At 41.1% G+C, this 142,817-nt stretch overlaps 14 protein-coding genes across 23 annotated transcripts in view; 10 read left to right on the forward strand and 4 right to left on the reverse strand.

The window, feature by feature from the left end:
- The first annotated feature begins 1,083 nt into the window (after positions 1 to 1,083).
- Positions 1,084 to 83,442, forward strand: LOC126561586 (SCY1-like protein 2). 7 transcript variants are annotated; one of them, XM_050217825.1, is made up of 19 exons: positions 1,084 to 1,328; positions 31,005 to 31,130; positions 31,346 to 31,444; positions 41,959 to 42,099; positions 44,551 to 44,767; positions 44,857 to 45,002; positions 47,226 to 47,356; positions 47,759 to 47,873; positions 53,840 to 53,985; positions 54,334 to 54,487; positions 55,617 to 55,793; positions 55,891 to 55,963; positions 58,443 to 58,579; positions 58,664 to 58,877; positions 58,955 to 59,113; positions 60,991 to 61,085; positions 62,429 to 62,494; positions 68,809 to 68,958; positions 82,903 to 83,442. In XM_050217825.1, exons 1-19 carry the CDS (start codon positions 1,152 to 1,154, stop codon positions 83,440 to 83,442), a joined length of 3,063 nt encoding a protein of 1,020 aa, XP_050073782.1. In that variant the 5' UTR covers positions 1,084 to 1,151. The 7 variants fall into 7 exon arrangements, with proteins under 7 accessions (XP_050073782.1, XP_050073784.1, XP_050073779.1 ...); XM_050217827.1 differs by lacking the exon at positions 62,429 to 62,494 and adding an exon at positions 66,069 to 66,086; XM_050217822.1 differs by lacking the exon at positions 82,903 to 83,442 and adding an exon at positions 77,143 to 77,363 and having other exon boundaries at positions 58,664 to 58,889; positions 58,970 to 59,113.
- On the reverse strand, positions 23,828 to 24,668 carry LOC126563187 (general odorant-binding protein 72-like). The gene is made up of 3 exons (XM_050219813.1): positions 24,552 to 24,668; positions 24,113 to 24,280; positions 23,828 to 24,025 (listed from the first exon to the last, which is right to left on the reverse strand). Exons 1-3 carry the CDS (start codon positions 24,666 to 24,668, stop codon positions 23,828 to 23,830), a joined length of 483 nt encoding a protein of 160 aa, XP_050075770.1.
- Positions 83,443 to 93,152: 9,710 nt separating the features above from the next.
- On the reverse strand, positions 93,153 to 93,939 carry LOC126562942 (uncharacterized). The gene is made up of 2 exons (XM_050219545.1): positions 93,445 to 93,939; positions 93,153 to 93,350 (listed from the first exon to the last, which is right to left on the reverse strand). Exons 1-2 carry the CDS (start codon positions 93,937 to 93,939, stop codon positions 93,153 to 93,155), a joined length of 693 nt encoding a protein of 230 aa, XP_050075502.1.
- A 1,258-nt stretch (positions 93,940 to 95,197) lies between these two features.
- Positions 95,198 to 103,913, forward strand: LOC126562387 (peptidoglycan-recognition protein LA-like). Its single transcript, XM_050218890.1, has 5 exons — positions 95,198 to 95,576; positions 102,813 to 103,016; positions 103,119 to 103,351; positions 103,428 to 103,634; positions 103,704 to 103,913. Exons 1-5 carry the CDS (start codon positions 95,216 to 95,218, stop codon positions 103,911 to 103,913), a joined length of 1,215 nt encoding a protein of 404 aa, XP_050074847.1. The 5' UTR covers positions 95,198 to 95,215.
- A 1,497-nt stretch (positions 103,914 to 105,410) lies between these two features.
- On the forward strand, positions 105,411 to 110,544 carry LOC126560873 (peptidoglycan-recognition protein LA-like). The gene is made up of 5 exons (XM_050216823.1): positions 105,411 to 105,420; positions 105,463 to 105,669; positions 105,752 to 105,984; positions 106,045 to 106,251; positions 110,377 to 110,544. Exons 1-5 carry the CDS (start codon positions 105,411 to 105,413, stop codon positions 110,542 to 110,544), a joined length of 825 nt encoding a protein of 274 aa, XP_050072780.1.
- A 2,332-nt stretch (positions 110,545 to 112,876) lies between these two features.
- On the forward strand, positions 112,877 to 118,931 carry LOC126562167 (peptidoglycan-recognition protein LC-like). 4 transcript variants are annotated; one of them, XM_050218597.1, is made up of 5 exons: positions 112,877 to 113,468; positions 113,554 to 113,787; positions 113,928 to 114,079; positions 117,948 to 118,101; positions 118,578 to 118,931. In XM_050218597.1, exons 1-5 carry the CDS (start codon positions 112,889 to 112,891, stop codon positions 118,892 to 118,894), a joined length of 1,437 nt encoding a protein of 478 aa, XP_050074554.1. In that variant the 5' UTR covers positions 112,877 to 112,888; the 3' UTR covers positions 118,895 to 118,931. The 4 variants fall into 4 exon arrangements, with proteins under 4 accessions (XP_050074554.1, XP_050074555.1, XP_050074556.1 ...); XM_050218598.1 differs by having other exon boundaries at positions 113,554 to 113,712; XM_050218599.1 differs by lacking the exons at positions 117,948 to 118,101; positions 118,578 to 118,931 and adding exons at positions 116,319 to 116,466; positions 116,549 to 116,784.
- A 237-nt stretch (positions 118,932 to 119,168) lies between these two features.
- Positions 119,169 to 119,562, reverse strand: LOC126563362 (RING-box protein 1A). Its single transcript, XM_050219998.1, has one exon. It carries the CDS (start codon positions 119,517 to 119,519, stop codon positions 119,190 to 119,192), a length of 330 nt encoding a protein of 109 aa, XP_050075955.1. The 5' UTR covers positions 119,520 to 119,562; the 3' UTR covers positions 119,169 to 119,189.
- Positions 119,563 to 119,917: 355 nt separating this feature from the next.
- Positions 119,918 to 120,811, forward strand: LOC126562921 (SOSS complex subunit B homolog). The gene is made up of 2 exons (XM_050219522.1): positions 119,918 to 119,944; positions 120,043 to 120,811. The coding sequence occupies exons 1-2, from the start codon at positions 119,925 to 119,927 to the stop codon at positions 120,731 to 120,733; spliced, it is 711 nt and encodes a 236-aa protein (XP_050075479.1). The 5' UTR covers positions 119,918 to 119,924; the 3' UTR covers positions 120,734 to 120,811.
- A 1,521-nt stretch (positions 120,812 to 122,332) lies between these two features.
- LOC126560874 (uncharacterized) lies at positions 122,333 to 127,158 on the forward strand. Its single transcript, XM_050216824.1, has 5 exons — positions 122,333 to 123,383; positions 126,195 to 126,357; positions 126,427 to 126,631; positions 126,711 to 126,934; positions 126,997 to 127,158. Exons 1-5 carry the CDS (start codon positions 122,345 to 122,347, stop codon positions 127,151 to 127,153), a joined length of 1,788 nt encoding a protein of 595 aa, XP_050072781.1. The 5' UTR covers positions 122,333 to 122,344; the 3' UTR covers positions 127,154 to 127,158.
- Positions 127,159 to 127,293: 135 nt separating this feature from the next.
- Positions 127,294 to 128,670, reverse strand: LOC126562370 (uncharacterized). The gene is made up of 3 exons (XM_050218846.1): positions 127,760 to 128,670; positions 127,559 to 127,692; positions 127,294 to 127,487 (listed from the first exon to the last, which is right to left on the reverse strand). The coding sequence occupies exons 1-3, from the start codon at positions 128,668 to 128,670 to the stop codon at positions 127,294 to 127,296; spliced, it is 1,239 nt and encodes a 412-aa protein (XP_050074803.1).
- Positions 128,671 to 129,914: 1,244 nt separating this feature from the next.
- LOC126563211 (ubiquitin-conjugating enzyme E2 N) lies at positions 129,915 to 130,471 on the forward strand. Its single transcript, XM_050219839.1, has one exon. The coding sequence runs from the start codon at positions 129,952 to 129,954 to the stop codon at positions 130,408 to 130,410; it is 459 nt and encodes a 152-aa protein (XP_050075796.1). The 5' UTR covers positions 129,915 to 129,951; the 3' UTR covers positions 130,411 to 130,471.
- A 5,587-nt stretch (positions 130,472 to 136,058) lies between these two features.
- Positions 136,059 to 137,076, forward strand: LOC126562873 (chymotrypsin-1-like). Its single transcript, XM_050219468.1, has 4 exons — positions 136,059 to 136,282; positions 136,341 to 136,433; positions 136,507 to 136,831; positions 136,915 to 137,076. The coding sequence occupies exons 1-4, from the start codon at positions 136,059 to 136,061 to the stop codon at positions 137,074 to 137,076; spliced, it is 804 nt and encodes a 267-aa protein (XP_050075425.1).
- A 1,712-nt stretch (positions 137,077 to 138,788) lies between these two features.
- LOC126562890 (chymotrypsin-1-like) lies at positions 138,789 to 139,778 on the forward strand. The gene is made up of 4 exons (XM_050219489.1): positions 138,789 to 139,009; positions 139,077 to 139,172; positions 139,239 to 139,554; positions 139,620 to 139,778. The coding sequence occupies exons 1-4, from the start codon at positions 138,789 to 138,791 to the stop codon at positions 139,776 to 139,778; spliced, it is 792 nt and encodes a 263-aa protein (XP_050075446.1).
- A 2,983-nt stretch (positions 139,779 to 142,761) lies between these two features.
- The window catches only part of LOC126562902 (chymotrypsin-1-like), a 1,040-nt gene continuing 984 nt past the window's right edge, over positions 142,762 to 142,817 (forward strand). The window contains exon 1 of the mRNA XM_050219500.1: positions 142,762 to 142,817. This exon is cut by the window's right edge and continues 165 nt beyond it. Coding sequence (XP_050075457.1) covers positions 142,762 to 142,817 — 56 coding nt within the window.

Consider the following 142,817-nt stretch of genomic DNA (forward strand, 5'->3'; position numbering starts at 1 on the left):
TTGCTCAATATTATTCATAGAAAAGTTTTTATTTGCTCAATAGTATTAAATCTGAGCTAGATTATTATTCACTGTCTCACTCCACAATCCACAAGGGCACCAAAAAAAAAGGAAATGTTTCGGCATACTATTTGCATATTACGGGACTAATTACAAACGCTTCCAAATCCATTCGGACCGCTTGTTTATTCGTTTGCATTGCAATTCAAATTTCATTTGATAACTTTTCCTTCCGGTTTTTCTTGTGTGTACTTTTTCCTCCCAGATTCTTCACCACCACTCATCAGCGGAAGGTCAACACGTTCGGCATTAGTGCGAAACATTTCGCTCTGTCATCCCATTCCAACGTCGACAAAAAGCGAAACGAAAAAGCATCCCACCGGACGGTACAGCATCACAGTGCTATTTAAAGCTCCAAACATCCGCTTCGAGAAGCGATCGTTCCGTTTCTAATTTAATACGAAGGTCTGGCGGAAACGTACGCACCGAAAGTATCGCCCACCGTTCCCCTTTCGTCCGTTGGGTCGTGTTTCCATTTTTATACATTGTTTCACCTTTCCCAATCAAAAGCCCGACAGCGCATTTACACCGACTCGATTTGATTCGACCCCCCAAAAAAAAGGGATAATGAGCCTTGAGGTGGAATGATGATTCAGGCTCGACATTAATCATACCCTCGGTCGGTTACTCGATGAACGTTCCTGGAACGAGGAAGTGGCGCGCTTTGACGACTCCATACGTCCAGCGGGAAATGCAAAACAGGATCCGTACCGTTGGGTTGGTCGGTTGATTGAGGTGAAGCAACTTTTACAAAATTGAACAACACGGAATCCTTCAGGGGTCGCCCATACACACACACACATACGCGCGCACACCTGACGGCGTGAGACAACCGAAATTAAAACAAAACATCACTTTCTGTACATATCTTGGTGGTGCTCTTCCGTCGGCTCGGACGACATTTTGCTCCAGCAGTCCGGTGTAAACGGTTCCCACCGATAAAGAAACTACCTTGCACGGTTATAGAAGCCACCACCAGGTCCCGGGGAAACCAGGTTCGACACGGTGTGGTTTCGGCATACGACGTTCGACGGTTGTCGCCAGCGGTGTCCAAGCAAGCAGTCAACATTCCGCTATTTCAATTAAATGTTATGCCGGCCGCGACCATGTTTTCCAAGTTCAAAAGTGCCACCACCAGTGCGCCGCCCCAAAATCCCTACGACAACAATCCGATCACGCAGTACTTTGAAATTGGAAAACAGGTTGCCTGCGCCGGCCCGGAACTGATCTGGAAGATACACGAGGGCTACCGGAAAACGGATGGCAAGGTAAGTGGTAACATTCAGTAGATATTGAAACTTGCAGTCGTTTTAGATAAGTATTTCAGTGTTTATCAAGCAATACATATATTTTAACTAGCAATACGGCGCTAGCCGTCATTCTCAAAGAAAATGAAATATTTTAAACTCATCATCCAATATTATTTGCATCAACAACTCAAAAGAATTGTTAAGGTTGTGGTTGTCCAGTGTCAGATACATGACATTACCAACCAACTTGAAGAAGATTATTTTAATTCTAAATATCTGTTTTACTATCGAAACTTTCTTCTGATTCGATTTTGTATTTTAAATTATACATCAACAAAAAATATATTAAATTACTATGCTGGTTATTTATTTAAAAAATAAGTTCTTTATAAAAATGAAAGGATTAAAAGGACTCACACAAATATCCAAGGGACAACACAGTACGCTGTTGCAAACGGTAAAATGTAACTAGAATAACGATTATGCTCGTAAGACCTGTTAAGCCTCACGATACAATTTACACAATATCAAGGAACCGGTTTGTATTTTTAAAGGACAATATTTTTGAAAGTATGTCCACAAAGGCTTATCAACACACAAGGTCACGTTTACTAGACTCCTAGGTCTAATCTACTCGACCTCTTGTCTTGTATAGTCTAGACCTTCTAGGTCAAATGGCTTACTATACATGCTGACACCACTTTGTTGGATAATCAGTCCTTACAACGGTGGAACCCGCCTGATTTGATTTGAACTGCGGTCTTGCCGTATGGAGACAGGCGCCGCAGACACCTCTGCCACCAGATCATATGCCTATATTGCATGATAATCCTTACCACAGCACAATGAAGCACTAACATGATCAAGTGGTTTAACGCTGTTTTTGAACTATTCATTAGCCATTTTCCCAGTGCTACACATTTTCCACACGTGTTTGAGCTCGTGTTACGCCTAATGAAGCAATAAATAATAACTAACGAAACCGACGGTAGCGGTCACACTGTCATCCTCTACTCTAGAAACCTTTATTTTTAACTCACCCACAAAACTCGCAAGAAAATTCAATTTTGGATGTCACAACAAACCAAACCAGTGGATCCACATGCACACAAAAACATACCCAAGGCATACCCCATTCGTTCCAAGGCAAAACTTCGTGACAGATTTATTACTCACACTGGGCGGTGCAGTCAGACAGAGACAAACTTCCACCTTCATCAGTTTTTGCTCTTTATTAGGGCGTGCAAGTACTTCACTGTTGGACGGTGTCAACCCCAAGGGATGGGTAAAGCTAACCAGCATAAATATGTGGGTGTGTGTGTGTGTGCATTTAGAGGCTCGCTTTTTTGCTCGAAGTTTCTCGTACGAATGCACTCATCGTAAAAGGTTAGTAACACTGCGTGTAACAACATGGCGCTGCATACACATGGCATCAACAGTCGTGAAACACGTGCCGAACGAACTTTTTGCCAAAAGTCAGCGGATGCAAACGAAAAATTCCGCTCACCGAGCAAAAGCACCTGATGTTGATTGGGTCGACGAGGTTTTTTTTTTGTGTTGTTGTAAAAACCAAAACGCCGTTTGGTGGTAGCAAGAAGTTACAAAGAACAGCTAACTAAATAACGAAAGCAAGTTGAGCACTTTTGAGAAAAGCGTTGCTCAAGGCACCGTCTCTGTCCGAAGACTTTTTTTTCTGGTGAGCTTTGTTGCTTTCCTTTCGTAGCCAAAAAAAAAATAAAAGCACAAACGAACATACAAACGAACCTACAGACACACACAAGCACACGGTGCAAAAGGAAGACGTAAACGTGCTTCTAAAAACAACTCTATTTTAGTGTTGATTCCATCACGACATGTTCGTCCCAGTCAGCTGGTACCTTACCTGACATCCACTTTCGTCATTCTGAGGCATTACCTGTTTGCAAACTGACACGCCACAGGTTGTGCCGAAAGCAAGCTGGCATATCGTTCAACCTGGTAACCTGGTGTGCTTTTTTTTACTTTCTGTTTTTACGTCCCTCGACCTAACATGTGCACCGTGTGTGTGTGTGTGAGTAAAGCCAAGAAAGAAGGTCTGATTTATGCCACGCTGTCAGTGAATTCGGAGGGAAAAGCCGAAATGGAACAAACATACCACCCCTGCTAACCGTACCAGCAGTGGAAAAAGCCAAATGTGGAAGATTAACAATTTACCATTCATCACCGCACGTCCTCATCCTTCCCTCCCATACCAACCATGTGTTTATGTGTATGGTGTTATGTTGTGCGCAGTTCTTAAAGCCCGGAACCCGGGAGTCCATTCGTCAGGCTCAGAAACTTCTTGGAAGAAATATAAACTCCAAACACACACACTCTCTCTCACACGCTTCAGCTCTGCGACTCAGAAGACAAACATCTACCGAAACGCGCACAACTCGTCTTCCATCTACAGTGTTGCGGGTTTTGTTTCTGTACCGGCATATACCGTTTTTCTTCTTTCAAAGCGTCGCTACTGCATGCGCCTGGAAAGACAGCATCATAATTGCGATGCTTGCGTGCCTGATCGCATTTCTCTGTAGCTAATTAAATTGCCATCTTTGGATCGTTTGCTTCCGAGCTTCGGTTTTCCTTCTTTCATGTGGTGATGCCACTAAAAAACAATAAAAAATACAAACATTGTTCCTGTGGAGCTGTCAAACAATTGCATGAAACAGCTTCCGCACCTAGGTTAGGTCTAAAAATAAAGTATATTCACGCAACAAGCTGCGCGATTGGATCGATAAAGCGGTAAAGAAAGAAAAAAGGCAATTCAATAAAATTTCCCAAACTTTAAAAGGACGACAGGCGGAAATTTTCACCTTCCTCTGCGAAGGTACACATCGCATTGCCATATATGCATGCACGCTCGCAAGTCAAACCTCAGGTTAACCATCATCGTCATCATCGTCATCATCGCCATCGTCTTGGCCGTCGTTTCAAACGTTCTTTTCTACACGAATAACAGAAAGCAGCTTAACGCCAGCCTTCGTCTCTTCCGTATTTCTCATCTTTTCAACAACCAATTGCAAGAACACTCGCCCAGACTGCAAATGAAATAGAAATATCCCAAGGGTATGGCGCTGGCATCCCTTCGCTGGCAGCCCCGTTCTTATCCAGCTGTCGGAACGCACTTACATGCTGCAATCCCTCTCTCCTAAAACGAAAAAAAAACCATCCCTTCATCTTTTTCTACCAAAGTTTAATCGGAATGCTGCTCTTTGGCTGATTTCTGTTCCATTTTTTATTAGCAATCAATAGTGTGGCTTGAAATTGGAAAACTTCACCAGAAGCCAATTTTGGGCACAAAATAAAGTATCGGCACGGTGTGACATGGCTCGCTCGGTTCAGGTGTTGATGGTTTTGGCTTTTACACCGTGCAATTGGAATCGGTGGTGTGCTGGTGTTAAATTTTGCTCGCTGTCAGTTACAGATGAAGAAAACGCATTTCGTATAGGTGGAACCGAGCCATCTTAATCCGTTTTCTTCACATGGGACATAAGATGCTTTCAAGTGTTGTAAAGGAATAGGAAACATTGGGATGCAGTTATGTTCTGGTAAAATGTATGCAAATTTATTTCCTTCAAATTGGTTTTCGGGCTAAATTTCTGTTAGAAACCAGTACAAATTATTAGGTTTACAATGTCTTGCATTTTAATTCAAGAAAAGGTGACTTTTTTTCTAGAGAGGGAAATTTTACAATTTTCAATTCAAAAATCATTTCTAACATATCAATCAAGCTTTTGCCTTTTCATTATTTTATAAAAAATCAATCATTCTCTGTGGAACATATCAGCTACCAGGCGCCTCCATAGACAGAAATTCCAGGCACACGCCAAAATGCAGGCAATCTGCATTACAAAGATTGGATGAATTACAACTAATGAAGTACTTTAGTGTAAGGTATTTAGAAAGCTAGAACAAGAATAAACAGTTACAACTGAACCCTCGACATGACAATTTGGCAAAAGAGATGAGCAAGCATTACCAATATTATTTAAAATAATATTTAATATGTCAACCTTCCAACAAATTTCGCCTAATGTTTTGTTTCCGCCACGATGGTGAAATATCGGAATAAATAGGAAAAAAAAAATCAGAATCAATTAGATTTGATAAGACAACTTTACTTAGAACAAACTTAAAAGTGAAATAAACTATAAGAGATAATAAAAATCAGTTACTTTTTTCATAAAGGACGGGGAGGCCTATCAGGCTATCAGTTAATTTTTAAAAGGCAGAACAGCCTCAAATGCGACCGAAAAAATTAAGAAAAAAAAGATGAAATCCAACTTCAAGAATTCATCAATATCATCGATATTAGATAATCAAGATAGCGCAGCATTTTCAGAACGACGAACGCTGAGTTTCTGATACAAAAACCGTAACTTAGTCGATTCTAGAAACTAGTAGAATCAAGTTCAAGATTGAAATTGTATCGGATTGGCAACATGAAGCTAGGATTAGGATAAAAAATTCAAAAGTCGAAGCGACTGAAAGAGCTACAGTACACCGATCCAGCGACTATCCGAACAAACCTAGTCAAAGGTTTTCTGGAAATCGAGATTAATCACGCATGTTTGGAGATCATATTTCAATCGATTGAAATCAATGCATTGGTGAGCTATAACGTGATACTGTTGTACGATATTATTCCAAGACTTTCGGTACTAGGATTAACTGTTCTCGTCTATAAAAATCGTATAATATTGCATGGTTATTGGCATGAGTTCTTTATGGCTAATATAAAAATCAACTTAATTTATTTATTGCTGTTCATCACCAATTAGCACTTGTACAATGCAAAACAAATGTTCACACACTCCCAAATTAACAAAAGCCATGAAACACAATGAAAAAAGTACAAAAACTGATGTCTGAAACTGCTTTTTTGTATAAAACGTACGAGACTAGTTAATTTTAAAGCTCATTTTTATCATAACATGATTATAATGAAAAATTATCACAGCAACAAGACGATCAAATTAGTCAACTCAGTTCCCAGCAGTGACATTGTAGTATGCATTGAGAAAGTTTGTGTTCAGCCAACTTTCCCCGTGCTCTGTGCTTTCGCTAGGATACACGCGCACACAAACTTTGGCAAAGAAAGTCTGTCTGCCGACATTGCTACTCGACCGTCGATGCAGGCGATACCGTGTTGCAAAAACGCATTAGAGAGAATGTAATAGCCCTCATAGACTCATCCCAGCGACAGTAACTTTCTCCCAATTTTTAATGCAAAATATTGGTTCACTAGTTTCTTGTTGCTGCAGTCGGTGGCGAAATCCTCCACCGTGCTGTCATATTCTTTCCACCGGTGCTTACAGCACACACACACACACACACATAGACAGTGAAATACGGATGACCACCTTTGGTAGACCGGGTAGCACTAGGGCAGCCACGAGTTTCAAACTAACCGAGATGCGCGAAACGGTAACGGCCAACGCTTGGGTAAAGTCAATTAAAACTTATGGCCCGACCGACAAAATGTTCCATTCTCTACAACCTGCACTCGGAGAGGTGGTGTGGTGGTACACCAGACCAGACGACCCAAAGATGGTGGTGGTGGTGGTGGGCACACCACTTCACGGTACTACAATCGGCACAATAGCAACAATCGCCAGAACCGCCCTAGAAATCCCTCAGAAAATGGGAAAACTTTTAACTAAACAATTACTAACGAACCGGTAAAATCAAAGTGTATTAGTTCCGTTCATCAGCCGGGACGCGACATACCGGTTCCCTCGGTCCATTACCATGCTGCTGGTTTTGGCAGGTGCTGTCATGTCGGGCAAAACCGCCAGTAGATGTCGTGCTTTCTCTGTCCCGCTCGCGTTGGCTGGCGCACGGTAAATTTTCGGTGGCTTTCAGGTTTGAAGGCGGCAGCGTAATAGATTTGGAGGTTTGTTTGTGTTTCGCTTTAGGTCAATATTCGATTAAACCGGTTCAACAGTTACGAGAATAGATCAATGCGACCGCAGAAACGATTTGAAATTGGCTGGGGAGCAACCATGATGATGGGTTTATTTGTGTGAATGGCGAAACGAATTGATTTGAATTTGACGGAATTTTTCGAAAATAAAGTAATATTGCCCAACGCCTGCATTGTAGAAAATTTATTACATTGTGAGTCATATTTCATATCCATTAAAAATGATTAAATGGCCCTAATAGAATATTTTTTTTACTATTCAGAGAAATCAAAATAAATTTTCTTGGAGGTAATTTTTCATGTTCATTCGATTTTTCATCATTTACCTGTCATGCTTAGTGCTCAGCAGTTGTGGTATATTGATTACGATCCTGTATATTCAAAGATCCATCATTGGCCATGAGTCTTCTTTTTCTTCTAATTTTTAGCTTAGCGACCTTCTAGGTCACGCTGGCCATCGAATGACTTACTAGACTTGCCGATGATACGTAGCTAGTCAATCCTCACAACATTGGAATGGTCTGAAAGGAATTTTAACCGTTTAGACTCTAGAAAGAACTTTCATGTCAAACCATTTTTTATAAATTAACAATTGCTTAATTTATAAAAAAGTGTTAAACGTTAGTTATATTTTTCTGCATTAATATACTTCCGAATGATAATCATAGACGAATTATGACGTGCGTAAAATGAAATAAAAAATAATTCAAATTCGTCTTGAACCATTTCGTTTTGTTTCGTTTGATTGATCCACTTCAAAAGCATGCCCACTCTAAAATTCTAGCTCCGAAACACTTCCAAAAACTGCATTGTTAAAAATCACCACGCTTCTCGGAAAGTATAAAAACAAGAACCAATCAATTAACTAACAGGTAGGAAAATAAGTCCTTGATGCTGCCTACTACACGTGTATTCCACCTCAGCTACTCTGGTAAATTAATTGTTCTGCTTTCAATTTGCAATCTAGTCATTCACCGTCAATCTGTCTGTTTTCCCGTATCGCTCCACCCCGGTGATCTGTGTAATCTTCGATCAATTGTAGTTCAGTCTCTCTGCCTGTTCCCACGCACCGTAGCGCCCGAAGATAAATATCCAATTTATCAAAGCTTTAGTAATTGAACCACACCTACAGGATATTGATTGCGTTCCCAAGGAAAGAGTGAAAATTGGGAGCTAAATAAGGAGGTTAAAGTGAGAGAGCAAGAGAGCGAAAGTGAGCTATCTGTTGTTGTTCGAGGAGTGCAGAATATTAATGAAACGATAATTAATCTTAAGAGTTTAATCTCATTTCACATAATTTTGCACTCTGGTTTGCACGCTGTCCCAGTCCACAGATTTACAATATTTTCTATTCACTTCATTTTCCGTAGCATAATTTGTTGCTTTTCATCGGAAAAAAATTAACTCCTAACGTGTGCGGCTAAAATGGAAACCGTCCCGAATTGCTCCTAACATCCTAAAACAACTCTATCCGGCTCATCGCATTTTCATCAAAGTCACTCGTTGTTGCTCATTTCATTATCCCATGAACGTACTATAACGGACCGGGCCAAATGGAAACCAAACACCAAATAGCTCGTTTCTCTATTTACTGTCGTGGCCACCGTTACGTCAATGGATGGTTCAACATCATCTAAATTTGTGTAATTGATCCTGGTCTATTTTCTTTACGGTGTGGCCTTCGCACCGTTTGTCTCCTCGGTTCGCTTTCCCTGTGATCTTTACCGAGGAAATATATATTTTTAATTCAGAACCTTCTTTGACGCTAGTTTCAGTAGGTGCCACTGCCTTTGGAAAAGTTGAGGGGCAAGAAAGGAAAGTAAAAAAGCAAAGCCCAAAATAAAACTCATAATCAACCGTGCAGAAGATGAAAAGATGGCCACTGAACAGACTCAGTCATGCAAAGGGCTTCTTACGGTGTATAAGTTTTTTTTTCTCCTTCTTTTATTCCTAGACGCTTTCAATGGTAGACACTCTTGGTAGAAAGTACACCCATACACAACGTTTGCTAACAAACCGGGAACATCTTCACCCGGGAATGGACTGGTGGGAAAAAGCTGAGGCAAAAAGACACTTCTCACAAAACCATGCCATGCATACAGAGATACCGGCATGCGGAACTTGATGTTCCAAAAACGGCTTCAAAAAAAAATCCCTCCCTCGGAACAACCTCCAAAAAGGTTATGTCAATTTACCTTCGAAATGGGAATGATGGGAATGATTTCTGATCCCAAATGCACTAGGGGTATGGATGCTTCTCTGGACGATGATGATAATAATGATGCTGATGCTTGGATAAAACCCGATGATGATGATGATGATGATGATGATGATGGGTATATGTTAATGTTGTTCAGGATAACTGTGGCTCCCCATTCGTTGACTTGAAGGATTTTCAAGGGTTTGCCGGCTGGGCACGGACATTTGACGAATTGCACTCGGTGGGGTTTGTGTATTAGTAAAACGGTGAAAATCCATTTACCTCATTTGAAAAGGCTACCGGAGCGTTTGGATTTAGCTCGCTAGGAGTGCCTTTTTTATTTCATAACCTGGGAATTCTCAGAAGCTCTAATCTTGACTCAATCTAAACGCATTAGAATAGTAGGGAAAAATATTTGCTACATGATTAAGTTAAGGCTAAGCTTATCGCTGGTTCTGGTTTGTAATTTTCGACTGTGGTGCATATATTATCGTGTGGAAGAAATAGTTGAGCGGTGTTTTTTAACGCACCAATGTGTGAAACAAATACTCATAAATATATTTAAGCTACATATCTGAGCAAGGTTCTTTTTAAATTTGTACTAAATGCGAAAAAAAATGGCAATACGGCACTGGACCGTAATAATCAAATGTAAAATAAATATGCAAAAAAATGTTTTAAAAAATAATAAACTGTGATGGGAAAGAAGAAGAAGAAGAAGATATAGGACGGGTCACGGCCTTACCTTTGGTAGGGAGACTCTAGATGCTCATCGGCGGAACAATTCGGCCAGGCAACTTTGGACATCCCTTACAGGCGTGTTGGAGATTTAAGGCCTTAACTTGGGTAGGGGGACACTCAAACCACTAGAAAGTATTAAGCGCAAGGTTTAGCTTGAGTTGCACCTTCTCTCTAGACCACTTTTGGCGACTCAGAAGACAACTTTATTTATACTTATAATATATAATTCTTACATTTCTTAGTGGTTTTTCTTTTTGATATTGTATTTAGTACAAAAATGTTTACGTACGCACAAAATGTTTCGCGGTGCGATCGATTGCTGCACTTGCAAGAAATGTGTCGCTATTATTGAATTGATCGATCGCGGTGCAATCGATTGCTGAGTCTGCCTAAATTGTGCCGGATATCATCCGTCGTTTGATCTATGTGCTTGCTATGGTTTGAAATGCATGAAATTACTTGTTTTATGGTTTGTTTTTTTGTGTTGCTGACCAATGTCTGGACTCGCGCACCGTTTGATGTTTGGCGTGCTGGATGTTTTGAATCGATATCATATTGCATTGCGTCACTCGCTAGCTGAAAACGCATTTCTTGCGTTGTTGGCTAATGTAGGTTATTTGTAGGTTATCCAGTGATAAGTTTAGCGGATACGCTATAAATTATATGAATACCACCGACAGGGCTGCCCTGTCCTAGGTCTTACTCGTTTTTTAACCGGAAAGCATGAGTTGACGCTATGAGAGACGCTTTTTCTTTTTAGTTCCTTACCATATCAGATCAGGTTTAATGCTCAGTTTTGCGTGTTTGCTGAAGTCACTGAAGTGAAGTGAAGACGACAGCGACTCCGGTCTTCATACGTCAGGACCGGGTTTCAAATCCCATTCGTGTTTTAGACCACCATAGTGAGGACTGACTATCTTAATAAGTGGTATCTGCAAGCCTAGCAAACCATTCGATTGCCGACGTTACCCTGCAGGTCGTTAAGCCCTTCTTCAGCTCAATTTTCCCGAGATGTGAAACTAATTTACAAGTCAGAAACGGGAAGCTCAAAGCCAACATTCATGAAAATTTACTTAAAAGTAGAGCAGAGCTTACCATACCTTATAAATAAACTATGCAAAGAGTTTCTTAATACTTTCTGAATTTCTTCTAAATCCCGATAAACTATGTTTTGCTAGTAGTTTTCGGTGCAAGAATCGAATATGAAGAAATAGTTTCCACATAAAAAAGCATAATATATAATCCAATTCGTTTGTTCCTTCATCTTGTTCTTGTGAAGGCAAACAAAACCTCGAAGGGTTGTGCACTTAATACATAAAAAGATTTTAATTAACTCTCCGCCAGGGCAATGTGAGAATGCAAATTACCATCTTTAGAACAGTCAAATCTTCAACAATAATTTATATTCTAAGAATTATTTCAAACCATCTAGTCTTATTCACAAAACACAGACATTATATTAATTCCCAGAAATATCAATTATATTTTAACGCGCGGTACTATGCAAACTTTGTAAGCATGAAATGATATCAAAGAAAGTCTTTTGCATCCTCAGATTCAACATTTCAGTATTAGCCCCAAAGCCTTTATTAGCTTTAAAATTCAAAGGAAAATGGGGTTGATCTGCTCGTACTTCTTCGAAATTTATTTCAGAATAATTGTTCATGCAGTTCATCCAGATTATCTAATTTAACAAAAACAAATTCTTCATCAAAACTATGATAAGCATTATTCTTACCCACGTTGTGTGCATCAAGGTACAAATCGATCCTTGCATTCGTTTCCCGGAGAAATTCCATTTGCTTAAATACCAGCATTTCAACATTGCTTATCAATTTACGACCTTGTTGTTCGACTGTCGGGCTGTTCCATTTCCAATCCCACCAGAAGGGTGTGAATAATCTGTTCCATGGCTAGTGCTTGGGCAAACCACCGTCTGACCTCAATACACTCGAGAGCATCACATTATAACTCCCGGCGGGAGATTTATTCAATTGTTGTACCAAAAGCTAAGAAGCTTTTACCGCACCGGTCTGCAGGCGAACCCAATGCCGGCATCCCGTGCATCCGGTGTGACGACTTTCTTTTACACATGACCACCGGTACGGTCAAACATCTCGAGGACATCCGGAAGACCCGACGTTTCAGTTGCCCGTTAGCAGTGCGAGTGCTTTAGCTAGGTGCAGAATACAGTGTCAACATTGTTCAGCAATTTCGTAGTCATAAAACCATTTCCTGGCACAGACAGACCGTGCCCTAAGTCACTAGGCCTGGTAGTTGTTGGACAAGGAATTTAGTTTTTTTTTCTTTTTCGTTTCATTTCGTTTTACCTTCAAGCCATTTGTTGGAATGGAGAAGTATGGTTTACTTAGGGGAGCGTTATCCATGCTAAGAGGCTCAATGCATGTTTTAGCCGTCTGTCAGAGACGACCAAAACAGGAAAAAGGTCACATTATTATCCAAAGGAACAACAAGATTTACAAGTCACAAAAGCGTACACCAGTATTAATTCCGCGTCCATTATACTGTCTCCTATGAAGTGAAACTGATAGGGGCATTTCTGGGTTTTTTTTACACTTTATTGCGAAGAATTACATCTACGTCAAATAGGTGCTTCCTGGTAAAATGGCTCGTGAGTTATTAGTTTTGAAAACAGTTGCATTAAGACTAAATATCCTTCTACAATTACATTACGAACATATTAACTCTCATTGCGATCTTCAATGTTGTAATAACTACAGCAAGGTAACTCACTTTTATAAATTAAATATAAACAGATAGCCAGTATTTCATTCAATAATCCTTAGTCATCCGAATCCTACCTCGTACTTCGAGGGCAGTCGATCTTGAGCCTCACGTTGCTGTCCATGAAAACTGGCAGTCCATTCCAGCTTCCCATACCCAACCAGCAATGCGGCTCTAGTAGCATTCTAATAAATGCCAACCACTTGTTGGAAATCTTCCCGCCCGTTCAAGCGCCACGAGAAGTAATAAAACTTGACGCGAAGGATAAGTACACGACGGTGGCAATATCATTCGCTCGGTCCAAATATTCCCCTGGCTGCCTGTTGGCGTTCTTTCACTTTTTTTTCTCACACTCTATCTCGCTCTACTCTCTACTCTCTACTTGCTTCCGTCGAACAGCATAGATAAAAGCAATAAAAGTCAACCGACAGCCAAAACTTGCACCAAAAGCACGTCACCCGAAACCCTGGGAAGCCCGCGGTACCGCCAGGTCAAGTGAAGAACAAAACCTACCAACGTGAAACATGCCAGCAGGTGGGATTTAAAAGCGATGAAAAATGGATATTTTCTGTTTATTTTCTTTGCCATGTTTTCTTCCATTCTTGCCACGTTTCGCCCCTCCTTGCTGGCAGCGAGTGAAGCTCGAAAAGATAGAAATAGGAACGAGGGAAAAAAAATAACAACACCAAAGCGTGGCAAACGGGAAATGAAACTTCTCGCGGCCACTACAACATTATTGCGCTTCGGTGGCGGCATATTTATGGCCATCATCATTCGGCTAAACTTTTCGCTCAAGACTTTTAGCAGGCTTGTTTCATAGCCGCGTGATGCGAACAAGGTTGGAAGGATATTTATCGAAATTGTTATGGCCGTATTTTGACGATTTGAAGGTGAGGGAATATATTGTGAAAGCTTGCTTCGAGCTGAGTTAAATTTAAGACGAATATAATCTACTACATTTGAACCGAACGGTGGAGCTATCTTTGTGGTATGGAGGACATTTTTGATTTCATCAACAGTTCTTCAACTAGACATTTGTGTATTATTAGCCTTCTAAATGCATATTATCTGCCAGAACGGTTCTGTAGTTTGTACCAATAGATGGAACTACTCGTTAGGCTCGGTTAGGTTAGGTCGGTTAGATTAGTTGTTCTTGTATTCCTGCGGCCGCAATCTACACTTTATGTGGCTAACGAAGCTTAGACGTAGATTTCTTTCAGACATAATGCGATTCTCCGTATTTAACAGTTGAAACGTTGACAAAAACTCGTCTGTCTTACATTCACTGAATCGTCGAATTGCAAGCGTACGAAGGTATTGCATCCAGAGGTCTTCAATCCCTGGAATTGCGTTCGGTGAACCACATCCAACCATCTATTCGAGGGAAAATTTGTGCGCTTTTACGCACGTGCGTACGACGAAAATCTGTACGCCCGTGCTGTTCGCTTATCTCAGCCATGATATTTAGCTGCTGCGTCTTACCAAAGTTTTGGTACAACTGTTGCTGCTCGGACAATTATTCCTAGGATTATCAGTTGTCTTCTCCCTGATAAAAAACACTTACTTCAAAACTTGTCTTTATGTCTTCTTGTCATATCTTCAAACTCTATGAAGGGTCACGGCTGGTCTTAGTAACTTTGACATTTATAATGATCGTGTATGAGCCAAACAGATCCTCAAAAAAAAGAGGTTGCCCGGTGTTAAGGAGACACCGGTGCCTGCCTACACACGTCAGACGGGCCGTTCCCACGTAGTGAAGACTGACTATCCAAATACATGGTGTCACCAAGTCTCTTAAGCCATTCGATGGGACGCGTGACCTGGAAGGTCGTTAAGCCAAGAAGAAGAATGGTCGTATTTTCTAATAAGATAAGCTAAATTCCTATAATTGACATCTTAAGGTGCATATTTAATAGTAGGTAATCTGGAAATATCAGGTATCCGTCCATCCAAAACATCTTAAAATTGTCAGACAAGTATATTTATGACTTTTTTTGTACAATTATTCTCTACTCAAAAATGTGATTTATTATCATGTCATGTCATCCAACCATCATTGGATCGCTTTAATGATCCTGAAACATGTGTTTCGCACAATTCAATCTCCATATAATGCGAAAGTGAGGCTTCTCAATAGTATGTTAGTAGCAGTGTTAGTTAGTTAGACCAATAAGAAATTCCATCCGGATTGTAGCACTGTGCGCAGGAGTAATTGTCCAAAAAAAGCATCAATTTAAGAATTCAAATATGAAGAAACATATTTAAATTGCTGCACAAATATGTTCATCATGCTCATCATTGTTTGTTTGCTAAATGTTTCTCAATTGTGAACAATAATGCTAGCAATCGATCTTCCCTTGCTGCTTTTATTTTGGAAAACTGTAAACATAAATATGAATAGCACATTCTGACACATGCTGAAAATAACTCATCTGAACCATCATCAAGCATTCCAACGTGTGTTCGTAAATATGACACAACACAGCACTGTTCCAACGTTGCCCCCAAGCGCGAACGTGTGAAGTCAACAAGTAACCGTCTCGTTGACAATAGCCCAACACCGAACACGTGTGTGTGTGTGTGTGTCTCTGCGATGCCCGGATGGAAGAAACGGGGTTGGTTTTGCGGTACGGAGACGGTGAAGGCAACAGCGTGCCTTGTGCATTACACAAAATTCTCTTTTCATCTCCGATGATGTCATTTTCTACTGCTGCTGGTGCTCCTGCTGTAAGCCAGTAGTTATGGGATAGGAAAATTCTTGACATTTTGTGCCAGAACCTTTACCGCCGGTTCGAGCGGATACGAGCGGATCTCAAACAAATTCTAATCGAGTGTTGAAATCTCGCACATGCCAAAAGTCAGAACCCGCTAACCTGGCAAACACGCCCTACCTGTATCCTTCCGTACGGCACAAACACTCGGCGAAAATCGACAAAGAAAGAAAAAAAAACCACCACCGTGCCACACGTTGTCGGTGGGTATTAACATTCAGCAACGTTTCGTTTCACCGGCGATCATCGTACAATATTTGTCATAATTTCCCATGACAGATTACCTTGCACGGACCGGCAAACACTGACGGTTCGGATAGAACCGGCACCTGACACATCCACCACCAAATGGTTTCTGATGAGCAGCCTCACTCACTGTGTGCAACGGCCACCCTTCTTTTTTTTTCATTGCTTGATGGGTAGTTTGGTTGCCGTTTGCCGGAGATTTATGCCAACCAGATACCTGTGCGAGCCCGAAACGAGGCGAGAGAGTTTCATCGACATTGTGTGACATGCGGAATGAGCGTGTGCGAGAGAGAGAAAGATTTGCAATTCGCCCGAATTCGTAGGTGTAGCGCAGTGTGGATCCACTTTCAACCCATATGTCATATTCTCATTTGCTGATGTATCGTTAGCAGGAAGTTTGTGGAGCCGGGTCGGGAAATGTACTTTCTACTAAAGTTTTCCCATAAAGCATAGACAAATTGTACCATTCAATCATCACAACAGTCACACAGTTCTATCGCAAGCTTCGATGAAATCAGTAAACTTTTCAGCGTGCCTGGCTGGTGACGAAAGACAAATTGGATGTAAAAGTTCATTTGAAGCGAATTGTGCACGGTGAGTGTTAAACTAATATCGTCTAGGATTCATTTGGTAGTTGTAAACCGCTGTAAGTTTAATTAATTAGAATAATGTGACGAGATAGCAATAAAACAGATAGAATGCGGCAGCTGGATGCAGCAGGTTGAAAAATTGTTTCTTTGTAATAATTTGTTAAGCATTAATGGATTAGATTTTTTGCTCGATACCATACTGTTTGATATGAACCATTTCAATGGAATATACATAAATTAAACGTAGTTTTAGAGTATTAATTTAGCAACGTTCATCCCATCTATTTGATGAAGCAATTATGATTGTTCGTTCAACAATAAGATATTCTAACTGACTAAAGTATTAAGAGTTTTGCGGTCTAGGTTTGCTGTAACTTTCCTCGATATCGGCTTTCCTGGAGGACAAACCAACGCTATCATCTGGATTGTCCGGTGCCATTCTTATGACATGGCCAGAGCACGATAATCTAGCTAGTCTAATTCACTTTATGATGATGAGATTGGAAAGCTTTTCAGTGTAGTGTAGTCGAAAGGATTTCGTTAGCTTTGAATACTGCTCATGTTTTAGAGGCGTGCGTGAATACTGGGGCTATACTGTTTCGCCTCATTAATTCCCAACCTTTGCCATTCGTTTCACAGCATTACCGGGGATGATATCTCATCTCACTCGTTAGCGTTGTTGTCCTGACCAGATCTTTATATTCTAAAATTAAGATACCTTTATGATAGTTCAACAGCTCCAACATACAGTTGAGTTTGTAAAAAAAACATAAATTATTTATTATTTACTTTAAATACAATCTTATATCCAGCTTCAACAGTCTATCCAACATACATGCTATATGGATGGTAGACATTTCTTTCTCCCTCGACTCATGTTCACCTTATAGCGGATGAGCTTGATTGTGCTCTACATGTTGGAGATTACGTCTTTATGGAGCTTAAATATCCGATCTCGATAATTCCCCTTGCTTCGGATACTGCATTTGGATTTCAGTATTGTGCTGTTGAAGCTATATTTCGGTAAAACGTATGAATCTGAAAACCAATACAACTTTGCGAAGCTACAGAAACATCTAACCCACGAATTTCACCAAATTTAAAGCCCCTAGCTTCAACTTCAAGCCTCATAAAGCTATTTCATTGGTTCAAAGGTCGATAGAACGCATGGAGCCGAAAGTCACAACAACTTTGTAAGGTTATGGCATGATTGAGCTCAAACTTCAGATCTTATTTATTTCACTTCAAGTCTCCTAAACCTATTTTTGGCTCTTCTTTTTTTTATAAAAAATTTATTTAAAAAAAACATAGAAAACCTTAACTTCTAGTTTACAATTTAAAGAAAACAAAAACTGGATATGAAAAACAACTACAAAGGTTACAATGAACATTTAAGGACTTCTACATCAATCACAGCATTGTTGTTTCCAACAATGTGGATGATATAGTTAGCAAACAAACGTAGGATTGGGATCCGCTTACTTTTACCAACGTTTGTTAGAACAGGTAAGCGGAGGGATTGGAATGAGGGAGTAAGGGAGGGCTCGACGTTTTGGATAGCTTGCATCCACTCCAGGCTGGAATACTCCAGGCTGTGGACACTCTGGAACACAAAACAAACTTGTGTTCAATTGTATCCGCCCGGGAGCACTCTGCGCATGCTGAGGATCCACGATTCATCCTGGAAAATAGCTCTCCGTGAGTTATTTTATTGTGTGCCAGCAAGTACAAGACTGATCTTGCGGACCGATGTTGCCCCACACTATTCGCCAGTTTACGGTAGGAGATTCCTGCTCGACCTTTGTATCGGAAAGCCTCTCAACTAGCATCCGACGAATCGCTAGGGCGGTGATCTTATTTGTTGTGCTTGGTATGTATGCTAGCTGCATGACAACCTTTCTGAGGCACGGGTAAGTTGTTGGAACAGGGTTGATGTTCGGCGGGTTTCCCGCGTACAAAATTTGCTGGCCCCCGACTCGCAGATAGTCCTGTCCTGCGACATACCTGCTGATCAGCAGCGCCTGGGTGTTGATGGCCGGAATATGCAGATTTAGCCCTCCACGGTTGCGGGGTAAGGCTAAATGTAAGAGAGGTACTCGAATGCCTCCGGATCCTTGCCAAAGGAATGACCCAATCGTCAGTGAGACCTTCGCTATGTCAATGGCTCTGGTGCCACATACAGATGCCACGTACCATAGCTTAGGCAGAAGAAACCCATTTAATTGAGTTATCTTTTGCATAAGGTTCAAGTCTCTCATACGGTGAAGCCAGACCAAACGCCAGAATTGGTTGATCACGATGTCCCAGTTGTGTCCCACCGTCTTCTGGGCGCAAAGAAAAACAACTGGGGTTTTTGAATGCTATCGCACGTCGTAAATATATAACAAATAAAAAAAGAACTAAAACTGAAAAACATAACCTAGTTGGTTAATAATTAAAAAGGTGATAAGGCATCAAAGGATGATTCTAAAATCTTTTCGCGACAAAGGATGTCGCGTATCGGTAATACTGGGGATCTTCCTGATGCCCTAACAGCTGTTAAGAGCTTGGGTCTTGCCCCATCGAATTCCACAAAGGACTAGAGGTTGTGACCAACAGCATGCTATCCGTTGCTATAACTACAAACTTTGGAGTCGGCCCTTCCAAAGCTGAATAAGTGTATTCATCACATAATGGTTCAATATAAATCTAGATATCTTGCGAATGAACGCACGTTCTACCAATATTCCGTATAAACGTTATTCTGCACTCCATAAAAGCTTGGCAAATTTTGGGCAACAAATATTGGTTTGATGGGTCGACAGGCCAGGCAGTAGATTGCGTTCTATCAATTGGGAGCTGTTAAAATCACTTTGCTTATCGCTCCTAGAGAGAAAGCTCCCTGGCTGAACAACCAGTGGGCAACAGTCCTTCCCTTAGCGTCAAGGTTTGCTATTTACAACGCGCATAAAATATAGATACCGATTTGTCTTTCAGCAAAACTTTTCTCGCTCAATCCTCCAGACACACATGTATCATATGTAGGAAGGGATTTTAGCATTTTGCTCACGATATCATTATGACAAATAACCGCACAGCAGAGTAAACAGCACCAGCGGAACGGGCATCAACCGGAATCCGTGTTGATATTTATTGCATTGAATGGTACGGCTACCGGTGCTAACTCCCAACCATCCGCAGCCAACAACCGGAACAATCATTAGTCAAATCGGGCGGTTAGAAATTGACTCAAAGTACCTCGATAACTCATTCTCTCAACCGCTCGTCCCGGGTGCTGCTGTAATCTGCAAAGCATATGGTTCGAGTTACCGGTGGTCGAATGGAAAACTCCCGCTTTTTCTTCCGTTTTCCCCTCTTCTCGATATCTCCTAATCCTTTTCGGCGAGTGTCATGAGACAGAAATTATTCATTGAATTCTCGCCCCCTCGGATGCTACGAAAAACAGTCCTACCAATCCTGGCGAACAGGAAAAATAAGGCACTGTTGAGGTGAATTTCACGACTGAAGAACCTTTTTGTGCCTCACCTTTTCCACTTCAACCGGTTTCCACTTCAAATGGACCAGAATGAAAGAGGATATTACCTAGGGAATCATTACTTATGTATCAAATAGGTCAATTTATATTCTATCGAGCGAACCCAGCACAACAAGGAGCGAACGATTCGAATGGAAGAGCAGAATAAAAGCATCGAAGCTAAGAGAGATGAAGATATTGTACCGAATGTACCATGCTGGTTCATGCCATTTTTTGTTCTGCTTTATCTGCAGTTTATTTGAGCAGAAGAAGAAAAAAACATCCTGTGCGATTAACGACGTCAGCGAAAGCAATTAAAACACCAAAGTTCTCCACGTGCCACAACAATAACAAGCGCTGTATAGCTTTGCTGTCTTGCTCTAATGCTGTCTATCAGCGTAGAGGATAAAGAGGCAAAGAATTAAGTAAAATGCTGACGAGAAAATCCGTGATAAATTTTTTAACTGTTGTACTTTTTTATTCTTCTTTTAGCTCGTTATTTATTTTCGAAAGCATCAATGAAACGATTGGGAAATGGGAAGATTTTTTTGTAGATGGAAGGTTGTACTTTTATTTCGTAACTGCAATTTAAACACTAATGATGACGTAAAAATTGATTTTCGTTGGTGAATACAAATAAGAAAATGCGTCAAAATTTCGAAATATCTTTCAATCATGAACACTAAATAATTTTATAAATTACTTGAATGAAGCTAATATTTCTGATTTCTAATAAATTCCTGAAGCTAATTCACTAACAGCTTTCATAATTCACTCAACAAACGCTCCTCATTACAATCGATTTTCAAGATCATCCTTTTCAAACGAAAGTGTATAAGCACAGTCCAGGTTGAAGAAAAGAAAATTTGTTCGAAAGCCCACTTGCCAACAAATATGGCCCGGGATTAAAATCTACAAGCTCTCTCTCCCGGGAGGCAAAAACTTCCCAGTGCCAAATTCATTTCCTGCTTCCGGCTAACGAAAGCATTTTGCGAAAGCTCTCCACCTATTCGCTCGCCACACTTTGATCATCTTACGGTGGAAAAGTGACGAAGCAATTTGCATTTCCCGCAGCATTGCTGCTTCTGCTTACATGGTCGTACTGTCGAATAAGTGTCTGGTACCCGGGAACCATCACGATGACGTCTTTAATGATAATGTTTCGCGAACCAATCAGCCAAATTGTAGCTTTCGGTGGCGTGGCAGCGGAAAACGCTTAGCTTCGCTGGGTTGAAGGAATTAATTATCTATCATCCGGCAGCGCTAGAGTGAGAGAGAAAGAGAGAGAGAGAGAGAGAGAGAGAGAGAGAGAGAGAGTCACCCAAGGCGATGCAACACGATGGTTGGCGATCAATCTTTCGTGGAAGGAAATCGAAAACCGAATAAGTGTTGATAACGCAAGATGAACATCACCTTGAAGAGAAAACGGTTAGATTTAAACGATTCTGCTTGGTGTGCTTCAATGGAAAAATAATGCATCACCAAGGGAAGCTCATATTTGCATCAATTAAGTGAGTGTTAATTAACTTACTTCATTATATAAATTCGCAAATATTTCCCGATGGATCGTTTGGAATGTTTTCTACAGCAAACTCAACAACAAAGAACAAAAAAAAAAACGCCCAAGCTACTACCAACACGCTGCCAAAGTGCTCTAATACTTTATCTTAGCTCTGACACAGCAACACAAAACATAAAGATGTACCGGAAGTGGAAGCAGCTTTTGATGACTTTTGAAAGTTATTTCTTGCGAAATAAGCATCATCACACGAAAAGGGGGAAAAAACCTACGAAAACGTTCGCACATACTTGTTTGCTTGCTTTACTTGTTTCGCAGGTTGAAGAATTGGCGTAAACTTTGAAGCGTGTTGTGGAGAAAAATGAACCGAACTTCATGCGCTGGCATTTTAAAAAGAAAATTATAAAAAAAACATATTTACTGGATGATGAAAATGGCATCGGGGGGAAAGAAATTCCTCAACTTTAATCGTATTTCCATTTGAGCGATATTTGGCACACCGAATACGTTTGGTGTGCTTACAAAATTTTGGAAATTTTATTTCATTTCAAACGTAGCAGCATGAAACTCTCACGTAAATACAACAGCACGAATATTGTAATCAAAAATGTGTACGATGAACGTATGACTGGTTGTGATTATAGAGATAAATATGTAACTCGGAGTTAAACACAAAAAAACAACGTCATTAATTGTTTACGAAAGTAAAAACAATCATTTTTTACATGAGCAAACCAATGGAGATATTATAAAAAAATAATTTGCTTATTACGTTACGCTTGTGCGAAAGTTATTTATCATGAAAGTTGAATTAAATAATCGTCCATGTAATTCATCAACACTATTATTCTATATTAACATTTTGGATGTAGTTTCACGGTATTTTAAAAAACTGCTGAAGTGTTGAGTAGTTTTGCAACCTCATTTACTCTTATTTAGCATGATGTCTAAGGATCCAGTTTATACTTGGAAGTTGAGCGTTCTTAGGTCAACAAATAGTTTTATACTATGTCTATAACTACAAATCTCGGTGGTGTAGGCTACAGCGGCGTCGGTCTTCAAACGGCAGAACCGGGCCTTAGTTCCCATCCGGACCGTCCCCCCGTAGTGAGGACTGACTATCCAACTACGCAATGATATGGGCAAGACTAATAAGCCAATCGATGGTCGACATGACCTTAGAGGTCGGTAAGCCAAGAAAAATATGAAGCAAGGCATCAATCTAATTCATTGTCACTATAAAGTCATGAATTTCATAGACCTTGTAATTGAAACGGATATTCAATAGTCCAAATTAAATTTCAGGTCGTCTTGCGTTCTGAGGAATTCTGGTTGCTTTTTACTCAAACTAGTTCAATCGTTTTCACGGAAAATTTTGTAATTTGAAATCAAGTCGTTATCTCGCTAAGTACTCAGAGCTTTTGCTTTTCAATATTCAATGCTGTCTAATATTGAAAAGCAAAAGTTATGTTTACTGTTCAACCAACGCTTCAAACGACACAACTAGAGCTAACTAAGGAATCTACTCGGTATCAATGCCCAGAGTTTAAAATTATGATTATTATTACCAGAACAGAGAGATAATCCTACTCCCGAGTGAAATGTTTTGGGCTGAGAGAGCAACATTTTGAGAGCTTTCAGTAAACTTTCACCTAACATCACCTGAGGTCACCTTGGTCGTGCTAATTCTGAGAACCCTCTTAAGCTCGGGGGTAAATCCACAAGAGCGAATTTAATCTCATTGTCGCACCATTGATGTTATCATATCACACGTATCTGTATCACATGCTTCATGGAAGATTAAAGAGAATTTAGTCCAACATAACACATATAAAGGCAGTCCGGTGAAAGAGGCGACAGTTGCACAAGTATTCACATATCAGGACCGGGGTTCAAAACACAACCGGGCCACTCCCCAGTAGCGTGGACTGACTATCCAACTAAACGTGTCAGCAAGCCCAGTAAGCCTTTTAATGGCCGGGGTAACTTAGTCACATGAAACAAACATAAACAGCCATAAGCATAATTCTACACCATAACGTTAAATCCACAAAATAATTTTAAAAAAAGCTGTTGATAACTGTTAAAGAATAGATTTATTGACTAACAACGAGGACACCAACGTACGTACAGGACTCCATATTATTTACTATTCTCTCTTACATTATACCCTATATCATACATACCAAGGGACAACCATACCAACTCGATCAAGTTGGAATCTCCCATCTCTCTCCCAACTCAGGGGAAGATAAATTTAGGATTGTTCTTCGAAAGGCACTGGAGCATCGCGTATGCTGCATCGCAATTGTTCTTGATACCATCGGCCACATTCCGACAGATGTCAAGCGCCGCCCGCATCGGTCCCGCCAGCTCGTCCGGCATGATTGTGTCGATCTGCTTCACCGAAGCGTCATAGTTAAGCTTCCCTTTCTTCATCTGCAAAAGAGCGGCCACAGTACGTACGGCATCAGTGAAGGGTACGAGAACCTACGAACCTACGCGTGTAAGCGTTCGACCCGGTACCGTTTGCATCATTTCCATCACGCAGTTCACGTAACACTTAAGCTCCTTAACGTCCACGAACTTGGACTCGCGCAATCCGTTCGCTAGCTCCTCGGAAACTTTCGTCTTGCCCAAGCAAACCGACCGTATCATTTCACCCGACTTCATCATCTGCTCCACCGTCGCTTTCTATGGAGTACGCAAGAATTTGTAAAGGGGTAAAAAAGAGGTTAAATATTAATCCCACTTTAAAAGTGTGAGAATTGAAGCGCGCCATTCTGTGCGCCCCGGTAGCAATTTGTTTTGTGCTGTGATTATGGCCCAACGTTGATGCAAAGCAGCGCACCCATGCAGCAGCACCATCGAGACGGGCGAGCCGTTAAATGGTGTCTAGAGATTGAGTGTGTGATTTTTCTCCGATTGAAAAAGGAAAACCGGAACGGGATGGGAAAATTATTACCCCTTCGGTCGGTGTTGGGCCTCGCACCGTTCCCAACAGCAACAGGCTGCCAATCCACCAACACTTCCGGAATGGGAAAATCCTTTCCACACGCTTTTCACGCGCTTTCCACGACATTGCTGGCATGGTGCGGTGATTGTGTGTAAGTGTGTTATGGCAGCGATACTTTCAACGCTTCCGAATCACTTTTTTATCTTTTTTCCACACAAAGGAAACAATAAAAAAGCACACACACACACTCGCGTAAACCACTTATTGTTATAGGCAGTGAGGAAAAGCAACACGAAGCCTGTTTCCTTCGGCAACGTCCGGGTAAAAAACTTTCTCTTCTTTCCTTTACAGAAGAAAAGCGTCGTGGTTATAATATTTATCGCTTCACCCACTCTTTCTGTACGGTAGACGCACTCACACACATTCACTGACTCACTGGCCTACGAACGGCGTTTTTTTTTTTTTTGTTAATGGCGTCCCAGCGCAGCTTTCTACCGTTTATGCGATCGTGTAACTAATACGCCCGTAATCCATTATTCATACGACTTTTATATGCAAGCGTTTACGTTTTTTGGCGTGCGTGTGCATCTATTTGCTGCAACGTCGTCGGTGCGAGCGAGGAAAAAGTATTGTGTTCATACGTTTCGATACGGTAAGGAAACACGGAGGATACGGTTACAGTGGCTAAGGAAACGATAACAATTGACGCTAATCGACTTGTAAAGGTGTTCAACATCACAATACTTATGAAGAGGAAGATGCATTATGTTCGCAGAAGAATGGCATCAACAGTCGTTTTGTCAGTCTCATGAGAAATGTTTTTTACATGCGATAAGTGAGAATGTTTTTGTAAGCTATTTCTGAAAATAAAGTTCAAATCGCTCTAACGGAATTAAAAAAGAAAGCCCAAGCTGTTATTTTATTATTCATTTCCTACATGAATACAACAAAAATCATTTCTATGTTCTGGTAAATCTGGTAATCAAAGTTAAGGTATAATAAAAAAAAACATGGCGTCATAAAAGAAACTGTTTAATCTATTCACTTTTTGGCTGAACGACCTCTAAGGTCACACCAGCTATCAGATGGCTTACTAGACTTGCCGATACCACCAAGTTAGCTAGACAGTCCTCACTGCGAGTCGACGGTCCGGATGGGATTTGAACCCCGGTCCTGCAGTTTGAAGACCGGCACTGCTGTCGCCTACACCACATTTTTTTCTTTTGAAAAAACTCTTTAGCACATGCGCTGGATTTTCAGGGCTTTGTTTTGCAAATTTTTATTCAACATTTATAGGACGATCCGATAGCCGAGGCAGAGCTCAAAATCACATTCGTTTCCACCTGTTATGAGGATTGGCTATCCATCCAACTACGTGAGCCAATGGACGACCCACATGACCCAACGATCGTTTACTCAAGAAAGAAAGAATAAGAAAATCCACATAAAAACAGCTATATTTTTTAGTACGCGGTTTCATGTAGTGAATTTAAGCATTTGAAGTGAAATTTAATTTTTCCTTTTCCTTAGCTTTTTTAAATTATCAATTAGTTTTTTTTTTGGTTTATTAGGCAGTTTTAAAAAGTATTTATGTACTTATTTTTTACTTAAATACGTTTAATGTATCAACAAGTCCCCTAGGAAACAATATGGCACTGGACCGTCATAATTAATTATAAATAAAATAAAAGTCTCCTAGGAAGATTTGTCACGAGTCACAAGCCAGACCTACGGCGTCAAATCGAAATCACGCTGATTCACGCAACCAGCTACCGGCTAAAGTGTAGACGCAAAGCGTTCACGAATGCTTTGGTCACCGTCAATAATTTGCATCTGCAAAATGTAAAACATGTTCATCCGGTTGGTCGTGCACCGCAATGCACCGCCGTCACACACGGAGAGGAAATAATTACACCCTGATCGAGTCGCTTTTCTTGAACAGCGAATTAACTTTATGGAAGGAGGGAACAACAGAGAAAAGAAAAACCTCTGCCATCATGGCTAAAAGTGCCGATAATCAATGGTCGTTTGAGTTTAATGGATGGGGAAACATTCCCGAAACCAGCACTTTATTGGCACTTCCATAGTCAGTGGTAAAGTCCAGAGAAAAAAAAGTTCATTCATAATTGAATGTATGTGAGGGACGGTAAATTTAACTGGAAGGTTTTATTTTTTTTTTTTTTTTGTTGAATAATGAAACTTGATAATGCTTTATGGTTCATTTTCATCTAACAATGATTGAGTTTAAATCAGCGGGAATTAGCAAGAAACCATTTAACAGACCCGCGTTCATTAGTGGATCGGTGTGCTGATATCTTTCATTCATAATTAATTTTCGGAAATAGAGCTTTAATTGATTTACCGGCTGGCATAGATTCTATAGCAGGATGTAAAACAAATAGGAAGGTATCAGGATTAATTTTTAAAAAATTAAATTGATTTCTACCATGCAAATCAGGTTCGAAACAAGTATTCCAGGTCGTTAGCAAATTACATTAATGGATTTTTAAGAAAATCGCTAAATTTCGCTAGCATTATGAACAATATTGTATAAAATAAAGTTCTACTACTCCAATAATTTTACAAAAAGCCAACGTAAAACTGTCTAACGACTATTTCTGAGAACACAAACAATTATTTCCTCATTGCAAATGAACAAACAACACGCCACTACAACGTGCCCAGTGTCGATTGATGAGATTCATCGGAAGTGCAAACTTTATTCAAATTCTGTTCCAAGGATTTCCGTTTAACAATCATTGCTGCCCGTGCTGCTACATCCGGAAGCGTCAAAAGTCTTGGCGCGTGGTGCTTCGACACGAGGCTAAACTTTACAAAACAAATTATCGCCTCTAATCGAACGGCTGTGAGTGATTTCTGGCCCTAAACCTTGAAAGCATCCGTGTGGACAGTAACAAAACACTGGTAAATCCCCGTATGGCGGTCGTATTGTCCCGTAAAACGCTCGTGCCGTTCGTATTTTGAAGACCCATTGTAAATCTCTCTTTAATGTTCAGGCTTTTGATACGATCAAACGTGTAAGCGGGTAAGCGAGATAACGAAAACGAAGAAGTATGTTTGTGTACGTTTGTGTGAAAGAAGCAAAAATGGAAGGCTGTAATACGGGCAAAAAAGGCACCAGGAACGGATCCTTCACCACTATTTGCTCAACAAATTCGGGTGCCGCGTTTGAGGGCCAGGAAGCTAATCCGCCAGCCAGTTTAGTGTGTTTTACTCTCCTTGTTTGGAACAGCAAACAGCAGTGAACTTTACTGCTAGAGTCCTAAGTATACCTACAGAAAAAGTCAATGGAAAACATATAATTGTGTGTTGCAAGTATAATGAAGAAATAAATCCGAGCATTTAAAAAGAAAAGCCGTTTGTACGTAAGTTAGTTAAAATTGATAGCACCGTGTGACCTGTACACATGCGACCGTTGGGTTTTGCCTTGAATGCTCTTCACCTTTCCCAATACTTTCAGTTTATTTTCATGCAAGATTCAAATCGTACAAACACCGAAAATCTCGGCTCAAGATGCTTAAGATTTCTTTAACCTTGCTTCAGCCATGTTGGTATGTACCGCACCGTTGAAAGACCCACGAATGAGTTTGCTGAAAGGCAAAACATCAACATCCACTGTGGTACACAATGCTCGTTCGTGCTTTCCGTTGTTACGGTGTTACAGGCAGTGTGCGTCTTACGATTTACCATCACCATCCCTCCAGGGCCCCTCTGCAAAAAGGTTGCAAATATTTCAACACTATAAAACAGAAATAAAATTCAATTTTCCACGGAATGAATTTGATTATTCGTGCGGAAGTGTTTGTGACTCCTCTGCCATCTCCTCCGAAGGCTGCCATCCTTACGAAAGCTCTGTTCGGTAAGAAATTCCTTTGCAGCATACTGCGGGCAGAGCATTGGCACACCGAGAAGGAACAGAAAAGAAAACACTACACTCCATGGCAAAGCTCCATCGTCTCAACGGGCTGCGTGTGTGAGGAAAATGATATGAAGGGCAACAAAGTGGCACGGCACAGTGATTTGTCACCGAGCTTTACAAGTAGCGACCGAAGGGCGGGGTAGGAAGGGGTGGGAGGGGTGGGAGGGTAGGTTGTTTTTGCGTCCACCCCGTGCGTGGCAATGGAACGTAAAGACGGTGCCTAGCACCAGCGAAGACGGAACCGTTCGTCCGCTCGTCCGGAACATTGAGTTTCAAGTTGCCGGCACTGCTTGCTAACAAGTTTGGCCTGGGAAAACGTTGCGCCAAACGCACACTAAAATAGCGTTCCACACGTTGTTGGAAAGCAGGGGCACCTGAAGGGAAGAGGATGAATAAATTCATCGACGTTATGTCAAGGTGATGCTGTGCATTCTGGGGTCCCAGGTAGTACTGCACTCAGTATGCACATTTGTAATGCACTACGGTGAACGACGGTAAATGTTATCGTTCCGGTAAAGTTGGCAGTAGTGGAGAGGCCTTTACTCCATCAATCTTCAATGGTTTCGATGCGTCTAAAAATTGGCGATGCGCAACTATTTGTGAAGAGGTAAATGACAGCTCGTGAGCTAGAAACGCACTTCGAAATGCTTGAGTCATCACCGTACAGCGAGCAGGTGTTGTGGTAGACACGGGTATAGATTCCATTACTGGTTGATTGAAAATTTAAACAATAAAATTATGCAAACTATATTCAATATTTTATACATTATGTGTAGTAGCTTTAAACGGATTGTTTACTGTGATTAAAATTCCAATTCAATTAAGTTGTGCGACTGCTAATTCGATGCTTTATTTGTTGTTTTTCTAAGCTACACAAAGTATGGCTTAGTTTAATCGAGATTTATCTATGTATTTCCATACCTTAACTGCACAGCTGCAAATAATTTTCACACGCCTCACAAGATCTAGCAAAAGAAGACGCCTAAACGTAGGCAAACAGCTGTATGTTGCTATGTGAATGTTTTGCACGAAGATCAGCTATTTTGAAAACAGCTTACTGATACAAATAGATCTAATTTCCAAGTCCTTATTTTAGCGATCCACCTTATCATTCATTGTCACTGTCTTTTGTATCATGTAATTGTAGGTAGAGCTTTTCAGTCGATACTCAGCTCATAAATTTAATATTATTGCTATGAATTATCTCCCTAGTTAAGAATGTTGGAAATAGTGGGGCACTTCGTGATGAATTTCTAGAATTAGATTTTCATCTGTAGAAAATATCATGTACAAGATGGTCATTGTGATATCAAACTCACAGCCCACTTGCCAAGATGAAGCTTTTTGAAAACTGCTGAAAATGAAAGGTGGTGAAAATACATTTTCGTCGGTTGCGGTGCCGCTGAACGAAAAGACTCTCCGACTTCAGCAGCGTACTACCAACAGGAATTTACAAGCAAACCTCCACCGTATCACACTTTAAATGATTATTCCATTAAATTATCGGTTGTGGTGTTATTGCTATCTACATTCAAATACTATCTGAAAATTATGATAAAAATATTATTAATAATTCAATATTGTTGGTAAATTTTCTTATTCTTTCCCGTCAAATATAGTTTGTCCATTACAAAACTCAAACTCAAACTCAACTCAAAAACTTTTGGAGGGGTGTTACTATTGCAGCGATTAATGTTGTTTGCTTCTGGGTTGCAAGCTCTTGCGGTTTGATGGCTATATTGTATGTCTTCAGGCATTAAACGTACAACAACATTGTTATGACAACACAAACAATTGTTTTTTTTTCTGTGTTTGCATTGTGCAATAATTGTGTGTACAGTGTTCCCAGATCAGTCCAACAGTGACAGTTCCAGTTGTACCTGGCCAGAATCGGATCCAAGAATGGTCAGTTGGTTCCATCCCGCTGCAGTAAAAAATCTAAATATATATTGAAAACAAATCTTTCTGTTAGTGGTTTCATAAAGGCGTTTCTCACTAATTTGTATGAATTTAAATATTGATTTAATGCGTTTGAAACGCCCCAAATCATTGTTTCGTCCTGTGTTCGAATAATTAAAGCCTGTACATCTGTTGTTTGATTTTCCCAACCACGGATCAAACACATGCAATTTGTGGAATGTATGATCTCATTCTTCAAATTCTATTCAAATGTCTTTGAAGTTCTGTCAGAAATTCTGGAATCGTGTGCAGTGAGATTTTGCTGGGTAAGGTTAATTATTTGAATTATTCCCATTCTGCCTACCAACAAAGATTTATAGTGAATTTCATTCCCACTTGAGAATGAAACTTTGATAGACTAAAATGGAGGCAAAATATAGAACGGAAACAAAACGACAAGCAGTTTAAACATGTAATACAGTAAAAATTTTCCATATTCCATATTTCCAATCTATTAAAAAAATATTGACCCTATTTGCTATTCTGTACTATTTATTGGCTTTCGCTTGAAATATGAGCACCATCACTTATTCAAAAACAACTTTTTTCTTCCGCCCCCCCAGGAATGCTCCATCTTTGTGTTTGAGAAGCGGACGGCCGAAAAGCTGCACAAACCAAAACGGAAGGAGACGGTTACGGAAATTTTGCGAGCATCCGTAAAGCAGCTGGAACGATTTCGGCATCCCAAGGTTTGTATACTAGCGAGGGCATAAAGTAAATGAAAAAAACACACACAAATTGGAAAAGAGAAACGATCGTTGCACTCAACTGTACTCTGTCTGGGCGATACGACAAGCTTTCGGAACGAAGTACAGGAACACCCAACAACACCAGGAACCGAGTGCACCCGGAACGAGTTTGTGTTTAATATTTATACCTTCCTTCCATGCCACGCTCCTCACAGATCCTGCAGATCATGCACACGGTAGAGGAGAGTTCGGAAACCCTCTCGTTCGCCACCGAACCCGTCATCGCCAGTTTGGCCAACATCCTGGCCTATCAGGTGAGTTCAGCGATCCACAACCTTCCAAGTTATAATCGTTCCACCACTCTGTAGCAGCTAACCTTGGGCAGCAAGAATAAGCTGCTAGCTTAAAATAACACCGTTTGGGCTCGAATAAGACATAAACGAACAGTGCACACCGTTGAGCTTTCCAAAATAAAAGAAAAAAAAGGTCAAACTATGAAGCGACGATTAAGAGTATTAAACCCCTGGCATAGTCTCGATGGAACGATACAAACCGGCGCTGGGAGTTTATCACACTTTTCACAATTATCCCGCAGCGATGGTTGCGCTAATGTTGATTTTGAGTTGCACTTAATAAGAATTGACAGCACTAGAATCTGGGTGGTGAAAATTTTCATTCCCGCCCAAGGTAGTTTCAGTGTACCGAGTGAAGGAGAGGATTCACTTGACACTCAGAAAACTTAGCACAACAATGCAAGCAGCTCGTGGCTGGGCTCGTTAGGGACAAACTGGGAGAGCTACTTTTAAGGACATTTATCATTCTTATTTATTTAAATGAGTGTACATTACGAACAATAGTTTGTCACGCTGTTGCCTGCAAACTTCAGAATTGGAGTCTTTTTCGCGGCCACCCCTCCTACACCCTACTACATGGTATCCATCTGTGCGAAATTGCGTAAACAATAAAGGAGAAAACTCTTTCGACTACGCTCGCTCCATTAACGTTCCAAGGGTGATGAAAACAAAAAAAAAACGGGCTGGTCGTGGCAGGAACAGGGATTTATTCTAGTGTTTCTTTTGTTACGGATGTAATGGACCGGGACCGTACGGAACGACACGGCCGCACACAATCATGGGATGGTGATTATCTCGTTCTAACTCATTTCCTTTCATGACCATTCACTCGTATAATGAAGCTAATGAGCGAAGCGATGGGATAGATGGGAAGGCGATAGATGAATGGATGGTGGTCGGTCAGTGTGCCACCTTGTCGTTTACCCATTACTATGGGAATGGTAAAGTTTGCTCCTTCCGATGAGCCCTTCCGATGGTGGTGGAACCTTGTTGGAGAGAAGACAAAAAAGCAACAAACAACCATATAACAGGGTTTGTTGTTTGCAAGTCAAAATGGGTAAGCCAGGTACTGTAATGTTTTTCGGGGCACGGTCCATTATTTGGACAATGGTGGTGATGTTGTTTGCTTCAAACTTTTGTCTGTCGTTGAACCTGCCGACAATGCGCTCAGAGGGTACAAAATATGTTGTGGCTTGAAGCGTTTGAAGCGAGAGGTGCATTACGCTTATGTAGAATATGCTTTCGAAAATTAAAAAAACGCACCTTGTCCCTCTTCAGGGGAATCGTTTTTCGAGCGCCTTAAGGTATGCAAGATAAGATATTTTTTGAATCTGTTTCATGAACTGACGACGATTCGGGGAAAGTCATTACGATGCCTTTGCAACGTGGAAAATATCATACCCTCATATCATAAGTCTGCTGAGATAGGTTTCATAATATTTCAGAATTCTCTGTTTCATTTTTTTTTTTTTTTGTTGTTGTAACCTTCATTTTTTTTGCAATAAAATCGGCAGATGTTTTTATTTTTAAGCGTCATTGACCTAATAATTGTATGTAGTTGATGGATGGAATATTTTAATTCAATTTAAAATCCAATGTAACGATAATCGACGCTCGGATCCTAGCATGGCATTGATAGAGAACTCGCCATGCTTATTAGCCGAATTTAAAGTAATATCAACGGGCTGTCTTGCCTGAGCGCATCAGTTTCCTTTATAAAACGGCACCGTCTAGACCGTTGGGAAGATCCCGGAAAAAAATACTTCTAAACTGGAGCGTTCGAGACATCAAGGATCGGTATTAAAAATATTCATGGAAACTTTAAAAATTAAAATGGAACATTTGAGATCTTACAATAGGTAGAAAAACTTTCGAAACTCTTGAAAAAAAGTTAGCACAAGATTTACAACTTGCCATGAGCCTAAACTGATATACAACTCTATGACTGTCCAGTTTAAAGTTTTTTTGAGTACTTTTCAATTTAGTTTAAGCCTTTGAAATGAGGAGTCCAAAGTAAAGCCAATACCGTTTTAGCATAAAAGATATTTGAATTTAAACCTAAACTGGATCTAAGTCCAGTTCGTTTTTAAGCTGTCCGATTCATTGAACGTCTAAACTGTATCTCTTCACTTGATGTCTAAACTGAAACTGGCCTCGTCTCTACTCTGAACGGTCCCAATTTATTTGTATAGACTGTTTTAGGAACGTCACCTTGGAGTATCGCGTGCGTTGCTGTCTGCTCTGCTCTTAGCCAATGCTCATTTGCATGTTGCTGTTGTCGTCTGAATAGTGCTGTGTTCTTTCCTAATGTCGTCTGGATGGTGTAGTATTCTAACTAAGCTTTTGATGAAATAAACTTTGTGTACTTGTGATGAATAAGTGTGCCAAAGCTGTCTAATTTGTGATGTTTTCATTCTTGGGATAATTTAATATCACTTAGTGCTTGTAGACGTTTTAATTTCAATTTAGTTTTTAAGTGTGTTGAGTGCAAATGTGTCTATTGCTAGACCAACATGAATTTCCTATCCATAAAATGTTTAAAAACAATTACACTACGGAACTTCAAACAACAATTTCAATTAATTACTGTACAAAACATCACCATGGTCTTTAGTTACAAACGATATTTAACAGAAAACTTCATTTACAATAAAATTGTGCTTGTTCTCCTACTCTCCTACTAAAACTTATGTCACAGCGCCACGGCACTGAGTGTGTCTGTGTCATTATCCTTTTTACGTTGATATGCAACTTGAACTACCAGTGTACGTCAGGTACAGCGTTTGGCCACATGTTACCATTATTTGAACCTCATCAGCGCACAGCACCGAGCAAACCACTTGCCTTCACCATTGCCGTTTGGGCGTTCGATGATACTTCACATGTGTCTGAAAACCACATCACAACGGTGCTTCAATAAGAGATTAGTGAAATTACGTTCACATCTCCCGCGACACATGTATAGAAGAGCACGAAGCGAATTGAACGTTAACAAAATACCATACATAATACTGTTACCTGGTCCTAATTCTATGATGCAAGTAACACTTCATTAATGATAAGAAACGTTAGTGTAGAAAATGAATGTTTAAAATATTGTTAATTATAATTTTCTCATTTAAGTTAAGTACTTTATTTAACTGTTACTACTTTCTTTAAATTAAATATCACTAGAAGAGTATATATTTGTATAGTTACACTAAGAGCTATTCGTTTTGAAAATCAATCTTCATTTTTATTGATCAACTCAACAAAAATGTAAAACTTTTTTCGAACTTGAGTAAATTCCTTTACAAAAAAAAAATCAAATTTTATTACTGTAGCCATAAACACAACCCAACTAGCCTCCATAAATTGTACGTACAAAATAACTGTTACCGATTGAAACAATTATCTACGAATGCACCATACTCAACAGCTCTCGCATAGCTCCTACGCCTTATGTTAATATTACAGTAATCATATCCTTCTCGTTCATCAACCCAAAATTACCGAGAACCATACACAGAATGCCAAACAACGCGCAGCCACAAACACACACACACACACACACACACACACACACACACACACACAGCAAGAGCACTTTAATCGAATGGCACAATTCACTCTAACCCATCGGCTTCAAGCTGGCTGCCCGTTGCTCGTTGCAAACGACATCGTCGTCCGGTCACGGTCTGAACACTCTAACACTCGGCACCGAAACGACACAGAAATTCCCCAAGTGCATGCATGTAGTAGGCTCATTAATTTCGATGCCTTTCCGGTTCAGGCAGCCAGCCTGTCTAGCTGGCTTGCTCACGTACTTTACGCGGCGGTCATTTATAACTACATGTATGTGGTGGTGAGTGTAACCCGGTCGATTGGTGTCGGTATAGCTTCCAACGTTCCCAAAATCAGTACCACACCTTTAACCCAGCAACATAAGGCCTTGGCTTGCTGTCAGGCCTGGGAATGGAACTTCAAATGGACATCAGGTAGCAGCATCAAAGGTGATGACGGTAGTAATTGTAGTAGCTTTAGTATTGCTAGACGAAAATAGAAATCGATCCATTTCCGATTCGCTGATGCTGATGGACAGGCAGGACGTTCTAATTAATTGCGGTTTTCTTTCGATTGCCAAACCACATTGCTTTCTCTGCTAGAGTAAACACGCATTCTTTCGACAACTGGTGGTTGAAGGACACTTCAATCTACCTTTTCCAATTGTTCTTTTCTTCTAAGAAATTTACCCAAACCCCGCACAAAATTGGGGGAATTTTCTGTAATGAAAAAGGATATTTATTCGTTGGAGACTGAAACTCTCAATCCATCCCCAACAACACTTTAGCCTTTTTTGGGGCGCAAGTTTATCATCTGACACCGGTGTGGGGGATGAATTTGCTCCACTTGAAGCGTATGCAACATTAATAGATACTATCGCACACTTGACGTCTGCTGCTGGAAAAGTGCACATTCCATGCTTCACATGCATGGTTGCCCCGTCGGAATGTGGTGCCAACCCGAGTGGCCAGCTGTCAGGTGAAGTTGCTACAGACAACAACAAACTCCACGTCACGTCAACTCGTGTCTGTTGTTGATTTTTATGAGCACTGTTGCTGTTGAGTCTCTTGTAAAGTTTGTAGTTCGACCGCTTTACAAACACCTGTGTGGAACATTTTTTCAACAACAATATCGCTACAAAACATTTCACTCAGGATGATGCAGCTTGTGGTATGTTAACCGCACACTCCATGTCCTTGTACCGGTTTCTTGGTACAGCATGGTATTGAACCGGTGTAAAAATGCCACAACGTACACATCTTGGTATTCGAGCATCTTCACGCGATTGTATCTTGAGGACGCCCGCACGGCTTACCGTACCCGCTTTCATGACAGTGGGATATCGATACGAGCACAATGGTAAAGCTTGCACACTCGTGCCCAACTCATTACCTTGGGCGGGCGCTGAGGTACTTTGCTGAAAGTGATACTTTTCTTTCAGTTTTGCAGGCGCTAGCCAAGAGCCTTTCGTGTCGGTACGCTGCATATTCTGCCGCAGTGCAAAATGGCACGCGATGCACCAAACCACACCTGTGTTTGTGTGCGTGCATACGCCACGTACACATACCATCGGAGGCACACCTGTAGCGTGCTTACCCAAGCAAAGGCAATCCGAGGCACCTTTCGCAACGAGCTTCCATCCCTGACGTACACGAAGGATTATTTAAGGAATTAAGAACCACCTTCGGGCTCTCGTATCTTCCCTCGGACAACGGTACGATGAGGCACAGGACTATGAGTTGAGTTTCGAGTGCACTTTGCGCTTGATTGTTGCCTGCTATTCGAGAGGCGTCAAGATCGACAGTCGTGTTACTAGCGTACGCTGCACGATGAGTAACAGCACGTGCTATGGGGAAAGGTAATGAATTTTTAAAATCATTCCACGCCTCTACCACCAACTTGCCTCGCCCTCATCAAACCGTAAGCCATTTTCTGCTTCAAAGCCAAGATTACATTTATGCAAGCACATGCATCACCGACCCATTGGCCGTATGCTAATGTGCCATTACTTGCACTGCTGCATCATGGTCTCTCCTTCAGCGATGGGGTTTTTAACAGGCACCTTCTGCTGAAACGATGTGGAGTATGATTTTAATGCAATAATTTCCTTTGTACGTGGCTGCTTCGTTATGTGCAAGGTTGTTTTCAGGCAAAAGAAGCAACAGTAATGCCATTAAACATTTAGACTTTGTTTGATGTGATTGATTGCTCAATTGCTCTCGATCACACGTAAGCGCATTAGTGGGAGAAGAAAAGTGTATTACAAAATGTACTGGTCGGTCGTGGAAAAGAAGCTGAACAAGATAAAATCATCCAAACTAATTACTAATTCCAATCTGGCACGGTGTGCAACAGGCTTTCCGGAACATTTTCTCATTTCCTTTCGGTAGTTAATGGGTATGACTTGCATATATGTTTTTAGTATGTTGAGTTAGTTCACAACCACAGTTATGATCGATGGCTCCATGAATTTAGACCAATGTTATTTAGATTGCTTCTTTGGGGAAATTTATTACTAAAACAATAATTCGTTCTAGCTTTCATTGTCATGCATAATCCTGGGATCCTCAATTCCATTTATTTACTTTTTTTTCTAGACTTAGATTCATGATTAGAGCACAAATACTTGTTGCACGAATGAATTTTTTTTTTTTCGTTTATTTACAGATGCTTTGAGTCTTAGAGACTACCTTCGTCTCTCTTCTGTATTAATAAGTGGTATAATCTAATACAAAAGTACTGCAGGTGTAGCTTAAATATTATGGAACACTATTGAAATAATGGCATATGATAATGGATAAGTTAAAACTATTGCTTAAATTTCTCTATATAAATGACTGATCCGTAAAAATCGAAAAAGGGGGTTCTGATTAAGTTTGTCGGGTGATAGAATTGTCGAGTAATCGGTGTCTAGCTATCAGGTGGCTCGGTGTGTCGTGTTTTCATGGCAATCGGTGAGGATGTGGTGGACGGTGAGATCAACTCCACAGAAACTGCAGAGTGGAGGACTGGATTTTTCTCGGAGGTAGGAGTGTTTAAGGCGGCTATGACCTACATGAAGGCGGGAAAGGACTCGTTGGATGTGGCTGGATTCGATATCTTCCCATGAATAGGTGTTGTGCTTGATAGGACGGAGTTCGTTGCTCTACGTTGCGCCATGTGGAGTTCAAAGTCAACCATTGTTGGCAAGTTAATCGGCTTTTCCGTTACCGTGAATTCCGGAGTGACCCGGAATCCGAATTTCGGAATTTCGAGTGAGGAAGGCATGACGTCAAGGAGTTGAATGCGGGGGTCTTTGGAGGTACCGTGTTCCAAGGCAGCCAGAACACTAGCACTGTCGGTGAAGATGACGCTCAGTCGGTCGGTCTGTAGTCCTTCGTCGGCGGCTAATTGAATCGCTATTGCTTCAGCGGAGAAAATGGAAGTGTGGTTAGGGAGTTTAATGGCGCAGTTATCATTGATGGAGTGAATCCCAGAGCCGGCTGAGTCCAGATGACGGAATCGTCCGTAAAAATATGATGAAAATGTTTGTATTTAGTCTGTTTTAAGTGGGTAAAGATACTGTTCGCGATGTTGCTGCTTTTTCCGGTTCCCCGGAGAGAACGTTGGAGTTCCCAGTCTATGGCAGATGTACATTGGTACCAGGGACGAATTCCTCAGCGGGTGGATTGGATGATCGGTGGTAACTGTTGGTTGGTGAGTGTCTGTTGTAGTTCTGCGTTTGCTCTGCTGATGATTGCAGTTGCGTCGAGTCCTTTCTCAAGGATCCGAGCAGCAGCTGTGACTTTTGCACGAATGTATGCATTTGGAACGTTTTCTGATTATCTACGTTAAGTAGTTTTCATCTACACGAATAATAAGTAATATACCTATAATAACTACTCCAGTGAGTCAAAAAACCAAACACAACTTAACGACAAACTCGAACCAAAGCAATTTGGTTTAGTACGGTCATGCCAATGATATTGGCAAATTTATATGAAGTACTGGGCGTCTCCATTCATGAGAAGGGTTTTACTATTTCTTATTCTTATTTGTTATTGCTTATCTTTATTATTTCGATACAAATAATGTTTGCAAAAGATATAAAAAATCATAAAACGAGAATATAGAATCATGAAGATGTACGGAAAATACAATGCCCACCTATTTTTTCGTCTATTTATTCTTTCCAAAATTTCTAAACTTACTTTTGCCTGTCCAAGGTACACCAAATGAAATTGCATCATAAATTCTTAGTGTGCATCCATGGTGTCAAAAATATGCATTCTCAATCATATCACAAACTTATCTGTCTTTATTGCTCATAACAGATAGGCTTTTATCAATAAACGAAAAACAAACACTTCTAGTTGACAAAAACAATACTCAAATTACTGGGCATCTGTATTCAATCACCAATGAAGTACACTCCTAGTGATAATAATACAAATCTGGGTTCGATTGTACTAACAACATGAACAGCATCTTTATGAATGAAAAAGCATGCGATTTCTAACGAATCGGTGCAGTTGATAGCTTTACTATTTTCACTAACCTTTACATGTATTGCGTTCACTTTAATAATTTTTATTTTCTTTTTGCTTTTATTGTGGTCCACATAGCATAACGTAAAAATTCGAAGAAGAAGCTGTCAGTTAAAGCATGCGGAATCCAATGGTTAATAACATCATAAAATTCGTAGAAAGCGTGAGGCAGCAGGATGGATCTGTTTCCATTTTCTCCTGAAAAATGAACATACGCAGAAATTTTATAGTTAACGTGATAAATACGCAATGATGCAGGATATCAAAGAAACATCAAAACCAGATTCAAGCTTTCCAGTGTTGACAAAATTCCACGTCGATAAGAGGTAACGAATCGATCGCTTGACAAGTGACGTATGGAGGAACTACGCAGTCGTGAAAGGATTATCACGTACTCTACCAAATGAGGGCCAAAAGCGATGACCGGCAGTATCATACGATAAAGGGAATGCGTCACGTTGTGTTTTTTGAGGACCAAAAAACCTGATTTTTTACACTGGTTTTATATTTAACAAAAAATTTACACAAGGGGAAAGCTCAAAAATAAACCTGAGCAGAAAATTCCCAACATCTGAAAGGTATGCTAATCGATACAGCGCTCTAAGTTTGAGGGTTTGTATAACAAATTGTACCGATTCACATCGAAAATCTTTTCACACCACTATTTTACACTGTTATATCGGCCATAATGCAACAAAAACGTTAAATTTATGAGAAAACTTATCACGATCTGGTTCTCGTGATAGGCGACAAATGTGAAAAGAAATGCTCTACGGAGAAAGTAAATCTGATACAACAATTGAATACCACGAATGACGTTTTCACGTGCTTTGTAAGGCTCTTGCAGACATTTCTATTGTATTTTATTGGATTAACGGACATCCAAAAATGTAAGGCTCTTCTTTAAAATAACTATATGAACTAAAAATATATCAACTTTACGTAGTAAATTAATAAACCCACTCAAAGGCCTCTTCTTTGAAGCAATATAATAAATAAATTACATTCTGATCAAAAACGTGTTTGCTCTTTTACATTGAAAACATTCATAGATCCTCCATTCTGTCAAAAAAGACTCTTAAACCGCAAAGTTCAATATGCTGTTATGTATTTTTCATGGTTTCCACCTAACCAAGATGGAGCATCAAAAACAAACTGTTCTCGTACTGCCGTTATACGACGCAATTCGAAACATTTTAACCACAAATTCAACCACCAAAAACTCTCAACTGGGCGGTAAATTGTGCACCGATTTCTCGGAAGAAAGCCACACAACCTTTCGACCCATCGGTCATTGGGTGGTTTTATGGTGTATCAATTATTGGTATCGTCCTTGCTGATAAAGATCTACGCTGAAAGTGGCATGATGAACGGGGAGAACGAGTGGCCAGTAACGAAGGTCCATCAAACCACAAACATAAGCCACTCACAATCAGCCTTGCAAACAAGCTAAACGGATGGTCCCGTAGGCTGGGGCAACCGGGCAGCATGGCAGGTATTTTGACAAATGGTATGCTATTTCCGATTGCCGCACCATGCCTTCACACGTGTGTCACATGTACGGGCTTCCGATCCCATCAATCCCTCTCATGAGTCTCCCACGGGTCAAACTGGTGGGTGTGGGTGACCATTATGGGTGAATTTATGGGTGATGGTCGATAGATCGAGCATGAATCACCTTAGCGCCATTATCGTCAACATCGTGATCATTATCGAAGCTCTAAACGACCGTCATCACCCGAGGCTATCAATAGACTTCGATTGTGTTCCTTTTGGCGGTGGATGGAAAGCCAGCACGAAGCGGCAACCATCAAACCATTCGAACAATGTAAAGAGGCGTACAGTGCCCAAACGCAAAAGCTTCCACCAGCGGGAGATTCCTTGTGGAGCAACGTGCTGGCTCAATCAGCAGTTCCTCAAAAGTTGAATACAATAAACCACTGTACAAAAAGCAAATTCTTGGTGAACAGTCACGTGTAGCAAGCCACTAATCGACCGGAGAAAAGTGGAACCAAACAATAATTCTTCAATCAGCATCTTGTATTTATTTGTGCTTCGGAATCCTTTTAAAAACAACAAACAATTTTCCCAAAACCTTCCACCATCGAGCGTAAGACCACAAGCTTCTGCAAGGTTCTATCTCAAAACAACATATTCTACCCCAATGTCCTTAGGGAAAATTGTTCGAGCGCGTGACACTACAATCCTTCCTGTGAAAAAAGAAAAACAATCCCAAATAGGAGGGTGAAAGACCTTCCATTCTCTTTTGTAATTCTAACCGCCTACGACTAAGCTTTCCGATTCATTTTAACAAACTGTACCGCCACAAACGAGTAACCTCGCTCTGTTCTCTCTTTTTTCTTCCATTCTTTTTTTCATTTCGTATCGATTTGTTGTACGAGCCAGGAAGCTGGCGGAACAATTACGGGACCACCGAGCACGGGAGCATCCGGCCAGCACTGCCCCAACACCATCGCCCCGAACCGGCCAGCCCACGCGAAAGAGTACACGTTCCTGGATATTGAGCTGAAGTACGGAATCCTACAGGTACATATGGTTTGCTAAAACATTGAATCAATCTGCTTCGCTTTATTGTTTCTCTCTTTCCGTTGTAGTAGAATAGGCCATTGCTTCCCTTTTTGCCCTCCTGTGAGCATCCTGTTCACCTTTATCTAATACCCTATTAATAAAAGGACACACAATTTGTCATCGGACCGCGAAACGTTCCCATTCGCTGCGTAAGGTTGCGGGACGTTGCCCAATAGCTGCCCCCGGGGGATCGAAAGCAAACCCCAGGCACGCACATACACAGACAACAAAAAAATGGAAAGGATTCCTAAAGCGTTCCAAGAAGCAATGATTCGTAAAACTGGCCACCTTTTTATTCTTGTCGCTAGAAACAGTCGCCTTCTCGGTCGGGAGAACATTCTGCCCCAAATCGTATCGTTACGGAGCTGGCAAAGCATGAGCGCAGGTGCTCCATGTGCCGGTCAACTGGAAGATCACATGCTGCCAGTGTATTTTTCGCCATGCGCCCATTTTTTTTTACTTATTCAAGTTTTTTCCGAACCTCGGGACGCAACGTGCGCAAAATGGAATCAATAAATAAACGGAAATAAACGGTCTTACACACGTTTTCTTGCCTACAATTCCAGAGCACCTTAGTGGGCTTACACCTTAAAGTGTTTAAATGGCGATCGGCTCCATTTTTGCAACCTTCACAACAATATTTTTGCCCTTATTAAAATTTGTTGCATGGAAAACGTGACCAGTGGGTCCGTTTTTCAATTCCAGTTCCAGTTTTCTCATAAATGTCCACCGCTTCGCCGGGACACCATGATCGATCAGCACTTGAAACTGCTCTGATCGATGACGATGATGATGAAACCTTTCCCCATAAACCAACATCGGTGCCACGTGCGCCCCTTCGTTTGGCACATCGCTCAGCAATCTACAGCATCCTAGCAACTTGTTTAAAAATGCATTCTATGCCACTCGTTTCACCTCCGGCTGTGGCTATTATTATACCTCCCTTTCCTTTGCCAACGGTCCGGTTGCATTGTGCAGGGTTTCCATTTCCGTAAAACCCGCTTGTGCTTCGGTCTGTTTACCTCACGCAGACAGAACTCTGTTACCCCGAAGCAAACTATTCTTTGCAGCAGCATAATGATGATTTCAAATGGCACATTTCTTCACGTTGCCAAAGTCACGTTTCAGGGCAAGTGAAACCTCTGGCCGCGAGCGAGCGAGAAGGAGAGTGAGCCCATGCAATGCGAGTGGTTTTCAGCAATGCGCAATTGATACGATCTATCGAGGCGGAACGATTCTGAAGCGTGTTCTGGCGCCGCTTTCACGGATAAAGCTGGCGGTGGTCTGTCAAGTAATGTTAGCAATTCCAACGAGGCCAATTTTATCGTCGGCATTGAAAGGATTATAGAGGCAGGAAAGCGTTCGTTATTTTTAAGTTTGTTTGCAACATCTAATGGAACGCTACAAGATGAGAACCAGGGGGAAGTTCTTTTAGCAATAAAGTGTGCTAGAAAATGCAAAACGTTGTGTGGTAATGGTTTTTGGACAACTTAATCGCATTACATTTTTTCGTTTTTTGTTATCTAGAAATAATTTAATCTTAACTTAACGTATCAACTACTTCCTTTTAACAATGTTAAAATTGTTTCATAGCAATATGTTAAAATTGTTTCATAGCAGTTTCTTGTGCCTTTTACGACATCATTCGATCTCTTTTTGTATTTTCTTTAACTGATCTGGTGCCAAATATTATCATTTCTTTCTTCCTTTTTCTTTTTTGTTTTATTTGTTTAAATGTTTGATAGATTTAGTTTCAAATTCAATTTCATAACATTTTGTCTCATATTTTAAGCTATGGAAAGCTGTTTGTGAGTTTTTCATTTAAATTTTAAACGCTCATCCTGCTTCATTTTTTGTTTTTCATGATACAATTTTATCATAGAATTTTTTATGGTTTCCTTTATGCATGAAAAGGTTTGACAATCTTGTTTCTATCCTATGACAGATGATCAGTTGGCCAAAACTTTTATTCTGCATGTAATGTAATTTAGTTGTTTTTGCTATTAAAAAATATTTTCAACACCTTGTTTGATTGAAGACGAATATTTTTTATTCCTTAATCTAATTCTACTTGAACGAGGATTGTTAAAAAACATTTGTTTTTAGTCTTTATTGCATTTTCGTTTAACAAAAGGTGTTTTATTAGTTGACTGGATGCTGTCTGAAGGCTGAGGTTATAGATCAAAATATTATTACTTGATTTATTGTTTTGTTCATTTGGTTCACAAATTATTTTGGAAAATAATAAAACGAAAATCTCTACTGAACTATTATCAACTCTAAGCCTTTATTTATTTAAAATGAAATTTAAATTTTAACATACAATATAATTATTTCATTTCATTTCAACACTTTTTGTACTCCTCTCCATAACAATTGTGAAACCAATATGTATTTCATTCATTGCAGATCACCGAAGCACTATCGTTTCTGCACTATTCCGGGCAAGTGATACACAAAAACGTCTGCCCGTCATCGATACTGATCACGAAAAAGGGCACCTGGAAGTTGGCCGGGTTCGAGTTCACCGAGCGCACCAATGAAACCGATGCAACCGATCCCGTACCGTGCCAACCCTGGTCAACGCGAGCCTCCAAACTGGTGCAACCGAATCTGGACTATATGGGTAGGTTACAATATACGATACACGTGTTTCGGCTAGGGCCCAAATAAAAAAAAACACCATCTCTCATCCCTGCTCATCTCGTTCCACAGCGCCCGAAATCCAGATTAACAGTAGCTGCAGCATACTGAGCGATATGTTCTCGCTCGGGATGGTTATTTGCGCCATTTTCAACCACGGCCGCTCGCTGATCCAGTCGGGCAATTCACCTTCGACCTACCTGAAGCAGATGGAACTGGTTGGTATTTTGGGCACGCTCGCACCGACCAGCAAATGGCACCGAGCGCGGGATTTTCATACACGAAAATATGCTGCTTTGTTGCTCGCATCTCCGTCACTACTTTTTTCACACCTCATTTTGCGAATGCACCAAACTACACACCAAAAGCCTCTCTTTTTTATTCTTGGGCCGCAACAAATTTTGTCTACATATCTTGTTCGGCTGTCATACGTTTTCTACCCCGGTATGATGAATATTCATCCCGTTGCGACCGTTAAGCAGCTTGGTGAAAGCTGGTAGAGTATGCTCTACTTTTCAGTCCCCTTTCAAAACGCATTGTAAGGCTTTAAGCTCCAATCTGTGCTTCGTGGTGGATACAGCGAGAGCACATTCCACAGTTCCTGATGATAACTTTTTTTCCTCCTCCAATTTTCTGTCCGCACGTGAATAGTATCCAATTTAAGCTTTGATGTGTAGTGTGTATCTTTCCACCTGGTGGCGTTTGAGGTTGGTTTGTTGCTTGCTTGTTGGGGTGTACTGCTACTGTACGAACCGGTTGGCTTACAACGCCGAACAAAGCAATCTTCGAAAGTAACTTTGCTATGCGTGTTTCGTGAAGACGCGCCGCCCATGACGAGACATACAAACGCGCAGGACGAAAAAAAAAGCATAGCGCACGAAAGCGTGCTCAGCGTAATCATGAATTCCGTACATCGTTTATGTTACTGATTCTGATAACGCACACAGGTACCACGCAGAAGATACCGAAACTGTAGGGATGGATGGATCGGGTTACGGGTGTAATATTATGTTTCGAAATCAGCCCAGCGTCCTTTGCGAGTCAGATAGCCGTGGGCTAAAGCCTCTTTAATCCTGAAAAACAATTCATTATATTACTTTGCATGCTGTACCGCATGCTTGCTCCGTAGGCCTATTTATACGATTATAAAATTATAAACAATATTTTTTTCAAGAAATACTGTCCATTTTTAGTGTTTTAGAAGACCGAAACAATGAATTTTATTTTTGCTATAAATAATTGCTTTACACAGTAAACTTTTATAGCATTTCATTTAATTTCCATATCATTCAATTACTCACGATGCTGATGTATTAAGATGGTTCATTCCTAATTTTGTATCCCACCAATGCGACACCTTCGCACGTGTATAATGCGAGACACACACACACACGGTTAATACAGGAGAATCCTTTCACGCACCCGTTTCGTACGTACTCAGGGAAGAGCTTTCTTCCCTATTTTCCATTATTTAACTTGGTTAGCTTTCATTTTATTCACAACAATAATTAAATCAATTCCAAACTCTCCACCCGCGCGATACTAGACTCGTCGCCGGCGACAGAAGCAACCATTTTTTGTTCCCCTTATTCACTAGAAACACCCCAAGTACATGAGGTTTCGTAAAAGCGTGCGCTACCCGACGCAAGCCAACTTACAAGCTGATGGTAAATTGCTTCGGGAAGCATACATTTTTCTGCCTGGCTTTCTACCGGTTGGCTTGAGGGTTGTTTGCAGTCTTGGAGTTTGCTACCACGTGTAATGTGTGCCCCCCCCCCCCCATGCCACCTTCATATGCCGGCGGTAGGAAGACTAACAAAAATTGTTATTATGTACTGCCAACAGATTGTTGATTAGATTCAAAAATACATCCCACCAACCAATGCCGTCGAACTTTTTGAGGGTATTTTTGTGTGCGTGTGTGCCTTCCTTTAGGCAGCTGTTAGGGAGCGGGAGTAGTCAAATTATTTGCAGCAAACACACAAAAAACACAAGACTCTGTGTGTGTGTGTGTGTGTGTGGTGGCGAAATACATGGGAGACACAGCTCATGTCCCAGACCTTTAATGGAGCAAGCCTATTATTAGAAGCCCATTGATACTGCAAATATATCCCACGCGATAAAGCTCCGTCACGACACCACGACACACCGGCTTGCCGAATACGAACACGAACATGTTCTATTCACACGCAATCAATGCATGTGCACAAACCCGGACATCACCCGGCACGTTGCCATTCAGGCTGCTCTTAGCTGTGTGGCCGGTGGTCGCATACGTTGGCGCCATGCTTCCTCTTTCGATATACAAATACACACACAAACACATGCCGGTGCCGGGAATGCCCCCAGGTCTTCGGGGCCCCAGTTGGTGATTAGTTTAAACGGAGCGAACGAAAGCAAGTGCAAAGAAGAACGTGAACTAATTTTCTATAAATCATCAGCTAGATGAGGCCGTGCACAACATTCTACCAAGGATACCGATCCCGCTGCAGGAGGCAACCACAAGGCTATTGAAGAAATCACCCGGAGCTCGCCCGACGGCACAGCTACTAACGCTCATCAAGTACTTCAGGTAGGATGGACACGTTTGCTTTTCTTCCTTCGCCATCAGCCTGCCGAGTGGGTGACGCAAGATAAAAAGAAACCAACAACAAAAAAATATATATATATCTCCCAGCCTCACTTAACCGTTTTCCTCCCGGAAGTTCCATAGCGAATCGATGCACACAGCACGCGGTACGAAACGGCATAATTGGATTGTCCGTGTTGTTCGCGTTTTTTTGCGCCATTCGTTCGCCTGCCACCTAATTCCATTCGTTCCGTTTCGAATCGTTCGTATTTTGTTATTTTCCCGGCTTCCCTCATCTACACCTCCATCCATGCTTGCCCCCTGCCTATCCCCTAAGCGCTTTCGTGTTGTGCGTATTTTTTTTACACGCTCTTTAATTTTCTTCTCACCTCCGGCACGGTCCAGCGATCCAGCCGTCCAGGCGCTACAATTTCTCGATGTCATCAACATGAAGGATCCGACGCAGAAAACGCACTACTACCGGAGCACCCTCAGAGAAGTTCTACCGTTCATACCGCGGGTAAGACGCTACGTGAAAATATGGTTTTTTTCATTCTCCCTGTTGCTGCCCCCGTGGATGTCACCGTGCGCCAACCGACCACTTTTTGGCGAGCTGACGCGATCTAACAAAAACAATTCATTCGCTGTGTACGCTTTCCTGTGTAGCTCAAAGCGAACGCGTCCCGTAAACTGTTTGCCTACCAACCAACATTTTTTTTTTCGCTGTGAGAAAAGGCTTGCGCAAAATTGCTTCATTTCGCTTCGCTGCGTAAATTCTTAATAATGGTACCGGTATGCTGAAGTTGTTGAACAAATTTGTCGATGGATTAGCGTACCGCAGAGTAAAACGCTGCTTTTAGCACCGCAGGAAGAAACAAGTTAACCGGCGTTGATGATTAAATAACCCGAACTGATGAATATTATAGGCACGCTTACTGGTGCCTTTTCTGATAGCATAATAATGTTTGTCATTTTCGGGGATGCATAATTTATTTGCATTTTGGGTGAGTCCGATGTGCAGATTAGTTACATTAGCCGATGGGCTAGTACTACTTTTTTTATATTCAATCATTTTATAGAGACTTTCAACCTATTAGCCTCTTCTGCTTGCATAAAATGTTACTACAGAATGTTTAATCCGGTTAATGATGGTTAAGCTGTAGTTAGCCACGTGCGTCTCAGCTTATACAGGATGCATCACTGACTGTCATGGCATTGTATTTGGAATCGTAGAGGTATGCTGAATGCAAAAATAGTTAGATATAATTACACTTTTGGCAAACAGCGTTATAGTGTAATTTTAGTAATCAATTTCTTAGTCCTTTGGTTTGATGCCTTCTTCTTGGCTACTCCGGGGTAGTTGGGTACACCGTGGTCTGTGGCAAAGGAACGGACTCTCCTGTGTGTTGTTCAACATCGCTCTGCAGGGACTCATACGAAGCGCGGGCTTCGATATCCCTTGACGTCGCGGATGACATTGACATCATCGGACGGGATTCTTGCTTCGTTTTAAGAGGTGTGGCGAGTGATAGAGCCCGACTCGGAAGCAGAGTATCAGTTGACGGCGACGATCAGGAGGTGGTAGAGTACCTCTTCTACCTTGGTACGATCGTAACTTTGGACAACAAGCAGCGAAATCCGAAGGCGCATTAGTGGGATCCACAAATTCCTGCTATTTTACTCCAATCGACGTTGTTGGAGTCGATTGGAGTAAAATGCAAATGCACAATATATCGCACACTGATACGTCCGGTAGTCCTCTACCGATACGAGTCCTGAACTGTGCTGACGGAGGACGCCAATGCACTCGCCATTTTCGAACGACGGGTCCTAAAGATTATCTTTAACGGTGTGTGCAAGCAGGGCGTGTGGCGAAGGAGAATGAACTACGAGCTAGGTGAGCTGTTTTACGGTGCTAATATCCTGACGGTTGTCAAAGCCGGTAGGATACGTTGACTGGGGCACATTTGCTGACTCAAGTGGAGTCAAACCTGTCCATGATCGGATGCAGCCGTGGGTGAATGAGTGCAGCCCTAGACCGAGTTTCCTGGAAACTGATTGGCGACCTGGCCATGTCTACCCGGCGTGCTTTACCCTGAGCTACAAACCCAGATGTGCAGTGGCACCATTCTACCTTCTATGCTTCTTCAAACCCTATGACCTACTTATGATCCGAGATGAGTGCCGAGACATAGGTGAACAGAATAGAAACATTACAAAGATGTTTTTCCGGTTTCGCAATTTTTAACCCGAGAGAGACCAAACCAACTTGCCTCAGTACATGTGCCTGCTGCTGTTAGGCTTGCAAACATTGGAAAAACGGCGGTAAAACGAACAGTTTACATTTATAGCAGGCTTATTGTTGGGGAAAATTTGGGGACAGGATCAATTTCTCAATCCTTCGCATGACTTCTAGACGGCATACAATGCTTCATGAATACAGACACAACACGCGATACGGTGCAAACGCACCCATAAGTATAATGAAGTGTCGATTTAACGAGTATTCAAGGAACTTTGACTTTACTTTGACTATCAGGACAGCAGGATCAGGATCAATAATGAGGGACAAATTGACGTAGAACATAAGAGATACCAGGACATGCAGCGTGAAAATTTCTTAAGAGCTCCATCCTCTTGAAAGCATTTATAAGAACCTCTTTCGATGCTGACTTTTGACCCAAACAAAGTTTTTCACGACTACAAAAGAACTATAACCCTCCAGTATAGCTACTATGCGTTACTCAATGTTTGTTTGCAGTGCCGCTGGTTATGCCACTATCATTCTGGCTTTCATCGCATTATTCTCAATCCGATGATTTGCGCTGATCACTCGTTCCTTTGGTAATCTTTTGCTACATACGAGACCCTCAAACCAACTATTTCTGTGCGAGAACCGTAAGCCTAATACTGTACTAAATTATAAAGGGGGTGCCTGAAGCTTTCATCTCTGAGTTTCGTATGACAAGCACCAGGTTGAAGAAAAGATAGGCAATGTACTTCGAGCTGATTTTTCTTTGAGGAATTCAACTCACAGGAAACCTGCCGTAAGCGGTAATCAAAATCCTTTGAAATGCAATTAAAACATCTTTTTAACCTAAACAAAATATTTTTTTTATTTACTATTCAATTTTAACATTTGTGCCAAGGCCGTAACAATTGAACCAAATTCCATTAATTCCAATATCTGTTTTTTATTGGTACAAAACTTTACATTCTCTCAGTGTAAAACATGTTTACCTTTCATTTATTATTTGCCTACAGGAAGCAAAAAAACGATCATCACGGTTAATTATAATCAATTGCAAATAGCTTGTTATACAACAGCCAGAAGCTATTTTCAACACAGATATCGCACACAAAACGTCTTTATCGCAACCTGTTTGTAACAGGCAAGGTCTCAATGGTTGATCGATCCTTTATGCGGTTTCCAGGCTGTTTGCCCTAACCTGCACACCAATCACGAATGTAAACAACCTTTTCTCTTTTTCCAGTTCATTTGCGTTCCTGCTTAATAAGGGTTCGTCTTCCCACCATTCCACCTATACCAATCCCCAATCCCGCTGCCGGCTATCTGACCCCGGAAAGTGAGCTTCGTTCGTACCGTACCGTTTACCTCCCGTCCAGCGTCCTATAAAAGAGCGTGGTCGATTCAGCGGAAGCCATTTTGCCAATGCTTCAAAACCCTCTCCCTCATCGGCTGCCGGAGGCAAATTGACCTGATGCAAAACTCGGTTTTCAACCGAACCGATCCCGGTTTCAAAAATCAATCAACCTCAATCGATGCAATCGAAGGATAGCAGCTGGCAAGCAGTCAAGCTTCACCGTTGTTGTCAGAATTGAAGCGAGTTTGTGACTAGTGTGGCATGCTCGTAGCTCATCGTACCCGTGCACAACGACCTGTTGCACACTTTTGTGCTGCTCGAGACCATTAGAGCCCAAATGGCATCGGGCGGAGTTGTTTGCCGGAATGGGGGTTTGATTTTCTTCGAATGCTCCGCGAAAGATGCTCACCAAACCAGTAAGCGATCCCCCAATCCGGACGGTGTTAACAATGTAAAAGTGTAAATTAGATTTGATCGTTCGACTTTTCCACACTTTTGCAGCAGTCCGTTAAAGGCAACAACATATTGAATTCAGCAGCGTCTGATAGCTAAACGGACGCGAAAGAGCTCAGTGGTGGTGTATATCTCTGCTCGGTGTGTGATTTAGCAACGCGAGCGAAACGTAATAGGTGCAGGCAGACAGTAATCAGTTTATCGCTGCTGGTGCCCTATAAATCACACCACTCTCGATAGATTGGGCGACCGTTTCGCGTTTGGCTCTGTTTAATTTGCCATTCAACGTCTGATGGGTCGTAAATTTAATACCTCACACCTTATTCATGCGTGGCGAAGGTGATACGCATGGTAGGCGAGTTGGAAATAAAAATACAAAACCACGATGTTAGGATAAGACGAAATACAAGAAACGAACATTTAAATTAGATTATTGGAGCATTTACAGTTGAAGTATGGAAAATCAAGTTTCTTTTTGTTGGTGAATCGTTTTTGTTGTTCGTTAAAATGAATTTAAACACTTTGACGAAGCAATTTAGCAAAACCCCCACGCTTTGGGGATGAGTTTTACGATATTTTTTATCCAAACACTCAATGATATTATATGAGTTATCATTATCATAAGAAATCATTTTGTGTATATATTTGCGCTGGTTTTACTTCAGAAAACCATGTGAATGAGGGGGAATAATTTACTTTTTGGGTCTTGATAATAATTAAAAGAAAATTATTCATTATTCATACAATACGTCGAGATCTACTCAAACACTACGAAGAGGCGTTTCAGGATATATCTTGGTTCCTCTTTCAACAAGTAAAGTAGAATAATCCGAATAAATTTACGAAATGGCGATTTACTAAAACTTTACCTTCAAAAAAGCGCTGGATTTTGCATCGACCACGACAGAATGCATGTATGACCACTTTTTCTACAAACACTGCTAGTCATGTTGATCTGCTCCTTATCGCTGTATGAAGAAGAAAATAAGAAGAGAGTTCAACATATCATTACTGACGATCACACGTCCAAAAGCAAAATAATTTTGAGAAAAGAGAACTCTAAAGAATTGTCTCAGATGGGGAGCAGATGAGTTGCGACTTACTGTCAACAACAAAGCCTTACTTTATCATGCAGTTTCTGCAATAAAATATTCGTTGTCCAATTCCACAAAAATCAGAGAGCTTCTTTGAAGAAATTAACAGTTAATTTTAATTAACCTTCATAGAGTTTTGAGAACTAAACGAGAATACCTAATGGCCTGTTCTTATTTTTCTTGGCTTTGGCGATTGGCTTACTAGACTGCCGATACCACATAGTTGGATTGTCTGCTCGCTATACGGGGGGACGATCAGGACGGGATTCGAGCTCCGATCCTGTCGTTTGAAGACCGGCGCTACTGTCGCCTAGACCACCGAGCCACTCCCTGGCCTGTGGTACGTAATGGACTGTTATAAGTTAATGTTAGCTTAACCCTTCTAATTTTCCTCCTCTTCCATGACGTAGGAAGCAAGACACTAAGACCAGAACAATCAAACATTTTGCCGATGTCTCAAAAACTAGTAAGATCAACCCAAAAAATCCAGTAGTTGTGACCCAAAAACGCGTATAAAGGTCGATCAACGTGTTTTACTGAATAATCTTATTCTTCTTCTTGGCCTAACGATCTTCTAGGTCACGTTGGCCATTTAATGACTTACTAGACTCGTTGATTCCACGTAGTTGAGTTCTCAGCTCTCACTACGGTGAAATGATGCGAACGGGATTTGAACCCCGGTCCTATGTTATAAGGGGAGTCATTACACGAGAAACATTATTTTTTTGAATAGTAAAATTATAGCATTGACAATACGGCACTGGATCGTCATTATTAATTATAAATAAAATTATAGCATATGCGAACAATTAGTAAGACAATAGCAAGCGTCCTTACTGCAAAGAATAGATCTTCACTCACAGGAAAACACAGAGAGGTGTGAGATCAATTTATGTTTTGTCGCATTTGATCTCTTTTGTAAACTTATCGTCTTATAATGTGTATAACTCAATTGAAAATAACTTACTTTTTTATTTATTTACAATCGATTATGACGGTCCAAAGAATTGAAAATAACTGCCAGTTTAAAAAAACGTGTTTAAATCGCTAGACAAATATGTAGCATTAAAACCGTCTACAAGTGCAGCCAAGCCTTATTTATTCAAGTGCCGATTAGTTATCACCTAATCTACCTACTCTATTACCATGAAGTTCTTCTAGTGAAATTGATAGCTTTCCTTCCACTGCACGGTGTGTGCTGGCGGCGGAACAGGCGAAACTACAAATGGCTATTCAATTTATCTGTCATAACCATCCACGTCGGTGTTACTGCGGTGTGCTCGCATTTACCACTAACCAGTTCCTTCTCTCGTGTCCGATCTCTTTCCGCACAGAAACTCTGGTGGCAACATATCTGGCCTAATCTGCAACAGGAAATGCGTGCTGATGAAGTGCTGGCCGCAGTGTTGCAGCCCGCCCTCACCCTGGTCCAAGAATCTTCAAACTCGGAATATGAAGCAATCATTTTACCTACCTTTAAGTAAGCAGCATCGTCTAGTACCTTCTTGCCATTGTGTACGCAAGCATTCCCTTTCTCCGATCCGATCCTTTCTTCCAACTGTATCCAGAAGTGTTGTGTCTCCCATCCGATCAAGCTGTTTTCCATCTTTCCCAACCCAACTCCAGTGGGTGTAATACTGTGTGTTAGAGTGTGTGTGTGTGTTTGTGTATGTTCTTTACATGCTAGATCTTAACAGATTTTACACATCTCTTCCGATACAATTCCGTCCGTATTCCGTCCCCGTACGGTGCGGTTGGTGGCTTGTATCAATTTTTGCTCTTCTCTCTTCCATCTGGCTCGCCTTTTCTATCTCGTTCTCGCCCACAGGACTGTTTTTGTAGCTCCAAAATCTATACAAGCAACCGTAGCGTTATTAGAGAACTTACACATTATTCTAGAGAAAACACCACGGGACGATATACGGACGGAAGTTTTACCCCTACTGTTTAACGCACTGGAAAGCACAACGATACAGGTGCAGGTGAGTGAGGCGTCGCCACACGCTGTGTTGGTTGGTTGGCTGGATTGGATGTCATGTGCTATTAACAGGTACGGTATTTGGGTAGTGTGTGTAAAATGGCACCCGGCTGCCAGACGCGTACATGCCTGCTATCATGGCAGCAATCCAATTACGCAATTCTCGACCTCTTTATCCCCTGTGTTAATCTGCTATGAAAATGAACTTACAAACGTATCTGGAGTATCTCGTAGACGGAGGAGAAGGCGGTGTTTCAGGGCAATTAAAATCTCAGTTTCTCAAATTCATTCTTCACCTGCACTTAAAAGGAGCTCCAAACGATTGTTTTGCGATTCGTGTGTTGTTTGTACTCGGTAATAATCCTAGAACTATCCACACCCTCGATTTTCTTTTGAAGTGTTTTGTTCATTAAAATAGTTTCATAAAAATAATAATGTGGGGATTAAGGCATTTGCAAATTATGCTTTCATGTTTGTAAAGCACGAGGAGCATGTGTGTTGGTAGTTTAAATTGCTTTCCAAAAAAGCGCATTCATCAGAACAAAATATGAATGAATTTCCAATCACTTCAATTACTCTTCCAGTCTAATCCAGAACCCACAAGCGTTTGCGCTACAACCCATTTGCATTTCATAATGCTCAGCGTCTCTTTACTTGGGCTGCGATATGCTGCTTCTGTAGTAATTCCTACGAATGCAATCAATGACCCGTTAGTGGTACAGGGACAGCAAACGGTACGACTAAGTTCAATCAAATCCATCACAACCCTATCGAGATCAAACCCTTCAAGCAACTTCCGCACTCCTTTGGCCACCGTCTTTCTGGTGAAGGATTAAGCTCCTCTTGATCCTACCCGCTTCAGTGAGAGGAAAACAGACGACCGACCATTTCCCGTCTCACCAATGTCAATTATCTTCGTGCGCGGTCGCTCCGTCGCTCCGAAACGCAGCTAAACTTCTTGAAAGCTTCGGTTCAACGCTTCGTCGCAACACCCGGAACACCGAATGCTCCCCCGTGTGGAGGGTTATCAGCAGAGATTCGAGTTGTGATAAATTAATTTCCCACAGCTTTCGTTCGCATTCGGTCGTGCCATTGCTGCTTACGTTTCGTCTGCTTTCGTCCATCGTTCGCAGAGTGCAGCCCTGGTGGCGGTAACGAACGTGTACGACTATCTGGACGACATCACGATCAAGAAGCTGGTACTGCCGAAGCTAAAGTCGGTGTTCGAGAAGAACCAGAGCGATCTGAAAATCATGGGCAACGTGCTGCAGTGCGTCGAACGTACGCTGGATAAGCTGGATAAGTCTCAGGTGAGTTGCCCCTGCCAGCGTCGGTGCCATTTGTTGCAACAAAAAAAAAAACCCCCTGTCTCATCTCGCTGCCTCACCATTTGCTGCCCCGTGACAGATAATCGATGAGGTGCTGCCACTGCTGCTCGAGGTACGACTCACCGATCCGGACATTGTGGTGCGCGTCGTCAGTAAGTATGCTCAACTCCATTTCCAAAACCCCCTTTAAACTTCAACTCCAGCTCCCAGGACACACGCCTTCGGTTGGCGCTTACTTGTGGGAGATGACAGTTTCGCAAATTATACTGTGCCAGCGGGTTTACCTGTTGCAAATCAACGTTAAAGGTGGTTTTGCTTTGCATTGCAGAACCCCTACATCGTTGGACAGTTCAATGAGCCTTTGCAGCATAAACACTGTACGGTGTATGTAGCTTTTGTGCAATTGCTCAACTGCTCGAAAGCATTTGGAAATCCAGCATCAAGCCAAACAGCAACACAGATGCTAACAGCAGATTCGTCTGGGGACTCTCTGGTCAAAGTCATTAACCTGGAGCGTAATGCTACGAAGAAAAAGTAATCGTGCATATCGTAATGCAAAACGTTCATCGTCTGCGGTAAAAGCCAGTTTGGCAAATAGGAAAATATACCTCTGAGTCCAAGGCACCTTTGCTCCAGCGACAGGGAGACTGTTTAAACTGTTAGCTTTGCCTGGAGTATAATGAATGGCTTCAGGATACTTGTCAGCAATTAACTCACCGTACCTTCATTATTAATGGTGCACAATTTATCATCCTCTTACTGCCATCATGTATGGGACGGCAAATAACATGTTAACGAGTAGAAAAAATATTCCCGAGGCGTGTTAGTTTTTGCTCATGTAACTTGTAACAGAACACATGTAGTTTTAAAGCCAGCAATGTTTGTTGACTTGTGCAGTAGGGAAAAAACACATTATAAGAACTACGTGTGATGTTTTTTAGTGTCAAGGCCATGATTAATACTAGCACTTCAAGTACAACTTCTCTTCTTTCTTGCTTTGACGACCTGCTAGCTCATGACGTCCATTTAATGACTTACGAGGCCTATTGGACAGTCAGTCCTCACAACGGGTGAACGGGTCTAGATGGAATTTGATCCTCGGTACTGTCGTATGACGTCCAATTTAATCTAAGTTTAGTTCAACGAAAAAGATCAAACCGAACTTCCGCATAGCAAAAGCTGACGCTTTTATGATAAACTATGCAATATTTCTTCCATAATCGCCTAATACTAGTAAAGACCATACAGCCTTACAAAACGAGCACCGTAATCATTTCAGACGAAGTGGTCTAAAATTTGAATATAAAAATATCTTCCCCACACCTACGAGCCAAACTTTTCCCGACTACGAAAGTATGCCCGCCACCGGTAGGAAACATAGGTCCTGTGCATAATGTCATGCAGAACGATCGTGGAGGCGTAGTAGAGGCTGTTTGTAGTAACAACGCCGCAGAAGAAGCAAAAAAAAACGAATCATCCATTCAGGTGTTGCATTGCGAGGGATGATGAAAAGTGTGGAGAAAAGTTTATTTTTACTACTTCCCTGGGTGGGTGTCTATTGCCATTCCCGAGAATAATAGCACACGAGCGTAATATTGTTGAAAGTTACGCTGTGTGAGATGCATCTTTAGATCATGTGCTATTATTATCAGTTACAATTTATTTTTGGAGAGGTTTCGTTCCGCCATTTGTGGATATCGTTGACTTAGTTTACCCGCAGCGGGAACGTATGTCCTGCTTGCGAGGACGGTCCGGATTGGATTCGATACATGGATCGGTAGCATCGTCAGTCTTCGAAAGGCAGGAACCATGCGAAGACCGACGATGCTACCGTCTCTGCTACCGTACCGCCCCATCATTATCAGTTTAATGAGTTTAATTGTGATCGACTCGGTGCACCATTGGTCTTTTGTTCTTTCGAATCGTTTGATATATGATTTGATATACTCTTTCGCAAACGATTGATGTCGATAATAATGCAGCTCTGGTGAATGTCGGCCACATGCGCATATTAACGTGGTGTTCAGTAGATTGTCATTTTCATTCTAGCCGAACCTAACCGATTCATCGTAATTCGGTGGATAGTAATTAGTGTTTCCGCACCGGCAGCAAAGTACACATTAGCCTTTGTCGAGCTTCAGCAAAACTATAATATGCCTTCAACCGTGTGACCGAATGCACAACGCAAGGGGACATGGTTCGATACATACCATAAAACCGAAAGTCCTTCCCGAAGCGGCTGACACGGTTTTGGGCCGCATAAAATTACTGCTCCCTGCACTCATCATTCCTGATAAAATTTGGAAACCGTACCTGCTGCCGGTGCTGCTAGTAAATGTAATTTAATGAGCTGGAAATCATGTAATAAACCAGTTGATACACTAATAAAGCAAATTGAACAGTAAGCGCACCACACCCAAGCTGGCGCGATATGTCGCGTGTAACTTATACGTGTGCATGCATAAAGCATAACGTCGGTTGGCGTAAAATTATTCATAGGATTTCCGACCGTTTCCAACAACCCCTTTTTTACCAACGGGGAATATGTGTACTGTTCCGCTTGACATCCTGCTGTCGTTAGTCAACGTGTGCTCTCCCTTTTTTTTTCTCGTTCCCTACCATCCCTCCCAGACATCTACCGGATCATGCTGTGTGACAAAAAGTATGGCCTCACCGTTAACATCATGGCGACGAAGGTAATGCCTACGCTGCTACCGCAAACAGTAAATCCGTCGTTAAATCTCGAACAGTTTATGATTCTGCTGGAGGTGCGTACACGACAGAGCGGTTGGCAAGAGCCGCTGGCAGACCCCCATTCGAACGCCGTAACTCATTTGTCTTTGCTTCGCCAGGTGCTTCAAGAAATGCTGGACCAAATAGATAGACAACAACGTAACAAATTGAAGCTGGACAATCTATCACTCCCGTCACCGGACCGGCACCGGCCACTGCGGCACCAGTTCTCGTCCGACAACATGAACGCGCAACAGTTTAACATACCGAACCTACGCATCGACCAGCGCAAAACGTCGAGCGCCGAGGATATGGCACGCAAGAACTCGACAGGTACCCGAAGAGGTATTGGAATGTCTAAACGTGTGCATGCTATAGTTGTGTGTGTGTCGTAACCCCATTTCTAACAGGATCGGGTGCTCTAGGTAGCTGGTGGTTCGGCGGTTCGCCGTCCTCGCCGGACAGTAACTTCCTGCGCGTGGTGAACGCATTCCCGAACCGCCGCCTGTCCGACAATACGCTCATGACGCCGAAAATACGAATTGCGCCATCTTGTGCTTCGTCTCCGGGTGAGTAGATATATGGAACGGTGTATAGCAAGTAATGGTAATCTTTCGTGTATTAGACCGGATGTCCTAAGAACGATATCTTCAATGAGTTTTTCATTCCAATGACGGACAAATGAGCCTCAAATCTAGTCCTTAGTCCCATGACAAGAGTAAGGCTAAGATAAGCAAATGATAATTATTTTATATACTAATATTGAAACTCGTTTTAAGCATTATCGAGTGATCTACAAACAATATTCCCAGGCACTAACTGAAAGCCTTCTACAGCAATGGAGATGAGTCAAGGCACGTTGAGGTGTCTATTGGATCAATGTTCGCACAAAATTTAAGAGTACGTCTACTTGGCTTCACGATCACGAAGTGCCTACTCTTTCTCGAATAATTAAAGGTTTTTTGAAATATAAAAGCATAAAATTCTAGCTACGAAATTCACGAAAACCCACAAGCATAAAGTCAAATTTGTGTCTCAGAAAAATTGTTCTTACACAAAAACGTTATCTCACATAACACTATGCTAGCTATGTAACTAGAATTGAGATATTTACTAACCATCGTGTACTACCAGCTTTTCAAAATATAAGTTACAAATTAATCTTGCTAATCCATAGCATGTAAATTACTCCCTTATGTATCATTCCCCGAATTCGGTTCCTACAGCGCTATCACGTACAGTACTGGACAAAATAATTCATACACTTTAACTATTATTTCTACAAGCTCAATATTTCCTTCAATGTAAAAGTTACAACAATACTATCTTTAGGAAAGTTGTTGCTCTATCATCAGACAATAATGTTGTAGAAGTGAAGTTATTAGAATTACGCATGACTAAATATATGCTAACTTTCACGAAAGGATGAGGATCGGCATGGACAAAATAAATCATTCACCAGATTTCTTATTAATAAGTTATGCTTATATCAAATGTCTCCTTTTATTTTTGAACCCTAAATATTTGCTATAATCACCCTTTGCCTTCAACATCGCTTCCAATCGACGAGGCATACTTTTTCAAAGAGAGATTATTCTTGCATCATCACGACGGGTGACGACCCGTCGTTTACATTTACATACAGCGACGACATTTTACACTTTTCATATGACGCAATATATTAATCCACTAGCTTTCAAGTAAAAGAACTGTCAAAGAAGCCACAGGGCTGTTAGTTTTACAGTGCTGCAAGAACGTTAGTTAATTATCACGGCGAGAAAAAAATGTTTTTTTAAGTGTATGATTTATTTTGTCCTTGCTTAAAAACCAACTGTTGGCTATGGCAACTTCTTGGAAACATATAAAACTATTTTTAATATTTTTCTCTGCAATACTTAAAACTTGAATGAAAATACTATAATTCTTCCGAATAAATCATGGTTTTTATCTGAAAAATAAAGAAAATACTGCTCAAAGAGCATTTTTACTTTGCGCGTATGATTTATTTTGTCCAGTACTGTACATCCTTCTATGAACCAGCATGAAGCCCACGAAGGGATATCATCATCGTCCCGCAATAATCCTTTGAATAATTGCACAAATTACAACACATTGTAGCCAATAAATTATCAATGCTCCTTGCGCCATGGTTTGCCATGCCTCAGCAGACCACTGCTACACCGTGTCACCCTAGTAAACCCACAGCGCTGCATTAGTTGATGTTTGAGTTAGCTGTCCGAGACACATGAAAACCTTAAGCCTCACACACCCGGCGCCCGGATATTTTTACCATCCGTGTCGGTTTGGTAGTGTCCGACCTGCACTCATTGCGGTGAACTTTAACCGGCACTCACTTAAAGGATAAAATAAGCTTACCAGCTAAGCTCTAGGCGGCAAGTTGTTGCGCCCGGCTCGGTTGATCAAAGTTTACGTTTCCCGTTTACAGGTGGAACCCCGGGCGGAGGGCTACCGATACGACGACATTCGAGCATTGGTCCGCAGGAACGACGTGGCTCCAACATCAATCTGTCACCACCGACTGTAAGTAGCAAGTGGCCGATCTGCACAGCTATCAACGCTCCTGTTGTAGCGTGCGTATGCCTGTATGTGTTCTGTATATCGTAGTAGTACTTGACGCGTAGTGGAGAACGGGAAGGTCAGAAACACCTTCTCCCGCGATTATTCACCAGCAAAGTAGCGTCAAATAGCCCGTGTAGCGAAAGGTGCAAAACTAGTTTTACTGCCAGCTGTAATGCCTAGTGCCTTCTTTCTATCTTCTAGTGCTCTGCCATAGTCTGGCTTTCGCTCTCGCTCTTTATATCTCACATGATCAACACAAACACTTCAACTTTCCGTTGCCGTACTTTAATATCTCGCTATCGCTCTACACTTTTTCCAATGTTTCGTTACTTTTTGTCCATTACATTGGATATCACGTCTCATCATAAAGAGTGAATTATTTTTTTGCAAACTCCCCTGCTATCGCTAAAGTGATAACAAGGAGCGGAGAGCTTTATCGGCGTATCCTGTCGACAACTTCATACGTAAAATATTATGCAACTAAATACAAACAAAGGAGCTTTCTACATGTGACCTCCACTTTCAAGCCCATGATATCACTACAAAACTGAAAGCTTCAGATATCAACGATTGTTCCAACAGATGTCACACAACAATCGCGCACTTCACACGACACACGCTTTCTTGACCGAGGACACACTCTGCAAGCACACATTATTTACTCCACAATAATGAAGCTTCCGATGCGGTCGTGTGCTAGTGTTTGCGACGTACACACGGCATGCAATTTACTAATTTAATTAATATTACATCTCAAGTACATACTCAAACGGTTCCTTCTCGAACTCGTGCACTTCTACGGTGTATCCATTGTAAGGTCTTTCACATGAGCGAACCCCGAAGTGAAAAGCGTCCATCGCAATATAATTGGCTAATGAGTTTCCAAACAATCCTTCCCCTCTATACAGACGTGTAATCAATCACGCTATCACAAGAGGGGGGACCATTCATTACGGTTGCGCACGGTACACACTTCATTAGGCATTATGACGTTGCATCTTGCAGAAACGACGCCCCCGACGGCCATTAAATGGTGGTGGCTGTGGTTCGATCCGAGAACGTTCTGCACCATTCACCGCGCGTAACAGCATTAACTAACATAATGTTTTCAATTTCTGTTCTTTCTTTCTTTCTTCTCCACTCCACAATAACTTGTGCTTCGGGTTTTGCAATTGGCTTCATCTGCCGGTGGGCCTTACTCTTTCTCTCTCTTTCTCTGTTTCTCATTTCTGCTTTAATTTCAACGTATCTTCCGGTCCCGTGGAATGGGGGCCGTTTGATCATCCGATATTCAACCACTGTAGCAGGCTTTCAGCGCTCGAGGAGGCTCCGGTTCGAGCCTTTCTGTGCCTTCCTCATCCGCTTACGTAGTAAGTTCAAGGGCGCATGTATGCCGGTGATGTGAACGGCATCCGTTTTGATGCCCTTCAGCACGCGCCATAACGTGTGTGTGTGTGTGTGTTTTAGGCACATTTGTTCACACCTCTGGTACACTGGTGCTTGTTTTGTCCGTCTCTGCACGGCATGCACGTTTTGTGTCTGTCTCGCAAAATTATGCCTCACAAAAGCAAGATAAGAAGGCAAATTGGTGTTTTGTGTGCGTGTGTGTACTGTATCACACCTTCGCATTCGCATGTTGCGATCATGATCAGTGCGATCAGTCAATGTGTGTTGTTTTCTACTCTGCACTTGAATGTGTGTTACCTGTTTTGTCTCGTTCAGCTGGTCCATAACCATGCTGTTGAATGTGTTTGTTTTAAGCGTTGCAAAAATCCTTGTACGGATGTCTCTCTTTCTCTCTCGCTCTCTCTCTCTTCCTTTACTAACAAACATGTGTCGTTACTAACGTCTCGTCCTCGTTGACCGATGCATTATTGCTGATGTTGTGATGTCTCAAAATGTCCTCCTGTGCTGTGTCCCAGCGTCCATTGTGTCTTGTCCTTGCTTGCTGCTTGTGTCAACCATTTTGTTTTCTCTTCTCTTTATTTGGTACATGTTTTTTTTTTGTTGTGTACGTCCGCATCGATGTGTGTGTGCCAGATTGCCAAGTGCAATCTCCTCTGTTGCAATGTTGATGTTGATCATGTTCAAGACGCTTTTCGCAAGTGCATTACTTACTACCGCAAACGTGTGAAAAACAGCTTTCTCTGGTCACTATTTTTTGTATTTTTCCAAAAAATCCCCTGTCCTGTGCCATCAAAAACAGCTTGATCTTTTTTGTGTATGTTTTTTTTCTTTCTTCTTCTCACCTATTCTCTTAATACCGATGCGTGTTCCGATAGTACCGAAGTTTTACGTGTCAGCAATTATCCTACGATCTATAGCTTTTAACGTTCGCCCACTGCTCAACAGTGCGGTTCCAAGGCGATTGATTGATTAGATGGGATGAAGAAGCCTTTACCATTCTGTGCACAAAAACTGCCATTTTCCCGTCACACTTCGACATGTTGGGCTTCACAGGAAAAAAAAACCTGCTTCCAAAAGCAGGAAGCGAAAAATCAACAAAAGAGCGGTACTATTTTTTTGCCTGCTCTACAGTGCATCATCGTCACTTCTACCGCATTGCATGCAGATAAAGCATTCTGTGTACTGTACCTGTAAAAAAAGAAAAATCTCCATCTCCTGTCACTTTTCCCAACTCTCATTTTCCCTTTTGTTTTCGACCACCCTGGGAAGCTAGTTGAGTTGCTTTATTCCGGTTCACATTTCTCCCAGTGGCGCATAAAGCTACTCACACCTAACCTGTTGAACTGATGGCACCTGTTGACATATGGCCGGGAAAATGTTAGCTTTTCCAGTGGGTTTTTTGTTTGGTTTCGCCTCCCTTTGTTTCACTTCCTGTGGTTGTCCCTAGCTTTGGCCTGGTACAGTCTCTGCTTCACTTTTGTCCCGTCGATAACGATCTATGCTGTTGTCCTGGTAGAATTTTTTATCTCTCGTTTTTGGTCCACCTAAAACACAGACACCAGTGCTTCACAAAGGATTGCGTGAGAGCAGGTGGAAAGCGACACTAAAAAAACGGGATGTGTTGTGAAAAGTGGAACAAAAAGTTCAATGCAACAGTTGCAACAGGTTTATTCCACCGTGTGAAGCTGTGTTGCAGTTATTTTAGACATTGCTGCATACATTGTTGCTGCAATGGTATCGCAGTAGCAACAATAAAATTTAAATTCCAACCCAACTCAATGCTAGTTAATTGCATTAAGCAGAAAGTGTTGAACGAATAAGTTTATTATGTTTACAACCAGAGCAACAGCAGACAAAAAAAGACCCCTCCAACAAATCAATACATTGGTGATTGTCCCAAACTACAACACATTTGCTTTGAACATAGCTTATAATTGGCCCACACGCTTCATCGAATTGATTAGTTTTGCGATCGTTTGCCTCCCCTCTTTATTTCTTGTTTATTTATTTATTCCCATTTACAAAACTGATCCATTCACCGGAAGTGAAGCTGCTTTTTCATTTGCTTTTCATTTTACCCTTTTCAACATTGAAGTGAGGTCAGCCACTTCTACCATTGTACCGGTGTTTGTTGTTTGCTCTTCTTCGTACGTGCTCACTTTTCCAGTCCGGGGCGTTCTGTGTGGGTGGGGTTTTTTTGTTTTACTTTTTACAATTCAATTTATTTATTGAACTCAAGCCAACTGAGCAATCCAACCAAGTTTGCCATAATTATGTGTATATTTGGTATGTCCTGAAAGTTTCTGCCCATGGATGAAAAAGAAATTTCAATCTGTTTTCCTTCGTATCGATTTAATTATACCTTTTTTTTTTTTTTGTACATCCAGGCAACTCTCATTCATGCTCCCACGAATGTTTTCATTTATTTGTTTGCTTTGTTTTATGTACATTAACACTTACTGTATTCAAATCTTTCAACTACGCTTGTTTATGAGAGGCTTACGCAAACTTTTAAATATTTTCTACACTTCTTTGAGGTGTTGTAAATTGTTTTTGCTCTTATTTTAAATCATTCTTACAGCTTTCTCTATTGCTTCGAGTTACTAATGTCCTGTGACGTCTGCTTGCTACTTTTCCTGTCCGTTTGTGTTTGAGTTGCTTGATTGTGGTTTACAATTAGTTTAAATTTTGCTATTAAGTTGTGGTTCAATCTGTTATTTACGTGAGTTAAAATGACTGCGTTTGTTTTAGAAGATTCAATTTAACTTGTAAAAAAGTTGTACAATTTTTGTTGTTGTTCGATTAAACTTTTTGTAAGAGTAAAAGTTGTCAGTTCCTTTGCGTTTATTGGTTTCTGTTTCATGGTTCTATTCAATTGAAATTTTCAACCTAACAAATATGGCAACTTTTGCTATTTATTCTCAATAATATGTATCAATGACGGGTGTTGTGATTTTACTTTTTTCTTTATAATTAATTAATTTACAAAGTAAAGGATCTATTCAAGTAAGCCTTGTTTATAATTATTCTTCCATTAATTCTCTATCAATTTATAAACCTTCAATCGAAACAGTTTCATATTAAAAATACATTTTTTGCATTCCGATACTATGAACCGAACTAAGAACTACCGTCAGACTTTGCTTATTTCAATGTGCATTTCTATTTCCAAATACAATCAACAAAATTAGAAAACTGATCGTTTGCAGCGAAAGCACATTCACACCGTTACCACTATCTGTCACAGCCATCCAACCGTCCCAGGCTCTGTTCCAATCGCAGCAAAATCACACACAATAAACAATCAATCAGAACACTAACAAATGCGTTATGGACCACTCAAGCATACACACAACTGACACTATCATCAGTCATGCTGTCACGCACTGTGCGCATACGGCTAGTGTGCTACGAGGGCTAGTAAAACTTTTGCGAAACCAATATCGTCGTATCGATCAAATCCTGAAAAAATCCGTATCGGTAAAGATGAGCAGAAACAAATATACGCTTTTCTTCCCCTTTTTTTTGACTCTTTAGCTTGCACGGAGCATGATCGTGAGTACTATCTATCTGTAATTCTTTGTTTTCTCTTGTTCAATCGTGTGTCGTAGCGTAGCGGTATTCCCACCACAGCCGTTCTGTGCACTAAGCGTTAATGTACTTCCGTGAACTATCGGTCGGGGTCCGTGGATCGAACGACTACCATTTCGTATCCATTTTGTAGAACTTGGTTTAGGTTTCCCGGCCACATCCTTACCATCCGATGTAATCGTCCGATTGGTTTGCTTGGTTCTCGGAAGGCATATGCACCGAACCGCCCGTGTGTGTGTGCCCATATCACGAGTGGCCCGAGAGAGGGCCACAAAAAGGAAAACGCGATTTCTACAGGCAATGAAAAATATGCTCCTTTGTTTGTGTTTGCGGAACATGCGGCCGAGTGCCATCTTGTTTGCCTCCTCTCTCATCTATGTTTATAGCAGCATCAGCATCTTTCGACAGCCAATTCGCTTACCTTTTGCATTGTCTAGTGACGCCATTCACCTGCAAAAGTTTTCTTGGTCAAATCCCCTTTACCTTTTACTGCCGTGTGCTATGTTTGCTTTATTTTTATCCTTTCCGGCGGAAATCACTATTCTTCAAAAACTATTATCCTTGCATATGCGAGTAAGGTTCCACCATCACCGACCCGACTCGCCTGCACGACTCTTGTGCTGTCTACTGTATGGATAGCTTTCAACGGGAAGGATCGAGCTGGCTGCAACCTTGTGGGAGCAATTTTCGCAAGATTTCTATTCGTGACGTAGCTCTGAAAGTTGGCGAATTCACCTGAATTCATCCCCATATTTTACGTCCCCCCAAGACGGTTCAGTGCCAGTGCATGGCAAGGCATTTGCATTTGCTTTTCGTACCAGTGTTTGGCAGATTTCCTTACGCAAACAAACAACCCTCGCGTTGCCATATCTTTTGCCACATCACGCCTTCCTGCAACGGATCGGTTTGCCCTTTTCCTTAATCCCTTACGAACAATCCCATGTACCGCTACTTGCTCCCCATTCCCAAGGACGATATAAAAAATAACAGAAAGCATGGGAACGCATTTGCATCCAGTAAGTGTGCAGTACGTGATGAGCAGCTTTAATGTTCTGCCTGTCTGTCCGACCGTGGATGATGATGGTGCTCCCGTTGTCAGGAACCAACTTTTCTTACTCATATTCCAGAGTTTTGTTTGTTTTAGCGTTTGTGGCTTGCCGTTTGTGGTTTTTGTTCTGTTTTTTTTTCATCTTACTTTTAACTGCCTTGACTTTTATTGGCTGTAAAGTGAAACTTAACTATCGCTCGCGTGCTGCTATCGTTTATCTCTGTGCTTACTTCCTTGCTCGACTAGGTACAACTATCGACGGATTTCTATTCTGTTTCACTTTAACAATGTAATAAATGTACATTAAATATAGTTTTTTTTCTATTCATTCCATTATTCAAAGGTACGTTGCTAGCTTTTTGATGATGATTTCTTTAGTTTCTCATTTTTAGCATAATTTTTTCTATCACACTAACACATCAACCCTTATTAAATTGGCACATCATTGGCACTGTTTGTTGAACTTTAAAGAGTTTAAATTATTTTCTAAATTATATCGTCCGAGTCAGGGTGCATGAGCAGCATTGATAAAAGCTGTCGCTAGAGGGTCCGCCGATAATCTGAGCATAATAAATTGTAAAACAGCTAAAGTGTTGAGTAAATTGTATAAAATTGTCGGATCTCCGTTTACATTACTTTAGAACTCTTTTTTTTTGGATAGAAAAAAAAACTAGAAGAGATTGATACAAACTATGTTAAGACAGTTTTAAAGAATCATCAAAAAACCAAATTTTCTCTACGTATCGCTTTTTCTAGATCGTTCAAAAATTCAAGCAGTTGAAATATCCTTTCAAATGCTCTCTATATTGTGTGTTTTAAGGATATTTTTTTTAGTTGTTCCTTAACGCTTTGGATCTAAAATTCTGTGTTAATGTGGACGGCATTACCTTGCGAGGTGGATAAAAACTATGAAATTCGTGTGAACAAAATGATTATTAATATAAATATGGCGCATAGAGAAAATTAAACCAATGAGCTTGATGATGAGTTTTACACAGGTACGGTGATTGACATTACATTTTGCACAAGGCTCTAGTTTGTATTAAAAACAGAAATTGTGACACATTTTAAAACCAAACCGTCCAATAAAATCTTAACACCCTCGCGATATCGTGACACAAAGTACTCTCTACAGTACCCAAGCTGTAGCATCCGTCCACGTACCGATAACTGACTGGTGCGAAGGAAACCCAAGGTTTCCGCCCTAACTAGAAACAGTAAACTCATCACAACCCACGTCGTCCAATCGTCGCAATAAAACACGCCTGCCGATGACAGTTTTTACCAACACCACCCACAGGACAGACAGAAAAACACCGCACTGCAAATGGAAGGTGTGCACAATTGGCCAACCCTGGCCATCGACCGGCTGCTTGCTCATACACCTTGACCGAGACCGATTCAAATGACCCGTGACAGCGGCGTGGAAGAAACAATCGACCGAGCCGAAATTGACAACCACTAATTGCATTTTCTCTTCTCTTTTTTTATTTTCTCATTCCATCCTATCTCTCTCTCTCTCTCTTTCGTGCTTTTCGTATTTCTTCTTTTTTCTTCACCCCTCGTCTCACTTGGATCCTGGATGATGGCGCACAACCAAAAACTCAACGATGATGGCGTGGTTCAACGGTACTGCAGGGAGGCTCGATGCCGAACACTTCGAGCAGTGTTCCGTTCCTACTGTCGTCGAGCATGCAATCGATTCGGAGCCGTCGTACCTCGACCGTGCTCTCGTCCGGACCGCTCGGTTCCGGTTCCGGTCTGCTCCAACAGCTCGGTTCCGGCATGGTAAGACAACTGACTGGTTATGGTGGCTCCGGTGCCGCAAGTCCGGTTCAACAGTCTCTTTTCAATGGAAATTCTAGTAGTCAGACTCGAAATAATTATGTACGAAAGTGTCCGTCACTAAATATTACGTTTAGTCGTTAAAACACACGATCACACACCGCATACGCCTCCCCTACTCACGCCCACCGCACACCAAACCCACGCATACACTTGTTGCACATGTGCTCGTACGATCACACCAGATCTCACAATCACACATACACACACACACACACAGTTTCACCGTAACACACTAGCAAATTTCACGATCACGATCACGTGTTCATCCACCATCTTTGTCACGTCTTCATCGCTATGTGTTCATCCACTTTTACATTATTTTGTTTCTTTTAGTGCTTGTTCAAGAGATGTTTATTACTTTCTTTTTATCAATTTAAATATTTTATAGCTTAAACAGTTTTATTTTCATTAATTATTTTCAATAGTATAATGATTAATTATTTTACTTTTAATTTCATCTTTTTTTTATTTTTAACTTTTATTTCCACTTACAGTAAAGTTTAACATTCTGTAAACTAAAAAGTGATTGATTGATTTATTAAACTTTTAAGTTTTGTCATAGGTCATTTCATTCTATTGGCGTGTTTTCACTTCAAATTTTGCTCATTTAATTGTTGCTCTTGTTCCGTAAAAGCTGAAATCTCTTTGTTTTTTGTTTAACATATTGTTAATGTAAAAATTTTATGAACTTTCTTTAAAATTGTCTTTACACTCTATATGTTGATAAATTTTTAAAATTGATTGAAAATTTTCAATATTGGCAAAACTTTTTTCATACTTTTTTTATCTTCACTTGAACTAAACGGTTGCACATGACTTTTTTTTTGCACGTATGATTGGAAATAAAAGTCTTTTTTGCATTACTATTTTTTATCTAAATCACATATTTTGAAAACTTCGGAACAGTCATCAACATTAGCTCAAAACTAAAATGATTCAAAAAAAGAACAATAACATGACAATGGAATGTAAAAAACATCCTTTCCGTAAATTCAAACAAACAAAGGCAATAATGAAGAGAGGAAAAATCGATTTAACAACTAGAAAGAAGGAACGTAAACTAACACAATGGCATTAGCAAACAAGCAAGGGTGATAAAATGTAAGACTAATAATGATAAATTCAACAAGCCAATGTGCGTTCCCGGATAACAATGATGTTGCACCAGTCCGTGCTAAAACCTACAACATCGTCATTAAAATCCCGGGCAGATTTTAATGATTTAGCAACGAATGATTTACTGTACTGAAGCAAATTCAATATTCCCTCATCTAAAATTGGATGAGTGAAATTTATATAAAATTTATTCGACACTCAACGACCACCAATTCACACACAAAATTTACATTCCTTTTAAAAGTCACGTAAGTATACATAAGTATATGAGTGTGTGTGTGTGTGTGTACAACGTATCATAAGACAACGGCAACCACTCATCGTGGTAAGCTTCTTTGACAAATCGAGCAGTCAAACGATGGTGCTGGTGAGGTCACCCAAAACAATGGTTAACGATAAGACTGTTGGGTGTTGAATGTATGGTTTTTTTTCCTTGTTTTCTGTGAATTGTCCATGTATTGTTTATGTTTGTGCGATGTGTGGAAGTGTGCGAGTGTACGAGTTTGTGTGTTTGTGTAATATTATGCATAGAATAAGCTGTTCGTAGCGTTTGCAGCAGCAAAAAGCTCTAATAATTGGCTAGTGATAAGGTGACCATTACACTATTTTCAAAATGGGTCTGTAATGGGCAGTACATTATCATGTAATATTTCTTAGCTATGTACTATTATGTTTCAGGATAGACCTTAGACTGTAGGTACTACAAAACGATCTGTCTACGGTAATTTATAGCTCAAAATATTAAACATTTCATAAGAGCTTTTAAGCATAATGTGCTGTCATTTTTGTTCCCGTCATACAATTTAAGACCCTTTGACACTGAATATTTTCAAGTTATGAGCAGCAACCAACAAAAACTACAGTAATATAATTAACAACAACATAGTTTTCACAAATCAAACTCAATTATGAACACTAGGAACATTTAAGTAGGTCAAAAGGGAATTATCAACAACTAAAACAAAATTGTGTAAACATGTGAACAGCTAGCGGTTTCGTGTTGTGTATCCCTGTCGATTTCCACCGTCTTCAACTCTTCTCTGTTCTATAAGAACTATTTCCTCTTTTCCTTCCTCTATTCGACGAAGCCATTCTTACTAATAGTTTGTGTACAAAATGTTAAATGTTCAATAACTAACTTCATTTTCCTCTTCCTATAACTGTGAGCAAAAAGGGTTTGCACGTGGCTACATGCGCCGTCTCTGTATAGATCTGTCTATATGCCTCTGCCTGTATTTCTTAATAGATAACTTGGTTGTGATCTTGCAAATGCCTTGTCCCTATCTAGACGGAAAAGCTACATTCTTCATTGGTCTGCTAAACTGTCAGCAAAAGGTGACATAAATATATCGCTGTGAATGTTCATCGGTTTTAGTGCAGTGTGCCTTGTTTGTCTAGCGTACGAAAAAGCTATCGAACGTTGATGTTTTCAAAGCTGTCACAACTATCTCTTTCTCTTTCTTCTACTGCGTATTCTGTGAATCTGTGTACACAATCAAGCTTGTGATTTCGAGCTACTAACGACAATAATAATGTTCAAGTACTATCCTGCTGTAGGAAATTTCCAACAACGATGTACAAGCTTAGCTAAATGTGTTGATGTATCGATGTTACACATTTTTCTTAAGCATTTCTCTATCCTCTTTTTGCTTTTACGTTAATGTAGGCTAAAACAAATATAAATCTATCATCTATCATTGTGCAGAAACCAAAGCCAAGGCACTACGGTGAGCCTAAACAATACAAAGGCTTTACGTTTGCTTACGGCCTATCGATGTTGTGTAAAAATTAAGCCTCCGGATCGGTCCATTTAAACCACAATAAACTGTCGTATCTTATCCACACACCGAACAGCTCATACCTTAACGTTAGTGTGTTTCAAACGCTCAAGATTTTGAATATCTGTACAAAGTCATTCCTTTAAAACATTTTCTAATCATTCTCTGCCCGGGAATCAATAATGATCTTGTTGTAGTGTATTTTATAAGCAAACCTTCTGTTTCAGATTATCTCTAACTTTGCCTGAGCTGCATTTTATCTTTTCGATTGCCATAAAATGTCCAATTAAATACAGCCTTTAAGCAACGAGTTTTATCTTCGTCACTTATATCGGTCGGCTTCACGCTTTTGCTTTATTGTACAACAATATGGTATTCTAATTTATTTACTTTTTTTGGCTGTTTGTGCTTCTGCTTTCATTACACACTTAGCAAATCGTGAATTTTTTCACTCTTGATTATGAATTCTGTTCCATTTATTATATTTCATTGCATAGAACTTTTCAAGTTTATTATATGATAAAGAAAATTTGAAAAAAAAAAAATTCCATTTCCTGGTACAAAATCTTTTGCAACACACAGGAAAAAAACGTTTCACTATGGTAAACATTCCAAACTTCACGTCGAAAGAACACAAACAAGGAAGCAAAAAATAATTTGCTGCACTGAAAATTCATTTTCACTCGCATTGTTTTTGTATGACTAAACAGGGACATAGTTTTATTTCCTTTCTTTGCCAGTAACGACTATTAGCTGTACCATTATGGTATTGCAAGAAGTACAGCATCATCATCATGCTACTGAAAACTGCAACTGAAACCTTTGTTCTCAGTTGTGTTAAGTTGTTCGATGTAGCTGACCGTAACCACATTAACCAGCGTAGTAGAAACATTTGTTTCCGGATGATTTTCATGATTGCTATTAGTCGCTACAGCAACCCACCACGTTCTAGTAAGAGGAAGAACATCATTTGTGGGGTTTTCGTTTATCGGTCTCTACATTGCATTATAATAAATTTATTAGTTTACGTGGTACGGTCTGCCCATCGAGTAAATTGCTGGTAGGGTAATAAATTTATAATCATATGATATGCCTCATTCGGTTTTATGGATACCGTTTTGAAAAACGGACGAGCGTCCTAAATTCGAAAGAGCTGGAATACTATCAGCATCAAAGGTTAACTGAGTTGTTTAGTAAGGCACTAAATTGTATCATTTTAAAAGCCATTTTAAACTTTTTCGTACTATTACTTTTGTTTTATAGCTGAAAATTCCATACAAACATTTGTATCGACCACCAGGCGTCTCCATTAATGAAATACCATGCGTCTCCATAACTTCAGACAAATATCAGCCTAACTTATCAGATTTTTAAACAAATTGTACAAAATACCGGATACCGCTTATCACCAAACTGATTCACGGTAACGCTGATGAATGTTTCATATTTTTTTCATAACATCCTACCATAAATAATAGTAATTAAAGCGTTCAGTTTTACGTCCATCATTGTAGCAAGTTTTTTTTTCTTTCGTATGTTTCAGTTACACTGGTAAATATTTAATTAATTACAAAAAGAGACATTAAAAGAGAACCCCACTCACCACGAATTTTTCACAACTTCCTGCAACCCACATAAACGTACACACACATATTGCACACCAACTCAGTGTGGGTGTTGTTGTAACAAGCAGTTCGGCATGGATTTGCACGTCACTTTGCATGCAACACCTGCGCCCACTCAAACACAGACACACGCGTGCATCGAATAAGCACATCCCGAGCGTACCCCACCACCTTGCACAGCTGTATACAATACCAAATCGAATCAGTGGCCCCCTGCAAACCATATTCTCGCTTTTAGCACAGGTCTAACGGCATCGATAGCGGCTTCCGGTGTCTCATTCCGTTCCCAACACACGCACAGCGGAAGCAGCATAACCGGCAACAAGCATGGCATTAGTATTTCATTACGCGGCTGCGGTTCTAATCCAGGTTGATGTATTACGGCGCAAAATGTACGTAGCGCACACGCACGCTAGCGGTATGCTGCATATGAATCCTGCGTGAGTTTGGCTTCATTGCTCTTGCTCGTGGTGGGAAGTCCCACCGTAAGGATTGAGCTCTCGCAGAGCGGCCATATTTCTTGATGGTTGTCATTTGTTCTCATTTCCGTCACCTCGTCAGCAAACAATCCCAGCGGCCAGTTGTTTTCTACGGATTTGAAGGTTTTGCACCAGTTTCATAAGCTCATATCGGGAGCATCGGGCCAAATTTATCCGTGTAATTCCCACCCAATTGATTGCTGTACAGTGTCATTGGCATATTTAATCTAAATATACCCCATGAGTGGACAAACAAATTTTTAGAACTAGTCATTCATTGCTTAACCCTGCTGTGCTAGAATAATGCACTAAGACAAGAGTTAAAGCTATTTGCAGTGAACTTGGACTGCTCCCTTTAAGTGAATGCATTTCTATATTTCACCTACCAAAAAAATCACCTACCAAAACGGGACAGAATTTCCAGCTGAATATTCGTCATAGGCTAGTGTGCACCAAGCACAAAAGAAAACAATATCTAAAGCAGCTTTTCTGTTATACTCTCCAAAACTGTGAAGCTGTCTGAAAATATCGATAAAACGAAGTGGAACAATGAACATACCATGCATGGTACAAGCAACGGGAGCTCAGCAACCATTTTATGTTTGTCTGTAATCAGATTAAACGTTCCACCGTAGCAGTTGGACGGGAATTTCATTTTCTTGCGCATGAACATTTTGTTCGTATAATTAATTATAAATAAAACATTTTGTTCGCATTATCAACGGTAGCTGAAAAGTCCCCGGCGGTATATTACTCAACCGCCTCCTGTGCTGAGATGACCCGTTCCAACCATTCTCCATCTAATCTGTACGGGCACCGGGAGAATGGAATTTTACGCAAAGTGAAAGCACAATTGGATCTAAGCCGCATGATGGCATTGAAAATATGTTCTCTCATATTTTTCTTGCTCTGTTAACCGGCTCTCCCTCGAGACTGTGCCGTGCGAGGGACAAGATGCATGGAATGATATCAAAGGTGAAACAGACTAGAATCACTGTTTCAATCGTTAAAAGCAACCGATCCGCATTGTTCCTGAAGACTGGTTCTGAAAAAGTATGGAAGAAATAAGCGATAAAGAAGCTTAAGAAGAAGAAAAGACGGGTGAAGAAAAAAAACATACAAATGGCTGATGCGAATAAAAACAATCTTCTATGCAATGAACAAACGCAGTTGAGGTTCCCAAAAGAAATCTGTCAAGTAATCAAACTTTCCCAAACTGAGCTCGTACTTTTTTGGTTGTTGTGTGGAACATTTTTTTTCCATTCCCTGTATTCATTTTTTCCGAGTGGTTCAAAGCGTACACAATAATACCTATCTATTATTGTCCTTTTTTGTTGATGAGGGAGAAAACGATAACTCCCATGATGAAGCATATGCCCATTGGAACAATAGCAAATTATTTTTGTCCACAGAAAATGGAACCTTTTTCTTGATACATCGACGACCAAGAGCTATTTTAAGAGAGTCTCTCGCTATGAGCTCTGTGCGTTATAGGCTTTTTGTTCATTTTTTTTTTGTTCTTTAATACCCGTTCTGTGCCCGTTAATAAGCTCTATGTTCAGTCGTAATTAATTTCAATTATTTCTGCTGCACATTTTAGTGTAATGCTATCAAACAATGTTTAATGTTAAATAATAGTGATCACAAATGTACAAACCAACATACGCTAAAAAAAAAACTTTAATGGATGATTGTCTTGAAATGGATATAACCAACATTAGAAGTTAATTTAGTGCTAAGCCGTGAGAATGTATAAACGCCATTATTTCAATGAAATACCATGCGTCTCCATTGATCCATTGATAGAAACACTAGGCGGCTCCATCGAATTTATATACCATGCAAAAAAAAAAACGAATTTCGCTTGTGAGCACACCGATCAGCAGAGAAGCTGATGTTTCAGACGTATATTTTTTATTTTAAAAATGCCCCTTGTTCCAATTATCTCCCCGGAAAGCTTTTTAGGATAGCCGTTCCCTACGAGCTTGGTACATTTTGAGACTATTTTGTATTGTTGTATTTTGTTTTTTTAAAGCATACTTTTTTTAGTGCTGTAAATATACGCTCGGCTTCATAAGAATTTATATCAATCACTTATACACCATAGCTCAACGCTATGAAACTTTAATTTAATCTTACAATTAGTGAAATCATAAATACAAACCAACTTACGCCAGCACCAGCATTCTCAATCTTCATTTAATTTAGAGCTTGAGGCGCACTGTTTTCACCACACCGCACCGCGATACCCAGCAACGTGGCTGCACCACAGCCCCTACACCAAACGGACAAAAGCGAACACAGCGATTTCTCAGTACGACCGTAAATTTGCTTTTAAACCAATTGCTTGAAGCACAATCACTTACACAAAATCTTAACTGAAATAAAAAAACCCGTTGCACGCACAACCGAATTACACTGCATTGAATTTGATGCTGCACCATAAAGCTAACCGCAAACTAACACCAACACACTGCATCTTACAACAATATTACCAGTATCCGCAAAGCGTTATTAGCCTTCGCTCTACTCGAATGCTCGCGACACTGTGTGTGCCGACACGGTTATCACTGCATCGCATTTGGCTTTTACCAGAAGATAATCACAGCTCACAACCAGAACCACAGTTCAATCACGTAGTATCAACACAACAACAAACCTGCAGCTACTAACAATTCACCAAAAACTGTCAACTGCCAAACATCATCACCACTCAAAACAACATCCCAAAACAGTTCAAATCGACACAAAGCACCGCAAGAACAAAAATAATGCAAAACTTTTGGCACAGACTGTGTAGCTCTAAAAACTAAACGATTAAAAGTAAGACGAAAACAGCGTGCAAAACAAACAAAAAACTGATCGATTGGATACCGAACATTCTCCTACAAAAGATTTCTCTTTTTCTCTTTCTCTCTTTCTCTTTCTCTTTCTTTTATATCTGCTCTCCACTGACACATATTGTACAATCGTGTTAATGCGTCCATGCGTGTCCTCTGTGCGTGTCCTCTGTGTGTGTGTATGCTAATATATTTAACAAAACAAACAATAAACTCAAATATACTCAACAACTACCTTCACTAAACTCGCAAAACTAACCTCAACTCACACAACGTCTACGCATAGTCAACTGTCGTCAAGCAGTCGTCCAAAATTTCCAACCTAAAGCCACTGGAACTGTTATCGTATGCACCAGCAGCGCGCAATACCAGCGCTACCAGTAGCTTCCAGCGCAGCTTTCAGAAGAGCCAGAAAAAGGCGATTAAAAATCTGCGCAAAAGCTTTAAGCTCTGAAAAGCTTCAAGCTACACCTGGGACGATGCCGTACGGAAGGCACTAGGCAAACAGTAGGACCGACGAGAGCTGCGTCGAACGCGAAAAAGAGAAAGAGCACACTGTTTCAGTGATTCGAAGGAGATCACTTTAAAAAAACGGAGCGAACTCTGTTCTACGATCGACATCGCCATCTTACATCTGTCCACATGCTTCCTTCACTGTCCGCTTTACACATATACATATTCGTACCGAGTTTTCATCATATGTGCGTGTATGTGTGTATTTGTGCGTACCGAGGTCATTTGCATGAACGGTGGCACTGAGCTATCTAATTCGATGTTTCTTCTATCGCTCTATGTATCGCTATGAAGTTTGAATGGAATGCAATGGTTCGCATCGACTATCCTCAAGACTACCGCATCAGTAAGATGGTTGAAAATGGCTTCGTTCTATAAACGACTAGAATCAGATCTGTACTAAGCCTGCACTGTCACTGTCGCTTTTTCTCTATCTATCCGGTACTCTACCAACCATCTTCAGGACACTTCAAAGAAGAGATGTAAAAATCTATGATAGCATTAAAAAACCTAAATTCCGAAGTAAAACGGAAAAAACAATCTACCAACTGTCAATGATATGATTGCAATCATAACTAGGACACCAATGTACACAAGCCACAGCATGCAACAAGTACGACACCACTGTAACAACAACACCAGACACCGTAAAAGGGAAGCTGGTACACAGAACAGCAAAAACAGCAACCAAAAAATCTGCAAAATGAACCATTTATACTTGTGCCGCCCCCAAAACGTGTAGAGAGTAGACAATGGGCATAGGAGACATTTTTGTAACGCCACCGGTTTCCAACAACAATCATCCGATGTTAATTGTTAAGTGTAAGGAATTAACGTGTCGTTAGAATAGAGGTAAACAACACAAAAAACCCTACCCAGTGGCCATGGGCCGAAAACACCAACGGTTGATGTTGTAACGAGAATCAAACGAAACGAATCAAAACCATACCTGGGACACAAATCGTCGTTATGCAACTCTACCAACCAAACAAATCAACGTCAATTCATCGTGCATGCAATCAGCCGTACTGTTTGGTCTGTTGTGTGCGGTATTGCGGTATTTGTAGCAAAGGCATACTTCTAAGCAGTACATAGATGTTAATGTTAAAGCCTGCGAACGGTGTGCGTACCCTGGGAAGCAGGCACATATCTAACAACATACTCTAGCTCACTCACCGTGGTTTCCCGAAACATTTTGGGGGGGGGGGGGGGGGGGGGACCAGTTCCTCGAAACCTGCCCCGATATACTAGATACACCCCCAGCCCGAGCAGAGGCCCAACAAGTAAGATCGTATCAGTAGAAACAGTAGAAACTTTATCCAAGTAGAACCTTTTAGGAGTTCTAGCATACAAACACCAACAGTTTTTTTCCTCACATGGAAAGTGTCACCTAACACATACAGTAATGTTCAGCTCCATTGTAGACAAACTTTTTCCCTTTCTACTATCAACTTACCCCGTACTAGCAAAAATACAAATACTGTAGCGATTGTGTACCTTTAGCAACAAATAACCAAATTATCCACACACACACACAAACAAACGTTTGCTAACAGGTATCAGTTTTCCGTTTTGGTCACATTCAGTAACTTATCTTTTTGTTTTACTTTTCTTTCTATCTCTGCCTGCGTATTTTCTTTGCAAATTTACTAAGCTCATCTCGTTTGCTTGCACACCCAAACACCACCAAACCTCTCACACACTCACCCGTCATCCACCCGTCATCGTCATCCTCTGCATGCCTCATTTGCCATCATCCAAACGTAGTCCACGGTATTTGCTTGACCACCCGTTTGTTCACCACAATCATCTGTATATTTTCAGATACTGAACACCAAAAACTTCAAATCCGTTCTGGAAAAAGTTACTAAAAATCGTCCCCGATCATCATCCCTGTTTAGCGTGGACAATGATCGTTAGAAGTAAAGACACACTAATAACAAAGCGCACTGTATAACGCAGAGCACACTGACTGTTTCTAACCATAATTTCTAAAACTGCTAACTATAATCCCTCCAAAGCACACCAAATTTGCGGTGGGAAGTAATTACAGTGAGAGGGAGAGAGTGGGGGACTGGGACGATGCAACATCACGATACACATGCCTACACGACGCACGCAAGATTCTTCCTTGATGGTTTCCCAAACCTAAGCATAGTACACCCTGTTAGTAGCCTTTTAATTCTTGGATTAGAACACAAAAGGTTGCAAGCGCCATCTGGTGAAGAAACAACACAAACCTTCCTTTCACAAGTATACAGATACTACGCGCACGTCACATATCGTCTGCTAGAGACAGATTACGAGCTAGCTGTAACATATCTTTATCCTTTATGTGTCTGTGAGAGTGTGTGTGCACGTGCGTCTTTGGGACCCATCACCGAATCGTGTTATCGGTGATCGTATCCAGCCACTACCAAACACCATAGTCACCACAAAAAAAAAACAAACGAAACCTCCCACCAAACGACAGCACGCATCGTCGCCCATCCAACCAGAGCAACCCAACAACACCGCATCACAAAACCCTGTTCCTACCCCAAATATTCCGATTGCTCCAAGTGTCAGGACAAGCGAGAACCGAGCGAACCAAAGCGTTCCGAGGTAAGCCATTGATTAGCCGAAACCTCCCAGGCCCGCCCGGTCAATAGTTGGCGCATTAACTGATCCCCGGGCTGGGTTAGAGTAGAATAAACATGCATTAGTTGACATTCTCTTTTAGCCGTAGGATTCATGCCATAAAAAGCATTTGCATTTAGCGTCGGATGCATAACGAGGATGTCTTTATGAGTTTTTGTTTCGAGTTCTGTAGTAGTGACGTAGTGTTCAAAGTTGCTCCTATATTCAAGTAGACAGCACACCAGCGACTACAAGCTGCGTGTGTGCTGGTGTTTTTTGTTTCTTTTAGAACAAATGTTTAGATTAGTACAGTCGATCGAGACGAAAGTTGTTATCGCGCATCGTATCACACACGTGGCATATCTCGTTCTATCTTTCCGGTTGATTTTTGTGTTTCAGTTGTAGATTATCTTTCTTTGTTGATCATTGCTGCGTGCTGCAACAATTTATTGTCTTGTTTGTTTGGGGTAATAAAACAAATGTCTACTAACTGTGCTTCAAATTGTTAGTGTACACCAGTTTAGTACAAATTTTAAATTCGTTCAAATTAAACACTACAATAGTGGAGTACAGTGAAATAGGAAATAAATCCTTTTTTTTCTATGTGATACCATACTAAATTCTACCATTCGATACTATTTGCATTCTTTGAAAATACCTTCCCGATATAGATATTTGGTACTAAGTACTTTGTAAACACAGATTGGCCTTTGCTGGAACATCGGAATCAGAATTAGGGTTTCGTTGCAATGTGCTTACGTGTATGTGTTTTAGCTCGTAAACCCCTTCACAGACACACATTAACATGCGCACAAACTGACAATTTCACTGATATATGTGATCAAAGCTTCACGTCAAATTGAACTAAATTGTTCTAAAAACTACTATGAGTAAATAACTTATCTTGTTTGACACACACCATCACAATTTCCACATTATTTAACACGTACATGTTGACGACGATCTTTAGCATGTTAGAAATTAAATTTCACCTATCTGTCTCTCGAGAAATGGTCCAAATTTGCGAATGCTCTCTCCACAACTGACTTCTGCTACTATTCGTTGGAAAATTTTATCTCATTGTCTCCATTACTAAACTGCTGTTTGTTTACTTCACTTTCACTTTCACAATTTTCAGCTTGCTCGTCTATCAGGCCGTTCGTGTTTTCCCGTTCAAGAATGAAATGCATTACTGTATAGAACTGAGCCGTAAATAGGATGATTACTAACTCTCTGCTGTGTGATTGGGTGTGCTAGTAGTGGTAGTAGTAGTAGTCGGTAGTCGATTTGTAGTTTTTTTTTATTTTAAACTGTGACAGTGCTAAACGTCATGCATTTCACCGAACACATCACCGAATCGCGTCTACTGGCTCGTTCTTTTCAGTCCGTTACTACCGAACCATAATCCGATTACCCGATATGATCAAGATCCAATTAGCGTTAATTATCGATAAATTGCTCTTTAAACACTTTGCAACGTGCAATCTCAGTGTGTGCATTGACGGTACGGTTTAATGCCAGTTGACATTAATCACGAATCAGTTATTTCATATTTGGTAAAATCATTTCACAACTCACACACACGCACGGATAGTCAGATAGTTCCAATTCATTTCTAGCGGCAAATCATCCGTAAAATGAAAACAGTAGCAACAACAACGTTGAAAATTAATCACATCATTCCTGAGCTTAACTACCGCGTAGCCAAACGGAAAGTGACATAAACTTTAAAGCTCGTTTTAAAAATTCGCTTATAATCCGTTCCTTACAGCAAATGTAAAAAAAACTGAAGTGTCAATCAATTACAACCTTTCGAGGGATACTTTACGATTGTAGAGGAAATAAATGAGTGCGAAAAAAGGGACCTCTCATGTTCTGTTTCCACCAATCAATCTTCAATCTCGCGCACGGTTCGTTCGATCAAACATTTATGTTGTGGTTAATTTTCAACAAGCTATCGGGCGGTTTCATTTATCTTCCCTTTTTCACTTACCGCACACGGTTACCGTGGACAGGAAAAATGTGATTCAATGTGATATTACTCTTTACTGCGGTAAGGCGTATTTATATTTTCGAAAATTCAATACACGCAAATAACGTCCTGAAAGGCACGTGTTTCCTGTACCGTGCAGAACTAATGAGATAAATTCAACGTGGGAATGAAACACATAAAAAAATCAAATTAAAAATTCCCTTTAAAAACTATTTTTTGAAATATTAATTTCATTTCCTCTTCTTACGCTTATCATCAATATCCAAAATAAAATTTTGTTTGGAGGCATTTTGAAATCAAAAATATAACAACAGTTTTTTTTATAACTGTCACCTATACACCATGCATCATAATCATCAAATCATCAAATCAAAATTGAAATTTTAACTACATGTTTACATCATGCCGATCTCGATCCACTTTGTGCTTTATTTGTCTGGTACGTTGGGTGCATGTAGGTGTGTAGTGCGAAAATGTGAATGTCTCCGCGTCTATGTAAATGTTGTTGCTAGTTGCAAGTTGCAAGCTGAATGTAGCCACGCTAGAGTTTCCTATTGCTCATGGTAGTATTTTTTTTTCTCTTCTTTTTTTCTCTCTTTTCTCTTCTTCAATTACTACATTTTTTCTACATTCCCGTCTTCAACTTCAACTGTTCTCATCTCTTCTCGCTAACCATCATTTTGCTCGCTAATACTCTCTCCTTCCCATCATCACCCGCATATCTCTGTCGTATCATTCACATGGCACCACACACGTTTGATGTTACCATCTGGCGGTTCCTGCATCGGTTCACCAATGCACTACCACCGGTGTCCCACCATCCATCACCATTCACGCTCGTCATCTGCATCACGCCAAACCACCAAAAAACCAACCAAAAAAAAAAAACGAAAAAATCGACCATTCCTCTCTGAATTGCAGCGACAGCTGTACGCATTAATGACCAAAGATAGATTCACGATCAGCAGTAATAGTAGTACACAGCAGGCACCACCCAAACCGCACGCACCACTGTCAGCATCCGCCACGGCTCTCAACACTGCATCCACTGCATCTGGCAGCGCTACTACGCACACCGTCGGCACCATTAAGCTCACCAGCGGGGGGATCGCAACCATTACCAGCAATGCAAACGTTAGCACTTCCGGCACACCGAACCCGGCCCCGGCTGGTCTCGTAGGTTCAAGCGGTCTGCAGGGCTCTACCACTTCGCTAACCATCGCAGGCCAGTACCCCAGGTGTCCGTCGCCGGGCAGTACGATCGGTACCGTTTCGATGGGGACGACCCGATCAATCAGTGGCACGTTGGGTGCGTCTAACAACGGTGGTCATCTGAGTGGAAGCACGTTTTCCACTACGCTTTCTAATCGTATCACGGCACAGGTGCCCCCACCGACGACACTACCGATCGGGAGTATGGCCGCACGGTCACCAACGTTTGGAGCAAGTGCTCATCGTTAGTTTTGCTTTCTTATGTTAAACAGATTGCATAAGGAAGGAGAACGTTTGCTCCATTCCTTAAAAAGAACCCTTAAGAGCTTATCAAGATTGCCTTCCGCATGGTATTTTAATTATAATATGATATTTAAAATATATTGCAAAAGCCACAATGGATGTCTTTTCGGTAGTATTGCATTTTGAGTTCAGTCGCCTGGAAGTATGCAATTTCATAACAAAAAGTCTCTAGGCTATAACTTTGAAATTTGGATAACCTAACGTATGCATTAAGGAAGATTGACTAACTTTGTACAGCAAAGAAAGTAAAAACTGTTCAAGAAAACCCAACGGAATAATAATGAAACCCTACACGTGAAAGCACAAGTATTGAATCCTTTCGACGACTTCGCAATCAGTTGATCCTTCATCATGTCAATCTGTAAAAGATTGCTCACAAAACTATATTTTAGCTATCATTGGAGTAATATTTGTGACAGAAAGATTTAGATCAGACATTTCCATAGGCCGAGGATCTTGTTTGATAATGACGATCTTGTTATCTTTTGTACTAAATAGTTGACTTAATTGATCCTTGGATGAGACCAAGTTGCGGAATCATAAACCGCTCCATGTGTACCTCAGTCTGATATTACCTGACGGATATTACCAGCATAGCTTGACGGTCGTGGGTCATCTATCTTTTTTTCGTATTCATTAGGCTATCAATATATCATAACAAAAAGAACTCAAACTATGAATTGCATACTTTCAGGAGTCGTGTCATCTTGACACTACCCAACAGTCTGACAGCTTCCAAGAATGGTGTTCCCCGAGCTATACTTTTCCGATTATTGTTTCATAAAGAATATGTTATGAAAAACTATCAGCGGGCACTTGCTTTTCACTTGAAACAAGAATTCTACATTCTTTTGAAGCATCTAGTTAATGGTATTCTGATTTTAATTACCTTTTTTCATAGAATAAGACAGTTTTTCTTGCCCTGTAAATGTTTGCTCCTCATTCCAATGAAACCAGCTCATTCAAATGCACGCTAAGTAACATCAGGTATCAGATTGAAGCTCTCAGCATTTTCATCTTTTGAATTCAACTCTCCCTTACTGAAAAAAAAAATCCTTCCAACCTAACAAGAATTCCACAAACAAAATGCACCTTTCTCGAAACATCCGTCAACAAAATAGGTAGAGTTTTGAGTCATTTGAACCACTCCTCTAAAATTACACCAAAGCAAACAACGAGAGCAATCTCCAAACTGTTAAACCGATGGTTGCATTCAAAATTTTACATTTATACATAAACTAAGATGTTAAACCGGCTGCCAGGTGCCGCTAGCCCCTCGAAAGGGAGAGCGGAGCTGTTCCGACGAAACATTGTTAAGTAAGTGTACATGTCACAGGCAAGCATCACGCTGGACGTGATTATTCGATGTAACACGATAATGTATTGTTGTTGTTGTAAGCGGTGTAAGAAATTTAAACATGCCAGGACATCACTGAGCAGCACATTTTTCCACCCGCAAATCTGGAACCACGCGCACAATGGGTTTATGTAGCACAAGTGAATGTTACTCTGTTACCGGACGATGAGTCCTACACCAAAGCACGACATGCTTGATTCTCTACCTTGTGCCACTTGTGCATTGAAACATTTAAGAAACTTTAAGTCATCCACCAGGTGCTCGTTAGCTGAATATGCTCGTGCTTTGTAATCAAGCGCTTCAAAGGGCATCACATGATACGTGATGAAAAAATCTGTCCCAGCCTCCAGCCTACCACCCACTCCGTGGCAGTCAAGACTCTTTAACTCTTTAACTCACTACCGCACGGAGCGTACCTGTGCCGTACCGGAAGTGCAAAGCGACGACGGAATGACTAAAACGAAGCAAACTTTTGCACCCGTCGCTCAAAAGTGAAAGCAACCGTATGATCAGTTCAGTTACTACAGTGACGATGCTCCCCTATAGTATGCACGAGTAGTCGCTACCCTAGCTAGTAGCGAAAGGTTGCTTGAATTTTAGTTTGACGTGCCGTGAATTTTCTTTCGCAAAAATCAGCTTCCACTGCTACGATTCCCGCTTTCCAGGCAGTTGGAGCAATCAACGCCGTAGTAACTATTTCGTTTCTACGCCCTTTTTTCGCATTGAATACTTAATGTCGGATGGAAAGCGGTGGAAAACTGTTTTGCGCACGTTGTTGAATAGTTTCCGAACTTGGCAGGTTCCCATTCTCTTCGCTTCTGCTCATTATCGTGGCGGTTTAGGCAAACGTGGATACACAAAGCTACAAGATGCTTCAGTACTGGGAGGGAAGTTAGTTCGTTAGGGCGGGTGAACGAGTAAGTTTTTAACATTTTTCTTAACATTTGAGACAATGTTGCGATAAATTTATATTTATAAATTTATGGATATTCTGTCTAGCTTACGGGAATACAGCCACAAATCATGACCTCATGGTGACAAATTGATGCTTAAACTATATTGAAATTATTGTTTCTTAGATACTACAAGCTTAGCTCATCTTTTCGGTGTGTTCTGTACATCATGAGTTCTGGACCAAAAAAAGCCAGGCTTAAATTCCTGTCATTTAAAAAAAAAAGGTTTTTGCTAGGAATTATTGGAACAAGTAATAGTTGGAAGGATGCAAAGTTTGGAATGTATGGCCGATGAGGTAGAATTCGGATCGTCAGCTATTCTTCAAGTCGCAGCAGAAATTTGTAGCTGAGAATTGTATGCAATGTGATGGAAAATTACTCGTGACCAGTATTGTATTTCGTACCTTTCCCCTAATTTTCAATTCAAATAAATAAGTGGGCTTCAATATCACCCCCTTCTGATATCTGATTAGAGTACCAGAAAGCTATTCGTAAGATATGAAATTCTTCTGATATTCTGATAAGATTTGATCTCCCCAGACGCAGAGTACGGCCCTTTGCTTGAGATGTTTCTTTTTTGATATTTTAGGATTGTTCAAACATATCTCGGCATCAACTTGTCTTCTCCTTCTTGGCTTAAAGACCTTCTAAGGTCATGTAAGCCATCGAATGGCTTACTAGACTTGCCGATACCACCTAGTTGGATAGTCTGTCCTCACTACAGCGGGACGGTCCGAATGAGATTTGATTCACCTATACGATATCTAATTTCCATTTTTTTTAATTCTAGTTGATTGTGGCCAAAAGCAAACGGCTTGTTACGTCCTGTTCAAAGATTTCACAGCATATTTCTGGTGTCTGGAGCTGATGATCATTGCTCAATTGCGCATGTAACTTATTTTTTTAATTTATTGCTACTACTTTAAACATGTATCGGAGGCATGTGTCGTCTTTTCAACACTGAATACACACCCAATTACGACCCTTTGATAACAGCAAGATTTTCTTGTTAGAACGCTTTTTATGATTGTACTAAATCTATTACAACATCTAGATAGAAAATGCAAACCTAAAATGCTAAAATCATAGTACTCCATAGCCCATTGTGCGAGTGGAACGGCGTGGCAGCAAAATGTGTCTTGTGTGAACAACATTTAAAAGATAACAACAAATTGAAACATAATAGAAAACAAATAAATGTGACACAAATTGTTATAAGAAGGCAAACAGATTAAAAGAACACAATTCAACAGCACAAATTCAATGTCAATTCCACATTATAAACGATACCCCGCATGTGATGCGCTTGTCGCGTTAAACGCCCCACGTGCAGTAAAGCAGGCAAAGTTAAACGTGTAAAAAGGAGTTTAAACATTCATTTCTTGCAACCCATCTCTAGGGGAAGATTGCCATTGTTTATAGGTGCGAGCGAGTGTGTGTATATGAACTGAAGTAAATATTAATGCGACATCAAAAACACAGACGAAAAACACTCTAATGGAGGATTTAAGGTCATTTTTTCTATCAATTTCTCTTTCGTGTCTTTTCGCAAAAAAGATATCTAAAACGAGCTAAACAAAATCATATAAATTCTAAGAAGAAAGGATCTCAGATAGCAGAAATCACACATTTCTTCTAAAAAAACGGATCCATTTTTGCTCAACCTTCCGGAGAAGATAGAATCCCAGATAATATTGACACTTGAGTAATTAAAATGCTCATCATTCATTCGGCGTATTTTGCGTGCTCGTGCTTGTTGTTTACAGTTTTCTTTTTCTAAATTAACTTGTTTAATGTAACGGCATGGAAAAATAGTGAAGCTTTTAGTAAAATTAAAAATCTTCCTTTCGCTGAATGCTTATATTTTCCGCTACTTGTAATTATGTAGGCTACTGCCCATTGCAAGCTCGTGGTAAGAAAAACAACACTACTTTTAAAGAAAATGCACGCGCGCACACACACACAAAAGAGCGTGTCGATGTACATATCACAAAGAAAGATAAATGTATTCTGTAACAATCACACACATTACTAATTACATTCATATAATACACATATGCATACAAAAAGCGATTTACCGAGAAGAAAAGTCAGGCGGCGGAAGTATACATAAAAGGTAAAAACACTCAGAACGTGAGGATAGCGTAGCTCATTCTAATTTATTCCGACAAACAAAAGAAGAAAACAAACACAAAAAGAACGATAAGAAATTGATGATGCACAGGCGAAGGGCTTTAAACACCCAGTTTCTGGGGGGCGGGCGGACATGAACCGGAAACAGATGCCGGATCAGCAACTCATTTGAAGGAATTATCACTATTAGCATTAACATGAACTTAGATTTAGCGCTAAACAGCACAGTGCTCGTAGTTTGGTCACCTACAGTAGATACGACATTGCTCCATTTCTTCTACCATTTTCCTTGTAATATTACGATAAGCAACACCCGGCAAGCATGAAAGCATATTGATGCCATAATAATGTATGTTTTGTATCGTGTACGGTATGTATGTGTGTGAGTGTCTGCGTGTTTGTGTGTTTTTGTTAAATAAGTATGCGCGTTTGTACGTGTGTATGGAGACTACAAGAAGAGTGTATGTATGTGCGTTTGAGACATAAAAAAAGTGTATAAAAAAACCTTCAGACCAAACCAAACCAACCTAACCTAATATCGAAACCAGAAGCTTTTCCTTCGATTTATGATATGATAACCATTCTTACATGTATACCTCACGGTTTTGGTTGCACCAATCGTAACCACCCACATGACAACATTATACCCTCGACAATCACAAAAGCGTACACTTAGTGACGTTCTTTAGCACCCTTTTACAACACTCTGCTTTCTCCGATCCCGTTCAGTACTTCGGCTAGTTAAAGTGTTTCCCCTATATTGCTCAAGATAAAAATATTTAAGGTGAGCAAGTGCTCCACCCGCAAAACAAGCGGAAACAAACGATATCAAAACATGCATATTATGATAAGAAAACTAAAACCTACACGTTGTTCCATTTGATGTGATGTGATTGCCAAACGTGCACGTTTCACCAACATAAAAGAATTGTTAGTCAAGAAGAGTGTGAAAGATCGAGAATTTTGCTAATCTTGTACATTTTACAATTAATTACCACGATAAAGATGGTCTGCGTGCACCTGCGTATTTGTTTTCGTTTTTTTTTAGTATAAGAAATACTCTTTCTGATGTATTTTTCGTAGAACATAAGCACCATCGTCAAGTCGTGGTAGTAAGTAGACATAACTTATGTTTGCATAAGTCACTTATCGTTAGAAGAACAAAAATCCACCGCAGGCGGCATTAATAAGAAGCGACACACCGAGTTCGCACACCCGTTGCCCCGGTCACGTGCACAATCGTAATGTTTCGATCTACTTTCCGTGTAGCTGATCAAAGAACGATCACGAAAGGATAATAATTTTAAAGGAAATTCAGAAGGAAAAACGCACCTGTACTTTAAACGAATATTAACCACACTTTTTGGCACATTGGACGCACGTGGAGGTCCACTCCGGACCAAACTGCGTCCCGGGGATTGTACGAATTTGCTACTGAATGTTGTTATAAACGTGTGAATGTGTGTGTTTGTGTGAAACTCAGAGAGAATAATGCTACACTACTCACAATTCCCCAAAAAGCTGCATTCCATTAGGGGGCCGGCTGCTAATCCGGCCGGATGGGAGGGGGGGGGGGGGGGAGATAATGGCGGATCCATTAATTATTAACTCACAACAGCACATCGATCTATCGGGGTGAGGGAAAGCTGTTCTTAATCCCTTACCTCTTCCTATAAAGTCACTTCGCCCATCGCAGCACGTTGTTGTTGCGATGGTCTAATGTTAATAGTAGCTAGAACCGGTTAAAGGACGCGTTTTGCTCTGAGTCATTTGCAGTACGGTTAGGGTAATGATATAATGTAAGAAATAACTGTATACACTCACGTCATAATGGTACCATGATTTGCAACTAACATACACACTAACCGATGTATCTGAGCTGTAAGACAATCCTTCTCAAGATGATAACCCTATCGACAAAGTTCACAAAAGTTCACTTCTTAAACTTGAAATCTATGAGGGGACGCAGAAAGGCAAATGATGGCGACTGGCGACTGGGTGGGACAGACAACATAGTTACAACAAGTGAACCCCCCCTTTGTATCAATACCGTTGCCAATCATCCATCCAACCTAGCTTTCGTTTCGGATGTTTGCTGTGATAATCTGTGTATCTGAGTGCAAAAGTAACAGTCGTGTGTGACTTTACCTTTCAACTCTAGCTAGGCTCTAGTCGCACTAAACCAAATGTATGAATCCAAGCGTCTAGTGCAATCTGTTTTGCTAAGATTGTTTTGGAAGTATACCTTAAATTTGAAAGTTACTTTGACTTTGAGGACGATTTCCTTTATCTGGAATTGGACGAGCATAATTTTACAAACATTCTCTTCCTACACATTCTTTCTAAGAAACTATCTGATCGATGATGGATTATAAATTAGTTTCAATGGATAAAAAAGGTGCAAACAGTCAGTAAACTTTGGCCAATGGCAACGAGCAGTTCATTTAAAATGTACAAGGGTGTTGTTCTGCTTCATCATCGTTTATTCTACAACAAAACGATACCAGAGTCCCAAAACTAGGTGGGGAAAAACGCAAATTACGGGAGGTTTCGGCATAGTTATTCAGTAAACTCTTAAGTATAGACTATTGAACCAAATGAAAATCACAACCACATATACAAAAGAGAAATATCAATGATGATACCAATACCGACCAATAAAATAAGACCACAGGCTATTGCACAGCATGTATAGTTGGGATTCTGAAGCCCGTTTTTAACGAATCTACAAAGTTTTTTTTGTAAAATTTAGTAGAACATTTCCTAGCAGTAGAGGGGAAGCTTTTCCTGTCAGTGGATGAATCATTAAATCGATCGATTAGTTGCTTTATTCTGATCTGATGAAAATATGGCTAAAAATATTCATCAATTTGAAAAACCCAAACCAAAAGTACTTTATAATTTTAGGCATTATTTCTTTACACTGTGATAATAGTAAGTTAGGTCAAAATTTTTCAAATATATTTTAGGTTTTTTTTATTGCTTGCCAAAATATGGTTAACTCATACCTAGATGAAGCTTTCTGAAAACACGGAAAAAAGTGGTCTTATATTATTGGCGATCACTATAGACTTTAATGCAGATGGATAGTGATGAAGCAGAAGCAGAAGCCTCCTAAAATTTGAAAAGTAGTTCAGGGAGGAGTTGGGTTAAAAATTGTGAATTTTTACAAAAAATGAACTATACAAAGTGAGTAGAAATTGGCAAAATTACACTGCTACACCTACACCTTATGCTTGTATAGTATGTAATATAGATGTGGTGGCAACCATCCATTTGAATAATTTGATGATCGTGCAAATGATCGGGGAATCTCTTCCCAATCTAGAAAGAATATTGACTTTGTAAATAATTCAATTTTACTGAATTTCCGGTTCAAATAACTTCCAATTCCTGCTATACATTAGGGCTACTAGCCAACGATTGTTAACCAATTTTTTTATAGAACTGATCAGTAAGCAAGATTTTAAAGAGTGGGGAAACAATTATGTTGAGTCCAATCCTGGGGAAAGAAAATCGTCTTTAAAAAAAAAAAACAATTATACAATTTCTAGTAGACCACATTTCCGTTTAAACCACTGTACTTAGATCTTATTTGTTACACACATATCACAAACACACACGCAGTGCGCAAAACCCTTAGTGCTTGAAGGAAGCTTAGCTTTTGAATTGAGCAATTATTGCACGGTAAAAAATCGGCACGAAAAGCGAGACTATGTCTCTAGAGAAGCAGAAACCTATATGTGAAGAACGTTGATGTTACTTGTTGGCGTGTGAAATACGTGCATTGATGGACAAACTATTTACACGACGAAAAAACGAAGGAAATATAGCAGAAAACAGTAGGAAGCGCGCGACAGAATCCGTTAGAAAGAAGAGGAACCGAAAAGCATATTTTTGTAGCATCGCTTATAATGATCGAGATCGTATTTAAATACCAATTATTTTGTACCGCATGCCTGTACCATGCTTTCAATTGTAACCGTCAATCGGTTGAACATTAAACGTTAACAAGGATGATACACACACATACAAACACTTTCGTGCCGGACGGAGTAATGCTTTATCAGGCAAACAAGCGTACAGCTTCACTTCCTCAGCATATCTTCGATCTTCCCTCTCGATCTGCTGTTTGCGCTTGCCGTGCATTCTATACCTGTCAGACAATCCAAACCCTATGAGAGATTCTAACTTGTTCAACTATATTCATATACAAACAGAGAGTACCCAATTCCAATCCTTGCGACCGAAATATATTCTTCACGAAACATGTTTCCACAATTCAGCTGCATAAATAATCAAACAATGGGGTGTGAATTGGGAAGGAGAATTAAAATAAATAAACAAAAGCATATTCTTGATAGCATACAGCATGATACATAGCAAATAGAAGAACAAATATACTTACAAATGTTTCAGCGTATGTTTTACAATAATTGTTAGCAAGACAAATATAACAGCCAACACAAACAGACGAAAAAAGAAAACCCATATTGATGTAAATCCTGCCACCACAATTCGATGGAGAATCGAGAGAATTAGCATGCGGCAACAGAAAAGGCATATTTTGCAAGATTCAATAGCCTTGGTTTATTACATTGTAAATGTTTTTTTTTTTTTTTCAGGCAAACCCGCAAACTCTTGAACACATTTTAAGCAGAGCAAACAAACAAATGTCTATTTTTGTAACTTTTTTATACACAAACGTTTATGCAACCTTTTTCGCATTGTCACTATTTTAATACACAGATTTTCAGCAAGAACGCGTAGAAAGCGTAGAAAGACAAATATTTACTATCAAAAGCGGCGTATCAACATTGTTCCAACTATTAGCGCACTAGCACACACACACAAACCAACTACCTTATGGCAGAAGATTGTTCCTAAGGGCACGCATTAGACCGTGCAATGGTATTTTCGTTAAATTTGATTTAATTATTACTTTATGAGACGAACAGCAACTCAAAACTGGAATGAAGTAAGAAGAGAAAATTCGGCAATGCGAAAATGCTCTAGAAATGCATATTATCAACTTATCTTGATGTAAATGAACTGAACTTATAGTATCACATCGGACGAACGAACATGTTAACTAACAAACCAAAAAGTATATCGCGATTTGTACTAACCCTGAATCCAATGATAAAATTAATAAACAACCAAAACGTGATTGCAACTGGTAGAGGAGTTTTTATTTAAACGAACGTTTAAACTCACGGATGATTCGAACATATCCGATCGATCGGCAATCGGAACGGGTTTATGTTGGGATCGGCAAAGAACAGCCTCAGATCGCTCATCGTTCGTGGGTCATCGTTCGACTTTACCGGTTTCTGCATCGTTTTCAGCGTTTTGTGCAGTATCGCAATCTCTTCCTTCTGGTCGGCCTGTGACGTTTGCCGTACAGTTTCCTATAAGCATACATTTCAGATAGATACATACAGATAACAGCAGAATGTTAAGCTTACTTCCCAGTTTAGAAATATTTTAAAATCAATAGCCCACCTCATACACCTGCTTCAGGACGTTCTGCGTGCTCTGGTTCATCACCTTGATCGGTTGTCCCATCATCATGTTGGTCAGGTTGAGGTACAGCAGCTGAAAATCGACACCGTTTGCATTTTCTGGCTTCGGAAACGATTCCGTGTGTGCGATGGTAAGCAGCGCCAGCGGCAGCTCATTGTTGCACGTCTCACGGAACCCGACCGAATCAAGAATTTCACTCCACGCTGCGCACTGCACAAATTCGGGACTGTTTTGCATATTTTCCAGCACCTGCTCTTCACTCATGCTAGCTAATTCGTTCACGTAATCTTCCATGTTTGGCAACAGTTGCAGATGTTGCAGAACCCGCTGTATCTCTTCCGGATTGTGTGCGCCATACTTTTGAAATGCATTGTATATTAGCTTTAAGTGTTGTGATTTGGGAGTGCGTTGCGTTGCGTTGGAGGATGGATTTCTTTTGGTTTTAGTTGAACTTTTCTTCGGTGCTGTTTCCATACTGCCCGTGCGCGTTGTGTATATTGTTGTGAACTGCATGTAAACAACCCGATTTGACAGCTACACAACAATTCGTTATGTCATTTCCCGTCGGTTGACAGTGGTTCTCGTTACGGACATTGTGATGATTCGATTGATGATTTTAGTTTAAAAAATCATACATTTTTAGGATGTTTTCAAAGATTTTTCATAAAGTCTTGTATGTAATATATTATAAATTGATTTGCTACCATGTATTTTCTTGAAAGAAATTTGTTGAAGTAAACGTAAAAGCTGAGGTTACGCCTCATTACAACACGATTACATCTACATCGGTGGACCCCCCGATCGGTCGAAGAAATTCAAATTTTAAAAACATTGAACACGCTGATGAAATGCGAGTTGTAAAACAAGCTTCGATAAAAGTAAGAACAGAACAACAAAAATGTAAATTTTTGAAAGAATGCAAAATATATCTCACACTTCTTAGCTTAACGACCTATTATCCCGCCCATCTCCAAGGACTTACACGACCGATTGATATCACGTGGTTGGATAGTTAGTCCTCACTACAGCGGAAAGGTACGGATGGGATTTAAGCTCTGGTCCTGCCGTACGAAGACCGGCACCGCTATCGCATCTACCACAGGAACGCCCTATGGTTTGGTATTTAATGGTTTTAATTTATTCAAAATTCAAACAGAATTATTTATTCATCGGATTTAAGTTCAACTCTTACACGAACTCATCTTCCACAACAACCAACATGTATTCCAATGACACTCTTAACGTTAAGGGTTCTTTTCATAAAAAGCACCAGCTAAAAATACATTCAATTTTTTCGTAACGTTATCTGGAAAGCCCAAGCTTTGTATCTTTCTCACACCTTCACTATCATGCAAAACGTGCCACCAACTCAGTACCATCACACCACTACCAGAGCAACGAACGTACAGATCTTGCTTAAAGTTCTAGCCTATCAAGAACCGGACCGCTACGTCAAATGCAAAATTTCCCGCTTTATTCATTACTCACGATCTTGTCCGAGGTTGTGTGATCTGCAAGTGACTATCGCATCACCCACCAGCCACATAAGACACTTACACACAAGCAAGCAACAGCAACAACACCTTGAAGCGTTGCCGTAGATCAGACCTCTCCTCGTACGATTGTCAGTTGCGTTTCGATCGCGATCGTGTTAACCGTGTAGAGTGCGTGTACACGCGTGTTCGCGCGAAGGACTACGCAAACCCACTCGTGAGTAAGTTCTGTGAGCCGCATACCAAGTGCCAAAATCATGGAGAACACAAGTGCGTCAACGACCGGTGCAGTGCCAGATTCGGTGGCAAACGCGCTCATGAGTATTCATCCACGGTACAACAGTTTCCATCAGCACAATGCCTTCCCGCCGGCTGCACCCGGGGGGAGTCTCGGTGCCCACTACCAACAGAATGCGGACAGTCCGGGTATGGCCACGAACCATCAGAATGGGCTCAGTACGGGCAATGGCGGAAATACAACCGTCCAACCGGCGGCCACGAGCGTCATCAATCTTTCAAACTCCAGCGACGTCGTCATAGGTCCAATGACACAGTACCAGGGTGCCGTTACGATCTACCAGTACATGGATGCAACTGTCGAGGCTAGTAGAATTGCAAGTAAGTTTCATTTCGTTCCCTTTAGCTTGATATGGCACAGTTGGTTAGGAGCTGCGATAGGAATGGATTCAGTTAAACCCTTTAAACGGCTTAAGACAATGTAGCCACAACTTAAAAGCCGCCAGTATCGGCATGGCGGAGCATTTTGTCGCAGACTCCTGACACTAATAGTACTAAGCCTTCTAAGAAATTACGCAACTCTTTAAATACACCCTTACGGTAGCATTCCATTCGGTGGAAGCGAACCTCGCTAGTATTTGTTGTTATGCGATCGCAACACTGCACACTACGAAACCAACAACTTTAGTAATTATCATCACGCGGGAAATCCCATGCGAGTTAAGAGGTGGGTACAATCTCGCGGTTAAATCTTCCCCTTTGTGAGAAGTTAAACTATTTTTTTTTTTTTACTTAGCTGTTAGTGTTGAGGATCGCAGTTTGTTTGTTTTGCTAAAACCAAGAATGCGTCTTAAATTTAAATTATCTCGAAAGTCTTCAAATCACCCTAAACTATGCTTGAGATACAACGGTTAGCGAAAAGATTAGATTCGTACTTTACCCACCAGTGAAAAATAACTCTCTTGGTACCATCCCGGCTGAGATTCCACTCTAAACTTCATGCCTGTGTGCTCAGCCCAACGCTTAGCTCGCTACCTTTTGACCTGCGTTATGTGGCTGTTATTCATCATTTGTACTTATTTTTTTGTGAGCTAGCATCGGAGTCATGCTTGCGCCCTAAAAAATGGGATATTTAAGCAATAATGTTTTGAATACGGTCGAAAGGCTTATATCCTAGACGAAATCAAGCTTCAAAGAAGAATCAGCAGAACAAATAGAAGATGTTGTTATTTTTCTCCTCTGAAATTGATTGCTTTAAGAAAGAATGATGAAAGAGGAATATGCTTGTGGTTAGCAATAAAACCACAGGAGAGGACCGGTTTCAAATCCTATCCGAGCAATTTCACTCTGGAACGGTTAGAGCTAATTATGTGGTTACGGGTCGAAATTAAATCTACCTAGTCGAAAAAGCTAGTTAACCTAGCCAATCCGATTCAATTTTTAAGCTTGAATTTGCAAAACTTTAACATGACGGATGGGTCCAAAAATAAATGAGGTTTTTGAGTAACGATTAAGCATCGATTGAAACTATTCTTTTGATGTGAGCATTAATCATTTACTATGCTACAAGATATTGACTACCAAAAAATCTTCATTTGTGACAGTAAAACTTTGTAGGGTCCAAATCAGGCCTTTTTAAGCTTCCTTAACTTGGTTTGATCGAAAACAATCAGGCTTTCCTACGGTTCAACGGCACAGATGAGATTTGAAAACGGTTCCTTCGCATTAGGAGCTGGGGTCTGATGTATTAGAACATATTAATCATTACATCATAAGGGCGGCCCGGTAGTAGAGGTGACAGTGGGGCTGGTCTTCGTATGATAGGATCTCCAATCCGATCCAGACCGTTCCCCATTAGTGAGGAGTGACTTTCCAACTACGTGGTATCAGAAAGTCTCTAGTAAGCCATTCGATGGCCAGCATGACCTAGTAAGTCGTTAAGCCAAGAAGAAGAAGGATTATTGCACCATGAATAACGAGTTTTAAACTTGATGGGAATGGGCAGCCATCTAAAGTTTCTTTGTTCACGAAAATGTATCATACAATGACCGCGAATAAAATAAAACCACAATGAAATATGCGTTTTTCAAACCAAATTTCAACAAACCAATTTATTTTTTTTAAATTTAGTTCAACATTTTTTAAAAACGTTCCTGGCGTTAGATGAGTCATGCAATCGATTATTAGTCGCTTTTTTCGATTCCGATGAAAATATAGCTAAAACAAATAAGACGATTTCTATTAATCGATGTTAAAATCCAAACAAATTTTTTTTATAGTTTTGGGAATCCCTTCTTAACATTTTTCAACTCTAGGATTGAATAGGTATGCTAATAAAAAGTATGTATTATTTTTAGTCACCAAATTTTACAAAAAAAATAAAAGTTTCACAAAACAAAATTTTAAAGTTTAGTTACTGATGATTATTATAAAAAAATAGGAAAAGTGATACCTAGTAGAATTAACGAAATCATCTTTTTGAAAAGTGGACACGAGAGTGGTCTTATACAGTGCGTAACAGAACAATAAGGCCACTAGTTTTTTTTATTTATTTTTTTGAGAATAACTGGAAAACTTGAAGAGATAACTGGCGACTGCAGGTGCTCCCATTTCTTTTACATACTAACTCAAATAATTCTACACCAGAATTCACTAAACGAACCGCTAAAAAAATGTATAAATTGGTTTTAAATTGTTTGGGGAGCTTCTCTTGCTGCCTGTAATTTTAACCGAATTTTAAAATGATGATTTGCATAAAATATAACTGAGTTTCGTAAGTAGCTCTATATCTATGATGTATGAGCAAGTGTAATCGCATTGAAAAATATGTATTTGTGTGTGTAAAAATATAAACATATGAGTAAATGCAATTTTTTCACTCTTTACTGTTTTACAAAATATCATTTTTACCTATCTCCTCAACTTTTTCAGTTATCTTCAAATAAAATAGTGAGCTTTTTGTTCTGTCACGCACTGTATTGTTGGCGGTCACTGTATATACCCTGCAAGGGACCTAGCACAGAGACGATTGCCTAACAAAACTTTTCGTCTACTAAGATTTGCTGTCGGTCACAAAACCTCAACATTAGAGGGATCCCAAAGGGATCACTGCTGGAAAACCAGGTCTGAGCATAGATAGAAAGACATAGGACATTCGCTAAATCTCAGGTTTAAAAAAGATGTTTCATAGTATTAACACAAGATACCGAATACTGTACAACAACAATGTTTCTATGCTGTCCCTTTCAGTTCAAGCTAGTGTACATTCATCACCCACTTATCCTCTTCGTCACTGTCTCCTGCTACATCCCCCCACACCAATTGTAACCAATTTCGCCGATCATCAACAAGCGCGTTTCGCGTACGCGCTCGGTTGATCATCGCTTAACGAACAACAAATCCACCGTCCGAACGAACCACGTACAGTATGCAAACGTTGCGCATACGCACACAAACAGAACAGGGCAAACCGTGGTTCCGGCCGTTTCATCTCGCGCTTGCCAAACAAACACCCGACGACAGGTTCGTCGGTGTCAGTCTTACTCCGGTCCGTACGTACGTTGCATCGCGTAGTGAAGCACTGTTGCTGACCAGCAGCTCCCGGTGGATTAACGCTAAAGTCCGTCCACCGCGTGGATTGTGAACGTGTGTGTTTGTGGTGCGTGTATCAGAAAACAGTCGTCCATCGAGACAGTCTGTGGGTCACTAATTGAATTTAAATCCACAGTGTGTCCGCGTGCCAAAACGTGCGACCTAAAAGAGAGAAAGCGGCCAACGGTAATGGCTAATCCGTGATGCGGCTGGGATTCAGTCGTGGCTGTACACATACGGTGTAGCACGTGTTTTGTTGTGGTACAGGTGCTTCCGGGGGGGAGGAAACTCCGTTGCCAAAAGTGGTCCCAATCGATCCCATATTTTCAGTGGCAGTGCGAACGCTCGCAGAAAGTTTCCAAAGTTTGTGTTCGTACGGTGTTTTGCTCGGTTACTCCCAACCACCATGGATCAACTGTGATCCGATCCGTGTCGATTACACACCATCTCGCCGTGACGCGCCATGAAACTCTTACTCAAGATACACAACAAAGACCGCCACTCGACGACGACCGCGGCGGTTAATCTGTTCCAGCGGAAGCGTAAATATTATCACCGTAGACATTCGAAATCCTCTTCCCCGGTTCCGCCGGGGGGTAACTCCCTGCCTGCATCCCAGCCGTCTGTCTTACCCGCATCATCTACCCAGTCGCACGTGTCCTCATCTCCGGGCGCATCCCAGCTGACGTCAGGGACTGCCGGCGGTACGTTTGACGCAGATCTGGCCGCTTCCGGTGCGTCACTGGCCACACTCATCTACGGTGGAACCGGAAGCTGCACGGACCCGAACGCCTGCACCATCGAACGACGTCCGCTGCTGCGGAATTCCCCGTCACAGTCATCGGCACGCAGTTTCGCTAGCTCTTCCCGATGTGTGTATTCAAAATTTTCCCATCGTATGCGCCCATATGTGCTTGCTGACCATTCGCTTGAATTAATAATCGTCGCTTCGTTAGCGATCGCGATCATCATCTCAAGATCATTCATCAGTTTGGTTAAATCTAACACATCTTCCTGCATCTGGAATATCTTGATACCGCTGGATATGGATTAAGAGATACCACTCCCCATCAACAAGTTCAGTGCAGCACCGTTTGTCCAGAGCCAGACGGGATACTGTTCCATGGGGCATGTTTACACTTGTGGCTATTTTTGTACGAAAAACATTTACTCTCCCGCTGGACGGTATTAGAGTCGTGCCTTCCTTGTTGTGTTTCTGTTGGTAGTTACTGATACCTCTGCAGGCAAATCAGCAAAACACGGCAAAGTCTATATCCAACAGCAACTCATCCGGTGCTCTGGACCATCGGAAGGGAAACTTGTGCACAGTTCCACTTCCAGTGACAGCATTTATTGAGTTTATGCAAGCATGCATGACTCGCACGATAAGCTTTCTGGGGCATATACGCCGCATGACGCATACGTTTCGTGATGCATGATTAAATTGCATGGAATTGTTCTGTACAGAATGCAGCTTCCTTGGTTTACTATTATTATACTAATTTACTACAAGCGTTCGAACATGTGCATGAGGCATTTGGATGAGTTTTTACTAAATTGTAAGTTTTACTACAAAGCAAACTCTTATTCCAAACACGAGCAGCAATAACCTTTTATGAGGTCGTTCCTTCAAGACAAGTGACGTGTATTGAGCGCAGTGTTAGTAGCGGAAAAAGGGACGGCAATAAGCAAAGTGATGCGCGAGTACATAAGCTATTTAACAAATAACATTTAAACGGTTTTTAAAGATGTGCTATTTTAACGCAAAAGTATTCAGTAAATGTATTAGCATGCATTCCATGAACTACAGCGACATTGCATTTTTGTTCGTACGTTTTCTTTTGTTTTGAGGTAAAAAAAATTGCTAGAATTATTATGTGAACCACGTATGAGCACACTACGTATATGATGCGCAAGGTTTGGTCTGGATTTGATTATATTGTGCTCAATAGCACAGTGATCCACAGTATCACATTGTTCTGTACGCTTCACAAGACAGTAATATTAGGAAAATGTATTAATGCAATATGCCTGTCAATAGATTACGTTACACGCTACTTCGTAGTATCTCCTTTTCTAATTTTAAAGTTAATTTATAAAAACTTTTTCGTCGTTCGTCGTTTAAAAGTATGAAATATCAGACTGTTGTAATATGTAATATAAAATTGAAAAAGAACACTCATCTTAGTGCTTGCTTATTTTATGCTCAATGGTAACGACTCTTGGGGACCCTTTTGCAATATTCTTTAAGTTGCGTCAATAACGTTTTTATCGGACGTCTAATTCGTTTCGTAATCGATGTTGTAATAGAGTATAATCATTACATAGGAGAGCGTCTGAGAACGTTGGGTCAACAAGGGAAGCCATTTTATATGAGACGGTCGAGACTTCCGCCATTCATCTGTAGCGTCATGCCTATCCACTTGGAACTATTAAACTCCAAGTGCAAAGCGCCCTCTAGCTGTATTGTTACGTACTAGGAGTTCTTCTAATTCTAAGTTCTATAATTTTCAGAGTCCTTGAGTTCGCCTTTCTGATTTCCTTCTTGTCTTTATTTAGTCTATTTATTACGGGGGAACGTTTCCCGGATGGGAATCCACCTACATCTGTAGCGTCATGTCTATCTATTATACTTCAGAGCAGCTTTAGAAAAAAGAAGATGGTATTTTGAGATTGAAATTCCCATCACACTTTTATTGCGAACAAAATTCAAACGCTTCACAATCTAAGGTTTCAATCTCGTGATATTTAAGAGGGAATAATTACTTGAACTGTATCAGTGTTATTGAGCTCCTATAATTGATGAGTAAATTATCAGCTTATTATTCGACTATTGATAAATTAGATCACTGATAGCATTCCAGTAAAACGTGCCACTGAAGACACATTTAAGTAATGTAATAATTTTAGAAAGAAGCCCTTTCCTATAGTTGTTGTGGAGCAACCAAAAAACTTACTGATTAGAAGCTGTTGGAACTCGGGCTAGAGTTACTACAATAGTTTTTTTTTTTTATTGTAAAACCATTGTCCGCTTTGACCTGCATTGATTTTGATTGCAGTGTCTGTTATCTATATGTCATTGGATTTATTAATAGCCGGAAACACACTTCTTCAATCTACAGATAAAACACTTAAATGATAATATTCTTATCTACTGGATTGAGCTAGATGTTTAAAAGCATCACTAGCTATTCAATGAATAAGTGTCGATCAGAAACTATAATAAGGTTTGATGAACTCGTAGACGAAGTTTTTGTCTTTTTGTTTCATTTGAACGAAAGTTTGGTTGAATTTGCCTTTTCTCGTATAATTGTTTCACAAGGAAGAACAAATCAAGGAGTAATAGTAAGCTGAATGTTTAATACTATTTGGAATTTATTCAACAACTTACCATAATGCCACTAACTACATTACGATATTGAACAGACTATTCGTCTTCATGGCTTAACGACCTTCTGAAAGTCACGGCAGCCATCGAATGACTTACTAGACTTGCCGATACCACATAGTTGAATAGTCAGTCTTCACTACGAGCGAACGGTCCTGATGGGGTTTGATCCTTGGTCCTGCCGTGTGAGGTCAGGCGCCGTTGTTGCCTTACTGCCGGGCCGCCCCGAAGTACGGATTAGATAATGTAAATAAAAAATGTCCTATTATCATGGGAAACTAACTATTGAATCGATAACCTTCGGTAGAGTTTGCAATGCAATGAAGAAGTAATTCTTCGCGTTGAATTGCATTGCACAGACGAGACAAGCTATGTAAACCGTTACACTGTCTGGTTTAAGAACGTCGCTAAATAAAAACGTGTGCTTGCGAATAAAGCATGACGGTAAAATATTTGCTCACAAGCGCATCCCATTCGCCATATTTACCTAACCGTCACACGTTGCGTGTGTGTGTGTGTGCGGCTTTCGCTTAAAACCCAACCCTTTCGACAAAGCCATGCGATGCACAATGGTGCGCTTTGAGTGTGAAGTGACTGAATTTTATTACCATCTTCCCCACCAACTCACATATCCACAGCCGGCCGCAATAATCAGAACCGTGGACTACCTTCGACCGAACCATCGACCCTACGGCAGGAACGATACTTCATCTACGGTGCGCTGATATTTTTTGCGATCGTTGGTTTCTCCACCGCTATCTACTTCGTCGTGAACCAGGTCCACGGTTCCGCTGACATTGACCGGGAGATACTGTTCGGCGACAACTACCCACCGAAAACGAGTAAGTGAGGGTACAATTTCAAGCACGAGCAGGATGGATGGACGATGGCGGCTGCAAACAATACTGCTCCCGACTAATTCTGACAGATTGATTTTTTCGCAGTGCCCAATCTCGGCAACGGCCACATAATCATCGACCGGCGTAAGTGGGGATCACAGGAGAACGTCCGTGGTTCGGTGCCGCTGGAACATCCGATTGAGTATGTGCTTATTACACACATTGGAGTGCCCACGAAGAATTGCTCCGGTATGCACGAATGCTCCAATCGGATGCGGATGCTGCAGGACGCGGCCATTGGTGAGCGAAATCTGCCCGACATTCCTAGCAATTTCTATGTAAGTTTTAAATCAACTGTGAGCAAATTGCGAAGGGAAGCACCGTACTAATCTGAAACACTTATCCTTACCACAGCTCGGTGCCGATGGCAATGTGTACGTGGGACGTGGCTGGGACATTGCCAATGCGTACCAAAATCGAACACTGTCCGTGTGCTTTATGGGATACTTCCAAAAGTATGGTCCGAAAGATTCTCAGCTGTCGGCATTGGTGCATCTCCTCACGTACGGCGTAATTCAGCGTAAGCTTGCCACCGATTATAAGCTGGTAGCACGGCGTCAGGTTGGTAGACGGATCGGAGTAGGGTAAGAACTAGTTGTAACTATGTTGATAACTTCTCTCCCATCGTAGACCAAACCAACCACCACTAGCCCGGGCGATATGCTGTACGCTAAACTGATGCAAATGCCTCGGTGGAGTCCTTGCGGCACCCAATCATACGCACACTGTGGGGCAGAACTTGGCTTTCCGAGCGTCTGGGACGAAGAGCTTAATTTCAACGAGCGCAACGGTATTCAGAATCCGCTCTTACTATATCGTAAAAATATCGAAGAGGAATAGTGGTGGCAAATATGCTTTACAGTTACGTTAATCATCAATCGTCAGTGTAGAGATACGCATCTAGTCATAGGTTTTGTTATGTAAATACTTGTAAATTACTGCTAACCAGCGATCAATGGTGATGTAATAAAAACTCATATAATTTGTAGAAGTAATTAATAATTGAGACCAGACCCTTTTTTCAACATAACATAAGCTAACGCCTTACAAGTTAGATCCGATCCGAACCTCACAAAAGTATACTATAGGATGAATGTTTACCACGGAATTGTGGATGTGAAAGAAATTGTGATGGTTAGTAATGACGTAAAATTCCATTCTGAAACAAGAAAATCGCAAAGAAATTCTGTGTCTTTGTACTTAATTTGTTAAACGACGTTCTATTCTAGGTCGTACTTTTCGTACGCAGAAAATCGAAACACGACACCAGAAAACCACAGAAGTTCGTCTTGGCTGTGCTAATGTCTAGGTCAATTTACTAAGATTATACTTACTAAGGTTATTTATGCTACGAAGACAGGTAGCCAGCCCTGTGTATTGGGTCCAGATTTGATGTGATACCCGACCCTGAAGTGGGAAGGCCAACGAATAAACAATCTCTTATCTACTGGACTGCTCCCGCGTATTTAATTAAACTGAAAGCTCAATTTACTCTACATTCTTATCCTTGTCTTAACGACTTTTTAGGTCACGCTTGCTGTCTGCTATACTGATGGCTTAAAAGATTTGCTCATACCACATAATTAGATAATCAGTATTCACTATAAGACAAGTCCGGATGAGATTTATGCCCCGGTCCTGCCGATCCTGTGAAGATTGGTGCCGTTATCGCCTTGCCACTGTCCTTATAAATAATCTAATAATAAGACCTTATAAATAATTATCAATTTTTCAGTCATCTCAGACAGTGTTGGCAATACGGCGACGTGCCGTTTTACTTCATTATAAATAAATAAGTGATGGTTTTAATAAAAAAAAGTGCAGTTTTTATTGTTGGCTGAACTCGTATTATTATCTGAACCTTTATTATTTGGCTACTATGAAACTTCAAACGCAAAGCGCCTTCTTATCGTATTGTTGCGTACTAAGAGTTCTTTTAATCCTAAGTTCTATGAGCTTGCGAGTCCTTGGCTTGCCCTTTTTTGCTTCTTTTGCCTTTAGTTCATCGTAGCCGGATATTTAGTCCAGCGTACGGGAAAACGTTTCCCGGAAGGCTCGACCTACGAGCCTTCCGACCGACTTGGAAACGAGTTCAAACTGTCTTAATATTAGCTGTATGCAGGAATAAGATAACTAAAGTTACCCTTTGGTCATGACAAACAGCTTTAAAGAGCTCTTTAAAAGTTTGGGTTTCCCCGTTAAACGAAGCTTACGATAACAGAAGAAACGTGAAACCATTCACAGCCGTCGGGTATGGAAAACTCCCGATAAGCGTTAAAAAATGCATGCTCATACCAATGAACTGTTGCCACAATGCTTTCAACAAACCGTTTTAATATGCTTATTAGTAAGAGATAATTTCAACAAATATTTACCGCCTTTTTTGCAGATGGATATAACAATCAAAACCAACTGATGGCGCCAAATAGTGCCACGGGTTTGAAGTACGAACGCTTTATCATCTACAGCATAATCTCACTATTCATAATCGCAGGCATGCTGTTACTGATTTACGTTATCTACATGACAATCCCCTCGGGGAGCCAGAACACCAGCAAGGAAATATTTTTTGACGCCGATTCTACTTCCGAGACTAGTGAGTATCGCCTCGGCACCAATCAGTCTGATATAGTTCATTCCTAGCTCATTCAGTAACACTTTGTCGACGCACTGTGTAGTTCCCAATCTTGGCAACGGGCACATGGTCATCGATCGTAACAACTGGGGTGCACAGCAGGGTGTGCATGGACCGTACGAGCTAACACATCCCATACCGTACGTGCTGATAACTCACATCGGCGTCCACTCGGAGATCTGTTCCGACGTGCACGTTTGCTCCATCAAGATGCGCACACTGCAGGATGCGGCGATCGCGGAGCGAAGTCTGCAGGACATACAGAGCAATTTTTACGTAGGTGTTGCCTTCTGCGGGACAATTATGAGCTGTAATTTAGAAAAATGATAATTCTAGGTCGGAGGCGACGGTAATGTATATGTCGGGCGTGGGTGGAATACGGCCAATGCGTACGCCAACATGACGCTGGCGGTTTGCTTCATGGGAGATTATGGACGATACGTACCGAACGATCTTCAAATGTCGGCCCTTGATCATCTATTGACGTACGGCGAGAAGCGTAATCTTTTAACCGAAGATTACAAAATCGTTGCACACAGTCAGGTAAGGAACCGAGCGAGAAGTTAAGCACCCTTAATGATTGTTAACAGTTCAATTTCCGTTGCTCTAGACACGAAATACACGCAGTCCCGGTGTAAATCTGTACGAAAAGATAACGAAGCTCTCCCGGTGGTATCCTTGCGGACGGCCAGGTTACGATCGTTGTGGTGTGGAGCTCGGTCTTCCAGCAGTTTGGGAGCAAGAGTTTCCAAAACTCAATACACCGACTATATCTAATAATACTCGAGTTAATTAATGCTTTACGTATAAGGTCACCAAGGCAGATATTTATGGCCTCCGAGATCATTAAGGCAATAAGAAGAGGAAGATCTCATTCTAAGGGAAACAGATGATCATTCGGATGTGTGCCATGTGACGTATGGACTTCGAGATGAGATAAATTCACTGGTGATGTATTAAAAGTACGTCTCAAACATCATGCAATCAGAATTTCACACATCGTGTACATCAACACACGGGTTTGTAGCAGCAAGACACCTAAGAAAAGTGGATAAAACATTATCAAGCTGAGCTGTTTCTCGAATATTAGCAGGAACAAGTGAGAATCATCCTAGCATCTTTCTACACATCCAATGGAGGATCAGTGGTTCAGTGGCAGAAGTGCTGTACGGCAGAATTGATGTCAAATCATTTCCAACAGCCCATCTGTATGCAAAATAGTCTATCTAGTCAAGTATATTAAACATCATTGAATGTCGTCAAATGTACACTTAAGTGAGAAGAAGTTAAAATACGACAAATACTCCTCAGGTGAGGGCTGTTCAGTGGTTTTGCGTCAGCAGCGCGCGTAATTACACGAAAAAACCGGGATTCAAATCCCATCCGGACCGATTCTCTCATTATGTGAGGACTGCCTACATCCAACTACTTGATATCAGCAAGTCTCTAGTAAGCCATTCGATGGCCGGCTTGACCTAGTGGGTCTTTAAGCCAAGAAGTAAAAGACAGACAGACTCCAGTCTAATTTTCTTGTAAATATTATTTCGATACAAATAGCTGTTATGTGCTATAAAGATCAGAATTATTTTATGATAATTTCTTCCAATCATTTAGCTGCACACATATCTATTAAAACTAATGTTACTGAAATACAATTATGTGACTTGGGGCGGCTCGGTGGTACAGGCGACATCGGCGCCGGTGTTCAAACGGTTGGACCGGGGTTCAAATCCCATCCGGACCATTCCCCCGTAGTAAGGATTGACTAACATCACTACGTGGTACTATTCATTGGTCAAGCAATACGGCCAGGAGGCCGTTCTTACGAAATAATTAAAAAAAAAAATTATGTGACTTCCATTTAAACGATTTTTATCTTTTCTTCGCCATTATCTTGCATCTTACGCAGCAGTTACCCTTTCTTCTGGGGTCATACTGATTTTTGGACCACGGTGAAATTATTCTTACGACCCTTCCGCCTATTTTTATCACAACAAAACTGGGGGAAACACTGTCCCAAACTGGTGCCCCAATCACAAACGAATGTACTGGTTTTGATCGCTTTGCTGCCGCTTTCCGCCCATGTTGATGCATTCATTGAACAGCTCCGAGTAACCGAGTCACAATAACATTGAAGCAGAGAAGAGAAAAAGGGAAAAACAAACGAAAAAAGTTACGGTCTGTTATCAGTTCAACAGATGCAACATTCAATCGAACAACGAACAATCCCACCCAAGTCACGTTTCTGCTATGCTGTAAAGTAGCGTATCGCATGCGTTTCGAAGGCTCGTTTCGGGCAAGAATTTTAACGGGAAAAAGGAAACATCAAACATTTAGAATTGTTTGTCGCTTAAAAACGAAAAAAAAAACATCCCAAATAGGGCAGCTGAATTTGTCGTACAATTGAATCTATAGTTACATTTATTCTGCAGCTGCCAGCAACAGTGTTGTCTGTGGCACGAACCGATGTTATCATCGGTAAGCAAATAGCGCGAAACAAACGGTTATCATACCCGGCGGCCTAGCCAACCAGCCAGATGAGCAGTGGGTAGTATGTAAATCGCAACAGCTACAGATACAGCAAAAAAAAGGGATTTCAGTTTTATCGGGTGCGCATGCCGATTGATTGGATCGAACTCGATTACGGTACGCTTTGATATGATCTGCCGCAGAAAGGTAGGTAAGGCAATACACCAAACCCGTCCCGTACTGTTTTAGTAGATGATTTAACGCACTCGCTAAACAACCATGCGGCCAGTTGCGCCATTTAAAGTGTGTGCGGCTATTTGTTCACCGATACGCGATCATCATCAGTTAGTGTGCGGTGTTGCACTTTTTAACTTTTACCCTTATCAGTGTAAAGTTCTGATGTGTGTTGATTGAAATTAATTGTTGAATTCGATAACAGGCAGGTGTCCGTTACCGACTTTCCAAACCCCCCCCCCCCCCCCCCCCCCTGTTGCTGTTCGTTTGGCTATTGGAGGGCCAACACCTCGAGTGTATTGCACAGCCCTTCCGGCTGGTCGTGCGGCTTGGGACGGAAGACAAACGTTCAGAACAGATGGAAGGGATGGACGGAGCGGTCAACTTTATGTGTAGCTTGTACTGTGAAATAAAACGAAGCCAAACCCGTTAAAACAACTTGATCAAACCACTTCAACCATTCGCATTTATTGCAAGCAGAGTGCAGAAGTACGGTAATCATCGCCAAACATCATCATCCTGTTTGTGGTGCTTCAGATAGAAGAAAAAAAGAGGTAGGATTTGTGGTTACCACTATCATATAGATGTGTGTTGTGTGAATTTCCTCAATAATGTGCTCAAGATAGTGACCTATCTTTCGAATAGATAGCTTACGAGTGGAGACGGTTATGTTATTTGAACAAATCTCTATCGTTAAATAACTAAAATGAACATAAAATTCTATCCACCGATTTACGGTGCTTTTTTGTAGTGATGGTAAGCTTTTATAGATTATAATCAAATTCGGATGTGTGTTGCTGAATAAGCGTTAAACCTTACATACACAGTAAAGGGCATTAGTTTAAGACCACTTTTTTAAACGATGTTTAAACTTTTGCTTTCGATATTTCTATAACATATAAATTAACCAAAATATGTTAGAATGTTCATCAGCATCTGAACAATCTATAGCTATTTCGTTTTTGTCCATAAGCGTATAAATCATTGCATAAAAAATAAAAACCTGAAAAATGGTTTAAAATTTTTAAGCCCAAAAGAATGTATTTTTTCCTAATATCTGAGCTAGTCAATTCTAGCGTTGAAAAATATAAAAGGGTGACGGGTGAAAACTAAAGGAAAATTTTTGTTAGTATTTTATAACTGATTAATAGACTTATTGTATGGTCTTAAGGTTCAAACTGTTGAAATCCTTGCAAAATTGTAATCTCAAAATTGCGATTTCTTCGCCATTGCGCCGTGTGGCAGATTGTGTATACGTCAGGTTCTCAAAAAGCAATTTCATAGCAAGAAAATTTCATAAACATTCATGAGAACCGAAAATTCTGATTCTAAAATCTACCATGACCCGCGGCCTTCATGGTGTATTTAATTACAGGAACTTTTTTCTCAAAATGTTTAATTTAATTTTACACACACAAAATTAGCTCGATTCGTTGAAAATAGGCTTCACAGTCTAATTTTTACCTTCTGTACAACAGCAAGCCTCCGGGATAAGGCAAAAAAACAAGGAGGAAATGCCCAGTAAAATTCGTACAAAATCTGCTCTAGAAGAACTGAGAATACGGCACTGATCCGTAATGCTTAAACTAAAATAAAATAAAAAATGGACTTATGTGTTTTAAATATATTCTATCATAATGGAAAAAATGTTTGATAATCGATTTAATGATTCATCTAATCATATGAACGTTTTATCAAAATATTTTATTTTATTTTACAAAAAAAAAATTGCTCGATTCGTTGAAAATGGTATTCGCAATTTTTATCTAATTTTTAGCCTATGTACTGCAGCAAGTGGTCCTAAAATATTCTCCCTCACTGCAATTAGTTAATTTAATTATTATATAAATAAATATTCTATTATATAAGCTAATAGAGGCGAAAACTTTTTCTTCCACATTAAATTTCAAACATTTTAAAATTATCTTTCAACCCTAACGATTACAATACCCATTCCCAATCTAGCAGGATAGCACAGGCGCGCCAAACGTATCACAAGCTCGCAGCGACGCAACAACGATCGCGCGCCTCCATCACAATGTGTGTGCCAGCGCAATACGCGTCAAACTGTTGCAGTGTGGGTTTGTCCCAAGCTCCAAGCACGGCAAGCAAGATGACGATAATAGTAGTTGATAGATCGTGAACGCATACGCAACGATTCGGTCATCGTGGTCGGTGCGCGCATAAACGCTTCAGTTCTTCTTGCTGAACGTTCAAAAAGTTCCTCAGCGATCCTAGCAGCACTACCGGGATGACCTAAAAACAAGAGTTTACAATTTGTGTATTTTGTTGATCTGTTCATTGAAAAATTGCAACAGGATTTACTTCGTGCGTGCGTGCATAAGTGTGTGTGCGTAAGCATTTGTGTGAGCCCACAAAGCAAAAGGAAGCTCCAAAAAAAAGAGGGCTGCAAAAGATAGTGTTGTGATAACAACGGTGAATTGAAAAGACGAGATTTTAAATAGTCCGTGCTTCGAATACGGGAAGCGAGGATAGTGTAAGTGTTTTAAACTTGTTCATCATAAAACAAAACCATGGCCCGGAAGAAGGCTTAAAGGCAATATTTACTCTCACGGTGCGCCCGTAAGAGGCGGAATATGCGGCAAATGGCCAGACTATGAGACAAGCTATGATTTGTTGATATTGGTACGGTGTGTGTTGGTGATGTGTGGTGCCGTTGCGTCCCCGGACCGAACACAAAGCCGAGGGAAGGGACTGAACAAATAACCTTCACCGCACCGTTCACAAAACGACACGGATGAACACATGATCCGGGGGTGTAGTATGTTTCGATCATTAGCGGTGGAGTCAGGTCAGGTCGGTTGGAAGTGGTAGTGTTTTTTTTTTTGTTTTTTGCTGTGCATTGGATTTTACTCCCGCCAAATCAAACTACACCATCACACCATCGCAAAGTTCGCACGTTTTGAAGTGCGCAGTTTTTGCGTGAATATGAGTTCTCCTACCGACATTTGGCCGAATATGACGAAAATTTATTTTATTTGCACAAACCTACAGTGTGAGTGTGTGATTGCATAGTTTGAACGAGTGTAGAACTTATGCGTAAGTTCATTAGAACCCACGAAGCTTAACCTGTTTCCTGGTGGAACGGGTAGTGTCTGAAGCAGCTCTAAGGATTTACGCAAATATAAGACCTAGCCCGATGATCCTATGCCAATTCTAGCGAACTGGTTTGTGGTTGTGTTTGTGTGGAGATAAGAAAGATGTTTCAGTTGCTGAGGGATCGTCTGTGAAAGTCAGGCCCGAGTGTACATACTGGTTTTGTGTGACTCGGAGTGACTATGCAAATTAGGCGTTGCACATCAGTCTCACCAGTGGACGTTGGTTTGAAATCAACGTAATTGCACAGTTAAATCACATGTTTTGTGTTTATAAAATCAAGATCCTCAATTATATTTTTGGACTGTAAGGTTGCTATCATGACATGAGAAAATGATCAGTTCGTTCGATCAGTTCGAAAATGATCGTTTTTAAGAACTCTAAAATCTTCATAAATCTTAGGCTCCTGTCTTCACTTTTCAATGGTTCCAGTTATGTTCTTTAAAAGAGCAGACCCGCTACCGTCATGCTTCTGAGCAGACTCTAGAAGATCGTATCACATGGTAGCTTATATAAATAGATGGGTCAAGGCCATTCTTGTTTATAGAGACTGTAAATAAAAGAATCACAGTAAAGATACAAGAACGATCGAGCCTCCATTAATAACTCCATTAACGAAGAAATTCAGCATTCAGAATTGCAAGTCAGAACCGCATCTGCCATCTTGAAGCCAATAAAAGATAGCAACAGCATTCAAGCTGCTAATGCAGACCAGCTCTATGTTTCTGATCTTTTAGTTCCATAATTCTTTACCCCTGCTAACATGTCCCATACTAAACCTACGACGCTTGCGTGCACGAAGCAAACACACTGTGAAGGAAGTGAATTGCTTTTCTATTTCTTACGGCTTATCAGTACGCCGTGATGTAAAGTTGACCTCAGTGCAAACAAATCAACAACAACTCACATTATCATGTGTAGTGTAGAGTGCAATCATTTAGATAGAGAAACACTTTGAACGCGCAGCAACCCGCAGACTCTCTTTGCTCTCGACACACATTGTTAACAATGTCGCTTATCGAATTGGAGAGAAAAACGAGCACTTTAATTACATAATGGGTTCATATTTCTCCAACTCCAAGTGAAGCGATTTCCAAGACATATTTCCAATCGGACGTAGTTGCATCAGAGCGCAGCTTTTCTTTGGTGGCGTTCCGCCGATAAAACTTTCCGCCCGCTGTGACTCATCCAGTTTATTTTTACAGACTTGCTTCATCCCATTCTTTGCCCAGGGTGAGGATTCTTCTGCCAAGATGCGTCTCAATGTTTGCTGCAGATAGTAGTATCAACAACATAAGCGAACAGCTACAGCGGATATCTGGCGGTGTACCACCAATACTGAACCATTTCGCACCGTACGATGGCACTGGCAAGGAATACGCAACCGATAGAGAGTGAAGCACCATTCAAGACCGGATGCGGTACGATACAGTCGCCACCGAAAGGTGGCACCGATACGCTTACCGGTGGTGGAGCAAACAGCCCGAGTACCGTAACCAGCACGACAGACAGCACCAGGGGCAGTCTCTCCAATATCTCGACGTCATCCATCAAACGGACAGACAACGCTTGCGATGACGATTCGAGTGCGTTCGATAGTAGCAGCAGCAGCAGTAGCGATACGGAGTGTGACGATGATACCATCAAGCGTGCCATCGACCGTATCCCGGGTGCACTGGTACCCGGGGAAGCACGCGTTCTCCCGAACGGGAGTCTTAAAGTTGGCCCCGAAGCGATCAGTCCCGCGGTACGGCCCACCCCCGGTGCCATCGGTGCGATCGCGGTGCACAACTCGTCCGACATCACGTTCGGCAACAAAACGTACATTAAGGGTCAGGTTGTGATAAAGAACATCTACCAGGATCGTAAGCAGGGGATCGCCAATCCGGGGTACAGTGTGCAGGAAAACGATACGAACGATGCCAGTTCCACCAAAAAAGGTATTTGGTGTTGTTCAACCGACGATCACGCTAAACGATCGATGGTTTCATAATTTCCCCCCTTTACCGTCTTACTTTCCTCCAGTACCTCCGTCAGCCTCGATACCTCCAGAGCCACGAACCTGGCAAACTAGTCTTAAGACAATCATCAAAGACAAACCATTGCTCAGCTTTATCGTCATGATATCGCTCATGATCGTGCTGTGTGCCATCGTAGCAGTCATATCCATCCTCACCGCGTCAGGTAAAGCTAGAATAAGGCCCCCACTTGGCGACGGCGACGACAATCGTCCCAATATCCCACAGGACAAGGACATAGGTACAAAGCATGTTTTGTACTAAGTTTTAAATAATTTCATAACAATCCGGACTATCTGATCTGCTGCTGACCAGGGAGATATCTGATAAGAGTGTTGTTTTTTTTTTTTTGCTTTTTCTCTCGCACTAACTCTCCCACAGAGGACGACCTATTCCCAGATCCTAGACCATTGCGAATGGTGACGAGAACGGAGTGGCTAGCTCAACCGCCTCGGGAAGATTTAACTGATCTTAAGCTACCGGTGCACAACGTCATCATTGCTCACACTGCCACCGAGGCGTGCACTACTCAGGTAAGCCCCAAGCACAGTCACAGCACAAGATAAGGCGCTATGCAATGTAAACTTTAACATTATCGCTTTATCAATCATGGCATTTTATGGCGTTGTATTTTTTTGTCAATGGCGAACATTCGAATCGAGCCAAGTGTAGTATCTTAGTTTTATTTTATTATTACCTAACAACGATTGCAAATGTGTGCAAACCTTTCTCCACTATGAGAGTTATACCTCTCATAATTGAGAAAGGTAGAAAGGTACATCATTTTAGTTCCATTTGGTTGATCTTCTTATCACACACGAACCTTGGTAGTGAAAAATGCAAGATAAAAATGCAATAAATTCAGCATTGACCAAACCTTCAGCTAAAAGTCTCAAGTGCAAGCAATTTACTTAAGTGTGCTTTACAACCTGTACCCTACATGTCTCATATCCCGAAAGACCGTTTTTCCGCGCTGTACAATGCTACTTTCAGCTATGACTCTAGTGTAAAGGCCTGATCATCACGTGCATATAAATATTTGTTACAGAACATACCGCATTTCTAGCTGGTCCATCCAGTTCCTATGTGTGTGCAGTTAAGCCTCTGTCATTTATTTCGGTGTGTGCAAAACGAAACGATACTGTTCCATTTGAGTGCTTTGTAGCTATGCGATGTCAACTGCCCAACCATGCTCCGCGAACGCTGTACCCCATCCTTGTCAATATCCAGTCACAGTGCTCTGCTTGCTATGAGACGAATCACATGCTATCTTACTTCACGTGCTATTTTCCATAACATAACATAATAAAACAAAATGATGTTTAGATGGTGATGTACTGAGCTCTTCACGAAACGAGGACTCTATGTACAAACTCGTTTGGAGTGAAGTATGCAAAACGTATACCATCTAAACATTGTTTTGGAATACATCAACAACGAACAACATCAGAACACTCATTCAAAATTATTATTCCTAATTAATCGTTTTACAATCTCTCTTAGCGTATGCATTAAAAAATAGACGATCCCTTCCTGGACCTTAGCCATAGCTGTCGTCAGAAACAAATGTTAGCATTTTTTTTTTTTGTTCTCTCTGATCCAGTAGCGAATTAAACTGCTTGGATGTCTTTGGAGGCGGAACGGACATAAAGGTCCATAAAAATCAAAAGATTTGAAGGGATGTATTTCTGCCTTGAAGGGTTCTCTATCTATCCCCCTGACCGGAGAGGCCTCCTGGGCGGCGAGACTCTCTTGTTTCGGCGAAGCCTCCCTTGCCAGCGAAGTTCGGCGAGACCCCCCTGCCCGGAGAGGATTCTGGCAGCAGCCAACTCCGCTCTTATCTTAATCCACCACTGCTCTGATCCTTCTTCTTCGATATCTATTGATAATTTATGAGATCAGTTCGGAGATTTTTTTTTCATAGGCACGGTTAGCCGTGGTTTCGTCTCAATGGATGAACGATGAGTTATGTTTAGTAATCTCTATCTTGTCCGGAATAATCTTCCCCGTTTGGACGGTTGTATTTGATCAAACTTTCAAAATGATAAAAGGATCAGGAAATAAAACCTCGAATTGAATCTTGAGAGGGTTTTTGTTAATGGAGAGAAGGATGAAGCGGACAATTACCCTTGGATGTGAGGCCCTTCAGACGATGAGGTTTTTTTTGTAGATGACTGTTTTATAGCAAGAACTCCCTTGGACGTAGAGTTCCCTAGACGAGTAGCTAATTGAGGTCTCATGATCTTTGAGGCTTTTCGGACTGTGAGATTTCTGTGTAACCGAGGTTCTATGGACGGTAAAGCTCTTTAAACAAAGAAGGCACTTCAAGGACTAGGTTCCGTAAAAGGTGACGTCACGTTGCGACCGTTCCGACGCTCAGGAAGGGAGAAAGCATTCATGGGGTAGGATAGAGACGGATCTTCCTATAAATAGCAGTTTGATCATAAGATTGCAAGGAGCTTCAAAGAGTTGAGGAGTTCAAGACAGACAATAAGAGGACCGTCCAAACCAACCAACGACCCCCCCCCCTTCCACCCCTTCCCCTTGCCACAAGTAGGAAATCGGTGGAACTCTAAACCGATACTGCCTTTTTCTACCTTTTTCCCCAGAAGATCGCTAGGACATTATGTAATCGATTGAAAACTCGTTAACATCAGCCAATTTTTTAATGCATACGTTACCTACACTTACATTTTCTATCTGTTCTATCTAACACTCTTTAACCACTTTTCTATCTCCTACACCCGTCGTGATCTCGTTGACCCCAAGCAGCAAGCATGCAAAGCACTAGTGCAATCAATTCAAAGGTATCACGTAAACCAAACCAAATACGGTGATATTGGGTACAATTTTTTGATCGGTGGCGATGCATTTATCTACGAGGGCCGTGGATGGCTCAAGGTGGGTGCCCACACCAAGGGTAAGTAACCGAGCGAGATCGATCTCGCGAAATGTTGAAAGTTTCGCCCGTTAATTCCCTCCGGACTTTCATACACACACAGACTACAACTCTAAGAGCCAAGGGATTGCCTTCATCGGTAACTACGAAACAGTCGATCGACCAACGGAAGAGCAAATCGAACAATTGGAGCTCCTGCTTCGCAATGGTACTGAGGGCGGTTGGCTTGGCCAGGACTACAGGTTGTTTGGGGCAAGCCAGATTAAATCCACCATCAGTCCGGGGAAATTTTTGATGGAAAAGCTTCGAATGCTACCACACTTCAGGGAACAGTTTTGAAGATGTGAATCAAGTGATCGAGTATAGTTGAAGATCATCGTGTAAGACTGAGAGGGACAGATGATGTAAAACAAAAGCAGAGATACGGTTGATGCAACCGTATGATAGATTTTTTAACGTAGGAACTATAAATATGCAATAATACCTCTAAATGCTTAGGCCAATATCGTGAGTGTGTGATCATGGATTTTAGAAACGATTTGCTTTAGCCATATTATTAAGATATCAATATAGTGTTGGAATAAAAAGTATACTACTTCCGTATCCTTATAGCCATGATAAGAAATGGTCAAGCCGTCAAGGCTTTAATAAAATCCCCAATAACAATAAAAGCTTGCAGCTCACGGTGATCCGGGTCGTTTTTCTTTTAATTCTATACCGTTGAAAACAAAAAGCAACAAATAATATATTTTATCCCCAAAACTAAACGATTCCCCCTGACTTTCAGGCTGCATGTCGTTTGCGAGTACGTTTGATACAGATGTATCTAATGGATGGCAAGAACTACGACGATATAACGTACAATTTTCTTATCGGTGGCGATGGACAAATCTACGAAGGGCGCAATTGGTATAAGATCGGTGCCCATACGCATGGTAACGTGTGTGAAGAGACAAAGAAAATAACGCTACACACAAACCGTCTTTAATATCTTCTTGTTTATCGTTTTTGCCATTCCTTTCCCCGTCGCAGGTTACAATTCCAAAAGCCAAGGTATTGCTTTTATAGGTGATTATAACTACGCCAATAAGCCCACCGAAAAGCAGATGGAACTGCTGAAATATCTGCTAGCGTACGGCACTAGACACGGACAGTTGACGGAAAGTTACAAGATCTATGCCTCGGAACAGTTGGATCCAGTAGCACCAACTGGGAAATGGCTAATCGAAGCGCTTGCAACCTTGCCACAGTTTGTGAATAAATCCCAAACAATAGAGGACGGCCACATATAGGCAGTATTAGGTTAGTGTTGCTACTATTTATGCCAGGCGAAATTGCATTAAAACGTTCAAATATATAAAACGAATTGAGAAAACCCGGACCCAGTGAGACATTTTTTTCTGTCTTAAATCGGCCCCTTATTTCTTATTGAAACAGTTTGCCCAACTAAATAACGGGTGTTTTAATTGAAAATTCCTCTCTGCTTTCCTTTTCTTCGACAGACGAAATGTATGTATCAGGTGAAATTGATCCAGGAGTTTCATGCCGATCCCAATTCGAGAAACTTTTCCGACATAGCGTACCAATTCCTCGTTGGCGGTGATGGTAACGCGTACGAAGGAAGAGGCTGGACAAAGCAAGGAGCGCATACGAAAGGTTAGTATGCCTCCATCACTCACATGGTTTATTAGCCCAGAGAATTGATATTAGAATAGTTCAAACAAAGCGGAATTCGAGAACATGTATCTCGAGTCCAACTTGAACACACATTACATCATTTTTGCTACGCTGCTTCAATTGATAACACAATTTCCGATTTTTGAACATCCCCCATTGACAAAATCTGCCTACTAATGCACTATTAAAACAAATTTGTATTGCAAGATCCCTTCATAGCGTTTATTGAGACAATTCTGTCAATAGGGGAATCTATCGGCTTTCTAAACCAATTGAAAGTTTTTGAGCCAGCGTAGCCAAGCTGATAAAATGTGTGTTTAAGTTGGAAAAAATGTTCCATCTTGAATTTTGCATTGTTCATGCTATTCTAACGCTTCTTTTATGACCTGATAAACCCTGTCTGCACAAGCTACACTAACACCCAATGTGTTTCGCAATGGTTTTCGTTTTCGCAGGTTACAATGTGGACAGTATCTGCATAGCGTTCATAGGCACGTTTATCGTGGCCCCTCCACCGATCGCTCAGCTTAGTGCAGCGAAGCAGCTGATCCAGCTAGGATTGCAGGGAAACTATCTGGCCTCCAACTACAGCCTGTATGGTCACCGGCAATTGGCACCGTTCGAAAGCCCAGGCAAGGCACTGTTCGATATCATTAAAACATGGCCCCACTGGTCCAGCAAGCTGAGCAGCAATCATTGGAGTGGCGACGATTCGCAACCAAAACGACGCAAACGACATATCGACCAACGCACGATTGATGACCTCTCTTGAAAAAGAAAAGACTGTGATGATGAAAATAATCGAATAAACGTTTTGAACATAGTGAATGTACTTTAGAGCTGTTCCGGGGTAAAACGGTTCAATTTATTGTAAGGTGCTTACGAATCGCCAATTACGATACTCCTGCCTGTCAGCTTCTCTCAGATCCTCCGAACGGGTTTTTTTTTCTCTCAACAGTGTTCCTTCCTTCCGCATCATCCAAGATCACTTCCGCCTGTTGTCAATAGTCATCCTTTTTTCCGTTTGTCCTAGCTTATTAAAGTGGTCCCAGTCTATGGTCCGGCCTTTAATGGCCGTACTTCTGGAACTCCCACTCTCTATTGTCCAGCGGGCATACCTGCCGGGTCTTTAGCCACCGGGAGATACAGTGGAAGTGAAACGCATGGTTACAAACTCCCCAGGCAACTGTGCATTCCTCACTGGTGGCCGATGCTTGATTAGCCTGGCACTCTATACAAAGATCCATGATGTGGTTCCGGCAGATGGCACAGTTGTCCACCACAATGTCCCAAGCCCACAGCGCTACCGCATTCCACTTCTTGACCTCGAAACGCTTCCGCTCACCTCGGCTACTGCTCGACGTTGGTGCCTCAAACTCTTCCTCGTCGATATCCATGCCGATGTACAATGTCTGCCAGCGAGATTACAACATGTTATGTGAAAAGCTAAACTTTTTATTTACATTTTGCTTTTACTAAGTTTGCTTACAAATTACTGGTCGATGCAACAAAGGAACTTCACAGAGAAAGGAACCCAATCTTACCACAGCGAGCGCGATGGCGTATTTTTGCTTTACCCAATGACAGTCATTGTGACAGTTGCTGCAAAAGCTGCTGTATTTCGTCCCCCATTTCGCCCGGCTTCGCTTCCTGCTGGAACAGCAGCTTGCATTTCGCCCGCTGCTATTGTCCATCTGTCAGTCGGTGAAAACAAAACAAAACATTAAAACGTAAACAAGGCGAGCCTTTGCGAGCGGACGGAATAAAATACATTTTGTTGCCACTTTAACGACCCACACGTTATGGCCGTTAACATGTATGGGTAGGTAACGGGAAGTAACTGAGGACCACAAATGTTTTTGATATCCCCAAGTTGGGTTTTAAATCTTAAAATCAACCATTTTCTCCCACAACGAACAGTCCGATGCAAAACCATCCGCCACCCAACCCGAACCCGATTGATCTGATGGCCATCAAGGACATCTATCCGGGGATGAAAAATATCAATGTTATCTTCATCATACTCGAGATTGGGCCCGTCACACTGACGAAGGAAAATCGGGAAGTACGCACCTTTAAGGTGGCCGACCAGAGTGCCGCCATCAACGTGTCGATTTGGGACGAACCGGGCAAACAACTATTGCCGGGCGATATTGTGCGTCTGACGAAAGGATATGCAAACGTTTGGCGCCAATCGCTTACACTGTACTCGGGTAAAAATGGCGAGATTGTACGATTGGGCGATTTCTGCTACACCTTCAACGAGATGGTGAACATGAGCGAACCGAACCCCAATCTGAGCGCATCCATACCCCAGCCTGTCCTTAACAATGGTTCGGGTGGTGGACCTAACGGTGGCAACAGCAACAATGGCACTGGAAAAACGATGGGCACTCCCAAACCGGGACCTAACAATAACCCGCTACTTGCCGCTAGTGGACCACAGCAACCGAAACCACATGCCGCCACGACACGCTACTCGGTAGCGGCGGCAGCAGCAGCGGCAGCCGCCACACCACCCAACATCATGAAACCGACGCAGAAAAACTCCCCCCGAACTGGTCGTAACAGTCAAGCGAAAAGTACCGCAGTGAAAGGTGACCGTAGATAACAGTTAGCGGATGCGCTTGGTACAGCAGCGGCCCCGACAACCGTTAGCGATAGTTTTATTTTACCGTCTAGCAATGTAATGTAACGGATGGACACACAGGACTGTGAAGCGCCAACTGCTATGGAATGTCCCCCCTAATTTCCCAATTGTTGTGTTGGGACGCTCCGATTTTAACGATATTTCATTGTACAATCAAAAAACAGCAGAACATTCCTGTGCGCGTATGTGTGTGAAAAAAAAACGGGCAGCACAGTTTCTTTGGGTATGTTTGTAGTAAAAACAAAAATAAATCGAAATTAGTATCTCCGCTCAACTAGGAAAGTCGTACTTTCTTCCTTTTTTGTGTAACGTACTGTACATTCGCCTAATTTCACACGAACCGCCCTGTGTGCTGACTGCCGGTGCGAGAAAGCAGCCCTATTCTATCTCCTGCGCATTGCATTTGACAGCTCTGCACAGGCAAAACAAGCTGTTTTGAAATCATTCACCGAGTTACACTGCGCTTTTTTCGGCCTAGGTAAGTGTTTTTAATGAATTTCATTATTTTTGGAACAACTTTCTCACCAAGGACTAGATTGACAGTGAAAACTTGAGACATATTTCCCGAGCAAACAATTTCATAATTGTACTTCGGGGAGAAAAAAAGAAAAACAAAGCAGTGTCACTGCTGTCAAACTCAGTTATTCGGGTATGTCAATAGGCCGCGAGCAGTGTACGCGCTGCTGCTTCTTTGTACGAGTGTGGTGGTGACGAATGGAAGTGTTATGTTGATGGAATCCGTGGCCCCTTCCGAAAGGTTTTCGGATGTTCAGTTTCCCGGTGATTTTGTGCGTTCGTGCTGTAGATTGGATAATTTGTCGCGCGATTGTGTCATCACCGCACCATTCTAAGGCCATACAACCGTCGCATCGTCTTATCCGGGGACTCTTTGCGCTCGGTGCGCATTCGAATATGTTGTGCCATCCCGCGTACGGTGCTGTGTAGAGGAATCGTTATCGACGGCGGGCAAACGCACATCGACCCGTAATCAAGAAACCGCGCTAGTGAATAATCCTCTGCACTGTTAATGGTGTGTTAACTTTGCCAGACGCATATTATTGGAAAATCCATACGACAAAGCCGGCGTGTGTGTGTGTGTGTGTGTGTGTGTGTGTGTGTGTGTATGTAAATCACCGTCAGACCAATCACGGTGTCGAATCTCGGTGCTTCGTCGCGGGATTGAATCTGCCGGATTGTTCAGCAGCAAGCTTCGTAAAACCCGGAACGCCTATTGTGCCATGCGGTGGTAGTGTAAAGCAACTGAGCAGACCGAGAAGTTACGGGTGTGATACGTAAGAATGCTGGATCGATCCGAACCGTACGAACATGTTTCTGGTGCGGCACTAGGCACGACGAGGCCGAGAGTAAAATTCTGCTGTAAGCAGCATCATCCAAGCATCTCGGCCAGTAACAGCAACTATCAGCGACACTCTCGCTCACACCATTAGCGATAAGCATCACACAGCACGGGACGAGAATCTCACCACCGTGGATACGGTCAGAAGCGACTTACACTGATCCGGAAGTGCGGAAGGGTAACAAATAAGAGGCTAGAGCACTTTATCGGTCGTCATGCTAGCTTATCTGTCCAAAATGCGTTCGTCGGCGTCGGAGATGAATGGGGCCGAAACTACCCAGTTTCTCAAACTATCCAGTGCCGTGTTTTACGGACTTTCCTCCTTCCTGATCACCGTAGTCAATAAGACTGTACTGACTAGCTACCGATTTCCTTCGTTTCTCGTACTCAGCCTCGGCCAGCTAACCGCCAGCATTGTCGTGCTGTTTGTCGCCAAACGGTTACAGCTAGTAAAGTTTCCTGACTTTAGCCGGGATATTCCACGGCGGATATTCCCGCTACCACTGATCTATCTCGGCAACATGATGTTCGGGTTGGGTGGCACCCAAGCGCTAAGCTTGCCCATGTTTGCCGCCCTGCGCCGGTTCTCCATCCTACTGACGATGTTGCTCGAGTTGCTGGTGCTCGGAATACGGCCAACGCTTGCTGTGAAAGTGAGCGTATTTGCGATGGTGGGCGGTGCACTGATGGCTGCGCTGGATGATCTTTCCTTCAATCTGCAGGGCTACATGTACGTGATGATTACCAACACCCTAACTGCGGCAAATGGTGTTTACATGAAGAAGAAGCTGGACACAGCGGATATGGGCAAGTACGGACTGATGTACTACAACTCGCTGTTTATGATACTGCCGGCATTTGTCGGTACCTGGCTGGCCGGTGACATCGAGCGTGCGTGGCAGTACGAAGGCTGGAATGATCCATTCTTTGCCGCCCAATTTCTACTGTCCTGCGTGATGGGCTTCATCCTATCGTACAGTGTCATACTCTGCACCCAGCACAATTCCGCCCTTACCACCACCATTGTGGGCTGCCTGAAGAACATCAGCGTTACCTACATCGGCATGTTCATCGGGGGTGATTATGTGTTTTCGTTACTGAATGCGCTCGGCATCAACATCAGCGTGGCCGGCAGCTTACTCTACACGTACGTTACCTTCCGCAAAAAGCCCACCAGTTCGGGCGGAAGCTCGGGAGATTCGTCGTCGGACAAGAAGCTGCTACTTCCGGCAGCCGGAAGGATCGACAATGTGTGAGAGGACGGATGGGCGTGTGTAGCCGTAACGAACAAAAAAACCAAAAACAGAAGAAGGGACAAACAGAATCGAACAGCAGGGATGATGTGTATATGAGAACCCGGAGTGAGGCGTACCTGCAGTGGCGTAAAGATGGTTGGCACCACTTTTCAAACAACCCCGAGGGTATTGATTTCTAGGCTTCTAATTGCGGCCATTTGTGTGGTAGTAGTCGTAGTAGTAGTAAAAGTAAACCAGTATAGTGTTGTACAGAGATGATCGACGTAATTTAAATCACACCACGTGGCGCATTGATAAAACGCTAAGTTCTCGCTAGTGCCACCGTTCGGGTTCGGGTTATTGCGGGCTTCACCGCATGTGGGGAGATAGAACATACCAGCATTACAATCTTCCATTGTATAGCTTAACTATGGTACACTCCCGTTTCCCCCTCACCTGTCATCCCTTTCCTCGTGGTTAGACTTTCCCCGCTTAGACGGGGGTTGATATTAGTAAAACAAAAATCACTCATCAAACACGCATGATATCGTACTTGCAAAATATTGTGCTTTTTAGTTTTGCTGGTGTATTTTTAAGTTCCGAATGTGTAAATGTGTACCGTGGTAGGAGATTTTAGTGAAACCGATGAAGTTGCAATATATTTAAAAAAAAACCATTGTAATGGTCATTGTGTAACAAAAATGCCTTTCGGCCGAATTTCGGCCACGCGTACCATGTGTCTTATGAGAAAGAAAACCCATCGGAAAGCGTCATAACCCTTTTGGTATGGTTAAGTAATCCGTCGGCGGTTCATTGCGGTGGAACGATTACATAGAAAACATGCTGGTTGTCACGATTGTTAATCTAATCCGGAGAGGGGGGAAAGCACATATTAAGAAACGTGATAACACTTTCCGTAACGAGGTGGTAAGAGGCGAGATTTGGTGATGCATTTACAATTTTCGTTGCGAGTTTTCTAGGCAATGCAGACCGTTTTTTCTTGTGTCACGATCATGCATACGAGGTCAAGGGCAAAAGATCGATAACGGCTAATGAACGACCGGCATATTCTTTCAATCTGCGCCAACCACCGTACCAGGGGATAATAAGTGCTCGACTTAACGCTTCCCAAATATTTACTCTACTCCGCCTGTGTTGATCCAGTTTGTTGTACGGTTCTGTTGGCTGTAAATTGCTTCTGCATAAAACAAAGCGCATGATAACATTTTAATTTAATGCAACTGGTTAACTGGTAAAATGATAATAGGGTTTGTAATTTTTTAAACGTGAGCGTACAGTTCATTGCCTCTTTCGGTTTTCACACGTCTAGTCATACAGATCAGGGGTTCTTAGTAAGCGTGTTAAGCCAACAAGCAAATGTTTAATAACAATTTAAATAATATTAAATTGAGATAGATACGATTGTTAGCAAGTTAGAATGCTGTGATATTGTTATCTTATCTTAATACTCCACTAAAGTATGATTGGGATTAAATTTCGCACGTTCTGTTGAAGACTTTACTTCATGCCTAATGCCGCAGTCTTGACTGGTGAAAAGGAAAGGAATTATGAACTCAGAAAAAAGATCAATTATCAATTTAGATAATAATTTAATTAATTATTCGCGATTTATTTCAATCGAATCTGCAGGTATAATTTTAACTAATTTGATAAATCTGTATCGATTATTGCTTTAAATAGCTTTAGCTCTAATTCCTTGTTAAAAAATGCATAATTAAAACCGTAACCTTACGCCAATTATAATATGACGAAAGAGCTGGTCTTACTTCAATTGGTTTGCAAATTTTACAGAGAATAATTGCTCAAACTTCAGCAACCTTGCCAAACCCTGGTTCAAATCATCCCAAAGAACCAGTTTATCTGTTTGTATGTCCAAAGCGAATCTCATCTCCAAGTTACCTACTGTGCATGTCTCTTCAACTGCCCTTCAATTATTCGGGATTTCTTGACAAACTATATTCATACCGAATTATCTACTGCCGGGATTGAAAAATCAATCAGAGGATAAAAGAAACTGTTACCACTCATTTTACAAAATTTGTTTGTCCTCTACAAACTCTTCCGGAAGGGCAAGGTCGCAGCAGTGTTTTGTTCCCAGCGCCACGTACCAGCTTCACATACAATAATCTAGCGCTTCTTCGGCGGCGGCGTCGCTACAATGGTGACCGTGACCTCGTTGGTAGAGAAGGTTTTTGCTGGTTTATTGACATGAGTGTGGGCTTGTTAGTCGGTATTAGTGAGTTGATCCACTGAGCATCTGCTTGTATCATAGTCGTATGAGAACCTAAACCTGATAGTACAAACAATACAGGCACAATGTGGCACAACGCGCATGTTTGCCACATTGCTTGGTAGCTACCGATGACGTCAAGCTCCAGAGAGTCAAGGACTGGAAAGGTGAAGATCGTCTAATGCTTTGCGCGATCGTTAGTCATTCCTTGGTTAATAAATTTGTAATTATGGCCCCATATAAAACAAATCGTTCCCCTTACAGTTCTGGTGCAATTTTGATAAGAACTGCATCAGTAAACGTGCTTTATTATCGGGAAGGTACAACAATGGCAAATTAAAAAGAGCAAATCTATTTCTATCAATTTAATTACCCGTTATGGTTATAACCAAGCCAATCTATTACACGTAAAATTCGTGGGAAAATATTATCACAAAGAGGCCTCACAGGATGTTTCTTCTTTACAGTCAGCATAAACCATCGCCACCATGTTTGTACGAAAAAGCTATCCGATACTTACCGCCGGTAGGAAATGTGCCTATCGTCTTCTAACCACATCCGCCGGAACCGATGCTACAGGCCCAATCAACGTGTTCGCGAGCGATGGAGCACCACCGCAGACACCACCAGAGATGGACGAATTTACTAAAGAATTCCATCGCAATCGAATCGAAGTGAGCGACATTCAAAGATTAATCTTAAGCGCCGGAAGTTCTTTGGCAGCTCTAATCGACCCACGAAGGTAAAGTTGTTTACTTCAGCTCAGCAGAGAACAAACATTTTAAATATCGTACGTCGTTTTTTTTTACAGACACGATATGATCGCCTGCCTCGGAGAAACAACTGGCCGAGAGGCGCTAGAAAAAATGCTTTACTACATGCGATTGAGCGAAGAAGGGCAACAGATACTGAGCGAGAAGCCCCGTATCAATACACGAACGGTGGATATGGAGGCGCTGAAAACGTTGCCGGAAAACACATTTGGCTATACGTACGTTAAATTTATGGAGGATAATGTAAGTCTTAAAGAAAGTATTTTAAAAGTACTCTCATGATGAATAATACAAAAGACCCGTTTGTTTCCTTGATTGGTAGAATATTACGCCCGACTCACGGATGGAGGTACGCTTTCTGGATGATCCCGAGCTTGCCTACGTTATGACGCGCTACAGAGAAACGCACGATATGGTACACGCCGTTCTCGACATGCCCACCAACATGCTCGGTGAAGTAACGGTCAAATGGGTGGAAGCTTTGAATACTGGCCTTCCGATGTGCTATGGTGGTGCTGTTTTTGGTGCTTTTCGACTACGTCCCAAGTGAGCATCTCCTTCCTTTTTCCTTCATATAACTAAACTAAAGTAAAAGTTTTTTTTTCTAGACAAAGACAAAACTATCTTCGCAAGTATTTACCCTGGGCGCTGCGGACAGGCAACCGCATCAAACCGCTCATGACTGTGTATTGGGAAAAGCGATGGAATCAGGACGTGGCGGAGCTACGCAAAGAATTGAACATTGAGCCGATGAACGTAAAGTAACGAGTCCTCGCTGCGTGTCATCCGCAACCGCAACGTCTACCAAATTAAATTACACGTTAGTTGAATTTTTGTACGTTTATGTTAATAGAATTTAACATTTTCAATTGAAAAATTCAATGTGTGTCACTAGTGAACGGGCATTAAAACTTGAGCTGATATTTGTTTGGCTTCAGGTCCTTCGATTGTTTCGTAGAGTCCTTGTGCACCGTCGCGGTTGAGGCATGTCCCAGTAGAAGCTCCAGCAAATGACGATTGCACATCTCGGGCAGGGAAATATTGAGATCGATGGCGTTTTGCATAATTTCCGAACAGCCGCGTAAGTTTTTTCGCCAATCTGAAAAGTGTGTGAGTGTTTTTGTGGTTAAAATAAATTCCCAACAATCTGAAAATATCACCCACACTTACACTGATATTCAAACAGTCTGATCAGTAGAGGTTTACATTCCGCTTTCATATCGTGCTTCAGGAACAGCTCGATCAGTTGGTACACCTTTTCCACGTTGCTGTCGTACAGCAGTTTGTAGCTAAGATTCGACGTTCTGTTGAAGAGATCGTTAGCAAATTAATGATAGTTTTTTTTTGAATACCTCCTTGTTTTAATCGTACCTGCTGCCAACAGCTCGTCTTAGTGCGGCGTGTCGATCGAACAACGTTTTCGCTGCCTCCTGATCACTGTGCCACGTGCTCAGGAAACTCTTCTCCCACACGTAGCAGATCGGGAAATCGTGCCGCAATTCGATTAGACAGAATTCGCACAGATTTATCACCGCAAGCAACACGGCTTCGCTTTTCTTGCCGATCGTTTCATCGATCATCTCCAGTAGTATGTGGTCAATGACTAGCAACTGTTCCTCGTTACAATCGATCATAATTGTTCGAAAATTTTCCAGCGATTTCAGCGTATTTCCCAGTTTCCACTGACACAGGGCTTTAAAGTGTTCGAATCTCCCTAGGGCCGTTTTCTGCTCCGGATAAAGATGAATGTACAGTTCAGTCAACTGTTCTATCGTTTCCATTTCTTTCTTATGTGACAAATGTTTAAGTGCTGCGTTCAACACCGGCATCGAGGGTAACTTTTTATACTCCAGTATCTGCGTTAGTAGACGACTTACGTCTTCCACATTTTCTTCCTGTAGTGCCGTCTCCAGTAAATGATCGATCTGGGACACTTCCATTTGGCTAATGTTAACGACTAGCGGATTATTTGTTAGTTCATTGTACAGCTCACTGAGCCGAAACGAGGATCGTAAGATCGTTTCCGTCGGACTGCGGACAGCCGTTGCCATTTCCGTCGGCCCGATTGGTGCTGGCGCTATCGATTTAACATTCCGATGGCGACTGTTTAACACTTTCCACTTAAGCTTTTTGTTCTCCATCAGCTCACTGATAAAGGAATCGACTGCACTGATGTTGGTGCTTTTCCGCTGATAGCTGACCAGCCAGGACAGAATCCACACGTTCGGTACCGATGGGCGGAAGATGGTGGCGTGCCGACTAGCCGATAGCAGAGCTGCCATTATCGGTGGATATGCACTTTCTTCTTTTCCCAAGATTATCGCACAAGGCAAGGCGCAATTTTATTCTACCTGCCCATTGTTACGCAGATGATGGGCCAGGTTCGTTGTTTACCTGTGTTATTGCCTAAACAGATGAAATCAGCTGACAATAATTGTTGTGACAGCATTTGCGCATGGCAAGGTTGGGCCGCGTTTGTTTGGTTGCTGTGCAACATTTCAAATCGAAAATGCTAGAAACGCTTCAGGTTTGAAATAATTGAAGAGTCTACACTACTGTGTCTTCATAAGCTGTTCAGTTCTCATGCCACAATATATCAAAATTTCAGGTTCACATGAGTGTTGTCGAAAATTCCTCGCTTCGAAATCGATATTTGCGAGCAAAACTACACGAGACAACGGAGAAAAAATCTTATTCGACAATTTGTAAGTTTTTGACATTTCAACGTCGATTTCAGCTATTTTTGAATTCTCGTTGTCCGTGGCCTTTCTGCTATGGGAACTTTGCATCAATAAAGCCAGAAACAGCAGCATCAAACTTTACGCCCATACAAGTTTGAAATTTATTACTCTTAACTATGAAAGTCATTTTATACTGCTCCTCGTTTTCATAACTCTCCAGAATTAACATCACGTATAAAATCGACGAAACCTACGCCCTCTGACTCTGAAGCGTTTTTGTCATTTGGGTCACCCGTTTCATCCAATCTAAAAAACGGATCGGAATCAATCTTTCCTTTACAGCTAGGAACCACCGCTCCGACTCTTGCATAGAAAATTGTCATTTTATCGATTTCGTGCATGTCGCGTCTCATTTCTGGCTAGTGACGAAAAAAGCCAAGATTGTCGTAATTCTACGTTGTTCTAGCGCTGTCTGGTTCCTGCTCGCTGTAGTCTAGGGATCTGCTGGTCGTAAAACAAACGAAATAAGAACATTTTCACACAGCTACACTGTTAGCACAGAAACAGAAAGAAATTGCGTGCAGCACGGAGCCCGCTGACAGCGCACGGAAGCCCTTTTGTAGCTCGCCCGCTGTCAAATCATCTCGCTCCGTTCGACTGGGAAGGCAGGTACACAGGCCGGGGGTTTAACGCAGTTGGCGAAGGATAGTTTTGTGAACGGAAGAAAAATCTGGAAAAGACTTCGTACCACTGATTCCGGCACACGTACACGTGCGCATACATACGCACCGCATTTCCCGTGTTGTGTGTGTGGACATTTTTGCAGCCACCAGTTTTCCCTTTGTGTGAAACGTGCGAAAACGAAGCGAAAGCTAAACAAATATGGCTGCTCTGCCCCGTAGAATAATCAAAGAAACGCAGCGTCTGATGCTGGAACCCGTCCCCGGTATCAGTGCCATACCGGACGAACAGAATGCCCGTTACTTTCACGTGATCGTGTTCGGCCCGGAAGATTCCCCGTTCGAGGGTGGTCTGTTTAAGCTAGAGCTGTTCCTGCCCGAAGACTATCCAATGTCGGCACCGAAGGTGCGTTTCATAACAAAGATTTACCACCCAAACATCGACCGTCTCGGGCGGATCTGTCTAGACATTCTGAAGGATAAGTGGAGCCCGGCACTGCAGATACGTACCGTGCTGCTGTCGATTCAGGCACTGCTGAGCGCACCGAACCCGGACGATCCGCTCGCAAACGATGTGGCTGAGCTGTGGAAGGTAAACGAGGCGGAAGCGATTCGAAATGCGAAGGAGTGGACGCAACGGTACGCGAACGTCGACAACTAGATTCTGATTAACCAATTTCCTTATAAAACTCCACACACACACACGATAACTTTTTTAAAAAAAGAAAAACAATTGCAAACGGAAAAAGGCGATAGAAATAGTACGTGCGTCGAGATAGGCGGCCTCAGGCATCAGCAACAGCAGCAGCAGCAGCTCCAGTATCCTCCTCCCTACACAGTTATCTCAAGCTGAAAAAATAATGCTCTACGGGAGATGCAGACGCGTGCACGTGTGTTTCTGTGAGTGTGTGTGTGTAAGTGTGTGCCTGTGTGTCCACAGGAATTTCTAAAACTTGAACATCTCAGCCTCAGATAACTGTCAAAAATCTTAAGCGCGAAAATGTGCAAACAATAGAAACAAGGGACAAACATGCAGCATCCATCCACCAGCAGTGCACTGGTATTAGTAAGGAATCGAAATTGTTGAATCATGCAGTCGCGCTTCTAAATTGTACGAGCTTGTGTTTTCATGTCGATGCGTGCGTGTCCATGACTTCACGCATAGAACCAACACCATTTCGAACACATCGGCGGGTATGAGCAGCAGCGCTAATGAGACAAATAGAGAGAAAAACAAATCAAAACAACTCCACCACTCGTCGGTGATGGGAGCGAAGGCGACCCCGAAACAATGGCACCAACAGACACACGGCGGTAGCGTGAGGAAATATTCACCTTAAGGTAAATGCATTAATCGATTCTATCGACGTTTGTTTCTTTCATTGTCATGGGCACATGCATGTCATGGAGGGAGCGGGAGCGGGGAGCGTCACTTATGATGAGGAGAGAGTAGCATTGCATTGCGTTTTGGGTTCTGGGTTCTGGCCTTGTCCGGCTAACAAAGAAGGAACAGTTTTTCTCGAACGTTCGATTTTAATTTTGAATATTTTTATTGAAATCTTGCGAATCATTTTAGCTTTATTTTCTTTCATTTGGCTTCGAAACAAAAATATTCTGTTGAGTTATATTAAATTCCCTTTTGCTTAGTCATAAATGGCTAAAACCTAGTTCTACGTTACTTGTTGGAGGGCGCATTAGCTTCTTTACCGACTGGTGCAATCCAATTAAACATTGAAGTGTGCCATAAATATAGTAGGCTTTGACTAAGGATATATGGTTCATCAGTGTGTGAAGTAACGATCGAAGAAACCGTAGGCAAAACAGAACTATCGGCTTCCATTGTAAAGAGAAGTCCTATGGTGCGATTGAAACCTAGAATAGAATTATCTGAAACGACTAACAAACGGTTTGTGTAACTGTTGGAACAAAGCGGCGTGGCTGTTTAAGCTACCATGCAAAGTTCCCAATGTTCAGGGACGTTTAGCTGGTGGTACAAATAAATTATCAGTTCAAGCTGCTGGAACACACTGCATAACTATAGGCATATTTACACGTACACGGGAGATTTGTACGGAGATTGGCCCTTATCGTCTACGGATCATTACAGGGTTTACCAACCCTTACAACAATCATTAGAATAGCTTGAATAATGCAGGATTCACGATGGACTACATTTTCGGACTTGAACACACTTTACATCAGATTAGCTACGCTGTTTCAATCGATAAAATCACTTGCAATTGGTTTCGAAAGCAGTCAGATTTCCCTATCGACAAAATTGTCATAATAACCGCTATTAAGGGTTCTTGCAATTCGAATTTCTTTTAATAGTGCCTTAATAGGCAGATTTTAGCAATAGGATTGACCATTTTCCATGCCTTGATCATGGCTTCATTGGTTTGGATACGGAACGGTTCAAGTGTTCAAGTGTTCTGATGAGCTAAAAAAAGAAATTTGTGTTATGAATTGAAGCTAAAATGTTGTAACGTGTGTTCAAGTTGAAAATGTGTGTTACAATTTGAATTCTATTTTGCTTGTAGTATTCTAATGACTGTTCTATGGGCTATTAAATCCTGCACAGTAGTCTCGATAGTTTTTTTTATGTATGTTGTCTTTATTTTTACACAAATTCTTTTAACCTTTACAAACTCTTCTAATTCTAAAATAGCAACTACAATACATTTGGTCATTTTTTTCTTTTTAGATCAATTACTAAAACAAATGGAACGCGAAACAAGAATGCCCCTCTGACGAGTTCTCACCACATGGAGTAATTTAGAACGATCTGCTCTGCCAAATCAGGTAAGCGCCGCCGAAGGATGGAATCGTTTGCAAGAAATGGTAAAGAACTATTTGAATTTGAAGCACTGCTGTCTCTGGCCCCTCTAGATATCAATAAAATTAGTCGTTTGCAACATGTTGGGTAAATTTTCATTTAATACGGGCTATATGCGTTCCGGGTTTTGTTTTGTTTTGTAGATTAACGTGTCACTAAATCTCTAATGGAAAGTTTAAGTTCCATGTAGAATGGTAGCATGTGGTATAACAAAATAAATTAGAATTAAATATGAAATTGAAAAAATCGAGTGTGACAAATTCGCTGCTTTAATTTTGAACTTTTTGTTTCCACTTTGAGATGTTGAACATGTTGATCTAACGAGCAAAAAAAGATCTTAGAAAACCTGAATGTATGCAGAACATTTTTTCTTCGAAGCTTTGCCCTACAATGTCAAGACATCTTGCTGCTTACGAGGCGAAAAAGTAAAATAATAATATAGGAGAAATACTAAATCAAGAGTTCAAATGCTGAATGAAGTAATTTTCTCAATGCAGAATAAGCTCTCATCTTATCGTTGCTCTATTCCGTTCATCTTGTGCTACTACTGCATAGTATCACTTATTTGGGGAGAGCAGAATTAAAAAGTTAAAAGTATTTGTAGAAAACATCGTAGTCGTTACTCCTACTATTTACTAAAAAGCCTATAAAGCCTTAGCCGAACAGCTTGCAATTTTTCGTTCTTGGTTTAAACTGTTTCATTGGTTCCCCCCATTTTTTTTACTACTCATCTTTGGTAAGGTTCAGCTGGTAGTATTGTTTACCCTTGAATTGTTTATGGAGTTGATCCCGTGTATTGCAATCATCTTTTGCAAATATCGGAGATAAACGGCTAATTATTTTTTGGACAAACTCACTCGAATTAGATTAGATAAAGCGGAATGGGAATCGTAGGTGAAAGTAATTCAAAAAAGACACCAGAGAGCAATGCTGTAGAGCGGGTGAAAAACAAGCCAAAACTGCTGCCTGAGAACGACCCTATTCTTACTGCTAAATCGCCTGCATTGGATATGCCGAAAGAACACGAAGGTAAAGAAAACCACGGGGCAACACACACACACAGCAAAGAGCACGAACACTTTATTCGTTTTCTTGAATATAGCTGCAGATGAAGAAAAGAAAATCGCATACACTTACTATACAGCTCACAATACGCATACAACTCTCTTTCGTGAATTGGTAGGACAAATGGAATTTAAAATATCTTGAGGAAAAGGAAACAAATGCACTGAAATGAAACGATAAACATTAAGCAAAGGTAGAACTCGGTGGCAGGTAGGGAAAAGCATTAGCGTTACTGAACGCATAGATGAAAAAAACGGGAAAAGAGAAAAACTGGAAAACGAATCCATTATGCGAAAGAAATTATGCAACAAATTCAACAGCACAGATGTGCTTCGCTATAATATGCAAACAAAAAACGAAAAGTAAGAAATGATTACTATTATATGCTGGGCCACCAAGAGAGAAGCATTCAACTCGCAAAACCAACTCTATTTCACAATACACAGAATACAAAAAACAACAAGAAAAGAAGAGAAAGTAAAGAAAAAAACGAACACGCAAACACTCTACGGAAACAGTTGTATATTAGAATGAGGATTATAAATAATTGACCGAAAAACTAAAACCGATTGTGAGTGTTGATTGTATGTTAAAGGTGGGTGTTAGAAAATATTGAGAAAACTGCCTCTCTAATAGAATATTTACTGAGTAATGATCTCGATGGTCCAACAGCAAAAGCGGGGATATTCCTGTCGTGTGCAGAAAAAAAACACTGCTTAATCAGATAATTTGGAGCAGCTCATGGTCAAAACCGTCGATAAACTTTTTTCAGAAGAGCTACCGAGAGGTTTCACCTCAATAAACTGAGGAATCTGAGGGCGCTGTTCAATTTCAAAAAGGTAGCTCCGCACTCTTCTAAAATGTAAAGTATGTTTTTCACCAGGTAGCTCTACGTCCTCAGGAAGTAGCTCGTGATCTTCAAGCTCTACACACTCACGAACTAGCTCTTCGCCCTCTTCGAGCTCTTCTCTCTCACGCAGTAGCTCTTCATCCTCACCAATACCTCACGAAGTATTATCAACATTGATCAGAATTTGTAGATTGTGAGGAACCATTTCACATTCCTTTTTAACAATCTCAGTCGAAGTCCTTCCCTGAGTATAATAAGGTAATTTTACATAGGAAAAGCTGAGGTCTCCTCGTTAATAAGGTCCCGTCGACTACAATGGCTCCCAATTCCTATCAAGCGTAGCGATGGGAAGTTCCTTTTGACCCAACTAACTTTGCTCCCTTCTTTCCGAGCATATTGAAAATTCTCAATTTACGATACGACGAACAGTTCAACCGATAAGCTTTACAATTTAGCAAAATGAAAACTCCCGTACAAAATATATGGCCTGGCTGAGTATACAATCGTAGATCAACGCAAATATCGCTAATGTACAGTACAAGATTAGGCAAGATTAGACTCTGGTGTGCTGTTCATGTTATTAGGCTGATACCAAACGATCAATGACTTTACTATGTGTGAACTGAAACTGTTAATGTTTCTAGTTTGGTAATCATTTATCCGTGTTCTGAAGATGGAAGACAGACAACGATTGCAGCTTGCGATGCTGAATTGAATTAGAATAACGCCGGCAGTAGGGACGGAAATTGTTCTCTTGGAGCTCTCATTTGATGCTCTCAAAAAACAAGGTTGGTACTACTCATGTTGGCCTGCTCTTTTAAAGAGCACGTCGTCGTGACATGGCCCGGTGAACAATAGATCTCCAGGAAACTCGATCCCTGGCTGCAGCTACCCATCCGTGTAGGCACCCGATCTCCAACTTCTTGGTGGGGCATGAGTCCGGCATCCTCATAACAAGCCCCGGCCATCGTATCCTTGCGGTCTTCGCCAACGTCAGGATGTCCGGTTCTCCGTATGGCTCAGCAAGCTCGTGGTTCATCCTTCTCCTCCACACTTCATGCTCGAACATAATGCGTCTCCGGATTTCACTGCTTACATCGTTATCCGAAGTTACGACAGTCCCGAGATAGCAGAACTCCTCCACAAGTTTGGTAATTGATAGTCAATTATTGCATCTCATATTATATTGTAAAATATTCATGCAACTGCAGACAATCTCGACAATTTGATCCTTACAATAAATTGGTACCTTAACAATTTGAACCAGACACAAAACAGTGCGTTGTGGTCATTCAAAGCAAATTAGGTTGACGGAAACTATCCACTAGACAATGATTTAGTTACTGTCTTCCTTATCATGTGCTGTAGTACAGCATGATGAAAACAACTCCTCCCAGCTCCCATAAAAGCTTCAGAAGGTGTGTCGAAAATTAATTGTTATGTTATCTCCGACAACGTTCAAGAAACGGTATATATTCTGAACTTTTCTTCGCAAAACCAGTCAGTGAGGATCGCTCTTTGGGAACAATAGGGAGCGAAGTGTGTTTTAGGTAGAAAAATGATCCATACAATGACGCTACTAGTCACCTGCATTTGCGGTGGAATATTTGGTGCTCCATCCTTCGCTATCAATCCCATTATTGGAGGCATTGAGGCTAAGGAAGGTGCTGCCCCTTATCAAGCATCGTTGCAATTTGTTACCAGACAAGGACATAAACATTTCTGCGGTGGATCGATCATAGGTGATCGATGGATACTGACTGCAAAACATTGTGTAGTAAAGTAAGTAAAAAGGAATCTTAGGTCTCAATTGAATGGTTATCACTTTTCTCCATATTAGAACTAAACCGTACTGCGTAAGTGTCCTCGTTGGAACGAATGACAAAGAAAGGGGTGGAACGAGATACTCTGTTGATCGCTTGTTTCCTCACGAGTAAGAAAATGCTTTTGCTACAGTAAGAATGTGCAAGAAAATACTTCGCATAATATATTGTTTTAATGCATAGCTTTCTAGAGCCTGACTCAATAAACGACATCGCATTGGTACGTCTGGCAACGCCACTGAAGCTTACCAAACGGGTGAAAATAATTAAGTACTCCAAGGCAGTTGTTCCCGAAAATGCTACCCTTACAATCACCGGCTGGGGAGAGATGTTGAAAGGTGACGGGCGACAAGAACCAGCAAATAAGCTCCAAACTCTCAATGTACGCCACATTGCACTCGATCGCTGTAGGGCCATTTTTTCAACTCCAAATACAACAGATTCATCAATAATTAACGATTCAGATCTGTGCACCGTCGGGTTAAAAAAGCACCAAGGAACGTGTGCAGTAAGTATCTTCAAATGTTGTGGATAGAACTTTGACGAATAATTTACCCATTATTATTTCCCTTTCCCCAATCTCTTCCTTAGGGTGATTCTGGCAGTCCGGTAATATGGAAGGGAGAACAGGTCGGCATTGTTAGCCGCGGTATACGAATTGGGCATTGTGCTTTGGGATTCCCTGACATTCAAACACGCGTTCCGTTCTATCATGATTGGATACAGAAGACGATTGCTGACAACAGTGATTAATAAAGAAATAGAGAGAGAGAGAGAGAGAGAGAGAGAGAGAGAAAGAGAGAGAAGGGGGGGGGGAGAGGAGAGAAGAAGAGATAGATGTTGTAGCTGTATTTCAGGTGTAAGGTGTATAGCATATTAATGACCATTTTCATTTAATGGAATTGTATTACATTTGCACATTATATAGAGAAATTAATAAGAAAATATAATCAATACAAGAATACGACATCTATTGTTAGTTTTATTATAAGACATGTATAGCATGATCACAAGTATAGCCGTTTTACGAAAAGCTCACTGTGCAGAACACGATCGAAAGTATATTAGAGTACATTTAATTTTGTAGTGTTTAGAAATAATCTGTTGCTTACCCTGCCAGTCGCATTACAAAACCATATTCAGTTCATTGAAGACTTTTTAAATTTGAGAAGCTTAAATGCTTTTTCAGGTAAATAGTTTCCTGAAACGTACAGGAAAAGCACATTTACAGGGCATACACTACCCTGTTGACTGTTGAGTGTGGCTGTCTCATCGTGAACGCTCTCTCTGACTTTTGAAGGCGTTTTCTTCTATGTTGCCGATAATATAAATATTTTTTCTAGTAAAACATTATTTATGGTATGACGCTTCCTCGGAGAATATTAATGGTTTCTAGAAAAAATAGTCCAAAAACAATTTAAAAAGAAAAACGCTCTTATGGAGACGCCTAGTACTTAATGTATTAAGCTATTGAAAAAAATATGTGCATCTGTTTACGAACACTGGGCGATTGTTTGAACAAAGTAATGTTTTATTAAATTAGCTTAACTGTCTTTTAAAACATTTTCAAATTAATCATATTATTATTTATTGGTGTAAATAATATTTATTAACTAAATGGATGGACTATATAGGCCTCCCAATAGCATATAGGACCAACGGCTGTAGTACATAACGTAAAAATGAGATTGTGAAGCTAATTTCCAACAAATCGATCTATATTTTTCTGTGAAATTAAATGAAACATTTTGAGAAAACGTCCCTATGATTAGATAAATTATTGAACCGATTTGTTTAATATTAAGTATGACTGCACGTTGCCGTATTGTCAATTATTAAGCCGATTCTTAAATCCCTTTTCTCCTGCGATAAAAAAAAATTTGGCCATGTCACATAAGACCATTATTTTAATTAATTTAGTGTACGTAAAACAGCTCGATGTCATGATTCTTTATTTTTAATTTTAAAATAAGAACAAAAATTCTTTACAGTTTTGGGCATCTCTTTTTATCACCTTTGTTGAGGTGTTTGAGGTTGATGTTGGTTTGTTGGTTGTAAAAAGATTGAGGCGATTAGTTAGTCAATAAACGATTAAACTACCATTTGTTTGTAAACTGGATTATGTGGACATAGAAAGAGGCAGACAATTCTAGAGTGTTGCAGTCCTCTTTTACATTTTGTTTTGCATTCAACATTGTATTATGAGCAACGATCAAAGGCTAATGTCCACTAGACAATGTTTTAGTTACTGTTTTCTTTATCATGTATTCAAGCGCAGCGTGATAAAGACAACTCCTCCCAGCTGTTAGAAAAGCTTAAGAAGGCGTGTCGAAAATTAATTGTTATTTCATCTCCGACAACGTCGAAGAAATGGTATATATTCCCAACATTTCGTCCCAAAACCAGTCAGTGAGGATCGCTGTTTGGGAACAATAGGAAGCAAAGCGTTTTGTTTAAGTAGAAATATGTTTCACACACTAACGATTATCGCGTTATTAGTAGCTAACGTTTGTGGTGGAATAATTGGAAGTCTACCCCTTCCGGCCCAGCCGATTTTCGGAGGCACTGATGCCAAGGAGGGTGCTGCACCTTATCAGGTTTCGTTACAACATATAGGCCAACACTTTTGCGGTGGATCGATCATTGCTGATCGATGGATACTGACTACTAGGCTTTGTATAGAAAAGTAAGCAGCAAACGCAAACCGAAACTCACATAGCAACTAAACGCTTCAACCTTTTACTCAACATTAGCACAATACCATGCTGCATAAGTGTCCTCGTTGGGACGAATGACAAGCAAAGTGGTGGCTCTAGATACGATGTTGATCGTATACTTCCTTACGGCAGGTACTCTACAACTCAACATCTATGTTTCAAACCTAATTTTAACCTATTTTAATGTTATTCTTAAAGCTGGAACGCATCGATCGAGAAGAACGACATTGCATTGGTACGCTTATCAACGCCGCTAAAAATTAGCGAACGGGTAAAAATAATTAAATACTCCACGGCAGCATTTATTCCCGATAATGCTACCCTTACCGTCACTGGCTGGGGACAAGTTGATGCAGTCAAGTTCACAAATCAGCTTCAAACTCTCGATCTGCAGCATGTTGCTCTCGACCGCTGTAGAGCCATTTATGTTAAAGAAGGTGCAAGAAATTCGACATTGGTTAGCGAGGCAAATCTGTGCACTGCTACCCGTAGGAAGAGTCAAGCACTGTGTAGTGTAAGCTTATTAGTCTTTTTAATAAATCTTCGACGAATGATTTATCCATTTTCATTTTCTTTCAGGATGATGCTGGTAGTCCGGTAATATGGAAGGGAGAACAGGTCGCCATAGTTAGCCGGTTGCTAAAACAAGCTTGCACTCCGGAAATTCCTCACATTCATACACGCGTTTCGTTCTATCACGATTGGATACAGAAGACGATTGCTAACAACAGTGATTGATATGGACATACTCAGCAATAGCACAAAAAGACGTCGTGATCTGGTGGATAGCAGACAATGTGCTTTCGCCGAGTCAAGCCATTTCAAAGAATTTCAAATCGTTAGAGTTCGAGCTAGATTTTATAGCTAGCTGCTATAAAATTATTTGTCACGTAAGCCACTACAATGGGTCCTTATCATTTACTTATGACTATGAAATAAAGTAGATCTTGTCCAACTCCTAGCGAGACAAGTGGTGTTTTATCAAAAGCAGAAATTGCTGGTAAAGAGTAGCGACAATTGTAATACCCCCGAGAAAGCCAGGTTCGATGAGACTGATCTGTATGAAAGATGGTTCCGGCAAGGGTTTAGAAAAGGTTTGAACACATTGCCTTTCGAAGCAACACTTGGGTTTCAGACGAAGACGCTCCACGACGGGTGTCATATTGCACGTAATCAAACTGGCCATTCCTGCACTTCACCGTTACAGAGGGAGTGGAAGATTTTGTGAAGTAGTTCTCTTGGATGTGAAAAAAAATGCCTTCTTTCAACAATGCAAGCTAATCGGCAATTGCAATAGCAATGCAGCGCTCCAGAGTCCTTTCATATCTATAACATCATCTACTTCCATAATCGTATTATAGAATACGATACCTCTACCGAGACTGAACGTAGAGTAGTTACAGCAGAAGTCGCTCAAGGCTCGGACATTCCAAAGACTTATTTTGGGGAAGCTGATGAACGATGAGGTACTTCATTTGGAGCTATCTGTCGGTGCAATGGTAGTAAGATTCGCGAACGATTCTGCTGGTCACGGTAGAATGCTCCACTATGCTTTCGGTCGAGAGTACTATTCATCGATGATCAATCATATCGTCGATGATCGCCTGAGCTGCGCAAATAATGTCATGAATCTGCTCATTAGAATGATGCCGAATCATGTGGAAGCTCTGAGCAGTAGGCGCAGGGTTGGGGCAGGCATCATTGTAGCGCGTGTATCCTATGGAATTTCTATGTTTTCCCATCTTTTGGAACATAAAGATCAACGCCAGACCCTGAGGATTTTCTTCAGAATATGGGATCAACATGACTGACTATCCAACTACGTGGTATCGTGGTGTCGGCAGTCTAGTAAGCAAGTTCGATGGCCGGTATGACCTTAGAGTTCGTTACGCCAAGAAGAAGAAGTAAATGTCTGTAGTGCCTTCAGAAACGGTATGCCACGATTCTTTTTTTTGTAGTTGGAGGGATAATGGGGCCGCTCCACAGTCAAGGCGGAAGACACTCGGTGCTACACGCGATACCGAGACTCTGGCTTCAATTATAAAACTATTAAAGCGTTCGTTCGTAGTTTCATGTAAGCAGTGGCTTAATGAGTGAGAAGGGTAAGCTCATGGCTCATGGACGCGCCATCTCATACACAATGGCGAGTTTAACGGTAAGCAGAAAGAACGCCAGGTCTGCAGTGTCAATGTTATTCCATTGTTCGCTACTGTATGTCGCTTTAAATATTTTATAATTATTTTTAACAACAATTTAATGTCTGTCGTCATGTAACAAAATAACTGGACAAATGCACGCGAATAAGTTAACACAACACATAAACCCTTTATTCACTGTCTTATGTTGAGGTGCGCCGGAGAGAGAGTCCTTCGGCGATCACGTTATAAGCCCGAACCTAACGACATCTCACGAGATGCATGCACTCTTCAGTGAGAACCGCGATGAGTACAGGTTAGCTCACGAAGGCAAAATATTCACCATAACATAAATTATTACTATCTTTAGGCAAATATCTTTAACAATACGACCAAGCTGTTCCTAAAGATATAAAACGATCATTGCATCTTCACCCTAGTTAATAACTATTTTTTTATTTATATTGGACTTCGGATGAGATCAATCAAATTTCAAGCGTTGCTACTGAAGCGCCAAAAACTGCGCTTCACTAGCGCTTTATAGAGTTAAGTGACCTACCGTGGGATCACCCTATACTGCTGGGCTAGGGAAGTGATCGTACCGCGATTGCTGGGATCGATCGGGTGCCAATAAGCGGTCACAAGGGAGGTCATGTGACACATACAATAATAACGTTTCATAATACAGTGTTAGAAAATTAAGAATGGTCCAAGTGTTGTGCCAAGTGGTATTACATTCGACGACTCCCAACTAAATAGACCAGGCCGCTTCTAGCGTAAAGTATGCTATTTTGTAATTGCCTGTTGAGCTAAATCCCATACTAAACCTACTGATCTGCTCATATCATCTGCTGATGGGAGTGGCGTTGAGGTCAGAATATCTCCAACTAATTAAAACGCCATGGAAACTGCACTTTTTGACTGAAATTTTCAATCCGTATGTTCGGCTGGAGATAAATATTCTTTAGCACAATTTTTTTATAAAATTTCAATGAATTACCTTCATCTCTATTGCTTCAACGTTCTATGATCAATGCTCAATTCTATACTGGCGATGCTCAATCGATTGTCATCATGACATATCGTCATGATGTAGATGATGATGATAAGATTTTTTTGTGTACTTTTAATTTTAAATAATTCACCCGTTTCTTCCTCGGTGGCATTTTGTTGGTCTTATCAGATATGTTGATGGCTTGTTGGATTCCTCGAAATGCTCTTCGACGCCCCCACTTACGGTTTATTATTTTTTTTATTTTTTTCAAACCTTTTTTGGGGTAAGAGGTGGGACTTATCATCATCATCATCATTATGTATTTATCGAGGAATCAATGTTTCGATGGCAAATGTCCACTAGACAATGTTTTAGTTACTGTTTTCGTTATCATGTGTTGACAAACATGATAAAGCCAACTCCTCCCAGCTATTAGAAAAGCTTAAGAAGGCGTGTCGAAAATTAATTGTTATTTCTTCTCCAACAGCATTCAAGAAACAGTATATATTCTGAACATTTCTTCCCAAAACCAGTTAGTGAGTATCGCTGTTTGGGAACAATAGGAGGCAAAGCGTTTTGTTTAAGTAGAAAGATGTTTCACACACTAACGATTATCGCGTTATTAGTAGCTAACGTTTACGGTGGAAT

Source organism: Anopheles maculipalpis, chromosome 3RL, assembly GCF_943734695.1.
Source record: "Anopheles maculipalpis chromosome 3RL, idAnoMacuDA_375_x, whole genome shotgun sequence".
In the NCBI taxonomy this organism is placed as follows: domain Eukaryota; kingdom Metazoa; phylum Arthropoda; class Insecta; order Diptera; family Culicidae; genus Anopheles; species Anopheles maculipalpis.

Coding starts and splice junctions, on each gene's coding strand:
- LOC126561586 (XM_050217825.1), top strand. CDS start 1,152: ATGCCGGCCGCGACCATGTTTTCCAAGTTCAAAAGTGCCACCACCAGT. Junction 47,357..47,758: donor ACGCTCATCAAGTACTTCAG/GTAGGATGGACA, acceptor GGCACGGTCCAG/CGATCCAGCCGTCCAGGCGC. Junction 61,086..62,428: donor TCAATCTGTCACCACCGACT/GTAAGTAGCAAG, acceptor CAACCACTGTAG/CAGGCTTTCAGCGCTCGAGG.
- LOC126563187 (XM_050219813.1), bottom strand. CDS start 24,668: ATGTCGTGGAAAGCGCGTGAAAAGCGTGTGGAAAGGATTTTCCCATTC. Junction 24,281..24,551: donor GCCCAACACCGACCGAAGGG/GTAATAATTTTC, acceptor CGTACTCCATAG/AAAGCGACGGTGGAGCAGAT. Junction 24,026..24,112: donor TGATGGAAATGATGCAAACG/GTACCGGGTCGA, acceptor GCTCTTTTGCAG/ATGAAGAAAGGGAAGCTTAA.
- LOC126562942 (XM_050219545.1), bottom strand. CDS start 93,939: ATGGAAACAGCACCGAAGAAAAGTTCAACTAAAACCAAAAGAAATCCA. Junction 93,351..93,444: donor TCCTGAAGCAGGTGTATGAG/GTGGGCTATTGA, acceptor GTATGCTTATAG/GAAACTGTACGGCAAACGTC.
- LOC126562387 (XM_050218890.1), top strand. CDS start 95,216: ATGGAGAACACAAGTGCGTCAACGACCGGTGCAGTGCCAGATTCGGTG. Junction 95,577..102,812: donor CGAGGCTAGTAGAATTGCAA/GTAAGTTTCATT, acceptor ACATATCCACAG/CCGGCCGCAATAATCAGAAC. Junction 103,352..103,427: donor ACATTCCTAGCAATTTCTAT/GTAAGTTTTAAA, acceptor TCCTTACCACAG/CTCGGTGCCGATGGCAATGT.
- LOC126560873 (XM_050216823.1), top strand. Junction 105,670..105,751: donor CGATTCTACTTCCGAGACTA/GTGAGTATCGCC, acceptor CGCACTGTGTAG/TTCCCAATCTTGGCAACGGG. Junction 106,252..110,376: donor AAATCGTTGCACACAGTCAG/GTAAGGAACCGA, acceptor TTCCCAATCTAG/CAGGATAGCACAGGCGCGCC.
- LOC126562167 (XM_050218597.1), top strand. CDS start 112,889: ATGGCACTGGCAAGGAATACGCAACCGATAGAGAGTGAAGCACCATTC. Junction 113,469..113,553: donor TGCCAGTTCCACCAAAAAAG/GTATTTGGTGTT, acceptor ACTTTCCTCCAG/TACCTCCGTCAGCCTCGATA. Junction 113,788..113,927: donor CCCACAGGACAAGGACATAG/GTACAAAGCATG, acceptor ACTCTCCCACAG/AGGACGACCTATTCCCAGAT.
- LOC126563362 (XM_050219998.1), bottom strand. CDS start 119,519: ATGGATATCGACGAGGAAGAGTTTGAGGCACCAACGTCGAGCAGTAGC.
- LOC126562921 (XM_050219522.1), top strand. CDS start 119,925: ATGGCCGTTAACATGTATGG. Junction 119,945..120,042: donor ATGGCCGTTAACATGTATGG/GTAGGTAACGGG, acceptor CACAACGAACAG/TCCGATGCAAAACCATCCGC.
- LOC126560874 (XM_050216824.1), top strand. CDS start 122,345: ATGCTAGCTTATCTGTCCAAAATGCGTTCGTCGGCGTCGGAGATGAAT. Junction 123,384..126,194: donor CGGAAGGATCGACAATGTGT/GAGAGGACGGAT, acceptor CCGATGCTACAG/GCCCAATCAACGTGTTCGCG. Junction 126,632..126,710: donor TTAAATTTATGGAGGATAAT/GTAAGTCTTAAA, acceptor CTTGATTGGTAG/AATATTACGCCCGACTCACG.
- LOC126562370 (XM_050218846.1), bottom strand. CDS start 128,670: ATGGCAGCTCTGCTATCGGCTAGTCGGCACGCCACCATCTTCCGCCCA. Junction 127,693..127,759: donor AGACGAGCTGTTGGCAGCAG/GTACGATTAAAA, acceptor TCTCTTCAACAG/AACGTCGAATCTTAGCTACA. Junction 127,488..127,558: donor CAGACTGTTTGAATATCAGT/GTAAGTGTGGGT, acceptor CACACTTTTCAG/ATTGGCGAAAAAACTTACGC.
- LOC126563211 (XM_050219839.1), top strand. CDS start 129,952: ATGGCTGCTCTGCCCCGTAGAATAATCAAAGAAACGCAGCGTCTGATG.
- LOC126562873 (XM_050219468.1), top strand. CDS start 136,059: ATGATCCATACAATGACGCTACTAGTCACCTGCATTTGCGGTGGAATA. Junction 136,434..136,506: donor GATCGCTTGTTTCCTCACGA/GTAAGAAAATGC, acceptor TTTAATGCATAG/CTTTCTAGAGCCTGACTCAA. Junction 136,832..136,914: donor AGCACCAAGGAACGTGTGCA/GTAAGTATCTTC, acceptor TCTCTTCCTTAG/GGTGATTCTGGCAGTCCGGT.
- LOC126562890 (XM_050219489.1), top strand. CDS start 138,789: ATGTTTCACACACTAACGATTATCGCGTTATTAGTAGCTAACGTTTGT. Junction 139,173..139,238: donor CGTATACTTCCTTACGGCAG/GTACTCTACAAC, acceptor TTATTCTTAAAG/CTGGAACGCATCGATCGAGA. Junction 139,555..139,619: donor AGAGTCAAGCACTGTGTAGT/GTAAGCTTATTA, acceptor ATTTTCTTTCAG/GATGATGCTGGTAGTCCGGT.